The following is a 101,974-nucleotide window of genomic DNA, read 5'->3' as shown; positions in this document are numbered from 1 at the left end:
TGTTTCTGAGATGTAGACTCAGTAGAATCTCTACGAATCTAGAGAAATGCCAAAGCATGGAGTAATCTTGGGACACACAGTCTTTAAAAATGGTATTTCCATACGGATGATGGTAAAATCAGAGTGATCTTCGAATTACCTCCACCAATAAAGCCCAAGGGAGTGTAAAAGGTTCATGGGTCATGTTGGCTAATACAGAAGATTTATCTTCATGTATGCAAAAATTGCAAGACCTTTGTACAAACTTTTGATTATATTTATATGGATAGAGGAATGTTAAGAATCATATGATAAAGTCAAAAAGGCATTAACATCACATCAACTCCCATACTAAGAGCACCAAAATGGAATGTAATCTTCCATGTGCACATCGATGCCTCTGCATTTGATATTGGATATATACTAGCTCAACCCGATGAACATAATATGGATTTTCCTATCAATTTTGCTAATAGAAAGCTCAATGATGTTGAGAAAAATTATACAACTATTGAAAGGGAAGGACTGGCCATGGTCTATACAGTAAAAAAATTATGACACTATTTGTTGCAAAAAAAATTGTGTTCTTTGTTGACCACCAAGCTCTTCTTTACTTGGTAAATAAACCATGTGCCGTAGGATGCATTATAAGATGGTTACTCAACTTGATGGAGTTTGACTTTATGGTTACAGAACGTAAGGGATCCATGCATGTGCATGCTGATCATTTATCAAGAATTACAAATGGAGAACCTCCTACTGGGGTAGATTATGATCTCCCTGATGCTCCCTTGTTCCAAGTGGATATAATTCCTGAGTAGAGCATTGATATAGTAATCTTCTTAACCAACGGATTACTTATAGACAAGGCTATGCCCAAAGATAGAGTCAAGAAATTGATACGATTAGTAGCACCTTTCCCATTAATCTCTAGACAATTTTATTGGCTAGGCAAAGATGATATTCTTCGATGATGTGTGCCAGAGGGTGAATATGTTCATATTGTAAAGGAAGCTCATTGCATCTTAGCGGGGGGGGGGCATTTCAAAGGTGAAGTCATAGCTAAGAAAGTCCTTCAAGCTGGGTTATGGTGGCCTACATTATTTGGAGATGCTACAGAATTTGTTAAAATATGCGATGAATGCCAACGATTTGACATCACTTCATGTCTCTTGGTTTATTCCAAAAATGGGGCTTGGACTTTGTCTGTCCTATAAGTCCAACAGCAAAATCTACACGTGCAAGATATATCATTGTGGCCATGGACTATTGTTCAAAATGGGTAGAAGCCAAAGCTAAGTAAAAGCTAATGCTCATAGTACATCAAAGTTTATCTATGAGTATACTATTACCCACTATGGCTGCATGTTGGAAATAGTGAGTGATAGGGGAACACATTTCATAAATGAAGTTGTACATTTCCTTTTGGGGGAATTCATGATTGTGCATTGAAAATCTTCTCCATATTATTCTCAAGCTAATGGGCAGGTTAAAAGTACAAACAAAATTCTTGTACCATTATGACTAAAATAGTCAATGAGAAACGAAACGATAAGAAACAGAAACTTATGGCCAACTGCACTTTGGGCTTATCAAACAGCTTACAAAACAGCTACTGGCATGACACCATTTCACTTGGTATATGGCTTAGAAGCAATCATGCCTATGGAGTTCATAATTCCATCTTTAAGGGTAGCACTTGTGCTGAAAATCTGGAAGGACATGAATTACAAAATAGGTTGTTCCAATTAGAGCAGCTAGATGAAACTAGGCTAAGAGCAGCATCGAAAGACTTGGTTTTTTTAAATAGCTGGCTAAACGTGAATTTAAAGAAGGTGATCTCGTACTTATGTATGTAGTAAAAAATAACAAACAAAAATTGAAACTGATGGGTATGGGACATTTCTGAATTTTTGAATTTACAACCTCTGGTTCAACAAGACTGGAAACATTAGATGGAATCCCCTTTGATTCCTTTGTGAATGGAAGCAAATTGTGTAAATTCTATCACTAACAAAAACCCCCCCTTAGCCGACGGGCCCAAAATGATAGGTTTTTCCAAGCACATTGCTTAAACAATGACGAATGTCACTTAAGTGATGACTTTTGAATGTCAATGTAGCGCGCAATGGGTCATAAGCGACACATATTTATGCATCATGTGAACAACTCTCAAAGCAATGCTTACAAACTGCAATGCATTGTATAAGTGACATCACTAATAGGGCCGTCGCTTACATGACAGTCTGGGAATTTTAAAAAAAAACCAAAATAGATGGCTCCCGCGCATTCTTAAGAGCCATCTGCATTCATTGCATCGATGCCCTCTTCCAAGCAGATGTATGATTAGCTATCGCCGCTTGTTGCCACCTGCCACTTCTCCTCCCATTTTGCACCCCTTCTTCCTCTGTCCAAAAGTAATGCTTTGTGACCTTTGCTTTGTATTAAATTTTACAGGTTAGCTCTAATGCAAACACTAATCAGGCATTAGACCTTATGCGCTTACTCCTGGCTATTGTCCAAGCTTGTGTAGGCTACTGGGGAACAGCCTCTATGCTTGTGGTCGCCTAGCTGGGCAAGTCTCCGAGAGCCACTCAGCTACTTGGCCAAGCCCCTTGAGCTAGCTGATAGCCTACCCAACCCTTTTATGGGTTGGTGGGAAAATCCTAGGGCCTTTATTGGCCCCTTAGGGTGGCACAAGGCCTACCACTTTCCCATTCAAGGAATGCAACATCCCCTTCTTGGGGTAGCCCTAAGGGTTGGCCATGTCCTGCATGCAAAATACATGCTTTCTACAGACACATAGTGTCCGGTTTTTTGCAAATCCAACACTCAGATCATCTGACATCATTCCAGAGCGAACTGGCACTGCTTCATGTGTAAGGCAATACACTAGTTCTATGCCTATCCTAAATGAGTATCCTTCTTGGGATGAGAGAGATATGTTGAATGATGATGAATGATTGTTCCTTTCTCCAATGTTGAGGTCCACCCTTTGGATGATGTGTATGAGGCAAAAGATGAGCTGAATGCTGAATTATGCTACGGATTCCCTTGCTCCTTAGGCTAGAAACGTTGAGAAGAAGGAGATAACTAAAATGAATGATGTGCTTTTCTATATATATGGAATGATTCTACTTGTCAGTCAGGCTTATGCTGTCGGCCTGCATGTCTAGATCTTCACGACTTCATATATGCCCCATAGCTACTATTGGTTGGTTCCCCATAGCTACTATCGGTTGGTTCCCCATGCCCCGACCTGATGTGATGCATGTCCTAAATGATTTTGATGCATTGTGTATTGTTGCAGGTGCTGCAAACAACAGCCCTATACAATGCTGCACACGTTGTAGCTACTATGATCTAAGCTTGTTAACATTGATTTGGTAAATGCTGGATTAATGCTTAAATGCCGATAATGCCATGTCACATGTACACCAATTGGGTGTGCATGTGACATTCCCCTCTGCTAAACTATTGCTAGGTGGTACACCTAACAATCCTTCGACTCATCTTGTTGATTCTCCTCCACTAAAACCACTGCCCCACTTTGTCTTCTTCTGTCGGGACTAAGGTCGGTTGTAGGAGTTGAATCCTTTGAGGAATTGTGGGAACTGCATTGGCAAATGCTAATAAATCTGTTTGGAAAAATCTGAATCACCATTGACCTATTTGTGGAATCCTTTCACACACCATCTCCATTGTTCATGGACCTCTAAACCTCCAAAGGCAATGTTGGAGCTACTTTCCTCTTCTTATGTGGAAGAGAACGCCCTATTGATGCCGATTGAAGCCCAAAACTCCATTTACTCCTTTGATGATGGATGTCATTCTTCCCCAAAAAACTCATGGGTAAATCATGTTGCAGAAGCAAGAAGCTTAGACGACTAACTATCTTTACTGGACTGTTAAGATGACTACTATGATGATGCAAGCCATGTGCTACCCTGTATGCTATGCAAGAATGCAAATGAATGGGTTACTGATGCATGCCTAAGGGGAAAACCCTAAGGATGGCCTGCAAGATTTTGAGAAATGGATTTAACTAAGCGGAAGAGACTATTATGATGCTTTACTGAATGACTTAAGTGATGTACTAAGGTTGGTTACCCTATAATGCTCTGATAAAAATGTGACATGCAAGGGATTGATCGTAGTAAAACAACCTTAGGCTTAACTAAACTTCACTTAGCAACACTTAAGAGAAAGAGAATGGTTTCAATGCAAATGCAATGCAGCTATATTAAATGCAATGCAGCTATATTAAATGCCACCAGGGAAAAAACTACAACACCTCCACATGGAGCAAAAAAACTACAACACCTCCACGTGGTGACATTGACTAGGCTTGGTTGGCTAGCAAAAAAACAAGCCCTTCTAGCTAGCAAGCCACTACAGCCAACCAGGGAAAAAACTACAACACCTCCACGTAGAGCAAAACTGGGAAAAAATGGACAATGAGAAAGAAATGGAGAAACTCCTACATAAATGGGCACACCCATAACAATGGCCCCCCTCACTCCCTACTGAGTAATATGTACAGATAGGAGATGACTGCTAACACTCACTAGGATTGGCTCCCAGATGTGGAGCCAATCCTAGTGAGCTGGAGTGCTGATGGATCATCTGTTGAGGTAGAGGCTTCGTGAAGAGGTCTACTGCATTGTCCTCCATTGAACAAAAGACTAACAAGATGTCACCAGACAAAATCTTCTCTATGAAGGTACAACTCCGGTAAGAATATTTTGACTGAGGCGGAGCAATATTAGAGCCTTGTAGTTGTTGATGTCTTCATGTATCCTACCTGTGAATTGATTATGACCTAGATTAAGGTACTGTAACTTAGACAAAGCTGTGATTTGGATGCAATAATGCCATCAAGGTTGTTGAGTGGTAAAGATAGGTAAGTGAGGTTACTGAGCCTAGCTATGGTGTCAAAAAAGGGCCCACTGAGTGCATTTGCCCGTAGATCTAGCGCTTACAACAAGGTCAATGAGCCCAAGGTGCTTGGTATAGTGCCAATCAAGTTGTTTTGCTGTAAGTATGGGGATAGGAGGATTTTGCAAGCTCCAATCTCAATGGGAATGTTTCTAGTTATGCGGTTTCCAAAAGTAGAAAAATAATCCAGGCTCTTGAATACTCTGATCTAGAAATATGTAAAAGAGGTCCTGTGATGTGAGGAGACTCTAAGTAGAAGACCAGTGCAGAAGCAGAGTGCAGAAGCAGAGATGATTTCGGAGTTGAATCACGGTCGATGACGAAGGCTCGTGTTGATGTGAGCAAAGGCACTCCGTGAGGTGGTCGATGTCAAAGGCTCGTGGCGTCGGTGGATGCAGAGGCACTCCGAGGTGGTAGTGGGCAGCGCGCAAAAGATGAAGTGATGATGCAAACTCTGGGGTGGTGACAAGGGTGTTTGCGGTACTTGAATGGTGATAAAGAGCAAAGAGGGCTATCGTTCTTGAGTGGTGCAAGCTCTGGTGACAAGGATGCTACAATATCTGGGGGTGGTGAGGAGTAGAGAGGACTGTTGTCGCGATGATGTGAGATGATGGAGCAGAGAGGGCTGCTATCTCGAGGGAAACTGTAGAAGAAAAACAATGATGTGATGTAGCAAAGAGTGGATTGCTGTAAGATTCCCAGCCCTCAAGATGTCTAGTATCTTCCCTTCTAATCAATTCCCTCTTCAGAATAATAAAAGGTCTTGTTTCTACCTATTTTGGCTTAGAGAGAGAAAATGTTCTAGAGAGAGGTTATTCAGACTTTAGATATTTTTGGATGGAAAAATATCTCTTCTTATTAAAATAAATTCCCCCGAAATAGAAGTTCAAAAAGATTTTCAGAAGGTGCATTAGAAATAAATTATATTCTGTTCAAAAGGCCATCCTAAGGGTCCAGATTTTCTGAAAATTTTAAATTAAGGTTCTGAGGGGCCAATCAAATTCATCCAAATGTATGGAGGAGATAAATTGAAGAAATAAAGAAAATCCCCCCAAAAATGAGTAAATACTCACATAAGATGAAGAGTGGACTCTCATTTATTTTAGTTTCAAAGAAGCTCGGAGGAAAAAACCTCTTTCTGAGGTAAGCTTTAAGATCAGCAAAAACTAAAGCAAGATAGCCGGACAATTGAAGAGTACCATCAAGCTTTTGCCCTTCTCCTCAAATATTTCCCGCAATTGGATAAAGAGTAGCTGATGGCCAGATTCATTCGAGGAATAAACGGGCCATTAGACACCTTAGTGAAGAATGCCAAACCTGCCTCAATGGCCAAAGCTGTAAGAATGGCAGACTTTGCCAAAGCCTTTGTAGTTAAGGTCCCGTCGAAGCCTGTACCCTCTAATTTAAAAGATTCTAAACCTCGGGAAGTACTTCAAACTTTCCTCCCCCAAAGAGGCAGCAAGGCCCAAATCAAAATCAGGATACTGGGAGATTCAGAAGTGAAGGAAGACCCTTCCCACAGAACACTTTCTCAGGAGCCCCACCTCTTTCAAGGCTTTAGAGGGATGAGCTCAGAAGTGGGAACCAGTGTTTTAGACGTCGGGATTTTGGTCCACCAGCTGAAAGACTGTCTGACTCTTGCCATGTCAAGGGGACAGGGAAGTCAAGGACCGAGAGTGCAGAGACCAGCCCCTTCCTATCAGTCAGGGTCCAAATCAAGGTCCATCTCGTCAAAATCAGGACAATCCCACGAGAACTCCAGCTCAGCCATCTGCCTCTGTCCAGAGTAGCCTCAAAACTCCTTCCCAGGAACTAGGACAACCAAAGAGAAAGAGTTCCGCCTCAGACTGCAATAGCCAGAGCAGTCACAAGGTTGTCCCAGGAACTGGGACAACCAAAGAGAAAGAGTTCCGCCTCAGACTGCAATAGCCAGAGCAGTCTCACAAGTCAAGGACCGAGAGTGCAGAGACCAGCCCCTTCCTATCAGTCAGGGTCCAAATCAAGGTCCATCTCGTCAAAATCAGAACAATCCCAGGAGAACTCCAGCTCAGCCATCTGCCTCTGTCCAGAGTAGCCTCAGAACTCCTTCCCAAGAACTGGGACAACCAAAGAGAAAGAGTTTCGCTCTCAGACTGCAATAGCCAGACCAGTCATAATAGCAAAAGTAGTGGAAGAGGAAAGAGGACACATTTATGCAGCAATTGAAAACCAAGGGCCAAATTGTCGATTCTCCGTCATTCATACTCTAGCTGAGTATCAGGGTGAGCCTTTTAAGCTTTTGATTGATTCAAGCAGTACACATTCTTTCATTTCCCCATGATGCTTGCGTAAGCTAGTCTTAGAACAGAAATCAGGGAAACCTATACAAGTTGAATTGGCAAGTGGAAAGATTCTTTTCACTCACCTTGAGACAAATCGTATTCAGTTCAATCTAGATGGGAATTTAACTGACTGTTAGTTCAAAGTTATACCTTTGGGAGTTTTCGACGAGATCCTTGGAATGGATTAGCTCCACAAAAATCAAGCTGACATTCATTGTCTCATAATAGAACCATTTCCTTCCGTGACCTTTACGGAAATAAAGTTTAAGGAACCGGAATTCCAGGATCCCCAAGTCTGCAATTAGTAAAAGCTTCTAAGTTACTAAAAGGACTTAGAAAGAAGCAGCTCATTTAGAAAGAAGCAGCTCATTTATGTTGTCAAAATAAATCCAGTAGACACAAAGTTAAAATGATCCCCAAGTCTGCAATTAGTAAAAGATTCTAAGTTACTAAAAGGACTTAGAAAGAAGCAGCCCATTTATGTTGTCAAAATGAATCCAGTAGACAAAAAGTTAAAAACTAAAGAACTTGAATGGTTAAGTGATTATGATGATTTATTCCCAGCAAAATTAACAGAGATGCCTCCAATTCGAGAAGTAGATCATGAGATAGAATTGACCCCCGAAGCTCAGCTAGTGGCCGTGTGCACGTACAAAATGCCAGTTCTCCTGAAGCCATCAAACTCAAGGAACAGCTTAGATAGCTGTTAGAACAAGGGTTTGTAAGACCCAGTGTTTCACCTTGGGGTGCGCCACTTCTCTTTCAGAAAAAGAAAGATGGAACGCTAAGACTCTGTGTGGACTACAGAGGCCTCAATCAGCTGACAGTTAAGAATAAGTATCCTATCCCCAGACTTGATGAGCTTTTGGACAGGCTAAGTGGAGCCCAGATCTTCACAAAGATCGATCTCAAATCAAGTTATTATCAGATCAGGATTAATGAGCAAGATATCTCGAAGATAGCCATCAATACTTGGTATGGGCATTATGAATTCACTATCATGCCGTTTGGATTGACAAATGCCCAAGCTACATTCAATCACTTAATGCAGGACATTCTTAGAGAATACTTGGATGATTTTTTTCTTGTTTTCTTTGATGATATTCTGATTTACTCAAAGAATGCAACTGACGATGAAGCTCATGTCAGAAAAGTTCTTGAGATTCTAAGGAAGCACCAACTCTTTACAAAAAATAGCAAATGCACTTTCTCTGCTGACCATGTTGAATACTTGGGCTTTCTGGTATCCAAATATGGAATTTCTCTAGATTCCGCTAAAGTCCAAGCAGTCATAGATTGGCCTGAACCAAAGACAGTGAAAGAAGTCAGAGGATTCTTGGGATTGACTAGTTGGTATAGAATTTTTATACCAAAGTATGCTCTCATAGCTTCCCCCTGACTAATCTTCTCAAGAAGAATACCCTATTTCAATGGTCTGCCAGGTGCCAGAGTGCTTTTGATAAGCTGAAGACCGCCTTGGTAACCAATCCCATTCTGAAGTTGCGAGATTTCTCTCTACCCTTTGAGGTAGTAATTGATGCCAGTGGTTTTGCCCTAGGAGGTGCACTCATGCAGGAAGGTCATGCAGTGGCCTATGAATCCCAAAAAGACAGTATGTATAGTTTGTGTAAAAGACCCAAGGCTTTGTATGCATTGTCCACCACTAGGCAATTGAATTTTGGGATGGGTAGTTTTAAGAGATGGTTTGCCTAGGGAGACCCAGGTTTCCTATGGCAAAAGATTATGGCTAGCTGTGGAAGACGTCAAGGCACGTTTTCTTTGCATATTTTTCCCAAAGGGGAAATCTATCTAGACCCTAAGGGCAGTTGTTTCAACTTGTGGAGCTACACTTACACTTAGGGTGTTAAGCGAGGCAATGGCTTTGTATGGTTCATGAAGGGTCTAGCCGTTGGGAGCATGAATTGCATGCCAAGTTTACGATCTGGGAGGGTGTCAAGTGTAGCAAGGATTTTTAGCCAATCATGGTTGACTTTGTCACTATTGAAAGAAGCGACTATGCCTAGCACCCACGCATCATCAAGGGCTTGATGACGAGCAGCATCGCAAAAAAAAAAGAGCTCGTTGATTCTGTGGGCAATGGGGTCACAGAGTCTTTGGCAAAGGGAGCTTTGGCCATGAGATATGAGTGCCAAGTATATAAATTGACTTTGAGCATTTGAGACCCCTTGCGGAGGTAGACATAATGCATGTCCCAGTCATGGATCAATTGTGTTTGTCGCATGAAGGGTCTACCCAAGATGCTATCATGTGCGGCATTACGAAAGTCCATGACTACAAATGTGAGGTGGAATTTCATGTCACAAACTTTTACCTTGAGGTCATGCGCTATGCCAAGGGGTTTTTTCGATTTCCTATCCGCAAGCTTGATCACCAATATGGTGGGATCAAGGTGTGGTTGGCCCCAGTTTTCCCAACATGTTCTTGTGAGGATGCTTACACCAGCACCTCCATCATCCAAGATGTCTTTGACCACATGTCCATTATAGGAAATGGGCAAGGTTACGTTGGTGTCATCACCTTCAAAGTAGTGTCCCAGCGCATTTACTCAAATTGTTAGTGCGCCTTTGGGTTGTGGGTCGTGGTGATGGAGTAGTTCAAGATGATGGGGCTCAGATTCATCCGAGGAATTTGAGTTAGCTCCCTCCTCCACCAAAGCCTGTAGTTTTCTTTCCATCCAATCTCGAAGATCATTCCATAAATTTAGACTACCTTTTAACAAGGTACTAATGCACATTTGGATTTGGGAGAAAAGGAAGGTTGAGAGGCCAACTAGGCTGCATTGATGATGAGGAGCCTCTACAAGTGCGCGGCCTTGATCATAAGGTGGACAAGCTATGGTATATGGAAGTTTAATTTGGTCCTTATTTGATGGGGCTGGAGGTCTAGATATGGTTTTCGTTGGTGTGGGGACCTCGTGAGTCTCTATCAGACTCTATGTCACTATTCGCATCAATTTGTTTGATGTGAATGTGGGATTTGAGCTTGGCCACCTATGGAATAGGCACTGGAGGATTAGGAGGCACATGCAGGGCAAGATCTTCATTTGTTAATGTTATCGAACGAGTCTTCCTCAGCCTTGAGTGTAAGCGAGGGCTGTGGCCTTACATGGTGCGAAAGTTCAAGTTCTATGGGAGACGACGCACACTCAGGAACCAAGTCAAAGGTTACAAAAACGGGTGGCAGTTCTAGTTGAGCCTGGTATTTCTTTACCAATGCTTGGGCCTCCTGAAGATGTTGCTTTTCTCAAAGGAGGGAATGGTTTTTACCGTTTGGTGAGTTTTTGGGGGTCTGCATGGGGGAGTGGCAGTTCGGCACGATCATCGCTCCTGAAGGAGGAGGATGTGGTCTTTGTTGAGCCAATGCGGATGCTAACCCGATCGTCACCTTGGCTGATGTGCTTAGAATGTTGTTTCTTTTGGGATGTGGTCTTCTTTAGCTTGGCCTGCAATCATGTGACGACATTCAATGGGACAGTCAAAATCTTTCCATGTTGAACACTCAACACATTGAGGGATGGCATGCCTTCGAGTGTGGAGTGAGAAATTGATTGTTGCAAAAGAACAATCCTTATAGTAATGGTCAATTCCATAGCCATGACATTGTGGTGTCACTAGCAGGCATTTCTTTTGAGGGCATTCAGCCACTCTATGGGGTCCCTAGCAGAGGAAACACAGAAGATGTGGTTTCCTTACGGGTGCACCTATTGTGTGCACAATTGGTTTAGGGTCCATGTGGGGCACCGGGAAAGGGAGATGAGGTGTTATGGGTGCCTAAGAATGGCGGAGCGCAAGGGCTCCACAGGATTAGCAATGGACCTAGTTTGAATCTTTCCATGAACAATAGGGTTTGCCTAGAGAGGCAACGATTGGAATTGAAAGATTGGCACTAGAGAAGGTCATGGTGGTGCTTTATGTGAGTAGTTAGTTTGGGGTGGTTCCACCCATAAGTCTTAGGGCCCCAGAGGAGAGGAGGTAATGTTACAAATAAGCTTTGGGTTGTCATTAGCACGATGGCCAACTGCATGGAATATCTTTATCACATGTGATCATCGAGAAAGATCACCCATTTGTAGGCCTGATCAAATGTGGAGAGGTCCTTGACCAACATGTGGTCGTGTAGTCTTGGGTTGTGCAAGCCCAAGAGGAAACGGTCCATTAAGTGCTTGTTAATTTTTCCCTCTTCGTCTCGCAACATGAATCAAGATACTTGATGTGTGTGATGTAGTCGCGTAAGGTTTCCTCTAGTTTTTGTTCCAATTAGAACAGTTGGATGATGGGGCTCCATTTCGGCCTGTAGGGTGTAAAGCCAGGAATGAAGGTCTCTCTCATTGATTTGAAAGTGCCTTTGTGCCGAGGGTCCAAGGATTGGAACCATTGCACGGCCTTGCCTTCAAGGCTGAGTCCAAGGAGATGGACTTTGGTTGCATCGTCAAAAATTTCAAATGCCTCACAGATTTGCTTAAAGACCTCTATGTGGAATCCAGGATCTCCAACTCCGTGGAATTTTGGTAGAAGTTTGAAAATTTTCAACCACATAGGTTCTGTACGTGATGTTTGTGGTTGCAAGTGTTCTGACACTCCCCTTCCTAGCGCTTGTACTAAGCTCAGAATGTCAAGTTTTGACGCAAGGGGAGGTGGTGCAAGGATGGGGGGTGGGAATAGATCCGTGGATAGAGAAGAAGAAACGTGAGTGTGCTCAAGCTGTCTATCCACATTGGGGTGCATGTATGGAGGAGCCCCACTAGGTGATGGCTCTTCAAAAAAAAATTCGCCCTACGGCCAAACATGTGTAGTGTGGTGACCACATGTAAATTTGCAATTGGGGCCAGGGTGCTACTGAATGAAATGGAGGCATTGGGGGCATGCAACCATGATCAAAAGGTGTCCATGGTGCGTGGGGAATTGTAGAAAAGCTTTAACAATGCACGCGCAGATCCAAAATAGGAGTTTTGGCTCTCTTTTGTCTTGCGCATGACCGCACCCTCCTTAAGGTTAAATTTGGTCTTTTGAGGGGTTTTATGCATGTAAAAACGACCCTAGTGAGTCAGGGAGGTGGACCATAAGCACCTCTAAAGATTTAAATTTTTTTAAAAATTTTAACTTTTTTTAAAAAATTTAACTTTTTTTAAAAATTTAACTTTTTTAAAAAAAAATAGGGAAGGTACGTGTATACGATTAGGTTGGTACAGCCATACGCTTAGGTTGGTACAGCGTACGCTATTAATCACCTTTTAATCCTCTTCTTTGCCCTCTAATTACTCCCAAATGGATGAGGAGTTTAGGGATGGAAATTTAATAGGTGGATTAGCAATGTTTAGACTAATCCAATGATGTGATCACCCCTAATTAATCTCTCTAATTAGGTCCCTAATTAACCCAAGAAAACTAGACAAATGAGACCTAATTATTACTAATTAAGGCCTAATGAGAGTGGACTAAACATTCACTTGGGTCAAGGCAAGTGTTTTGTTTTTTGCTCTCTTTAAGTTTACTAATCACACTAACCATTAGATTAGTACTTAATTAGGAAAAATTAAGAGATAGTTTATGATTTTTTTAGATTTTTGATAGATTAGGATTCTATTTAACAATGCTAACCTACCTATGCAAAGTAATTAAGCAAAATAAACAAGATTAAGCTAAAAATTAAGAAAAATAGTTTAGGTTTAAGCAAAAGCCCTCTCTCTAATCATCCAAATTTCACTTAAACTTGTAGTAATCCCACTCTAAACACAAAGCTATGCCTAAATCACAACAAAAACATCAACAACCATACAAACATCAAAATACATCAAAAAATCAAAAAAATGCATGTCAAAGAGCTTACATAGCTATGGAGACTCCGTCAAATTTGAATCAAAAATAGCTTTGACAAGTGGCAGATTGGTGCTCCCCGACAGCAGTGCCAAAGATGTTAAGGAAACCCTACCCTACGTGTCATGGGAAGTTGCCTATCTACCGAGCTCAAGCTAGGCTCAAGAGCTCTCGCGCAGCCACTCGTTTCGTAACTATCCTCTTGCACTCTAATTCACGGCGGGTGATGCAACCTCTCTCGCGAAGATCGTGTGGGATCTCCACAAAGGATGATTACAACAATGATATCCTAATCACTCAAGCCAGAGGGAGAGAGGAATTAAGAGGGAAGCAAGAGAGAACAAGTTATTAGCACTAATCACTCCCAAACCCTAACCCTAAGCACACCACACGTGCTAGATTAGAGTTTCAAGAGAGAGGGAGAGAGAACACGCCACTTCTATTGCACAAATGAGAGAATGAGTTACAAAAACAAGAGAAATTGGCTTGAATAATTCCAAGCCTTTTCCCACTGGGCCACCTGCTAGGAGTAAGTGACCTGAGGTATCCAAAACATAGTTACAAGGCTTTTCTCTATGGTTTGGCCAACTAACCAAGATCCTCTTGTCTGTCCTTCAAAGCTCAATACTTAGGAGCATCGTTAGGGCATTTCCCTCATCAAATGACGGGATTTACAATATAATGCAAGCGCCCATTACATAAGTGTACGAACATAGTTATCATAGGAATGTGTTAACCAATATGTGGTTAACAATATGAAATTATCTTGGGCAGAGCCTTCATGAGGGAAGCCAAGGTGGTGCACGATTAGACATTAGACCAAGTGTATATACGAAAGGATTCGCAAATTCAAAAGATTGATACGTGGAAGGCACAACCCATGGAATTGTTTGGAGATGATTCGGTCACAACAACTGAACAAACCACATCCTTTACAAAGTCTGCCAACCAACTAAAGAACACTCATGGGAAAAGGAAGAGAACAAGATGTACGCATCACTTTCACCTCCTGACTTTAGTGAAAACTAGATGCACGCACTTTGCCACCATAGATGTGATGCCCCCCCCAAGAGGAACAGAGTATGTTGAATCGGGAATGATTCCCACTACCTTAGTGAGCATGGTAAATGTGCAGCTCATGGAGGAGGAAACAAAGGATGAAGCCTCAAGCACAGAAGTTCCTGGACCACATGGTCGCAAACAGCACTCAACGCCTCAGGAAGTGGCAAAAACAAAAGAGGTATATCGTTTGATGCAATGCCCTGTTATGAAGTAGACCCACGGATGCCCAATGGCTACGATATTTGGAGGTCACTAAGGTGCACAATGAATTCTCTAAGAACTGGGGTGAGGAGTTGAGTAAGATCACCTTGGAAGGAAAATGAGAAAAGAAAACTACTGTTCAAGAGCCTGATCCGCCTAAACTCACTAAGGCAGGAAGAAGAAAATGCAATAAGGCTTTGGCTAAAGCCAAGCAAGAGGTAAGGAAGGCAATGGCTCGAAAAGAGGATGAGGTGATGACAAGCCAGATCTGCACTACTAACCTAGCTGACATCTTCTTTTTCCAATTACACCCCATAGTGCTCAACCTTTGTAGTTGATGTTGGGTGTTGCAACATTCTTTTATTCTGGATAACAATGTAGACAAACTCAAACTGTTCGCCAGATGACATGCCTCCACACTGGGACCAACTATGAGGTTGTTGCTTGCAGCTACCAATGGGTAATTAGCCATGGGTGGGTTGAGGTTTATGATACCCATCAATATCTAAATCTATCTAAATTTACCTTTTATCATCCCTTGGGTATTATAAAACTATATAGAAAGATACATAAACATCTGGAGGCAATGCTCACTAATGTCATTTATGATTTTGATCGTGAACATATTGAATATCCAAATATAGCCCCAGAAGACATCACAGACCTCCATGAGTTTATGAAGAATGTGAAACCTCCCAGCTCAGGGGAAGGGCAGGAGGAAACCCTCGGGTCCTCTGTGGCATATCCTGTATATGCTTCCCTCTCCAATAAACCTCTCAACCCTTCCCCTCGTGTATCTTCTACTAACAAAACTGAGGCCGAATGTATCTTTTCACGTTCTTCTTTCCCACTAACACTCTCGACCTTGAGGAGTTGGTAGCAACAAATCTATCTCCACCCAGGCATCTCGATGAGGTATGTAATCTACCCCCTCAAGATGATGTACAAGCTTTCACTGATGAAAATGTCCTGGAGTCTTTATCAGCCTGCTACTATAGAATACGAGGGCCTCGTACGAGCACATAACTGCCTTTTAAAGCCCAAACTGATGTTCAAGGCACTACTGCAGATTACACCATTTGAGCCTACATGGAGAATCCTACGAGAAGCCTACTCTACTATAGGGTCGAGGCGGCAACCATATGTACCATACCCTCTCCGAGCCCCAATGCCAGACTTAGAAGAGTTGCTACCAATGGGAGGAGAAGGAACCTTGTGGGAGAATGTGGCACCACACACCAAATTGGCAAACCCACACTTAGCTAATCTACTAGAGATCTGTATTGTTAAATTTAAGATCAGTTATTGTTTCTGAAGGTGGCGAAAGCAACATCTAGTGCATACAAGGGGTGGATAAACCGCAATATAGAAATAAATGATACCAACCCCCGCCTGGAAGATTTTGGAATACAACCTAACTGGCACGCAAGGAGTACCTCACACTGCCAGAATATAGTTTTTAGTACCAATCCTCCACACCAACACAAAGAGTGGACCCACTGTACATGTCAATCAAGCAAAGGCTCACTCCATTACAGTTCCACAAAGTAAAGCAAAGGGATTCCCATGTATGTTGTTACAACTTCCCTCAATTCTCACCATCAGCATTCTCGAATATAACCAATTAAAGGAATCAAATGTTGACATAGATACGAGCATGGCGAAGAATCCCAGATCCCTATATAGTGTCTGTTCATGGTTAGATTTTTAAAGTTGATCATAGTTCTTCCATCAACCAAATGAAAGATATGATGGACGTGATGTAAAGCACATGTGCTTTGATATGAGAACAAAGGCCCGAATGAACGAGGAATGATGCTCTATTATCATTGCCTCAGGTGTCTACTAGGGTACATGCATGTCACATTCGACGATATAATAGACACCAAGTTCTAGACGTCACACTCTGCATTCAGAAGATCCCTCAAAAAGCTTCAATCACGTCGTAACTTCTATAGACATGAGTTCGGCGACCAAGTCTTACAACCTAGGTAAGAGGTTCTGAGGACATAACCTACATCAGGTAGGGGGGATGTTAATCCCACTTGGATTAACAAAGATGCTCCTCCATTTGAGGACATTAATAAGTGTTATATAATGGCACTATAAAGGTTGTACATTATGAGATACTGGCTAGCCAAGGCTTTAGTTAGTAAGTTTTGGACACCCAAGTATGAATAAGGGCCAGTTGTATATAAGGCTTTAGTTAGTAAGTTTTGGACACCCAAGTATGAATAAGGGCCAGTTGTATATAAGGCAATTTCTCATGATGGAAAGACACAATCCCCCTTTGTGTTATGAGAGCTCTTGTCTTGTCTTGTGTATGAGAGAGAGAGAGAGAGAGAGAGAGAGTGTGTACTCTAGTGCATGTGCCTCTTCTATGCTTGTGTGTGGGAGAGTGAGAGGACGATTACCTTGCATTGTGGTGTGAGCGACTATGCGGTGATAGAGTGGAGGTGGAGATTAAAGGATTGGAGCTTCTACAAGTGATCTTGGAAAGCCTCAAGGGATGTGAGCTCGCAGCATTAGTAAGAACCTTACGCGACGATTGTTGTCTATTATTTATTCCATTGTTGAACGTATGGAGTTCTCTAGGGAGGTGTAGAAGACCATAACATCTGTTAACCCGTAGTCACCCTTAGATATAGTTATCCACCAAATAGTTATGCATTTATCCTTAATTATTGTTCAAACGGTATACTGAAAGTGTGTGACGCTTTGTACTACAATTGTTAACATCTTATGATGGTGCAAAGTGCAAGCATATGTATGATTCAAAACAGAAGAAGCAATATACATAGATACTAATGGTTTACCGATTACTTGTCTTTTTTTTTAAATCTCTGTTTGTAATATTAGTCATTTATATTCTTTGTCTATAAATACGTTAACATGCATAATAGTGCATGTTGGCTTCTGCAAACACTTTAGCAATCCTGCCGGGAAAGTTAACCGGAGGAAGTGTGGGAGGGACTGGATCCGGATTTCATTCTAGATTTTGGTATGCCAAATGCTCCAATGAAGGCTATACCAAGGAGGAAAGCAAGCTGACCCCATATTGTTTAATCTGCGAGACCAACACACATAGCACAGAAAGCAAGGGAGGGACTGGATCCGGATTTCATTCTAGAGTTTGGTATGCCAAATGCTCCAATGAAGGCTATACCAAGGAGGAAAGCAAGCTGACCCCATATTGTTTAATCTGCGAGACCAACACACATAGCACAGAAAGCTTGCTGATACAATAGTTGTGTTCATCGTCCGCAACAACAAGCCATAGGTTTAATGCAACCCAGTGTTCCTGTGCAGCAAGTGGCGCCCACCAATCCAGTGAATGCTGGTGCACCACCATAACGTCTCTATGGGTGTGGGAGATCTGGAGGTGCACCCAGAGGCAACTTTCTTTGTTATTACTATAAAGCCCCAAGTCATCGCGTAACTCTGAATGTCCGATTTAGAAGAGCCATCAAGGGGAATTAAAATAAAATCAAGAGGAGGGATCTACTTCTCAGGCTTCTGCAACAATCAATATGTTCCAAATTGATTCTATTCCAGTGGAAGATAATCACCAATGGCTATACTGGCAGTGATACGTTCACAGGAGCCAGTGAAGAAAGAAAAGCATGATTTGCCAAGGGCAAAGGATAAACTTGTGGATTGGGTGGAGCAAAAGCGTGTCTAGACCAGGTTTCCAAGTTAGTGCAAGAAGCACAAGGGGTTGTCCGGAATGATCAGCAGGTTCCTCCCCAGATCCCATTGGTTGAGTGCTATTTACTGCCAAGTAAAACTTTGCAGTCAGCAAAGCACAATCAAGAAAGTACGCTTGTCATTCCTGTTTCTAGGAAGCCAGCCGAAGGCCAAAGTTAGAAGTAGTTACAGATGGTGGTGCAGGAAGAATCCACCATCTGAGAGGAACTCACAAAAGATGAAGGAGGCCAAAAAGTGCCATTTTGTACAAGATTCATGAAAGAAGTCCAATGGGAAACTACTCCACCAAAGAGGCGATAAGTTTTACACAAGCCACAAGAAGCGAGAAGCTTTAGTCCATGGTTGAGTTGAGAGACTCACTCTACCCTTCTTGATGTCAATCTGACTCTCAACTGAGTTTGACTGGAGAAGGTGGGTCTCCTATAGTTCGCTTCGCTGCTATGGAATCAACAGGTGCAGGGACCAACCATTTTGGAGTAGATTCTAGAGGTGCAAAAAAATAATATTATCAAAATAGCACAGGGTACCATACCATTCACGGCTAAATATGTTTCTTAGATATGCGGGTTGCCATGGAAGGGGAAGTGAAGGTTCCCCCAGCAACACTAAAGAAGATATGGAGTTCTACTTCGGCTCTAAGGGCGTAGGAAAAGAATACAAACTCAACAATCACAAAGAGGCGCACAACAAATTACATTTAAGGTTCATTATGGAAATGATAATTTAAACTCATAAAGTCACTTATATGTCAAGAAGGGCCATGGGCCTATATTTATATACATCTGCAAGAAAACCAGCTGTTAGGGCAAGAATTTTATACCATAACTGAGGGCAAAACTTAAGAATATTGTGCCCAATTCAAAGACCAAGATTGGTCTCTATATACAATTTATGCATCAGGAAGTTGTGCAAGGCATGCAGAGTTCCCATATAGCTAGTGCAGGTGCCTTTGGATTCATGCATAAAGACAGTTGCTGTAGGTGCCTTTGGATTCATGCATAAAGACAAGAGGAATAAAAATAATCAGGTACAAGAAGAAACTGTTGCTGTAGGTGCCTTTGGATTCATGCATATAGCTAGTGCAGGTGCCTTTGGATTCATGCATAAAGACAGTTGCTGTAGGTGCCTTTGGATTCATGCATAAAGACAAGAGGAATAAAAATAATCAGGTACAAGAAGAAACTGTTGCTGCAGAAGGAGCTTAAGAGGAGCAACAAAGAAAAGAATCCAGCGAGGAAACTGTCCTTCCGAATCCAGCTGCAACACACCAGAGCTCTGGCCCAATTTTTTCGGATACTGTTGAAGACATTAATCCAGAAATGATGCAAGCTGCCTGTAGATGCATCTCGCAGTGTATAGAAAAGACAATAGCTCTTCAACATGGAGTAGAATTAACAAAGGCAGAGCTACATCAAGCAAAAGAACACAGGCAAAGCAAGAAAAAATACAGATGCAACAACAAATATAGGATTTATAACAAAAATATACAAATGCTGAGCTACAAAGCCAACATTTGTTAAGCCAACATATGTTCGTGATGTAGCAAACATGAGGCTCAGGCAAAAGCAGATCGAGCAACTTTACAGGTGCTCCAAAGCAAAGTCAGTGCCCTGGAGGTAGATGATGATGTAGAAGTATATAAGCTGTCGGCAAGTGAAGTGGACACATATGAAGCTTGAATCAGGGAGCTTATGTATAGCTTGTATGCCGGATTTATTAAAGATTTTTTTTAAAAAATTATTAAGATGACATACCACCTAGATGAGCTTCGACAACGATAAAATGATGATGAATTCGGTGCATGCAGTTTTGATTGGAGGAGATGGACCATCTAGACCTATTGGTCCTATTCAGTAGAGCCGGCCGAAGAGAATACACTAAAAGATCAAGGCCAATCTACAAATAATTCAAAAGGAAAAGGTGAGCAAGCAGGCCCATCTAAAGTGAATGCAGTATGTTTTGATTCAAAAGCAAGCTCGAGCATTTCACCACAATGCACAACAGTCCAAAAATGAGGCTAAATCTTTGAAACTGGCAAATCAGTAACAGCAGCAACTGGAAGAGTGTAATGCTCAGCTGGAAGATGAAAAAGCACATGATTTAGCCAGAATAAATAAACTGCAAGAAAAGTCTACTGCTTCTACATAGCTGCTTCTACAGAGCTGCTTCTACAGAGCTTAAAGATACAATTAAGAAGCTGGAAGCATATGAAGAACTTCAAACACTTCATAATATTCATAAAGAATATGTTCAAGAAAGTGAAGGCAAAATAGATGAGCTCAAAAATTTAGTGCAAGTTCTAGAGAGGGAGAGGCAGTGATGCGTAGTATGTCTAATGGAAGCAATGGAGATATTGCACTCCAACAATTTTCCCCTACCCTCCAACTGATGCAGAGTACCAAGGATCGTGGCGCACTTCAACAAGGTGAACTAATAACCTCCAGAGGATCGTCAAGCTGCTACACCGAATCGATGATAAAGTGCAAATCACCCAAGCAGATATAAAGAACCGTCACATATCTTCCAAAGGTTCGACTTGAGCACAAAGATGAGGTGCCATTACTTGACTATATGGTGAGAGTAACTAGCTGAGGCCATAGAGAAAACTGAAGATCATCCAGAAGCTGCCAATCCAAATATTCCCTCATTCTTTTTCAAATTATTTACAGTCTCAATTTCAGTCTTACAGGCAAGCTCATACATTAGCCCACATTATAGACATAGATTTTAGAAACCCATTAGATAGAACCGGATTAGGATTAGGATTTCAAGAAGATTTCTTTAAAGAAACTACAAAATCTGATTTTGTCTTTGCTTATCCTCATCATCAAGTGGGTTCGTCTTTCATCCCCGCTGAGCGGACTACCCACCGAGTGTGCCAAGTGTTAATTTGTAGAGTTACCCTTAGATATAGTTATCTACCGAATAGTTTTGCATTTATCCTTAACTATTATTCAAATGGCATATTGAAAGTGTGTGACGCGTTGTACCACAACTATTAAGATCTTATGGCACAAAGCGCAAGCATCTGTATAATTCAGAAGAGAAGAAGCAATATACACAGATACTGATGGCTTACCGATTACCTTTCTTTTGTTTATCTATGTTTGTACTATTAGTCATTTATATTCTTTGTCTGTAATATGTTACATGAATAACAATGCATGTTGGCTTTTTGCCACAACAGTCTCCAGGCTCACGTGTCCATATTCATATCTTTTTGCATAGGATTATGGGCTCGCATCCCCTACTCTTCTTGAGAGATGTTTTTTGTGATTTTTTAAGACTTGATGGAGTGAGATCAAGCGTCCTAATCCTAGTTAATGGTTGTGATACAAGTAATTAAGTTTTTAAATTATTTTTTAATGATTTAACATGCTTCTACTTCTCTTAACTCTAGAATGCATAAACAGTTTATGAAAAATATGAAATACATGAACCAAAATTGATAATTTTACTCTAATTTAACCTAAAGGAGCTCAATGCTCATGTTTTTGGAGTGGACTCCAAGAAGAATGTAGAGGAGAGGATGAGCTTAAGCTAAAGAGATGGATGGTTAAACTTTCTTCTATTCTATTATCTTCTCTACAACCATAAATAAAAAGAGATAAGAGTACATACTATAAGGGAAAGTACTCTTCTACTATAACATACAAAGGTCAGCCCATAGTGTGAACCCTACTATATGAGCTGGCACTATAACTATACAATACTCTAGTAATCCAAATTAATGAAATCCATAGTAAGATAAGGTTATGGGGTGGTGTGAGAGGTTTGCACAAGAGGGCTATAGTGGGTGGAAGGTGAGATAAGGCATAGTTTAGGGCATAATGTTGACCTAATCACAAATATTATGAATAAAATTAGTACTAATTAAAAACCCATGACTCAATTAGTGAAAAATAAGCTTCATACATCAATTTTTAGCCATTTGATACCTATCCACAAGATAGGATCTTTCTTCCAGACCACATGAGGTGTCCACATGCTACATGCCTCTATCCACTTTAATGCTACATATGAACTTGGTTGCCCATTTATTGTTCCCGTCCACATGGTTCTCTCACATGACCTCAACTATACATATTTTCTCATATCCTAAAGTTGCTACCCACACATAAATCATAATGGAAATGACATAAACCTACATGGCTTGACATGCACACATACATTTGTGCACCACATTTTTTACACCCCCCTTGGTGTCCAAATGGGTCTCATACCAAGAGAGTAATGTAACATACATGACCTGACATTCTTTGCCCCCCCTTGATGGAGACACATATACATTCACTTGGCCTACATCATCGATGTGGCTAGAGGTGATTACATCAACATGACATGAGACATAACATGATCATAGATATAGAACATAATCATAGGCATCATCATCAAATCCACAATTCGAAGGCTCAGATTGCATCTCTTGAAGATCATAAGGCACATGCAAAAGAGATATATAAGCTTAGCTTGCCATAACTATGATATACAAGTCAATGATCTCAAGGAAGTACTGAAGGTGTTACAAATAGACAAATAGACAAATAGACAAGATCAGCATGCTCTAGAGCCACCAAAAGGTGGTAGCACTGATCTCAAGGAAGTATTGAGGGTGTTACAAATAGACAAGATCAGCATGCTCTAGAGCCACCAAAAGGTGGTAGCACATATGAACTACTAAATCATTGATGCACCGTCCCCCACTGATGCTCACACCATTCACTGCAGGCCTCTATAAGCCTAAGTACACATCCTTACCAAAATAAAAGAAGATCTCACAGTGAAGAACTGGTCATTCAGTGTTTAGCCCAATCACATCTTATTTATCTAACACCTATGATAATAAAAGTGAAGTGGAGGCTAACTAATCGCTAACAAAGAGTGACTTTCCTTCTACTTCTTTTGATTCCACTACCAACCCACTCGACCCCAAGGAGCCGTTGGATGGCCAGCTAGGGGCCGGCCTTCTACTCATCCAAGTTACAAAGAACCAGCTGATTACCACAAAGATCCAATCTTGGATCTCCCGCCAAAAAGAGGATAAGCATATAATCCGAATAGGCAATCCTTTGCTAAAACCACATCTCATGAGAAGGGCCCTTCTACAAATAACACCATCTGCTCTGACAATATTATAAGCTTATGCTAAAGACCCACAAGTTGCAAATTTGCCATATCCAGAGGTGGTGGAGCTTGGACCTCTACACCAACAAGACAATGTGGCAAGGAAATCAAGGCTTGCAAATTCTGTGGCTTGCAGACTTACTAGAGATCATGGTGGTAATGTTTATGATTGCTTATGCCTACAAAAGATGGAAGAAAGAGAATCCAAAAGAAGCAAGAGGTGGGTACGATGACATATAGGCTAATGTTGATGGGGGCAATGTACTAGCATAAAGATGTGGTATCCACCCATCCTGAAGGGTGCCCATCCTCACACAATCAAGTAGTGTTCGGACATCTACAGAGCTGCCCCAAGACCACTAAGAATAGAGCTAGCTTGAAGGGTGCCCATCCTCACAATCAAGCACTATGCGGACATCTACAGAGCTGCCCCAAGACCATTAAGAATTGACTCTCTATACATGCCGATCAAAATAAGACATACAAAAAGGGAGTTCCAAGAAAGAAAGGATCAAGACTCTTACTTCATCTACAACTTCCCCCACTTTCATCATAGTAGGTTTGACACACTGAACAAGCAAAGGCAGTACATGCTCACTAGTCCAAGCCTGGAGGGCCATACTAAATCCTGCCATAGTCACAACAATAAGATTCTTCAAGTTAATCATCCTTCTAATTGACATCTAAGACGACTATGTGCACAATTATAATAGGGAGGGAATAAAGTTTAATCTAAACACAAATGGCATTTAAATAGTGGCATAATGTACTACTATGACAGGCTCAGATGTCTTCCATCCTATATGCATAAAATTTTTGAAGACATGATTGACATCGGATTTTGGAAAATACTATACTTCCTCGGAAGAACACTTCGAATGCTCTAGATGAGGAAGAGTTGCTCTACAAAGTATATTTAGGGGAACATGCCCTGTGACATTGAGATTCTGAGGACTGAATCTACATTATGTAGGGGGCATGTTAACCCCATTTTGTGGTTAATTGAGCATCTCTCCACTACACATGAGAGACAGCATATTTAACATGTCATGAAACATCACTATAAAAGTTGTAATTATGTGAACAGCTAGCCATGCCCAAGGCTAGGTGGCTGTGTAATCATTTAGTTCCTTTCTTTTTAAGGTTTAGGTGCCCAAGTGTGAATAAGGGCCAGTTGTATAAATACCAATATCTCATAATGCAAAGACACAATCCCCCTTTGTGCCAATTGAATGTGGGCTTGTCTCCTTGCTCTCTTGGGTGTGTCTATGGTGTGTGAGAGAGTTGAGAGGAGAGAGTGCTCTATTCTTGGTGCATGTTCCTCTTGTGCTTGTGTCTACGAGTCTAAGAATAGAGAGGAGTGAGAGTTCTTGCAAGGAGAGTGGCAAAACCTCTTGGTGTGACAACATGAGCGCGGAGGCAAAGGAGTGGAGCTAGCAACCACTAGTGCATCTTGGAGTCTTTAAGAGATACGAGCTTAGAGCCGATAAGTTCCCCAAGGTAAGCATTATCCGTTGCACTCGAGGAGGGGTGGTGTAGCCATTAACATTGGGCCACACACTGCACTCTAGTAAACCAAAGGATCACACATGTACATGCCATTATGCAGGTACATGCAATGGAGGGTCTATGATGTAAAAAATATGATCAATCCATTACTCCTCAACTTTCGAGAGTTCTAATCCACATCTTTTGGTGGTGAGAGAGGTTTGTATGTATGGGCATATTACATATCTCATTATGTTCTATCAAGAGGTCCCCCTCGACATAGCCATATTAAGTTCTTGGACACCATCACTCTCAAATTTACATTCGAGATTTCAAAGAGGAGAAGGCCCACATGCAATGGCATAAATATGATAAATCCCATGTATAAGACCTTGCCTTCGATATCAACATTGGGCCCACTCTATGGCAGATATATGGGCTATTGGCACGCATTTGGTTTTTGGAAGAAGCCTTTTGGATGCGAGCTTTTGAATAGTTGTTCTTCTCCAAGTTCATCCCTTTGGATACAACTTTGTGTTCATCCGTAATAATGGAAACCCACTCCAACCGTTAAAGGCATTGCAACACTTCCACATACAGACATTCTCAACAAAGATGAAACCAGAAGATGCTACCACCAATGAAGACCGTCATTCATCACAACTTCCGAGGATGGAAGCAAGACTAGGCAGGGGGTGTGAGAATTTTTCACACTTTTATAAAGTAGGAAATCCCCGCCTTTAGCCTAAGAACATTTCACATTATGTAGTAGAAATTGCTCATCCATAAGGCTTGTATGTATGAATAGAGATAGACAATGGGCACCCACTTAAGTTGGGTAGCCAGGCAAAGCCCTTGTGTACATATACAACTTTTGATAATGTGAATGGGGAGAATCAATCATTTCTCAAGTGCAAATCTTTCTTCTTCTCTTATGCTCTTACCTTCTTGCTTGCTTGAGTGTAGTGTGCATGCTTGTGTGTGAGCTCTATGTGAGTGTGCTTGGAGTCTTTTGAGTGTGCATGTTTGATAGCTGAGAGTGTGATTGTGCTAGAGTGGAGAGGAGAGTGGTTCAACCTTTCTAGATTAACCATTGCCATGCGAAGGACTACCTTAGAGGATTGACAGTAGAGGAAGAGCTTAAATAAGAGGGATTAACACACCTCTTGGCATTTTTGGTATGGGACTTCCAAAAGATAACTGGTTTGGCCACTATCATATGATTCCTTGCTATTGGGCAAGAGGTCTTTTGACATGAACAATACTTTAGTGGCAAAAAATGAGAGATGGATTAAAGACATCATATCACACTCACGTTTAGGAAACTTTTTTACTTTTTTTTTTGAAACATACACACTTCTGTTTCACTCTTGATGAAGGCATACAATTGAAGAAAATAACCATACTTTTTGAAAATAGTTTACTATCATTACATTTTCTATGATTTGTTCAATTTCCTTTTGAGAATATTTCAATTGTCTATTTACTCAATTTCTTTTTGCTTAAGTATATATATAAAATTGATCGAGCAATTAGATGCTTGAAATTATAATCTTATATATTGAGGGAACAATAGCCTAGGACCTCATCATCAATTTGTGCAACTAGTTGGTGGTGTTTTCAAGAGATCAAGTGGTATTGGATATTGGTAGCCTAATCCATATTGATATGTAAGAAAGCTAATAAAAAATCAAATCATTGATCAAAGCAACATAGGTCTCATCTAATATGTACTTATCAACAAATGCAACCTAAGATCAATTAATGTAGCCTAAGATTAATCAATTGATGGCAATCACGTCTCTTTTTAGCCCTCCCATGTAAGAAGATTTGAAGCCAATGAGAGAGGTGGGCTTTTCACATTATGTAAGCGAGAGGCATGAGCTAAGCCTACAGGCAAGTCTAGGAAAAAGTTGTGTTGAAGGATTCACGAGGAAGGGAACTAGGCTTTGCAAGAAGCCATGTAGTGTGAAGTGAAAAGTAGCTTAGACCATAGAAGGGCCTTCGTTGTTGTCGTCCATAAGTGCGTTTATAATGGCCCACATAACCATGTATGGATGAATGGTTGGCTACTCAAATCTTAGCCACCCATAACTTGTCTAGCATCCACATATGACGAAGGATTGACAATGCATTTTTTTTTTTGGCAAAAAGTTGGAAGGGGAAGGCATTCTCTTTTGGCGTAAAAAGAGAAAGACGACAAGACCCCTTCTCTTCACCCCGCACGCTACACACGTTTCAAAACTGGCTACAACACCTCCGCCCCTTTCTCCCTCTCTTCCCGCTTCTTTTCTACCCCTTTGTTTTAGGTTAAATGTTTTTTCAATGAGTAAAGAGAGAAAGGTGGCAAAGCTCCTTCGCTTCACTGCACACTACATGCATTTCAAAAATGGCTACAACACCTCCACCCCCCTCTCTTCCCACTTCTTTTCTACCCCTTTGCTGTAGGTTAAATCGCCCTCACATAGCTAGGCCTTCTTCAATATTTTAACTGAACTAGGACCTCCAATCTCTAGAGACACTAGCTTTGTCTAGTTTAGTAAGCAGCTAGGTTGGAGGGTTGACAAATTGCTTATTTATCGAAGGATGTCACTGTTTTACAACCTGCCAAACTGAAAAGTAAAGCCACTTGCAAACTAAGCACCACCCTTGATATTTTAACTGAACTAGGACCTCCAATCTCTAGAGACACTAGCTTTGTCTAGTTTAGTAAGCAGCTAGGTTGGAGGGTTGACAAATTGCTTATTTATCGAAGGATGTCATTGTTTTACAACCTGCCAAACTGAAAAGTAAAGCCACTTGCAAACTAAGCACCACCCTTGATAGTTGTAAAATTGGTAGAAAATTATTTAGCCAAATTATTCTTGCTAGTCCGTGTGATGTACAAGCTTACCACAAAAACATATAGTCCACCATAGTCTTTTTATAAAGGACCTATTGGGGTATTTCCCATCGAGGAAGCCTAATTAGTAATGGTTAGAGTAAGCTCGTTTCATATGCATTGAGAGGAGTTCAACACACCACCAGTCTTAGACGAGCCTCAGGCGAGCACGCCTTCTCCTGAGTGAAGGCACCCCAGGACAAAGGACCACATCCTTCAGTCATAGTCACAGAATACAAGGGCGCCCCCTCTCCAAACCCAACTTTAGAACTTGGGAAGGCTGCCATGGAGGCTCGCATGCTTGCAGGTGTTGGCGTTGTCTCGCTGGGCTGTGCACGTGCCTCTCCTCTCCATCTCCGAGGCTCTGCTACAGTGACTCTCGCCCGTGCGGCCGCGGTCTCAGCAGCCCCTCGCCGTGGTGGTGGTGGCAGCTACCGCCTCACCATCCTCCCTGGTGATGGCATTGGCCCAGAAATCACTAAGGTCACCCTCGACGTGCTTCGAAGCATTGCCTCACAAGAAGGTATATGCCCTCTTCATGTAAAAGGATGTAGATTTTCAAGTTCCCAAATGTCATTGCTTATGAGAGCTTATGAGGTAGAGCACCTAAGCTTTCTAATCTCTTTGTTCATGAGGAGGTAGATATTTGGTATCTCAAAATTTCATGGCTTGTGAGTGCTACATGTTTTCTATCAGCAGTTGAAATGCATCTCGATCATGTCTTTCTATGCATCGTTAATGTTGCCTTTCCTTGTTCGTCAATCAGGGATTGAACTCCAGTTCCAAGAGAAGCTGCTGGGTGGAGCTGCAATTGATGCCCTTGGAACTCCTCTTCCCGATGACACTTTAGCAGCTTGCAAGGAGTCTGACGCGGTGTTGCTTGCTGCCATTGGCGGGTACGGGTGCATTATGTTTTGTATCTTATTGTGCTGGCAGGTTTCAGCACCCTTTTGGTAAAATGAAACCTCGGGCAGGTATAAATGGGACAACAATGAACCACACTTGCGTCCAGAACGTGGCCTGCTTGGGCTTCGGGCAGGCATGGGGGTATTTGCAAATTTGAGACCAGCAGTAGTGCTCCCACAGGTATTATGATCGGAGCTTCTTCATATGTAAGATGCAACATTCATGGGTATACTTTTATTTGTTGACCTGATGGTGAATTGCATGTGACAAGCTTGTGGAGTCCTCGACTCTGAAGCCCGAAGTGGCAGAAGGAGTAGACATTATGGTGATACGAGAACTCACAGGAGGTGCGGTAATGCTTTTTAATTGCTAGAGTAGTGTCCAAGAGAAACGCTTTCTACTCATTGCAGTGGTCACGCAGGTATTTATTTTGGAGAACCAAAGGGCTTTGGCACAAATAGTAGCGGAGAACAAATAGGCTTTAACACAGAAGTCTATTCCATAAGTGAGGTTTGTGAAACTGCTTTTATCTGTGCAACATATGAAACTTCTCCACCATGTTGGTGCTTCAATACAAGTACTCAATGCATTGCACCAAGATGCCTGTAAATAGACTTAGCAAGGAGAAGAGCAAGAGTTGAAGTGAGGTAAGAGAGGGAAGATAAAGAGAAGAGGGGGCCAAAGTTGTGTCCTCTCAAGGGAATTCTCAAGGGGCCAAAGTTGTGTCCTCTCAAGGGAATTCTGAATTTTTTAAATTATAAATAATAAACTAACCTACACAGACATGATTTGCACTTTGATACCATGTCATGTGTGGCACCAGATCATTACATAATTATACAAAAAACGGAGATGTTGGGGATAAATTCACGTCCTTCTTGTTGATAGGTCAAGGCCCAACATCGAATCAAATGTTGGCCTCTGAAACTATTCCCACTAGGCTTGGAACCAAGGTCTATTGTCCACAATATTTTCAATTTATGACAATGCGATTTGAGCTTTTAATCAAGCCTTTGCCTTGTTTATCAGTTTCACCAACCTGCACTTGTTGCCGGTTTGAGTCCATGAAAGCCCTCGGACGCCATCATACACAAACATATCAAGAAAGACCAACTGAAGGGGTTGCTAGGATGCTCATTGCCCAAGCATAGTTCCATCAAGAGTACCCCCAAAGACTGAGACTACACCTGCATCGACCACTCTCATCGCAACCTCACCATCCCATACCTCGTGGCTGGAGCCCAATATCCAAATGTTTGATGAGCCTGGCCACAGCCTAATTCAGGTTCCAATCATGAGAGAGAGAGAGATCAGATTAGATTAGGTATTATCGTCTACTTTGGGCCATATATGATACAATGGGACCAAATTTCGTTACAAAGCATAGATAATTCTCCTTTGAGAGAGAGAGAGAGAGAGAGAGAGAGAGAGAGAGAGAGAGATTGTATTACACATCTACGGAAAACCAAAGGGTCTATGAGACTAACTGAAAATGATTACATATGATCCATGTCGGAAACATGAAAAAATAAACGTGAGAGAGAGAAAATGAAAGAAAGAAAGAAATTTATATTCATGTCTTCAAAAGACCACTAGTGTCTATGAGACCAAAAATATGTTACAAAGTATATCCATGGGTTACAATGATCCTGGTAAATAACATAAATGAAAAAGAACTTGAAACTAACATCATCAGCTGCATACAAGTAAGTAGGGGCTAACTGAGGTATGGCCTGTACAACTAGAGAGAGACTGAGGCTCATGGGGTGGTGGCATCTTGGAGAGTGGAAATCCAACCTCCTCAACAACTATGTGGAGCTCCTCAATATCCACCTCCCGTGGGAAAGTATTGCAGTGTGTGTGGAGTTTCTCCCGGATCTGAGACTGACGAGGGGAGTGTGCTCTTAGTCTCACCAGTCTTGGTGGTCTGGCCCTCCGCATCCGGGATGCTCTCTCGATGGATACTCCTGGGAACCAGAGTGTGGGCGGCTGGGCTGCTACTATTGGAAGGCGTTGCTGTCACATGCACTCTGCACTGAGTGCATGGTGACAAGATGGCTCATCATCAGAAGTGCAACAGTTGTACAGTTTTAGAACCCAATAGGATGATATTTGTCGTACGCCGTGACCCATTGTACATCCTCAGTCCAGGATAAGTCAAGCATGAGCTACATAGGTCATTCCTCAGCCTTAGCGGGTCAATCAGTCAGTCAAGTCCCTTAACCCACTTGGAGAGAATCATTCATGCATGTAGAGTCAGTAGAAGCCTTAGGGTTTGCATCAGAAAGCACTCTGCATCTTGCATAATATGCATTCATATGCTTGTGCATCATTTAGAACATCCCAGAAGCCTTAGGGAATTTACTAGGATTTATCTGGTATTTTTTCCATATTTAATTGTATTTATTTAGCATTATTTGCATTATTGGGCATTTATAAATATAAACTTTATTAAATGACCAACCTCCAGTTAGTATAAGTAGGCTTGCATAGAGCTTAGTTTCTCATTCAGTCTTCATTGTGCTAAGAGCTCTCCTTCTCAGCCCTAGGAGCATCCTTGCCTTCAGCCCTAGACTAATCCAGCCCTTGGAGCTCATAAGCTTGCTTCTCCAGCCCTTGAGAACCCCTTGCTTCAGTCAGCCCTAGGCGCCTGCTATATGCATCCAATCAGCCTGCATTCAGCATCACTTCAGGCCTTGATTCAGCATATAGATCAGCCCCAGTTCAACGCCAGGTTTCAGCCAGTGTTTTCTGCATCTGTCCAGCATCAGATCACCTGCGTTTCTGTCCAGCAGTATCAGATCCTCTGCGTTTCTGTCCAGCAGCCTCAGAACACCTGCGTTTTCAGTTCAGCAGCTTCCCTACAGGTCTGCGTTTCTGTCCACAGTAGTTTCCAGCCCTGAATCAACAATTTGCAGCAGTTCCAGCCCTGAATCAACAATTTGCATCAGCATCCAGCCTTCTGTGCATCATCCATACATGCAGCAGTCATCTGGTGAGGGTAACACAGCATTCATAAGTGTTTTCAGCATTCTAACATAGTGTAGAACAGTCCACCTTCTTCTTCTCTCAGCCTCAGGTGTGCAGCCCTTCCTCATGCCCTTGGGAAGAGTGCATAGGCTCGAGATCAGGTCATCGAGGTGTTTCTACAGCAGTGTACAGATCAGCCACTCTCCGATCCTCCGAGATCTTGCGTTTGGCTTATCTACAGTCCACAGTCATTCTCTCTAAAGAAATAAAGCAAATACTATCTCGTTATCAGGATAGGGGGCCCTTTAGTGGGTAATTCGGGACCCAATCTGGTGTACAGTTCTCATATCTCTCTCTCTCTCATCTCTTTAAAGTTTGAAGTATTGAAATTTGCTAAACTCACGAAACTCAGGATACAAAAGACGGTGTGAGCATTTGTGTGACAGGATCTTCCAATACAAAGACTTCTGCTGCATATCACATTGGTATGAGAGCGAGATTGTCCTCACACACCGTATCCTAGCGTGGGGGCATCCTTGGATGGTTAGATTGCGTTCTGGCACGACCACTGACTTCAGCATCTTGTCTACAGGAGAGAGTACTCATCAGCCGGAAGACGTCTCCCCCGAAGGAGACCTCGTTCTTCCGCCTACAGCAGACACCATAGCTCTTCTTAGAGCTCAGAACCAGCTGCTCATGGAGCGTCTCCAACTCTTGGAGGCAGCAGTAACACGTCCTTCTACACCTCCAGCAGCACCCGACTACATCTCCCTCTTCTTTCAGATGGAACAACAAAGGAGAGAGGACGAGGCCCGAAGGAAAAGAGAAAAAGAAGAAAGATGGGACTATGAGGAAGCCCAACGCAGGATCAACGAAGACCGGCATCAGGTTGAACTCGCCGCTCGGGAACACCAATGTGAGCTTGATCGAGAACGTATGTTACTCGAACACCAACGGGAAAAGGAGGCCATACGCTTGAGGTATCAGCAGCTCTCCTCAGTCTCCCCAGTCATATGTGTCACCAGCCAGCAGCCCGCAGCAGCATCAACCACCATCATTCACAGTCAACCAAATTTCAGTAAGTATGATGGTAAGTGTGATCATTCATCAGTTAATCAATTTATTCATCAGTTTAATGCTCATTTTCCATTAGCTAGGATCACAGACCCACAAGACAAAGTCCACTTAGCGGTTCCCCATCTCACTGGTGAGGCAGTCACTTGGTGGCAGCATTGGTCTAGTATTCATACAGATTAGGTCACAGGTGTCAGAGCCTTTGACTGGGACATCTTTGTCCATGACCTGAAGACCAGATTTCTCCCGCCCTAGTACATGACCGGTCTGAAAGACGAGTTCTATGGACTCAGACAGAACGGATCCCCAGTGCTTCAGTTTTCCGGTAAGGTTATTACTTTAGCACATCAGTTAGGGTTATCTGAGCAGGCTAAGATGGAGCAATTCATTCGTGGATTGGACTCTAACATTCGGTTCACAGTTCGTAACTTTGAACCAAGTACTTATGACCGGGCTCTGACTCTCGCTCAGAATGAAGAAATGAAGATGAACGGAGGCAAGCCCAAGCAGTCATCTCAGTCCAGTATCAAATCCCAATAGGGGAAGGGTAATTCGTCTTCTAAAGACACTAAGACAGACAATAGTCCTAGCTCTAGTTCAGGGGGTAAGGAATCCAAGCCTAAGAAGACCCCTGAGGAAAAGGCTCAAGCAGGCATCACTGGAGGCTATCTTCCTCCAGAGGAGCAAAGACAGTATCAGTCAAAAAACAGATGTTTTTTCTATCATACCATTGGGCATGGTAAGAAGGATTGTCCAAAAAGACAAGCGGAGCAAGCCTCCAACGAGCCTTCTGCCACAGTTGCCGCAGTATCCCCTGCTCCTCCAGACCTGCCTGCTACTACCAATGCGGTTCAGATCTTACCTTCTATGCATTCCATGCCATCCGTGGTACTTGATGCTAAGCAGGAGGGTGAGGCAACAACCACACAGAAAAGCCTGATCCGAGCTTATGGCTCTGCCAAGGGCCAACAGTTCATAATCCTTTTTGACATGGGCAGTTCTAAGGATGCCATCTCTCCCCAGTTGGCTACCAACATGAGCTGTACCTTAGTGCCCTATCATTTGGAGGTAGACGGGTTTACACCTGGTCTCCGCACCCACATCTCTCAGAAGGCACAACAGTTTTCTTTTCAAGTTCAAAAGGCCTCATTCCAGCGAGATTTCATTGTCTCTCCTCTTTTGGGATGTGACATGATCTTAGGAATCCAGTGGTTTCGTCAGTATGAACCTATTCCCAATTGGGGGCAGGACACCTTTATTATCTCTAAAGGTTTTCCTGAGCCTGTCATGATTCGGGGGGATAGGAGCATTCTTGGCGTTCCTATGATTTCTCATCTCCAGACCCGACGAGCTATATGCAAGGGAGCAGAAGGAGCATTAATTTATGCTCAGACAGCTTCTATCTCATCAATAACCGCTGTCTCATCATCTTCAGTCTCTCAGTTAGCAGATCTCCTTTCTCATTCAGACATTTTTAAGGATGATCTCCTACCCAGTATCCCACAGTTAGCAGAACCTCCTAGCAAGTTTCCCTCTTGTCTTTCCAAGACTTTCAAGAGCAAGCTAGAACAGCAGTCAGTTCTCATAGTCACCACAGACCACCAAGCACTCAAGTGGCTCCCGACGATGCCAAGTGCCCAGTGGAGTGCTCAGCACACTAGACAGGGTCAGCTCTTCCAACAAGTTGGAGGAATGATTAAGTACATCCCTGGTCAGCATAACCCAGTAGCAGATGTTCTTAGTAGAAAGACCAGCATCTCGACCAGTCAGGAGTCTACCATTCTCTTGGAGAGAATTATTCATGCATGTAGAGTCAGTAGAAGCCTTAGGGTTTGCATCAGAAAGCACTCTGCATCTTGCATAATATGCATTCATATGCTTGTGCATCATTTAGAACATCCCAGAAGCCTTAGGGAATGTACTAGGATTTATCTGGTATTTTTTCCATATTTAATTGTATTTATTTAGCATTATTTGCATTATTGGGCATTTATAAATATAAACTTTATTAAATGACCAATCTCCAGTTAGTATAAATAGGCTTGCATAGAGCTTAGTTTCTCATTCAGTCTTCATTGTGCTAAGAGCTCTCCTCCTCAGCCCTAGGAGCATCCTTGCCTTCAGCCCTAGACTAATCCAGCCCTTGGAGCTCATAAGCTTGCTTCTCCAGCCCTTGAGAACCCCTTGCTTCAATCAGCCCTAGGCGCCTGCTATCAGCATCCGATCAGCCTGCATTCAGCATCACTTCAGGCCTTGATTCAGCATATAGATCAGCCCCAGTTCAACGCCAGGTTTCAGCCAGTGTTTTCTGCATCTGTCCAGCATCAGATCACCTGCGTTTCTGTCCAGCAGTATCAGATCCTCTGCGTTTCTGTCCAGCAGCCTCAGAACACCTGCGTTTTCAGTTCAGCAGCTTCCCTACAGGTCTGCGTTTCTGTCCACAGCAGTTTCCAGCCCTGAATCAACAGTTTGCAGCAGTTTCCAGCCCTGAATCAACAGTTTGCATCAGCATCCAGCCTTCTGTGCATCATCCATACATGCAGCAGTCATCTGGTGAGGGTAACACAGCATTCATAAGTGTTTACAGCATTCTAACATAGTGTAGAACAGTCCACCTTATTCTTCTCTCAGCCTCAGGTGTGCAGCCCTTCCTCATGCCCTTGGGAAGATTGCATAGGCTCGAGATCAGGTCATCGAGGTGTTTCTACAGCAATGTACAGATCAGCCACTCTCCGATCCTCCGAGATCTTGCGTTTGGCTTATCTACAGTCCACAGTCATTCTCTCTAAAGAAATAAAGCAAATACTATCTCGTTATCGGGATAGGGAGCCCTTCAGTGGGTAATTCGGGACCCAATCTGGTGTACAGTTCTCATATCTCTCTCTCTCTCATCTTTTAAAGTTTGAAGTATTGAAATGGATTGCTAAACTCACGAAACTCAGGATACAGAAGACGGTGTGAGCATTTGTGTGACAGATCTTCCGATACAAAGACTTCCGCTGCATATCATAGTTGCTTGACCTGTGTGGTGGATGAGGCCCCTTTTGTTGTCGTCTAAGACTACTCTCCTGACAAGGGCAAAGAAGCTTGTGATAGAGGTCTGGGCAGTGGGAGGTAGAGGTTTGGGGGCATCGTGTCCATGTTTCTATGATGCATGCATCAAACTGTCTTTGTGTCGGCCGAGCCACATGAGGTATAGTCCAAGACATCTCTGATCAGGGTAATCCTCTAGTGAGCACAATTGACAGATCCTCTCCTCTCTATCAATCCTGATAGCTCTCCCATTCTCCGCCTGCAAGCGATATGAGGAAACCCTAATCTGGCCCATAGCTATCCTCATCGCGTGTGACGTGTCTGAGCACCTACTGGGGTTTGTGGATGAAGGCATCCTCTGTGAGGTGGACAAAATGATCCTGGTACAACTGCATTTTGGTGCTCAGCTGCTGAGGAGCCACCCATGTAGTATGTACTTCAGTCTTCCAGCCTCGTGAGATCAGTGCGAATGAGGTGTTAAATATCTTGATGGGTGAGTGGAAGGAACGGGAAGTCAAGACTGTAATTGAAGGGGGGGGAGAGGGTCAATCTGATATCCATGTGCCAGAAACCACTGCGTGACCCTAGCATACCAAGATTTTCTATTCCCGGTCTCCGTTAACCATCGGGAGGACTCAAGTGCTAGCCTCTAGAGCCTCTGATCAATGTGTACACTCGCTGACTGTAGGTAACTGTCTGAAAAAGGCAATCCACCACTAGGGGAGTAGCTGCAAACTCTGCCAGGACAATGGAATGTGGAACTGATGGTTTGCACCTAATCATTCATGAGTGCATCATCACTTGAAGCCTCTCTACTCTCCTCCAGTCATCATCTCCTAGATCAGGTCCCGAAAAGGCTGCACCATACATTGCTTCTGGAGTCACCAAAGTGTCAAAGAGCCAGCTTTTCGTGCTGGTTCCTGGAAATGAGCGTGCTGGTTCCTGGAAATGAGCCTGGAAACACACTCTCCAACCTAGCCAGTGCTGCATACCCTTTGGTTAGTTTGGCATCTACAGCTGGCCTCATCCTGTAAAGTAGCCGTGTGAAGGTGACCCCAAGATACACATAGGAACTCACAATCTCCAAACCTCGGTCACATATACCTGGATTCCTCATCCTTTCTAACCATTGATAGTATATTTCGGAGGTGTGGCTTGAAAGGGAAAACCACCCCTCTGGAACCTCACGCCTCCATAGGTCGGAGTCTCCACGATAGGCAGACCCCCCCATACATATCCAAACACTTCTGGTAATCCTCTCTCTGGGCTCTGGTAAGTCTCAATGTAGAAGATGAAATCTCTACCAATGAAGGTCTTAGCAAAACCTCCTGCATCTGACCACATTGTACCATTGCAATTCCATAGTGCCATTTTCAGCTTGCATGTGACCTTGTAGACCCGGCCCCCCTATTTAGGACACAGATCTAGGATAATAAGTCTAGCCCTGCGTGCTTCATGCCAATTTTCCTTTGTTCAAGCTGTAATGGTGTGAGATCTTCCCCAAGGAAGACCTTGGGAGTGATCCCTTTGAGTTTCCCTTACTGTTCAGGAAGGCCTTTTGTGTTTGTGCATCTTTGAACTTTAAGAGGAGTGGCCTCTCTCTAGTCGGATGTTTGCCCACCCTACCAACATGTGTGAATGATGTCCCCTCTTATCCCCATAAGTTTGTCCATCCTCTTTGGGAGAGGCTCCCATTGAAAGTCCTATGACTCTTATTTAATTTCTTGGACTACCGTTTTTTCTCTTCCTCAAATGTTGCCATCATAATCTTGTTTGTCTCAGCTAGTCGACGCTTCTTTGTAACCTCCACCCAACTCAAGAAAATCAAGAAAGCCCAGAACCTCAATCAAGAAAAGCAAGAAGATAAAGAGAGAGAGAGAGAGAGAGAGAGAGAGAGAGAGAGAGAGATTAAACATCTACTAAAGACCCAATGGGCGTATGAGACCAAAATGATACGATAATGTCTTGTTAGAAGTCATCTCCTGTCTTTATCAGACACCAGGGCCTCTGTTGTGGGTGTGCCCGCCCTTTTTAGGTGTTTTCTCATTTTTCCTCACTCCCTGTATTTTTTCCCCATTTTTCCCTATTTTTACCAGGTGTGGGAGGTAGTTTTCTGCACCCTGGCTAATCCAGATACTGGCTGACTGTCAGAGGTTCTGGACGCTGGCCGACTGCCCCTTCTAGTCCCCGACCTCTCATGCATTCTGGCCGACTGTGCACAGCTGGCCGACTGGTGGATGGGGCTGGTCGTGGACATGTAGGCCGAGTGGGCTGCCTTTTCAACAGGCCGACTCCATGTATGGGGCCATATAAAATGGCCCCATGGCCCCCACACCATTGTATCTTGTTTTCATCTTCGGGATCTTGTGTATAGAGAAGAGTTACACGCCTATCTCTCTCCTTCTCTTGTGTTGTCTATTTTCTGCACTCTACTTGCTCTTGTGGTCTCAGATTTGGTTATCATCTCCGCTGCGTATTTTGACATGGTATCAGAGCCCTAGGCTCTTGAAAGATCTTGGGAGTTTTGTGAGCAAGAGGGGGATTGTTGCGTTGCTGATTGGTGGATTGTTAGGGACTGTTCGGGAAGAGAAGAAGCAAGAGGAAGGCGAGCTGAGTTGCTGGACAGCCACTTGCAGGTTTAAAGTTTTTTTTCCCACCCACCCACCCTTTTTTAGTTACATCCCCGCGATGGCAGATTTGTTAGAGATGGCTGAGAAGCATGTGAAGATCCCAACACTAACCACGTTCCCAGTGGGCAGTTGGACGGGAACAATTACGGCATCTGGAAGGTTATGATGGAGTTTGTGCTGGAGTCATATGACCTTGCTGATTTCATTGTTATCGGGGTTCCACAATTTGGTGGAAAAAGAGTCTGGATTGCAGGTAAAGACTCTCAGGGCTGACAAAGGGGGTGAATTCTCTTCGAATGTTTTTTTCAGATTTTGTGCAGACCATGGCATCAAGAGGGAACTGGCCAATACAGGATCGCCTTCAGAGAATGGAATTGTAGAACGCAAAAACAAGACTGTTGTGGAGATGGCGACGAGGACCATGCTGGAGCATCGTGATCTTCCTCGTCCACTTTGGGGAGAGGCTGTGGCAACGACTGTCCATACCCTCAACCGGTCTCCAACGACTTCAGTACCTAATATGACTCCGTTTGAGGCATACTTTGGCAGAAAACCTAATGTCTCCCACTTCCGTGTTTTTGGGAGTGATGCGTATGTACGTATTCCGAAGAAGCAGAGGGGGAAGCTTGACTCCAAATCTGGCAAGCTTATATTTTGTTGGGGTAAAGGCATTATGCCCACCCTTGTAGTGTGTACAAGCCCATAAGTTATAGTACATAGTACCCTCAGTACTTTTAATGTACTAAGTGCACTATGTGTACTAGTGCAATATACATGTGTGATAGGGGAGTCACACACTCATCTCATGAGTTGACTTATCCCCACAACTCTCTCTCTCTCTCTCCCTTCTCTGTGTGTGTTTGTCTCTCACATGAAACCCTAACTCAAATTCTACTCATCAACTGGTATATCAGAGCCAAAAAAGCAAAGCAGTGAGCACTCCAAGCTCTAATGGTCACGATTTTCTCTCCACCAAGCAGCGACCAATGCACTAAAACTGAGAAATTCAAATTCGGCAGTTTTCTGATAACCCTGCGTGTTGCCCTACGCTATCTGTTAAGCAAGTCCAGCTAAGCTTTGCTCAAGAGTCGACAAGTTAGTCTTGGTTACAGATATGGGAGACGAAGCGATGGTGAAGAGCAAAAGGCAGGACGCGTTCTCTGGCGAGCAGCCCACATGCACTTCGCTCATCACTTGCTCACCATCATTCTTCGGTCAACGAACAGGCCCAGTCGTGTGTAGCGCTAGCCACTAGGCGGGCGACGGCAACTCGATTATCACCATCAGCCTGGCGGTACCGTCGTCGAAGAGTTTTATTCCGGCATAAAACTCTACGTCGTCTTCTTTTGTGCGCAAAGGCGGATGCAGCGAACCTGTGTGCAGAACTGGTCGCCTTCAGTAAAACATCCCGTCGTTGTCCCCTCCAGCACCATATGTAGATAGGCGAATCAACTTACGCTTCTGTGTATAGAAGCTCCAACCAGCTGCAGTTCATCTACATATTTTCTGCAGCAGCATCATCACGAGTCAGCACTTCAGCAAAGCAGCATCCGTACGTGCAGCAGAAGCAACATCTCACACGAGTCATCAAATTTTACGCCTCCCCCCTTTTTTTGCAACAGAAATTAGAAAATTGCCTGAGGTATTTGCTTCAGTTTTGGAATTTGCATGTCCAATCATCAATTGAGCAGGTGCAATCATCAATTGAGCAGGTACAGGTCCAAATTGCTCAAATTTTGAGCAAAATTGGCAAAATTGGGTGACATTGGTCACAATCAGAGTCAATTTGCAGGAAATTGGATGTCAAAATTTGGGGCTTTTGATGTAATTGTGCAATTGGGCATTCATACTTGCTGTATGATGTGAGAAATCTCACATTCGGGCAAAATTGCAGGAAATTGATGTGCAAATCAAAGGGCTTTTGTGCCAATTGGATTGATTTGCATGCAGGCACTCACATTTGATGCTTTCGGCAATGTGTTGATGCTTGTCAAGCACTCAATGTGCCTGTAAATCAAGGGGCTTTTATGTATTGGATGTATATGTGGCCAGGGGGAAGTACTGTAAAAACTCTGGATGCCTTCATGTGCATCAATGTACCATGTATGATCAGAAATTGATCTTGAATCAAGGGGCTTTTCAAGATTTTATGCTTGTTGAGCTTGGCAAAGCAGCAGGCAAGACTTTTATGCCTTGAATCCTCAGAAATCAGCTTGCAGTCAAGGGGCTTTTGCCCAATTTCTGTTCGGGACTGTTGTATGCAGTGGTCGGGACTGTAAAAGTCTGATTTTCACTCATTTGGACAGCCAGGAGAGCATTTATTGTTGCTGTACTTGCTGGTATAGATTTGGTACAACTTTGTACAAGTTTTGACATGGCTGTACACTGATTTGAGTGAGGAAAAGGTTCATTTTCAGCTGCTGTACTTGCCGGTACAGGTTTGGTACATCATTGGTGAACACTTAGTACTGCTGTACAATACTTTGGAAGGGGAACAGAGCACATTTAAGGTGCTGTCCTAAATCTGCAGCAACCAGATTTTGGTGATTTCATCACATACAGTGGGAGTAGAGTTGCATTCGTGCTTCCGCAATGGGAGATAAACTTTGGGAGAACAACTGTGAGCACTTTGTGTGCCTTTGGTGCAGTGTTTGCACATCTTGTAGGGAGTCAGGCATTGACTGCGAGACAGGTTGCATATTGCTATGGCAACCATAGGTGAGAGCTCTTCATTGCTTCACATCAAGAAGCTTGAAGGCTCACATAATTATGACACTTGGCAAACCCAATGCTATAATGTGTTGCTCCAGAAGAAGCAGCACAAGCCCATCAAAGAAAGGGGTGTAATGCCCGCTTCTCTTACTGCTGAAGAATGGGAAGATATGGATGAGCTAGCAAGATCCACTATCATGTTGTCTGTGTCAGACACTTTACTTTTCAGCATTCGTGAAGAGAAGACAGCTTGGGGAATGTGGCAAAGATTGCAGGACTTGTATGCCCAGCAAAGTGCCTCAAGCAAAGTGTATTGGTTGAAGAAGGTTTTCAAATGAAGGAAGGGGCGTCTATGACAGCCCATCTAAATGAGTTTAATGGTATTGTCAGCCAGGTTATTAATCAAAAGTTGGCAATGGACGATGAGTTCAAAGCCACTTTTCTCTTACAACAACCAAGGGCTGTAAATCAGCCATTACAGCAGCAAAACCAGCCCTTAAATGGTGCTGAAAATGGTCCAAATGGACAGCCAGAGATGGCAGAAGATATCCCTTTGGATATACCACAGTTAAGAGGAAATACCGGGCATGATATTTCAGCCTTATGGCATGGAACAGGAGCCACCAATAGGTGATATGCAGGCTGGATAGCAACCTGCAAATGATGGTCATTGGGTACGGAGGTCCACAAGACCCTCCAGAGCCCCTGACAGGTTTGTTCCAGGGGTTGACTACTTGATGCTCACTGACTGTGGGGAGCCCTCAGGTTATAAGGAGGCTTTACAGAGAGCAGACAAGGCTCTTTGGGAGCGTGCTATGAAGTCAGAGATGGATTCTCTGCACAAAAATGGAACATGGAAGTTGGTGCATTTGCCTACAGGCAAGAAGGTTTTGCCTTGCAAGTGGGTTTACAGGCTCAAAGTTGCACCAGATGCAAAGCCAAGATACAAAGCCAGGTTAGTGGCTAAGGGCTTCAAGCAGGAATATGGTGTGGACTTTGATGAGATCTTCTCTCCAATGGTCAAAATGACCACACTTAGAGCTGTATTAGCTTTGGTTGCTCATGATGATCTGGATTTGATTCAGATGGATGTGAAGACTGCTTTTCTTCACGGTGATCTCCATGAGGAGATATATATGCAACAGCCAGAGGGTTATGCAGTGAATGGAAAGGAGAAGCTTGTATGCAAGTTGAAAAAGAGTCTTTATGGGCTCAAACAGGCACCAAGGGAATGGTATCATAAATTTGATACATTCATGAAATCCCAAGATTTCAGGAGAAGTGACATAGATCACTGCTTATACACCAAGAAAGCTTTGGATGGCAGTCTATTGATCCTCATCTTGTATGTTGATGATATGTTGATTGCCGGGAAAGCTCGTAAAGAGATGGATGCCTTGAAGAAGAGGCTGCATCAAACCTTTGATATGAAGGATTTGGGTGATGCAAATCACATTTTGGGTATGCGGATACTTCGGGACAGAAATCAGCATGTGTTGTATTTGTCTCAGAAGATATTGAGGCCTTTGGGATGGAGAACTGCAAGTCTATTACTTCGCCGATGGACCCAAATACAAAGTTAACTGTTAATGATCCTTGTGAGCTAGTTGATGCCTCGCAGTATCGGAAGTTGGTTGGTTCATTGATCTGGTTGCTGAACACTAGATTGGACTTGAGCTTCTCCGTGGGGCTATTGAGCTCTTTTATGTAGATGCCATTGAAGTCTCATTGGGACGCAGGATTGCGGATCTTGCATTATCTGCAGAGTACGAAGGATCTAGGACTCTTTTACATAGGAGGGGATGGAGTCAAGACTCCAAGGTTGGAGTGACTCAGATTGGGGAGGAGATCCAGACATGAGGAGATCTACTTCAGGTTACAGCTTTACCCTCGGCTCAGGAGCAGTTTCTTGGAGCAGTAAGAGGCAGCCGACTATTGTCCTATCTTCGACAGAGGCAGAGTACCGGGCTGCTTGCGAGGTTGTGTGGCTGCGGAGGCTGCTAGGCGAGATTGGGTTTTGCATTCTGGCCGATTGTGCACAGCTGGCCGACTGGTGGATGGGGCTGGCCGTGGACATGTAGGCCCAGTCGGCTGTCTTTTCAACAGGCCGATTGCATGTATGGGGCCATATAAAATGGCCCCATGGCCCCCACACCATTGTATCTTGTTTTCATCTTCGGGATCTTGTGTATAGAGAAGAGTTACACGCCTATCTCTCTCCTTCTCTTGTGCTGTCTATTTTCTGCACTCTACTTGCTCTTGTGGTCTCAGATTTGGTTATCATCTCCGCTGCGTATTTTGACATGTCCATGGCAAATCTCATCCCGATGAGGATTGGGGCAGCGAGTAGAGAGGCCCTAGGTCATGATGTTCTCTGGTATGATCCGTAGCAAACCATCAGTCCCACACCAGATTATCTAGATAGAGTTCGTTGCAGCCCCGATGGTAGTGGATAAACTCTTCCAGACATTCACATACTTCCATCGCATCGGTCACATGGATCCCCACAGGTACTCGAGGCTTGCCCTGGAGTCCTTGAGACAGCTAGCACTCAAGGGCACCGTGGAGTATGGTATGCCCGAGTTTCCACTTGGTTCTCAGGATATGGGCTCCTCATGGACTGTCTCCCATTCCTTCACTATAGTTTGCAGTCCCCTTTTCTCTAGCTCTCTCATGAAGACAACCACCAGATTATCAGGTTAGATCTTCTTCGCCTCCACAGTTGCATAGAAACGCGTTTCGTACAGGTTCGAAACGTACGAAATGTTTCGAAACGCATTTTTTTCATCATGCATATTTTAAAAACCTAAAAAACGAATCGTTTCATACGTACGGCGCACTTTTGTTCGCGTTTCCCAGTGGCGGCTGCATGTGACTTTTTGCCGATTTGTGTGCCAGCTTGCCATCGCTCGTGAGTCGTGTCAGCCTGCCTGCTCCTTGGTGTCCTTGGGCCTTGTGGAGATCTTCCAAAGGGGTAATGTCATGTTTAGCTTTATGTTGGTTTTCTCTGCACAACTCACAAAGCAGCACACTTTTTTCTCTTCCATCAATATTTATGGCATATCTTCCACGGTCCACCCTTGCTCTATTGAGGCCTAACTTCTAGGGCTATCTACGTTCTCTTCCCCTTGCTCTATTGTTGGCCAAGATGACAGTTAAAATCATGAATCATATAATGAGATTAGTTTATGTTCTATGTCGCACTTGCAGGGCCAACAATCTGCATTTATCCCCGCCTTGTAGGATGCCTCGAACAGGTGATTCTCTTTGGAGCAATGTCACCTTCGAGTCTAGATATGGTGGCTCAGGCTCCGGAAAGTGGAAATGCAACTTTTGTGCTGATAAGCACCATGGCAGTGTCACCAGGCTGAAGGCACATTTGTCACAAACAAAGGGTTTTGGCATCGGGCCATGTAAGCATGTGCCACAAGAAATCTATGATAGCCTCAAGGCTTGGAAGGCCATGCAGCTAGGTATCCCCCTTGAGGATATCCCCAGTCTGGGAGAGCCTGAAGCACGTCAAAGTGTCTCCAAGAGGACTCGTAGTATCAGAGAGGACGATACTAGTGGTGAGGTTGCAGGTGGTTCTAGCTCGGCACCTCGAGCCAAAAGAACTAGTCTTCCAGTGTTCAAGAAAGGACATGTGCAGGCAGGGATGCAAAAGGCTGCCATGAAAGAGGCAACGAGGGAGTTGATGAAGTTGTTTATTCAATGTGGATTATCCTTTCACATTGTCAGGACTCCTCGATGGAAGAAGGCAATGAGAGCTATCTCCTGCATTGGGTGTGAGTGGGATGGCCCCTCCTACGAGACATTGCGCACTACTGAGCTTCGCAAGGAGCAACTGGCTGTGGAGATGGAGATGGAGCCTCTGAAGGCCACTTGGGCAAAGTATGGTTGTACTTTGCTTTGTGATGGATGGACAGATGTGCGGAAGAGAAATGTGTACAACATTCTTGTGTCCTCCTGCAAAGGCACAATGTTCATTCGTGTAATAGATGCATCGGTGCCAGGGATAGTGGTTACAGGGGAGTTCATTATGTCCCACATGCGCCAGGCAATCAATGAAATTGGGCCTGATAACATTGTGTAGGTGATCACGGACAATGGGTCCAATTGTGTATCCATGGGGAGGATGTTAGAGGAGGAGTTCCCCAAGATTGTGTGGACACCTTGTGCAGCACACAGCCTTGACTTGATGATTGAGGATGTGGGAAAGCTTGATTGGGTGAGCCATGTATTTTCAGCTGCATCTACCATGGTGAACTTTGTCACAAAGAGGCCAAAGGTTTTGAGCATGTACAGGGCCAATAGTGATCTTGAGCTTCTAAAGCCCTCCAAAACTCGGTTTGCATATATGTTTATTGTGGTGGAGAGACTAGTGAGAGTGCGACATGGCTTATTACGCACTATTGTGTGTCGTGAATGGACAGCATGGGAGGACAAGGATGAGCCCAAGTCTATAGCATTCTCTCGTATGGTCATGAGAGATACTTGGTGGTAGGATGCAGAGGGACTTGTGAAGGCACTTCAGCCCATGTATAGTGTCCTTCGGCTCCAGACATGGAGGGGAGTATCATGTTGGGGTAAAGGCGTTATGCCCACCCTTATAGTGTGTACAAGCCCATAAGTTATAGTACATAGTACACTTAGTACATTTAATGTACTAAGTGCACTATGTGTACTAGTGCAATATACATGTGTGATAGGGGAGTCACACACTCATGTTTTTCATGAGTTGACTTATCCCCACAACTCTCTCTCTCTCTCTCCCTTGCTTCTCTGTGTATGTCTCCCATGAATGATCTCTAAACCCTAATTCAGGTTTCTCCCCATCAACTGGTATCAGAGCCAGAGTGAGGTTTGCCTGGTTCATTCGGAGCCTGTAGGTGTTGAGAAGGGCGACCTTGCAGCTTCTGTTTTAGGGCAGGTGCCCTTCGAATCTTTGACACAGGCAGGCAGCAACTTTCCCATTCAGCAGCCTGTGTGTGAAGAGGCGCAGCCACCCAGTTAGCGCAGCAGAATCCAGCGCATCAACAACAGCAGCCAGCGCATCAACTGCACCTACAGGTAGTCGGCGGGCGTCCATCAAGTGGGTGAAGCGAAGGCTTTTACTACTTGACACGAGCCGGCAGAAACGGTGCGGTGAGCGTGTAGCCTTGGTGGCCACAAGGCGTTAGACGTGCGACGGGCGCCGTGCTGCTGCAGGTTCACGCAAAGCTGGCGGATAGGCGAAGGCAAACGCCCACCACCGTGACATCGTGATCAACGCCCGACCATTAGCGAAGGGGGCGCCCGTCAGCAAGCTTCCATCTGGCAGCAACCTGGTATTGTTCTGTGCGCTGCTGGGAGTACAGGCAACAACCTGGTATTGTTCGCATCACTCGCCCTGACAAAGCTCGCCAAAGGGCAGCGCTTGCAGCAGTCTTCTACACCACGCTTGAAGATACTCACATGTGAGGATTTTTCATCAGCACAATCTTTCTGCAGCAGCACCAAATTCATCAACCCGCCTGCAAATCAGAGAAATTCAGAATTTCATAGGTATTTGCCTTCAATTTTTTGCGAATTTCTTATCAATTAAATCAATTGAGCAAATACAGGTGCCCAATTGCTCAATTTTTGAGCAAAATTGGCAAAATTGGGTGACATTGGTCACAATCAGGATAAATTTGCAGGAAATTGGTCAAATCAGGATCAATTTGCAGGAAATTGGATGTCAAAATTTGGGGCTTTTGATGTAATTGTGCAATTAAGCACTCATACATGCTGTATGATGTGAGAAATCGCACATTTGGACAAAATTGCAGCAAAATTGCAGCAAATTGCAGTGCAAATCAAGGGGCTTTTGTGCCGATTTGGTTGATTTGCATGCAGGCGATCGCATTTTATGCTGTGGTTAATGTGCTGATGCCTTACAAGCACCCAATGTGCCTGTAAATCAAGGGGCTTTCACGTATTTGATGTATATGTGGCCAGGGGGAAGCATCGTGAACACTCTGGATGCCTTTACGTGCGTCAATGTACCATGTATGATCAGAAATTGATCTCAAATCAAGGGGCTTTTCAAGTTTGTATGCTTGTTGAGCTTGGCAAAGCAGCAGGCAAGACATTTATGCCTTGAATCCTCAGAAATCAGCTTGCAGTCAAGGGGCTTTTGCCCAATTTCTGTTCGGAACTGTTTTATGCAGTGTTCGTGACTGTAAAAATCTGATTTTCACTCATTTGGACAGCCAGGAGAGCATTTATTGCTACTGTACCTGCTGGTACAGATTTGGCACAGCTTTGTGCATGTTTTGGCATGGCTGTACATTGTTTTGAGTGATCAAAAGGTTTAATTTCAGCTGCTGAAATTGCCGATACAGGTTTGGTACATCATTGGTGAGCACTTGGTACTGCTGTACAGTACTTTGGAGAGGCAAAAGAGCACATTCAAGGTGCTGTCCAAAATCTGCAGCAACCAGATTTTGGTGTTTTCATCACAAAAAGTGGGAGAAAAGTTGCATTCTTGCTTCCGCAGTGGGAGATAAAGCTTGGGAGAACATTTGTGAGCACTTTGTGTGCTTTGGGTGCAGTATTTGCACATCTTTTGGTGCAGTGTTTGCACATTTGCAGGGAGTCAGGCATTACAGGTTGCATTTTGCTATGGCAACCACAGGTGAGAGCTCTTCATTGCTTCACATCAAGAAGCTTGAAGGCTCGCAGAATTATGACATTTGGCAAACCCAGTGCTACAATGTGTTGCTTCAGAAAAAGCAGCACAAGCCTATCAAAGAAAGGGGTGTTATGCCCGCTTCTCTTACTGCTGAAGAGTGGGAAGATATGGATGAGCTGGCAAGATCTACTATCATGTTGTCTGTGTCAGACTCATTACTTTTCAGCATTCGTGAAGAGAAGACAGCTTGGGGAATGTGGATGAGATTGCAGGACTTGTATGCCCAACAAAGTGCCTCAAGCAAAGTGTATTGGTTGAAGAAACTCATAGGCCTTCAGATGAAGGAAGGGGCTTCTATGACAGCCCATCTCAATGAGTTTAATGGTATTGTCAGCCAGGTTATAAATCAAAAGTTGGCAATGGACGATGAGTTCAAAGCCACTTTTTTGTTATGCACTTTGCCAGAGAGTTGGGACACATTCAGGACAGCCACTAGTAATTCGCATGCTATGCTGTCATATGCAGATGTTGAGGGTGCTCTTCTTCAAGAAGAGATGAACAGGAAGAACAACTCTGTTGGAAAGTCCAATGCAATGAATGCACGTGGGAGATCCCAGCAAAGGGGGAAAAGCCAAGAAAGGGGAAGGAGCAAGTCTCGCTCCAAAAAGGATTTGGAATGCCATTATTGTGGCAAGAAGGGACACATTAAAAAGCAATGCTACAAATGGAAAAATGATCAGAAAGAAAAGGGAAAAGGCAAAGACAAAGAGAAGGATGAAGCCAAAGATGTAAAGCCAAAGGGCAAAAGTGGAGTCAAGATCGAAGAAATCAATGTGTCACATGCAGGTGGCAGTGAGGATGAGGTCCTCTTTACGTCTTCACTTGATGCCCATTCACTTCTTACAGGTGGTCATGGTATGCACTCATGGATCATTGATTCAGGTGCCTCCTTTCATGTCACAGGTTGCAGAGACTTGTTTGTCAGGTACACTGCTGGCAATGAAGGAGTGGTTTATTTGGGTGATAACCATGCATGTAAAATTCTTGGCAGAGGTGATGTAAGGCTTGTATTTTCAGATGGCTCACAGCTTATGCTCCATGATGTCAGGCATGTGCCTGAGATCAAGAAGAATCTGCTTTCTACTGGACAGCTTGATGATGCTGATTATGTTACCACATTTGGTAGTGGAAAGTGGAAGATTAGTAAGGGCTCACTGGTTGTTGCCAGAGGCTCTAAGGTGGACACTCTTTATTTCATGCATGCAGGTGTTTGTCACCATGCTAATGTAAATGCAACCGAGCTGCCGGAAATTTCTATGTGGCATAGCCGGTTGGGACACATGAGTGTCAAGGGAATGGAGCAATTGTCTCGTTTGGGTTACTTGCCTTCTCTAAAGTTTTCAAGTTTTCAGTTTTGTGAGCATTGTATATATGGTAGGCAACTACAGTGCCCCCACAAGAAAGCTCTTGGACAAAAAGATGCTCAGTTAGAGCTTGTGCATACAGATGTATGTGAGATGCCTCAGCTTTCTTTGGGAGGGGCAAAATACTTTGTGTCTTTCATTGATGATGCCACACGCAAGGTGTGGGTTTATCCTCTTCGTTTGAAGAGTGATACATTCTCAGTGTTTGAGAAGTTTGTTGCTCTTGTTGAGAATCAAACTGGCAAAACACTGAAGGCTTTGCGTTCCGATAATGGTGGAGAGTACATGTCCAAACAGTTTCAGGACTTTTGTGATGCTAAAGGCATCAAGAGGGAGCTCTCTACTCCTTATGATCCTCCACAAAACGGGACAGCAGAGAGGATGAACAGGACCATTCAGGAGAAGGTCCGTTCTATGTTGTCACATGCTGCATTACCTCATGGTTTTTGGGCTGAAGCTGTTATGACAGCCGTTCACCTTATAAACAGGTCACCTAACACGAGGCTTGGTGGGAAAGTGCCAGAAGAAGTATGGACAGGGAAGCCTCCGTCATACAAGCACTTGAGAGTGTTTGGTTGCGTTGCGTACGTGCACATACGCAGGGAAATGCGCACCAAACTTGATCCCAAGTCTCACAAATGCATATTCCTAGGATATGGTGACAGAGGTGAAATGGGGTATAGACTTTGGGATCCCATGAATAGAAAGATCATACGCAGCAATGATGTCATTTTTGATGAAACATGCATGTATAAGGAGCCTGCAAGGCAACAGGAGCCTGGCAGAGTCATCTTTGATGATGATGGACATCATGGACAACAACCAAGGGCTGTAAATCAGCCATTACAGCAGCAAAACCAGCCCTTAAATGGTGCTGAAAATGGTCCAAATGGACAGCCAGATATGGCAGAAGATATCCCTATGGATATACCACAGTTGGAGGAGATACCGGGCATGATTTTTCAGCCTTATGGCATGGAACAGGAGCCACCAATGGGTGATATGCAGGCTGGACAGCAACCTGCAAATGATGGTCATTGGGTACGGAGGTCCACAAGACCCTCCAGAGCCCCTGACAGGTTTGTTCCAGGGGTTGACTACTTGATGCTTACTGACTGTGGGGAGCCCTCATGTTACAAAGAGGCTTTACAGAGGGCAGACAAAGCTCTATGGGAGCGTGCCATGAAGTCAGAGATGGATTCTCTGCATAAAAATGGAACATGGAAGTTAATGCCTTTGCCTGCAGGCAAGAAGGTTTTGCCATGCAAGTGGGTATACAGGCTCAAAGTTGCATCAGATGCAAAGCCAAGATACAAAGCCAGGTTAGTGGCTAAGGGCTTCAAGCAGGAATATGGTGTGGACTTTGATGAGATCTTCTCTCCAGTGGTCAAAATGACCACACTTAGAGCTGTATTGGCTTTGGTTGCGCATGATGATCTGGACTTGATTCAGATGGATGTGAAGACTGCTTTTCTTCACGGTGATCTCCATGAGGAGATATATATGCAGCAGCCAGAGGGTTATGCAGTAAGTGGAAAGGAGAAGCTTGTATGCAAGCTGAAAAAGAGTCTTTATGGGCTCAAACAGGCACCACGAGAATGGTATCATAAATTTGATACATTCATGAAATCACAGAAATTCAGGAGAAGTGACATAGATCACTGCTTGTATGTTGATTGCCGGGAAATCTCGTAAAGAGATGGATGCTTTGAAGAAGAGGCTGCATGAGACCTTTGATATGAAGGATCTGGGTGATGCAAATCACATCTTGGGTATGCGGATACTTCGGGACAGAAATCAGCATGTGTTGTATTTGTCTCAGAAGGAATACATTGGCAAAGTCTTGCAGAGGTTCAATATGGACGGGGGGAAGAAAGCTAGTACTCCTTTGCCTCCATATGTGAAACTCAGTGCTATGGACAGCCCACAGTCAGATAGAGACAGGGCTGATATGGCCAAGATTCCGTATGCTTCAGCTTGTGGCAGTCTCATGTATGCCATGGTTGCTACTAGGCCGGACATTGCATTTGCAGTGGGAGTGGTTTCTAGATACATGGCCAACCCTGGCAAGAAGCATTGGGAAGCAGTGAAAGGTGTCATGAGATACCTGAAGGGCACACAGGATTTGTGCATTTGCTTTGGCAAACAGGATGCATTAGTGCATGGTTACACGGATTCGGATTATGCCGGTCATCCAGATAACCGGAAGTCTACTACCGGTTATGTGTTTACATTCACAGGAGGTGCTGTGTCATGGATATCCAGGATGAAGAAGTGCATTGCCTTATCTACTACAGAGGCCGAGTATATTGCAGCCACAGAGGCTTGCAAGGAGGCATTATGGCTATCTCGGTTAGTGGTTGACTTGGGCTATACAGGGGATATTCCATTGTTGCATTGTGACAGTCAGAGTGCCATCCAGTTGGCAAAGAACCCTGTCTTTCATGCAAAGACGAAGCATGTGGATGTGAAGTATCACTTCATCAGAGAGGTGATAGAGAACAAGCAAATTCAGCTTGTTAAGATTCACACGGATGACAACCCGGCTGATCTGTTGACGAAGAGTTTGCCTCCGGAGCGGTTTGCTCATTGCAGACACTTGATGGGCATTGGATGAGGCCATTTTCAGCCTTGATATGGCCTTGTATATTATCATGTACATGCTGATTTTTTTCTTTTCCTTTACTTAAGGGCACTTTGCCTTTAAGTGGGAGGTTGTTGGGGTAAAGGCGTTATGCCCACCCTTATAGTGTGTACAAGCCCATAAGTTATAGTACATAGTACACTTAGTACATTTAATGTACTAAGTGCACTATGTGTACTAGTGCAATATACATGTGTGATAGGGGAGTCACACACTCATGTTTTTCATGAGTTGACTTATCCCCACAACTCTCTCTCTCTCTCTCCCTTGCTTCTCTGTGTATGTCTCCCATGAATGATCTCTAAACCCTAATTCAGGTTTCTCCCCATCATATCATTGGGCTGCTTTATGAGTTCATGGACAGAATTGGTGAAGCTCTCAATGATTTCACTACCTTGTCGCGTGACAGGTGCTCACCCTTGGGCTTTAACTTCAGTCTTTGAGTCTTTCTCTTGAGTCTTCCTATAAGTTATTTTATAAATCTTGATCTCTTATGTATGTCACATGTAGAGTTCAAGATATTAAGGAGATCTGGAATCGGCGTTGGGATTGGTTTCATAGGCCAATCCATGCTGTTGCTCACATTTTGCATCCCCTTTGGAGGAATGAGGAGCAATACCAGCTAGAGTCAGGATGGATCGAGTACATAACCAAGTTGGTGGGAGTGGGAGGTGATATACAGCTTATGAGAAAGCTCGAGGATGAGCTTCTCATTTACCGCAACGGTAGCCATATGTTTGGGCGAGCTACTGCATTGCTCAGGGAGACACAGTTGGAGCCAGTGTCTTGGTGGGAGAAATACGGTATTGGGACACCCAACTTGGTAAGGTTCTTGAATCTTGTATCTTTGTCTCCTATTCTTTCAAAATCTACATTCAAATGCTACTCTCTTTTTGACTCTAACTTAACATTCTTTTTTGTACAATGTAGAGACGGATTGCATTGAGAGTTCTCTCCCAGGATTGCAGTTGAGGGCCTTGTGAGAGGAACTGGAGTACATGGGCCCTTTTTCACACGAAAAAGAGAAATAGACTCTTCATAGCACAATTGGAGAGGCTTGTCTTTTGTCATTGCAATCTCCGATTGCTAGAACAAAAGGGTCATCCCATTGAGCCTCGCCAAGTGAATCCAGATAAGATTGATACCATGAAGTGCAAGGAGATTCCCGACATTCCTCAAGAGGAGAGAGACATCTATTCTATGCTCTATGAGGAGATCATGGCTCCGGCTCGCACTACACGATCTTCTCGAGAGGCTAGTACTAGTGGTGCACCTGCACCTCTAGAGGATGAGGCATTTGAGGACTCGGCTACCGGTAGTGACCTTGAGAGTGAGGCTGCAGAGGCAGACGATGCAGATGAGGATGAGCAAGAGGATGCAGATAGTAGCTAGCAGCTGCCAGTATCATTTTATTTGGACATGTTATTTAGTTTTAACTTTGGACATGTTATTTATTTTGATCTTGGATTTTGAGTCATGACTCATCACCCACGTGGTGATCCTTTTGATATCTGTTTAGTCATCAGTGATCACCCACGTGATTTGTGATATCAATTGTGGATCTCGTGGACCCAAGAGTTACATCGGACCAGGCCTCCCCATTCCAGCGTTGCCTGACGCTGCTGGCCCCTCGGACGTCGGCCACGGTCGCCTCATTAGCTCCAGATCGAAGACATTCTCAATCGCCATCGAGCTACCTTTCCACGTGACGTAGCTCAAGGAGCCATCTCGGCCATACTTATTAGTCCCATGCTTGATATTTTGGAGAGTGGTATACTATATATTAGGATTGATGCTTCTCTCATGTTTCATGTTCTTGGTTTTCCATGATAAGATTTCCATGGACAGTTTTGTATCATTTAAGTGATATAGTTTTGTTTTGTTTCTATTTTATTTTCATTCCATGATGAGGCCATGGACATTATTGTATCACTTTGGTCTCCTAAGCCCATTGGGTCTTTAGTAGACGTTACCCCAAAACACAGAGATGCATAAATTCTAACAAGAACTGTGCATAAGCTGTAGGTGACTGTGAAGCTATCTTCAAAGAGGAAACTCCGGCCCGAGATTGAGGGTTGGTGTGTTGAGAACTCTTTTTTTTTTGGGGGGGAAAAACAATCCTTCTATTAGTTAATGAGAAAACGCCATAAGGCTACAAAGCTCACCTCACAAGGAGGGATAATAAACACAGTGAACATCGGAGCTCCACCCCCGTGGTTGGCCGCTCTCTGGGGGGGGCTACCTAGTAGTACATGCAGGAGGTGAGAAGAGCCAAACTGGAGGCCTGTAGTGCCAAGTGACATCCTCGCCCCTCGCGATGAGGAAAGGGCCAGGCTGCCAAGTGCGGAGGAACGCCTTGCGGCGACCTCTCATGCGATCCGAGTCGCCCTGAAGTTTCCCCCAGTGTCCTCTCAAGGTGTGAATGATGTCCACCCAGAGGGCCTGTATGACCTCCGCCGGTGGAGTCGCCTGGCGGTCTATGGCCTCCATGCATCGGGCTCTCCATATGTGCCAAGCCGTCATGTTGCTGATCATCTCCCATCTGTGCCCGTCCCCCTCCTGGGAGACTGCCGAAGAGAAGTCTGGCGTCGGAACCACCGCCATCGCCCTGTCAGAGACCTGGATGGTCACATTGCCAGGGACGTCCTCGCTCGTATCCAAGGGTCGGGCCGTTGTCCGTGGCCCAAGCCACCGCACCCCACGTCACCATCATCTCACCTGGCGAGCCTGCAAAAACCATCCTGAGAGCGAGCTGCCAGACCTGCTGTGCCTGTGGGCAATCCCATAAGCAGTGCCGCTGCGACTCCTGTGCATGGCCGCACCGAGGGCAGGACGCTGGGTGTCTGCCAAAAGCTAGCCAAGCCCCCATAGCCAGTCCTCTATGCGCTGTAAGCCAGAGAAAAAGCGTCACCTTCCGGGGCCGGAAGCTGGCCCAAAGGCGCTGCCAGAAGTCCCTAAGGAAGGCAGGGGAGAGCCTCTGTCGCCGCCAATGCTCGGCCGCCGCCGGGGTGCCCGCTATCCTGTGCCTCTGGATCCGCCGCCCCAGCCTCGCTGTGTACTGAAAAAAGGGGGTGCCTGGGCTGGTAGGGGCCGAGTAGGGATCTTGCCAAAGCCACTCGCCTGGATCCCACTGAAGGCGAATAAGAGGCCTGCTGTCCCAAGCCCATAATCTCCAAGAATAGTCCTCCCCTTTTGAGGCCGGTGAGGGGTCTACATGCCACTGTCTCTGATGAAAGCCGACCACCCGCACCCTCTGAAAGATACAACCCTGGAACTCATCCAAATCTAGTCGGGTCCTCTGAAGCTGGCCTCCCTCTCCCACCTCGAAGGTGAGTGGGGCGACTCTCTCTGCTGAGCCGCAGACCGCTAGAAGGATCTCATGCCGAGTAAAGACGCCCATCCACTGTGGAGGTGGAGGGTCCTGTACTGGAGTCCGCCACTCCCGGGGGATGGCCGCCTCAATGTCCTGCCTCATCAACTCTCTGCCCCTCATCCCGCTGAGTCTCCTCTCCTGAACCTCTAGAGGCAGCTGCTGAAAACATATCCAGTCGTCTAGGGACTGGGCTGGGCCGAAGCTCAACGGGCCCCACGACACGTGAGATCGCGATCCAACCATATGACCACTGGGAAGTCGGATCAAGGGGTTCCAGATCAATGGCTGCCTCAGGCGCTCCTCATCGGTGCCCGGGGGAGTCTGGAAGAGTGACGGCCTCAGATGCTCCCAGGCCCTCAGAAGGTTAGCTGCAAAACGCTCCTCGAAGCCAAGGCCCACTCCTCTGGATCGCTGCTCTGTAAAGATCCACCTGATGCTGGGGGTCCAGGGGTCGCTAAGAGAAGGAGTGCGGCTGAGAATCCTGGAAACAAGAAACTCCTTCCACGGCTCAGCGCCTGGTAGGAGGCCACGAACCACCAACTTGCCAAGCAAAGCTCGGCTCTGACAAATAGGATCAACTATGCCTAGGCCGCCTCTCTCCCTCGGCTGAGTGATCACAGCCCATGCCACCTTGGCCCTGGCGGGCCGCCCGTCGCCACCGGACCAAAGAAAGTTCCTGATGAGCCTCTGCACCTGGCCAATGCACGCCCGAGAGAAGGCCCAGCAAGAAGTGATGTACCACATGGTAGCAAGCAGAACCTGGTTGGCCACAACCACTCGGCCAACCAGAGATAAACGAGCGGTACTCCAATACAGAAGCTTCTTCTGAATGCTCAGAAGAAGGGGGGCTATCTGCTGCTCCGGAGATATGTCAATGCCCACATAGCATCCCAAATAGCGCACTGTAGTGCCGGGGGGCAGCCACTGAAAACCATCAACTGGCCTCCAAGTCGGGGGGGGGGGGGGGGGGGGGGGGGGCACAGAACTAACCCACAACCCACACGACTTGTGCCAGTTGATCAAAGCGCCCGAAGCTCTGCAAAACCTGTCCATGGCTGAGGTGAAGCGGCGGAGGTTCTCCTCCCCTCCCTGAAGATAGACAGCAGTGTCATCCGCAAACTCCGAGTCTAGGAGCTCCTCCGAGGTGCGGATGGGGAGCTGGAGGCCCCGCAAACCTGTATCCTGTGCCGTCAAGAAAGTGCTCATGGCCTCCGCCACAAAAAGAAAAAGAAAGGGCGCCAAAGGGCACCCCTGCCGCACTGAGCGCGAGAGCTGGAACCTCTCCGCGCACGCCCTGTATCAGCACCTGGCTATGAGCCGATGTGTAGAGTGCATAGACCCCACGGATCCACTGAGGGGGGAAGCCCATCCTCTCCATAGTGCCTTCCAAGAAGGCCCAGTCCACCCGGTCATATGCCTTCTCGAAGTCGAGAAGGAGCACTGCCAGATCCTCCTGCCGAAATCTAGCCAAAGCCGTAGCCTCCCAGAAAGAGAAGATGTTATCCAGGATGCTCCTATCCTGGATGAAGCTTGTTTGCGTGGAGTGGATGATGTCCGGAAGGTGAGGCTGAAGCCGCCTGCTGATCGCCGTAGCTAGGACCTCGTAGGCCGTGCCTAGCAAGGTGATCGGTCTCCACTGTCTAATCTCCAGTCTGTCTCCTCCCTCTTTGGGGATCAAGTGAATCAACCCCTCTGCCATGCTGTCCGACATGTCTCCCGACTCCATGATCTCCTGGAATGCCAATCTGAAACCCCTATGCAATAGACCCCAGTACCTCTGGAAGGAAGCCACTGAGAGACCGTCCTCTCCTGGGCATTTGCCCCGAGGAAGTGCGTGAAGAGCTGCCTCCAGTTCCGTATCCGAGAAGGGGGAGAGAAGGGAGTGCTGCAAATGGGCCGGCACAACCGGTCTCGTGAAGCTCCAGACTGCCTCCCGAGCCTCTCTCACCCTGTCATCTGCTGGCTCAGCAGAGCAGATCCCTGTAAAAATCGGTGGCGATCGCCCGAACTCTGGGGTGATCCACCACTACCTGGCCATCAGCCTGCCGAAGACGCCTGAGACCCTCTCGTCTGAAGCGAGGCCCTGTCGCCTCAAAGAAATCTCGAGTCACTCAGTCTCCCGCCTGTGTCCAAAAAGAAGCCCGAGCATGGAATCGGAACTCCACCCTCCTCTCCTCGATGGATCTGATCTCTGTGCGAGCTGACTCCATCTGCTCTGAAATCCAAGGGCTCGTAGGATCCCTCTCCTGAAGTCGCTGAAGGGAAGCTAGACTCCTCCGCAGGCTCCTCTCCTGCTCTCTGAAAGCCTCCAGACGGTCCAGCCTAGGACAGCCTGTCTGAGCATCCTACTGATCTCCTGCAAACCCCTCGATGGCTGCCGATCCTCTCCTGAACTGAAGCTCCTGCCAGACCTGCTCAACTCTGGTCGCAATCTCAGGCTCCTCTATGAGACAATTTGGAATCCGGACGCTCTGGCCTCGCTCTCCTCTCGTAGGGTCCTCGATCTGGAGAAGCACTGGAAAGTGGTCTGAAAACGAGGAGCCTGCAAGTATACCCACAGTGCCACCTCTATCGCAAGCCCACTCATCAATGTAAAACCTGTCGATGCGGGAAAGGTTAACTCCTGTGGCCCGTCTATCCGAGCGCGAGAAAGATAAACTCCCCTGCAACCTGCCAAACTCCGAGAGAGTCCACGGATCCTGGCCTCTCACCTGCAGCACTAGTTCCTCCCAGGCAGCGAGCTCCGGCCCATGAATGGTCTCCTGGCTGCCCCCCATCCTGTCCTCTGCATCCTCCAGCATGTTGCAATCCCCCCCTAGGCACCAATGGTCTGCCATGGGGAGGGACTGCCTAATGGTGCTCCAGAACTCAGCTCTCCCGGTTGCCCCATTAGGAGCGTAGAAGTTGAGGAAGCCAATGCGGTCTTCCCCAACCCGAAGGATGATCCACTGCGCTCGACCCTGGACCAGAGTGCCAGAATCCACAACCTCGGATAGAAGCTGCTCGCTGACTGAGATGCATACTCCACCCTGGTTCCCCTGGGAGCCATATGCCGGTGACCAAAAAGTGTGACTCCTGCCTGGCAAGATCTTCCCGCAGGTACGGGTACGCCTGGCAGAAAGGTGGTGCTCCTGGATGAAAAGGATATCTATGGGTCCTCCAACGAGAGCCCTCTGGATCTCCTGGCGAAGTCTGCCTTGACCAATGTAGCAGCGAGGTCCACCAAGACCCTGGATGTTCCATGAGAGGATTCTCATGGATGAGCTATGGCAAGTGAAGCAGCCGCCACTGGCTCACCCCTCTCAGCCGGCCCGGAGGAGCTGCCCTCCACTCTGTGAGTCTTGGGCGCCGGCTTGGAGGGAGAATAGTCACTGTCTGTCCGGGTGCGGAGTCTCTCCAAAAAGAGGGTGACCTGTCTCTGTGTCCAGCCCCACTCCACCTTCGCCCTGTCCAGGGCATAGGCGTGAGACCAATCCTCTGCATATATGTATCTAAAGGTAGGCTGCATCCACGGGGCGGCGTGGAGGAGAATCAGTAGCACCGCCTCAACTGAGGTGTGGACCGGATCCGCCCGCCAATCTCCTATACCAAACAAGCTCATGCGGGCTGAGTGTAATCGGGTCTGCAATAGGTCTGTGAGCCCCAAGTCACTGAAGTGGTGAGAAAACTCCAGTATCGGATCACGAAAAGTTCCTCTACAGAGTTGCAATCCCATGCTGTGTCTGGGGCAACACTGAGAGGAAAGGAGAAGGCCACCATGCTGCTCACCACTGAAGGAGAACGAGAGGGATGGCACACCACGCAAACTCGCAAGGGCGCGACCAGTGTCTCGAACGGGCCAGCATCCAGCTGGAGACACCTGAAAAAACCGCAATCCACTGGGAGTCCCATCACTCGCGGGGGCCCCCCAGGGGAGGCTGGAGAGAACTCTGTGGCGGGCGAAGCTAGGATCGCCATCTCCACCGGCCCGGAGTGGCGGTGGAACAGCCGCTGAACTGAACTCTGGCCTACCCAGCTACGCTGCCCGGGGCAGTGGGTGGTCTGGAGGAGTATCCTGGAGAGGCCGAGGGAGGGATGGTGGCTCGCGGAGAGGAGGGGGGAGAGCGAGGAGAGGATGGAGAGGCATCTGCCAGAGGAGAGGTGTCAGGGGGGGCCGCCGGGGGAGGCGGGAGGGGGGGGGCTGGGGGGGGGAGAGGGGGGTGGAAGGAGTGCTCTCCGAGTGAGGGGAAGAGGGGCCGGGGGTCGCAGAGTGCGGCCCGGGATCCTCAGGAATCTGCTCCATGGAGGGGGCGAGGCCCCCCGAGGGGGGAGGCGGGAGCGGGGTCTCCACGTGGGGGGGCTCCACCGGCGGCCTCAACGGGCACTGAGACTGAATCCTCGTCCATCGGGGTGGGACCTGCTGGCCGCCTATCCCTGACTGGAGCATAAGTGCGGGTAGGTGCCTGGACGCCAGCTGGAGTCGCCTGTCCGCCAGCCTGTGCTGCCTGCTGGCGTCTGCGACGGTCCCTGCGGGCCGGGCGTTTCCGCCGGCGAACCTCCTGCCATCCGCCAGTCTCCTGGGTCTGGGCGGCATCCTCCGTCGGGGCCTGCTCGTCAGATGATGGCGCCTGTTGAGACGAGTCAGGGATGTCCGGTCTCTGAGGTGGATGGCCACCCCTCGGGCCTTCTGAAGGGGGTCCAGAGGCGGCAGAGCGTGAAGGATGAACCCGACAAGCGCGTGCGAGGTGGCCCATCTCCTGACAGATGTAGCACTGGCCGGGGAGGCCCGAATACTCCACGCGCTGTATCAGATGTCCTCCAGAAAGACAAGGGAGGAGGATCGTCTTCGGGAGGGACTCCGGTGACGGAACCACAACACGAATGGCCGGGAGTCCTGCTGCCCGAGCTATCACTGAAGCCGCTGTCTGAGGCGTCTCCACCACATGCTCGAACGCCTTGCCAATGGATGACAAGAGGGGCAAGTACTCCCTGCGGAGTCCAAGAAAGCAGATAGTGATGGGGAAACCTGTCGCGCCTGCTAGCGGGTCAGAAGCGGGGTCGAAACCGTGAGTCCATCGTGCCAGGAATGGCCGGGATGAGCGGAGGGCAATGGGGCTCTGAGCCAGCACCGTCTGAGCTGCCTGGGGGACTCGAAATTCCACCTGGTAGTAGCCACGTCCCAAAAAATCGACGCTGACGATCTTGGCAGGCACGCCAACAAGGCTGCCTTGCAGAAGGTCGCGAAGCTCTCTCCGCATCGGACGGCTACCCACTATCTTGCAGACCAAGGAGGAGGCCTCAAGAGCGGATACTGTGGAAACAAACAACTGATGATCTGCATCTGTGAACTCCAGACGGAGACCGGAATCGGCAGGGGTAGTCGGAGCGGCTTCCATGGAGTCCTCCAGAGGGAAAAGGCCAGAGACCGGGGTCACCAACGGGAGGGACACAGCCCTACGAGGAAACGGAAGGAGAGAGGATAGCGGGGGGGGGGGAGGGGGAGCTGAAGCGGTGGGAGGAGGGGCGAGACGGAGGGGGAGGTGAGGGAGAAGGCGGGGGGAAGAGCCGCGAAGCGGAGGAGAAGGCGGGGGCGGGAGAGATGGCGGGGGAGGAAGCGAGGAAGGAGGCGGGGGGGGGGGAGAGATGGCGGGGGAGGAAGCGAGGAAGGAGGCGGGGGAGGGAGAAGGCGGGGGGGGGGGGGTGTGTTGAGAACTCTTGAAGAGACTGAGCTTCGATTTGCCTTGGGCTGAAAGCACAAGAATGTTGTAAGTGTGAAAAGGCTGAGTGCCTAAGTACACATGCTTGACTATTTGCTTGAGACTTGATTTGATTTCTGGTGATTTATGGATTGAGGCTGAGGCGCCTTTTATATGTCCTGTCACGTGCATCCCGCACTTGGATGCCACGTAGACATTTCTGTACAGTAGGTGCAGGACTTGGGATGGTGAACTGGTCCCATGTGAGCCCAGTCTGGGACGAGTTAGCCAGGGATCCATCTCGGTTGTCCGAGGTCAGGTGTGCATTGTTCTGCACAGGAGTCTAAGGTCAGGTGTGCACTGTCCTGCACATGAAATAGTGCCAGTCCGCGCTATGAGTCTCCCTCTGGAATGATGTCAGTGACTCTGTGTATCTGGTATGGTACTGGATGCCAGATCATTGAGTAGTTAGTGTTTAGGACAAGGGGCCAGCCCATAGGGCTACCCCAAGTCGTAGTGTGGGCATGGGGATGGTGTGAAACCACCCCCATGAGGGCCAGGAAGGCCTTGGCTGTACCCACCGGCCATGGGTAGGCCATGGGGGGGCTGTAGGACAGCCCCAGGGGCAGGCCAGGGGTAGCCGACTGGTTATCCAGCCCTGGGAGAGGTATAAAGCAAGTATGGGGCAGCCCATACAGGCTGCCCAGCCTCCAGAAAAGGGGGTATTCAGTACCCAGCCTCCCAGGCAGCAGGCGCCTAAGTACCCAGCCCTGTTTCCCATGCGCATGAGTGCCCAGCCATGCAGTAAAGTGATGTGCAGCAGTTTATGTATATTTTCCAGCATTTAATGCTGTGATCTCAGTTGTGGGCAGAAAGGGAACTGGCCGACTGCAGTAGTACTGGCCGACTGCTCATAATGGAGTAGTATAAATAGAGATGCCCACAATCCCATTCATTCATCTCATTTTCTCACCAAGAGCTCAAGCATAAGAGGCTAGACAAGCCAAGAGGGTGCTAAGCAAAGGGGTGAAGGATTTCAGGTCAAGGGAAGGGAATTCCCAGCCAAGAAAGGTCCAAGATTTCTGTATTTTCTTTCAGATTTACATCATTCTAATAAAGCAAATGGTGGGGGCCCTACAGAGGGTATTTGGGACCCAATACTGTGTCCTCTCCATCTTTTTCTCCCTCTCTATTTTCTGCACATCTCCTTAAAGTTTGTGCGTTAATTTCCGTCGCGAAAAGAGTGCTGATTTCTGAGCATTGAAGTTACCGATTCTTCTCCGAAGCTTCCGCTTGTTACATGTCCATAGGGATGCTGGTTGGTTGTCAGAAGGGATGTCGGGCCTCGGCTTGTTGATAATTGTGCCACGACTAGATTAAATCAGCACTTAATACTGGCTGGGTTGTGTGGTGTTCTGTTGGCTGGCCGATTGTAGTCAACCTGACCGACTGCAGTTTGGGCCTTGGCTGACTGTTGCCCAAGCCCCTCAAGGGCTGCTGACTAAGCATAGGGGGTGGCTAGGGGTAGTTAATACCCCTTGCAAGAGGGGACTGCCTTGAGGCTGGCCTTAGGGCTGGCCCCTGCTATCTACATGAATGCTTCTGATGCAACTAACCTAAGGCCGACATCTACATGAAGACTTACTTGCTGAATTCTCCAAAGTGGGTTAAGAGGGCTGACCTGACATTGACTTGACATACCTCCAAGGTTGGGAGACTGACCTACCTAGCTCGTGCCTGACATGTCTTGGACTAGGGTTCACAAAGGGTCATGTCATACGACAAAATATCCTAAAAAAGGTACTAGTTCTGTACATGTTCTTACACTGTTGATGAGCTAGTTTGTCACCGTGTACCGGTGCACGTGACATTCCCTCTTGCTTAGCTTGGCGGTAGGTTGATGGGTAGTCCGCCAATAATTGTAGATACTCGAGGAAGAATTCTTTATCTAGCCAAACGGCTTCATGGGTCCCTCGATCTTTGAACTTGGTATAAAGTTGGCGAAGCCGTCGTTCGGAACCGTGCTTCCAACGATGTAGAAGGATCTGTTCAGGCTCTATCACTTCTGCTTCATCAACCATTTCTGGTTGTTGCTCTTCTGGAACATTCTGCAATTGAAGGTTCAATATAATGCTTTAACCAAGAGACGTGGAAGATGTTGTGCATCATCCAACTGTCTGGCAATTTGAGTTGCATGGTGACATCGCTTAACTTCTTGATGATGGGAAAGGACCAAAACTCCTGAATTGTAACTTTGGACAGTGCTTGCCCACTTGCTTAAGTTTTTGCTTCATGATCCTTAAGTATACCCATTCACCTTCTTTGAAGTTGACGTCTCTCCTTGACTTATTTGCGTATTTGGTGTAAGCCTCCTAAGCTTTGGTAAGACACTCTTTGATTGTCTCAAGGATTGTTGAAAATGTTTCTGATGTCTTGTTGGCTTCCAAGGAAGGAGATATCATCCGCGTGAGAAGGGATGAAAATCTTCGACCAAAGGTTGCCTTGTAAGGAGTTTTGCCAACACGAGATGAGTGCGTGTCATTGATAATCGCTTGCACCAACGGGAGATGAAGCTCCCATTTTGATTGCTGATTATGGCAGTACGCTTTAAGCACATCGAAAGCCAACTAATTGTAAATCTCTATTTGGTCATTGGTCTTGGGATGGAATGCGTTGGACAATTGCAATTTGGTACCAAAGTTGTCGAACAGAGCTTGCCAGAAGTGAGATGTAAACTTTGGATCCCAATCTGAAGTAATGGTCTGTGGCAAACCACAAACTAGATACCAATGTCGGAGAAAGAGCTCGGCTAAATCTTCTGTTGTGGCTGTTTGTTTGCCTGGTATAAGCATACAAAATTTACTGAATCTGTCAACTATCGTCATGCATTGAGTATTCCGAGATCCAGTAGATGCGGGAAGTGGTCTAACCAAAGCCACTGAAATGTGGTGAAAAATGCGGAAACATAGTTGTATACATCCTTGTGCATCTTTGGCCAATAAAATGATATTTTTAACTTCTCCAAAGTACTATTGATCCCGCGATGACCACCACCGAGCGAATCATGGGCATCATGGAGGAGTGCCGGTCTCTTCTCCCTGAGAACACATAGTTGACCCTTGTAAAAGAGCCAACCGTCCTGAATGGTATAATGACCCGGTTCTGAATAAAGGACCATATTGTAAGGATTTCCAAATTTTGGATAATCTGCATACTGTCTCTTCATACTGTCTAAGTCCTTACCTTGTATCTCCAACATGGTGGACTCTTGTAGTGTTTGAATACTACCTTTCCGACTCAGAGCATCTGGCTACAGGGTTGTGCTTACTCGGTACATTCTCAATCATTCTGCCAAACTGTTGGAACAACTGACTCCATCGGTGATGTCTATCGCTCCACTGGGCACTTGGCATAGACTGTGACCACTTCAAGGCTTGGTGGTACAAGGTTGCTGTCGTACATACGTACGGATCCGTACAGTACGGTACAGTACAGTATCGTACTGTACGGATCCGTACGGAATCATTTAAAAAAAAATAAAAAAAATGTGGCGTGTGGCGAGGCGCGTGTGTGGCGATCAGGCGATTGTAGATAAGCGACCAAAATTTGGGCATTTTGTGTGTACTTGCAAAATCGAGTATCCTGTGTGTACCTGCAAAACTTTGTAGAGCAAATTTCCTCGTTCTCTCTCCCACCCAGACTTCATTATGCCGCGCAAGACTAACCCGAACTGGGCAATCCACACTAATGTCTTGAGGGTTGTTAACACCCCTTCTCAGCAAGGGTCAGGTACTCGGCTATGGGCATGCAAGTATTGCGGGGAGCAGTACACTAGCACCATAACTCGCGTCATCAAGCACATGACAGGTATCGGGTGCACCAATCAATGTCCAGTGATAAAATACCACAAGCTTTAAGGGACCAATTGATTGCGGAGAATTGTCCGGCAATGGGTGGTGCAAGCAGTGTTAGAGGTGGTGAAAGTACGCAAGATGCTCTCCATGATGCTTTTATTGGATATGTTACTGGTTCAGGTACACTAGATGAGGGTGAAAGTCTTTTGGCTTCAGCCCAATCCACCACAGGCAGGAAGAGGGCACGTATTGCCGATGATGAGGACCTCCTACTGAAACCGGCCTCTGATAGAAAACCAGAGTGCGGTAAGAGCTAACACCCGTCCACTTGTAGTCTAGATGATAAACAAAACACAGATTGGAGCTAAAGTGCCCAAATCTGAAAACACAACGACACCTGTTGGCCCCAAAGCTTGGCGCCCCTTGCGGTATTTCTTTATTCCATTAAAATAATATGTATGACTGAGTACAACACAAAAACCAGCCAAGAGTTTACACCTGTAGTCCAATCTGACTGCCCACAAATCCTTCTCAGCACAGAGGATCTATGCACACAGATCTGTGTCCTCAAGCAACACACTGTGCCTCCCTCTGATCAGCCAAGTTCACAAAGCAGGCCAGCCATGGGCATACATCTGGCATAACTCAAGAGCATGATACATCTTCTCAGCTCAAACATACATGTGCTGTTCAATCCCTGTCTTAATCCCTTGTCAATCTGCCATACTCCTCCTCTCACAAGGAGCCAGATAACACATCCTGTAGCAGACATCAAGCAATAGAAAGAGAGATAGATGAACAGAGTCAAGGCTTACCAAGTTCAGCTCGTGAAACAACTCTGGAGGAAGCAACAACACTAATCTGTGCCTGCAGGCACTTGAATCCACAACCCTGCTTCACACGTGTGCTTGCACTTGCCTGTATCTTCCTCCTGATGCTCACTTCTATGCTGTCCTTGTAAAGTACAGATCTGAAAATCAGCACAGTACCCGTCTGTACCGCCTCGGGATACGTGCCAGGCGTTGTACTTGCATAAACAGCCTGCTGTCCACTTCTGTACCAGCCTGAATCAGCATACACAGGTCTGTCCAGCACTCAGAAAAGCGCCGCCTGCACCTGTACTTGCTGTACTTGACTGCCCGTACACTGTACGGCAGTCGTACAGTAGGGTTTGGGCTGGAAAACAGGCTGTACAGCCTGTACAGAGCTTCTGCGCAGAGTTTCCAGCAGCAGCTCTGTGCGCCACCAGCAGCAGAGGAGAAAGAGAGAGAGAGAGAGTGTCCAGTACTGGCCGTACAGTGCTGTACGGCTGGTTCCACTCAGAAAAACAGCAGCACAACTGATCTTTAGCAGTCGCCTCCCCTTCCTGTGCTTTTCCACGCTAGTTCATCATGCGCATGAGGGAAAGCTCCCCTTTTACTACACGATTCCCAAAAAGGGAAGAGAGAGTGAAGAGAGAGAAAACTCCTTTCCAATTTAATCCCTAGGGCCCCAACTTAATAAGTTCCCTAGGGCCACTAAGGCCTAGGGGCAACTTTAATAAACATTAAAACTTAATGTTTTAATGTTCCCCCTTCACACCTAGGGATGTCCACACATCTTAAACACTGTCCGGGCACCCCCCATGTGAATCATAAAATATTCTGACTCTGCAACCACCATGCCCACACTTGTCCTGCTCCATTTTCACAGGGCCATGACATACCCCCCTCTTGAAAGATGGCAAGCGTCCTCGATTGCATTCTGGTGATGCATCAAAATATCCAAAGTGAAATATACAATATGGCAAGATCAGCGTCCCAATCTCTCTGAGCCATACACATGTATCAACATTCACTGCAAACCAATGGCATAGTAATAGTCCAAGTTGTATACCACTGTGAACCATACATATCCACAAAAATCTCCATGTGACTAGTACACATATATCATAGAAGTCCCATAAACAGATGTACTGTCAGCCTCAGTACCTTCGGATGAGATAAAATCTGCACCAAGCGACCTCTAGATGTCATCTGAGCCTGTCTGTATCAAGGGAGTGGAGGTGCTACCCCCCTCTTGAGCATCAGGTAATGCTCCAGACCCATGCTCTGCTGAACCTGAATGAGCCACAATAAGAGTCGGCTCTAACTCAAAGGCATCGAGATAAAGCTGCAAAACCTGAGGTGAATCTGTTAAGTCACCTTCCTCCATCCACTTCGCATCCATCGGTGAATAGTTCTTGAACTTCACAAGATAGCGACGGGAAACTTTACCTCGTACCTTCCTTTCTTTATGTGCCAGTATCTGCTCTGGAATCAGAACCTCATCAAGTTCCTCAACTTCCGGCTGAGCCTCATCTGATACATCCTCAGGCACATCCCCACGGAAAGGTCTAAGAAGACTCACATGAAAAGCATTGTGAATCCTCCAGTGATCTGGTAACTTCAAACGATAGGTTACCTCACCAATCTTTTCCAAAACCTGAAAAGGCCCATAATATCGCATGCTCAACTTAGGGAATAAGCGCTCTTTACCCTTCATCTTCTTGAGTCTAGCCTTTTCAAAGCGCAAAAGAACCCAATCACCCAATGCAAACTGTAAATCACGTCTGTGACGGTCTGCGGCTTTCTTTTGCTTCTGCTGAGTTTTCTGGAGGGCCAACTTAACTCTCCGATAAGCTTCATCCAAGCTCTCCACATACTGATCAGCCTCAAAGATCTTATCCTTTGTATGCAAAATGGGTGGTACCTTTTTCCCTCCTTCTACAATCTCAAAAGGCGCCTTGCCTGTCGAGCTATGTACAGTGTTGTTATATGCAAACTCCACCAAAGGAAGATACTTTTCCCATTGTTGCTTGTGCTCTGACACATAACACTTGAGAAGATCCAACACTGTAGAGTTAGCCTCTTCTGACTGACCATCTGTCTGTGGATGAAATGACGATGAAAACTTGAGAGTTGTACCCATGTTGTCAAACAACCCTCTCCAAAACAAACTCGTCATCCGTGGATCACGGTCACTAATGATAGACGTAGGCAAGCCATGATACTTGAAGATGTTCGCCATGAACAACTTCACCATATGATCCACTTTAATTGTCTTCCTCACGGGAATGAAATGAGCCTGCTTACTGAACCTGCATATGATAGTCCAGATGCCATCATTTTCCGTTTGTGTCCGTGGAAGATCAAATACAAAATCCATGGCAATGCTCTCCCAAGGTCTATCCGGAATAGGTAAAGGCTGTAATAACCCTGGTGTCTTCTGACGGTCAAACTTTACCTTCTGACATACGATGCATTGCCTCACAAAGGCATCAACATCTCTTCTCAAGGTTGGCCAATAAAAGAAAGTCTCCACTGCTTTGACCGTGGCGTCAATACCTCTATGACCTGCATACGGTGGAGCATGACTTTCAATCATAACCTTGAGTCGCAATGGCCTGGTAACACACAGTCTGCCATGCATCAATAAAAACCCATCTCTGAGAGTGTAATGCTCATGCTGCTGACCCTCAGACATCTGATCATACAACCTTTCAAAATCCTCATCATGGGCATACTGCTCTTTCATTTCATCAAGCTCATGATGATAAGCAAGTGAAACTGCAGAGACCTGTGGCTTGCGTGACAAAGCATCTGCCACTACATTCTTTTTGCCTTCCACATGCACAATCTGGAAGTGAAACATTGACAAAAAGTTTGCCCAACGCGTATGCTTCTCTGAAAGCTTAGTCTGCGTGAGGAAATAACGCAAGGTCTGATGATCTGTCTGCACAGTGAAATCAGCCCCAAGCAAGTAGTGTTTCCATGTAGAAAGAGCGTGAATTACAGCCAACATCTCTTTCTCATACACCTATAAATGCTGCTCGGCATCTTGCAAAACTCTACTCTCATAGGCTATCACATGTCCCTCTTGCATGAGAACTGCACCAATGCTGCTTCCACATGCATCACACTGGACAACAAAAGCCTTTCGGAGGTCCGGTAACACCAATACTGGGTCCGAAGTAAGCTTTTCTTTGAGCTTTTTGAATGCTGTAATTTCCCGATCAGCCCATCTAAACGGAGTTGCTTTCTTCGTCAAAGCATGAAGAGGCGAAGCAATTTCAGCAAAGTGCCGTATGTAACGCCTGTAATAGGAAAACAATCCTAGAAAGCTGCGTACATCATGCACAGTCCTCAAAGCTGGCCAATTAAGTATTGCTTCCACCTTTGCTGGATCCATACGGACTCCATGACCAGACACAATATGCCCCAAGAAATGTATATCCTGCAAGAAAAACTCACTCTTCTTGCCATTAACCACCAACCTATGGTTTCTGAGTTCTGCAAACACAATGGCCAAATGCCTTCTATGCTCTTCCTCAGTTCGTGAATGCACAATCATATCATCAAAGAATGTGCCCACAAACTCTCTATGAGGCCTGAAAATCCTGTCCATCATTCTGTTAAATGTGGCAGGCGCATTTGTCAAACCAAAGGGCATAACCAAGAACTCATACAACCCAAACGTGGTTCGGAATGCTGTCTTATGCACATCCTCGGGTCTAATGCGTATCTGATGATACCCGCTTTTCAAGTCAATACGACTAAAAACTGTGGAGCCCTGTAAGCGGTCCAAGATGTCATCGATCCTCGGTATGGGGAATCGATTCTTGATGGTATTCTTATTCAGCGCCCTGTAATCAATACACATGCGCCAAGAACCATCCTTCTTTTGCACTAAGAGCACAGGTGAGCAAAAGGGTGATGAGCTAGGCTGAATCAACCCCTTATTCAATAGCTCCTGCACCTGACTCATAATCTCTTCCTGTTGGGCTGCACTAACACGGTACGGCGGTCTATTCGGTGGAGTACTACCAGGAATCAGATCTATGGCATGATCTTCTGGCCTCTCAGGAGGTAATTCTCCTGGCAATGACTCGGAAAAACAGTCTTGAAACCCACTTAAGAAATCAGCCCTGTCCTTATCTAACATTGACAAATTAGACTTAGACTCATCATCCTGTGCATCCTTTACATAAATCAAGTACGCGGAAAGATGCTTTTTCATTACTGATGAAATCGCCGAAGCGGATACAATAGGAACAGATTCCCCTTTGAGTTTTACATCCAATACATGCTCTTTCCCTCTATGAGTCAGAGTAATTTTCCTATTGAAAGTATCCACCACCGCATGTACCCTGTGGCACCATGGCATCCCCAACAAAACATCACAGCCATCCAAAGGCATGATGAAGAACTCCTCGCTGTCCACATAACCCTGCAAATGAAGCCGAAGCTTCCCAATGATAGGAGTAACGGGTTCTGCATACCCTGGACAAGCCATATTTGCCTCATGTAACGGCCCCATCTCCTCTGCGCGAATCCCTAATCGGCCAGCCAAATCTGGTGAAATGAAGTTGGCTCTAGCACCTGTGTCAAAGAAGATCAAAGCATTCTGATCTCTCACTTTGCCCCATGCCCTGCACAACTCTGTAGCTTCACCACTTAGCTGCTCCCCCACAAGATCAGGAACTAAGCCTGCAGAAGGCTTTGGTTTCTTTGGCTTGGGCTCTCCTTTATTGTCAGGGTCCTTCTTGGACGTTCTCTTGGGACAATTGAATGACATATGCCCCTCTTCAGTACAGTAAAAACACTTTTGAGCATCTCTCAAAGCCTGTCTTTCCTCAGAAGTCCTCTTGGGCATTGGCAACTTCTTATACTTTGTCTCTGAAGACCCTTTAGTATCACGAGAAGCATGCCCAAATTTTTCAGCTTTCTTGCCCAATTTCTTACTGCCTTTAAATCCAGATGAACCACCTGTGAGTAACGCATTAGCTGTCATAGCATTTTCAATCATCTGTGACATGTTCGTTACTCTTGTCTTTATACAGTAATCTCGTACCTCCTTGGGCAGCCCACAACAATACTTCTCTACCTGCTCAGATAATGGCACGGCACGATAAGAAGTCACTGGGAGTAGAGCTTCCCAAAACTTCTTGTTATAATCCTCCAAACTATCACACTTTGAAGCATCCAGCTTGTGCCATGCGGTCATAACATCCACCTCAAATGTAGATGTGAGCCATACAGAAGAGAAAACCTGTTTGAATTGAACCCATGTGGTGGGTGCTATGCCCTGCAAAAGAAGAGTAGACCACCACTGCAAAGCGTTGCCCTTGAGAAAAGTGGCAGCTTTCCTCACCTTCGAGGACTCTGTGTAATTCCCACCAGAAAAAGCAGCATCAAACTGCTGTAAAAAGGTAAGTGCCTTCAATTTATCCTTGGCCCCACTGAAAGTGTCAAACTTCACTGCAGCTCCCCCTTCTTTGTAATCCTTCGCCTTGCCCATAGGCGTTAGATTATCATATGGAAGTGGTTTTGTGAGATTGCTGCCCCCAACATTCATACCCATCATTGGGTCAACATTTCCCATTCCAACACCAGGCATACCATACATCCCAGCCATGTTTCCATACATTCCACTATGCATACCTGGCTGCATGCCACCAAACATATTGCCTTGCATCCCAGGTTGCATGCTTCCAAACACATTTCCTTGCATACCGGACTGCATACCACCATACATATTCCCTTGCATGCCAGGCTGAAAATTGGCTCCAAAAGGCCCATACATACCCATGCCTCCCTGAGGATAACCCCCAGTCATGGATTGAAACACCGAGCCACCACCAAAATAACCTGGATGCATGTTCTGCTGAGGAATAGGTGGCTGTCCATAGAAGGAACTCTGTGGGTTAGCACCAAAAGCATGCTGCATATTCGGAAACTGGGCAGGAGATGGATCCTGTGGAGTGGTACCACTATGACCATGAGAAAGATTCTTCGAACGAACCTTCTTCTTCTTTTTCTGGGGCTCTGTACGGGGCTCTGAGCGAGATCTCAAAAATTCAGCAAATCTCTCACTCTGTGTGAGCTGCATAAAAGTATCCATAACACTAGCCAAGCGATCTTTGAACCGAGCATCATCATCCTCTTTACCATGCACATCTTCTGGCTGTGTTACATCCTCATAAGGCTCAACATCTGCAGCCTGTTCTCCTGCAAAAATATCCTCAGATACATCTCTTTCAGGAGAAGACTCTTGCTCTTCTTCTTCTTGATAGAAGTACTCTTCCTCTGTATCAGACATAATTGCTGAATTTTCAGCGATGGCTTTTTCCAAAGCAACCACGAGCTCACCCCCTTCAGAAAGTTGATGATTGGTCCCGGCAACGGAACCTTGAAACCGGCCTCTGATAGAAAACCAGAGTGCGGTAAGAGCTAACACCCGTCCACTTGTAGTCTAGATGATAAACAAAACACAGATTGGAGCTAAAGTGCCCAAATCTGAAAACACAACGACACCTGTTGGCCCCAAAGCTTGGCGCCCCTTGCGGTATTTCTTTATTCCATTAAAATAATATTTATGACTGAGTACAACACAAAAACCAGCCAAGAGTTTACACCTGTAGTCCAATCTGACTGCCCACAAATCCTTCTCAGCACAGAGGATCTATGCACACAGATCTGTGTCCTCAAGCAACACACTGTGCCTCCCTCTGATCAGCCAAGTTCACAAAGCAGGCCAGCCATGGGCATACATCTGGCATAACTCAAGAGCATGATACATCTTCTCAGCTCAAACATACATGTGCTGTTCAATCCCTGTCTTAATCCCTTGTCAATCTGCCATACTCCTCCTCTCACAAGGAGCCAGATAACACATACCTGTAGCAGACATCAAGCAATAGAAAGAGAGATAGATGAACAGAGTCAAGGCTTACCAAGTTCAGCTCGTGAAACAACTCTGGAGGAAGCAACAGCACTAATCTGTGCCTGCAGGCACTTGAATCCACAACCCTGCTTCACACGTGTGCTTGCACTTGCCTGTATCTTCCTCCTGATGCTCACTTCTATGCTGTCCTTGTAAAGTACAGATCTGAAAATCAGCACAGTATCCGTCTGTACTGCCTCGGGATACGTGCCAGGCGTTGTACTTGCATAAACAGCCTGCTGTCCACTTCTGTACCAGCCTGAATCAGCATACACAGGTCTGTCCAGCACTCAGAAAAGCGCCGCCTGCACCTGTACTTGCTGTACTTGACTGCCCGTACACTGTACGGCAGTCGTACAGTAGGGTTTGGGCTGGAAAACAGGCTGTACAGCCTGTACAGAGCTTCTGCGCAGAGTTTCCAGCAGCAGCTCTGTGCGCCACCAGCAGCAGAGGAGAAAGAGAGAGAGAGAGAGTGTCCAGTACTGGCCGTACAGTGCTGTACGGCTGGTTCCACTCAGAAAAACAGCAGCACAACTGATCTTTAGCAGTCGCCTCCCCTTCCTGTGCTTTTCCACGCTAGTTCATCATGCGCATGAGGGAAAGCTCCCCTTTTACTACACGATTCCCAAAAAGGGAAGAGAGAGAGTGAAGAGAGAGAAAACTCCTTTCCAATTTAATCCCTAGGGCCCCAACTTAATAAGTTCCCTAGGGCCACTAAGGCCTAGGGGCAACTTTAATAAACATTAAAACTTAATGTTTTAATGTTCCCCCTTCACACCTAGGGATGTCCACACATCTTAAACACTGTCCGGGCACCCCCCATGTGAATCATAAAATATTCTGACTCTGCAACCACCATGCCCACACTTGTCCTGCTCCATTTTCACAGGGCCATGACACCTACCACAAGATGCGAGAGGTACAGGGGAGGCATCAAAGCAATCCACTCTGCGTTCTTGTATCTCATCACAAGCTTGGGTAAAGGAGCGGCAAAGGGTGGCAAAAATGGAGATTTGTCGTACTCTTATTGAGTGTAATATATCCTTCAATGTGTTAAGGACAGACCAATGGAAAAGAATGGTGAAAGCAACTGCGCAGGTAGGGCCTACTGAGACGTGGACAGGTCTCGAGTATACGAAGATGCGTACATCCATGTTGGATGAGCAGAAGGCCTTGATAGACAAGGCGCTCACTCCTGTGAAAGCAGGTTGGCAGGAGTTTGGATGCACTATTATTTCAGATGGGTGGGCAGACATTCGCAAGAGGCACATAATCAATATCCTTGTGTCATCTTGCTTGGGCACCTATTTCTTGCGTGCCGTGGATGCAGGGAGAGCAGGAGACAGGATCACAGGGGAGTTCATTTATGGCCACATTCGACAGGCTATCCTTGAGGTTGGGGAGGACAATGTTGTGCAGGTGGTGACCGACAACGCCTCTAACTGCAAGGCAATGGGTCAAATGGTCGAGGCAGAGTTTCCACATATAGTGTGGACTCCATGTGCTGCCCATTGTCTTGATTTACTTATGGAAGACATTGGGAAGCTTGTTTGGGTGCAGCCCATTGTTGCAGATGCTGTAAAGATCACCACCTTCTTTCGCAAGAAGCATCAGGCTCTTGCCATCTTTCGGAGCCATAGCCCTTTGGATATGGTGAGACCCTCCAAGACCAGGTTTGCCTACATATTCTTGGTCTTGGATAGGCTCTACAAGATAAGAGATTCACTATCATCAACAGTTGTGGATCCAAGGTGGCGACAGATGCATCATTCAGAGGATGAGCGTACAAAATACTTGCAGAGGCGGATCCTGGATGATGATTTTTGGCAGCAAGTTCATAGCCTTTCAGTTGCACTTAAGCCCGTGTATGTCCTTCTCCGACTTACAGACATGGAGGCACTTTGGGGCTGGTCTTTCATTTGTTTATGCAAATGAAAGACCATGTTGCTCAGTGCTCCATGATGACTGCTCAACAGTAAGCAATAGTTCTAATTTCTTTCTCTTTCTTTGATTTTTATGACTTCTCGATTCTCGATTCTCATGACATGTCAGGACTGACATGTGTACACTTAGCACTATAACCTAAGACATGTATTTTCAATCTCTCATTTTCAGCCGAGGTGAGATCTTGGACATTGTAGACAACGGTGGACATTTATGAGCCGTCCCATCCATGCGATGGCTGCCATGCTCCATCCTCTCTACAGTTCGCCAGAGCTATGGAATAATACTGCTTTGAGCATGAAGCAGTCAGAGTATGTTGGAAGGATGTTCTCAGAGGAGGAGCAACTTCAGATCGATAGAGAGTTCACCACGTACATGAGTGGTATTGGTGCTTCATTTGCGAGACCTGTGTCATTGAGGAAGGAAGCCATGAAATTCCCTTTGACATGGTGGCACTCTTATGGAAGGGTTGGTCTTCCAAACCTTTCACGCTTTGCTCTTCGTGTTCTATCTCAGGTAACTTGTAATTAATCTCAGGTAACTTGTAATTAATCTCTAAAGTATAGTCTTCGGAAGTGAAGCTTGATGTTTTAGCATTAAAAGATTTACAAATTTGCTCGCATTGCACTCATTTTTGCACAGGATTGCTCAGCTGGAGCATGTGAGCGGAACTGGAGCTCATACTCTCTTATACACACCAAGATTCGGAATCGCCTTAGTACTTCTCAATTAGAGAAGTTGGTGTACTGCAGAGCTAACATGAGGCTCGTACGAAGCTACCATGCTTTGGGGTCACCGAAGCAGGTATAAATTGGAATTTGGACTCAAGAAGAACTTAGAAGTAGAAATTTTTTTCTAGTTCAATGAATATCCAATATGCAATTTGTGGCATGTTTAAACAGGTTGATCCAACACTACTCAAATTGGTAGATGAACCCAGTCCGGAGCTTGTGGATCGGCAGATTAGAGATGAGTAAGATGAGATTTTGAGAGCTTTACATAGAGAGCTTGAGAGCGTGGATCGTTGTGTAACCCGCCCACGTGCACGATCTCTCAGCATTCCTCTACGCCAGGCAGCTCCAGATCCAGGCTCTGCGAGACGAGAGAGCATTCGCAAGGGAAAGCTTCCAGTTCGTCGCACCCATCAGAGGCGTGCAAATGAGGCTTTCGAACTCATTCACACTCAGATTCCCGAGGCGCATGACGAGGATGCACTGGAGCTTGTTGTTGCTGAGCCAGAGTTCGATGAAGAGGACAATGGTATCAATGATGGAGGCATGCTCTCTTCAGAAGACTCATCATCTTCATCTGATGATGAGATTTGAGACTCTTGCGTCTAGACTCTAGAGTCTAGACAATTGTAGTGTTTCATTGTTTTGCTTTTTGCACTTGTGGACCAGGACATGTGCTGTAGACATGATATTTGTACTCTCTTTTATCATCTATGACTTTCATGGTTCTTGCTTATATCACTATGACTGTTGACATGAGGTATTGTGTAATGGGCTTGGTAATTGATAATTGATTTAAACTTTAAGTAATGAGGTTCAGTCTTTATTTTAAGTATTTTGGTTGCTATGTCTACAAAATATTCAGGTTTCTAGGACTGTTTACAAATGGTACGTACTGTTTACGTACCTTAAAATTTGTTCCGTACAGAAGTACGTTCCGTACGTACTGATAGCGTGCCGCACACTACGTACCTTTCCACCTTGTGGTGGTATGTCATCACAGTAAACTCCCTTCCATATAGAAAAGGTTTCCACTGTTTCAAGGCTGTGATATCTCCTAGCAATTGTTTGTCATATACATAATATATATTTTTTGCATCATTCAACTTCTTGTTGTAATATGCCACGGGTCTTCCTTCTTGTTGCCATACTGCTCTAATGGCGAGATTACTAGCATCGGTGATCACCTTGAAGATATCATCCCATGATGTGAGTTTAAGGACTGGTGCTTCGGAAGCCGCCTTTTGCAAATTAAAGAACACCTCTAAAGCCTTACCTGTGGCTGAAACCTTTTGTCTTCTTGTTTTCGCTTCCTTGAGCAAATTTGTCAATGGTGCTACAAGACTAGAAAACTGATCCATATGTGAGCTATACGCTTGGCAAAGGTCCACGAAGGATCGTACCTCTTGGGCCGTCTTTGGAACGTCCCAATTGAGGATTGCCTTTATCTTCTCAAGGTCAAGGCGAATTTCGTTGGTACCGATCCTGTAGCCTAAGTACTGGACTTCTTGAACTCCAAATATGCTCTTCTTTGCATTGATGTAGAGTTCATTGTCTCGCAAGCGAAACCTTCTGCACATCCTTCTAGTGTGTTTTGTAGTGGCATAAAAAATAACGTCATCCAAAAAAATGAATAGACATATATTGATGAGTATGGCAAAGACTCGGGACATCATCTTGTTGAAGGTCGTTGTACATTGGTCAAACCAAAAGGCATGACCACGAACTCATAATGACCTTGTTCTGTTCGAAAGGCTATCTTTGGGATATCGGCTTCAAAGATTTGAATTGATGATAGCCACTTTTGAGGTCGATCTTGGTGAAGTACTTGGCACCGTTGAGTCTTTCAGGGATGTACTCTATCCTTGGCATGGGGAACTTGTTCTTGATTGTCATCTTGTTCAAGGATCGGTGATCCACACAGAGACGTGCAGTCTTATCTTTCTTCTGCACAAAAAGAATCGGTGTAGCAAATAGAGATGTTGAAGGCCTGATAAAACCAGACCTAAGTAACTGGGCTAGTTGCATCTCCAACTGAGCTTCCAACGCCTTGGAAAGACGATACGGAAACTTACCGAGTGTCTCAGCTCCAGGTACCAAATCGATACGATGGTCTTTAGGACAAGAGGGTGGGGGTCTGGGTGGAAGATCATCCCTCAACATGATGTTTTGAAACTACTGGAGGAGGCCTGTCATTTGTGGCTTTAATGGAGTCGTCGGTGGATGTCGATATCTGTTGTGGGCGGAGATAGATCATTGCACACTCAGCTCCCTTTCTGATAGCTCTACTGGCTTGGAGGTGGGAAATGAGAGGAATACCTTGAATGCTCCGATCCTATGGGTACGTAGACTGGGAGTGAACCTGTCCACGTCCAAATGATAAGGCACTAGGGCACATTTTATCTTGGTCGCCAACTGCGGAGAGATGACATCTTTTGAAGTACCCATGTCGAAAAGAACAACAAATTGTTGGCCCTTCGCTGTGCCATAAGCTCTGATAAGACCTTTTTGAAGCTCCTTAACTCTGCCCTCATGCTTATCATCGAATACCACTGCGGGTACTCCATTCAAAGCGGGCAAGAGTTGAACAGCATTGGTGCTTGAGGGTAGAGGTGGAGGGGGTGGTACAGCTGCAGCAGCGGTAGCCAATGTAGAGGTTGTTTGTTTGCCTTTTTCCGCTTGCCATTTGGAACAATCCTTCTTTGCATGTCCCATGTGGTGGCAGGAAAAACAACGGTTCTCTTTGAAGTGTCGCTCCTTCTCATTTGACTGTAAGAGTCCTCTGGTAAGGCCCTCCTTGATCTTTTCTTCAGGAGTCTACTTGGGTCCATCTTGTCACTCCTTCCTAGTAGAAGAGCTATTCTGGCCCTTCTTGTTCTGGTCTTCGTTGTTAGACACATGGTTCTGCGGGGTGGTCTGCGACTACTGTTGGTGAGGTTTGGGGGTGATTGGAGCGGTCTTGGGCTTGCCTCCATTGAGCATCATCTCATGGTTTTGCACAAGAGTCAAAGCCTTGTCATAACTCTGGGGTTCGAGGTTGCAAACGGGGAACCAAATGTTTGGATCCAATCCCCGAATGAACTGCTTCAGCTTCTCCTCCTTGGACTTCCCCAACTGTTGAGTTGATGTGATCACTTTGTTGGAGTAGGTGAGCACATGGGAACCGTTTTGGGTGAGTTTGTAAAACTCGTCTTCAAGATTCGTCATGTATTGTGGAGGTAGAAACCTAGTCTTCAGATCGGACATGAAGGTGTCCCAATCATAGTCCGGTAAGCCAGTGTAGGAATCCATGTGCAAACGGGACCAATGTTGCCACCAAGTGATTGCATCACCTGTGAGGTGTGGAGCTGTCGGATGGACTTTGTCTTGGGTATCTGTGATCTTGGAGAGTGGAAAATGGGCAACAAACTTGGGGATGAATTGTGTCACAACCGAATGGTCACACTTGCAGTTGTACTTGGTGAAGTTTGGTGAGGCATGGATGACGGTTGTAGAGGCTAAGGCTAGGGTTGTGGAGGATTGAGTAGGGTGGAAAGAAGTTACTAGAGTTCGCAGTGTATGTTGGAATTGGTCCCTCAAGTCTTCTTGGGCCTGTCGCTCGTGGTTCGCCTTGGCTTCGAGCTCTGCCCACAGTCGCTCCTCTTTGGCCTTGCGTTTGGCTTTCTCTGCCAGCTGTTCGGCCAGTCTTGCTTCACAGTGTCGCTCTTCTTTTTCTGTCATCCATCGACACCACCGTTCCATTGAGGAACTTTGTTCTTTGGGTGTCTCTTTCTGGGCCAAGGTTGCTTGTAATTCTACCATTTTTTTTTCCATTTGGACTCTTTCGAGTTGCATCTGGAGTTGCCTTATCTGCTCCTTTAACTTCTGGTTGTCTTCGTCTTCTTTTTGCGAAAGCGTTTTTTCGAATGGTTCTTCTTCTTTAGCAATGTCTTCGGAGCTTGTTGCCATGGTGGATGGGCGAGTGGTTTTTCCTGATGTCAGCTTTACCATCTACAGGATGCTCTTACCCTAGGTTACTGGGTTGAATCACATCCCAAGCTCTGGTACCAATTTAGCATACGCCACGCTAGGACTGTGTGAAACAACGAGGCCTTCTTTAAACCCGAGTCTAGTGAGTCTTTAGCAATCCTTTATACAACATACATGAATATGAAAGATGTAGTCGAGACGACACCAGATGGGGTCCCAAATTACCCATTGAAGGGCCCCCCTTGCAAGCAAGAGTATTTGCTTTAGTTCTTTTGGAGAATTGAATACAAGCTGAAGTGTGTCCACAAGACTGAGTGTTGCATGCGCGGAAGCCTTGCTGTACTGATCCACAGCCCTAAGCGTACTTAAGAACATTGATGCTACTTAACATGAGATAACACAGAGAGGAGAGTGAAGAAGAGAGATTAGTGTTCAGCTTTGCTTGTATTACTATGGTACAAAAAAGTTACTGAGACTTGTACATGATTTAGGGCTTGTGGGCAGCCTATGGGCTGACCCTAAGCCCTTCTGCCTATCCTATACTTCTTGTCATGCTGATCTACTGATTTAAGACTTGAACTATAACTTGATTTTATGCTGAAAATGACTACATGCTTATATACTTTGATGGGACTGCAGTCGGCCAGCTGAAGGCTCTGTCGGCCTGTTGGTGGACAAGTAAAATGCTGAAGTCATGCTATTACTGCAGCGCTTAACTCCCTGTGCTGCCCATGTCTGCTGCCAACACCTGAAACACATGGCCTGCCCTGCTGTCCAAGGCCTGCAACCAGCCAACAGCTGTCTGCTGCCAGCCGACAAGTCGTTGTGACCTCCCATGCTGGATGGTGATGCTAAATGTACTACTACTGCTGATGATGATGATCATGTTGACCATGCTGATGATGATACTACTGATGCTTCTGACCGAACTTTATGATGTCTTAACTGATACTTAATCAGGGATTACTGATGTTCATGCTAGGGATTAGTCATGGCAAGGGCATGCACGTGGCACTGAGTGGACAAACTGGCTGACTAACAGCCAAACGCAAGGGCAAAGTGACCAAACGCTAGGCAGAACTGTACACAAGTTGTAGGCGACTGTGAAGCTATCTTCAAAGAGGAAACACCGGCCCGAGACTGAGGGTTGGTGTGTTGAGAACTCTTGAAGAGACTGAGCTTCGATTTGCCTTGGGCTGAAAGCACAAGAATGCTGTAAGTATGCAAAGGCTGAGGGCCAGCACACATGCTTGACTGTTTGCTTGAGACTTGATTTGATTTCTGATGATTTATGGACTGAGGCTGAGGTGCCTTTTATATGTCCATAGGGATGCTGGTCGGCTATCAAAAGGGCTGTCGGTCTGCTGATAATTGTGCCACGATTGGATTAAATCAGTATTTAATGCTGGCTGGGTCGTGTGGTGTTCTGTTGGCTGGACGACTGTAGTCAGCCCTGACCGATTGCAGTTTTGATTTGCCCCTTTTGTTCAATTAGGTACAATACCTTGCTTGTACATTAATATGGATCAACCCTATATCTTCTTCAGGTCTAAAGCTTGAAGCTTGGGAGAATAGCCTGCACATTGGAGGTAGAGAGCCATTTGGGAAACGAGACATGGACATGGTCATTAGCCTGCACATCGGGGAATAGCCTGTACATTGAGATGAAGAGCCATTTGGGAAAACGAGACATGGACATGGTCATAAGCATACAGTTCTTGGATGTTTTCTTGGGGATTACAAGTGTTTTTCTTAAAGCTTTGGAAGGAGGAAGTACCTTGAAGGCGGCCTTGGCAATCAACTTCATCAACAAGTGGCTTTAAGGATCGTATTGTTCTTGGGATCAGTGTCTCCCCAAACGGAGGCCAAGGGGTTCATTCCTCATCTCACCATACACGTGGGTTCGTGTTGGGATTGTGAGAGGGCAGTTCAGTAATGAATACTCCATTATGCACGTGGAGTCGTGTTGGGATTGTGGGGTGAGTACTTCATTGTTTCCACACTAGGCTCGTTGATCAGAGTTTGAATTGTGTGGGAGAAAAAGAGGACTGTTGGGATCGGGAGAAGAGTTGCCAAGATTTGAGATCCTTGAAGAGTCTTAGGAGAACCATAAGTTGCCTAGTAGGGGGTTGGCATACCCTTAAAGAGCAACTCTTGTGACCTTCTACACCAAGGAGATGTTTTCATATCTCATGTGTACTTGGAAATCTGGCTTCTAAAGTCCTCCAAGGGTCTATGAGATTAGAAGTGTTACAATACATCCATGATTCGTAAGAGCTGTGGCACAGGTACTTAGCTTATCTTCAAGAAAACAACTTCACACGTAAAATTTTGAGAGAATCTGAAAATAAACAAAAGAGAGAGAGTAGAGAGAGAAGACACCACACTAGGGTTTGGAATAGCCTTGGGCCGATCCCCCCTTTGAGTTACATTAGATAAAACTCCCTTGGAGGAGAGTACAAGTTCTTAGAGCTAGAGAGCTCTCTTGTCTTTTTACACGTCTCAACAATGAGAGAATAGTTGAATTTATAGTTCTTGCCCAAAAGCACTTGAGAACAGCGCGCTATAACTCACTTAGAGCTAGAGCGCTCTCTTGTCTTTTTGTGTGTCTCAACAATGAGAGAATAGTTGAATTTATAGTTCTTGCCCAAAAGCACTTGAGAAAAGCGCCTTAGAACTCATTGGGGGCTGTGAGGAATCTTTGGGATTGAGAGAGAGATTGTGCATGTGTGTGTGTGTGTGTGCGTGAGAAAGAAAGAAAGAAAGTTATATTAATGTCTACGGAAGACCCCAAGGGCCTATGAGACCAAAAGTAATACAATGGTACCATGGATATACTGAGCCATGGAAAACTGAAAGAAAAAGTAAAATGAAAACATGTGACAGTACATGTGATCAACAGATGATCCTATGTAGAGTGAGATATGCTGTGATCAGCTAATGTTGATACCTGCCTCGGCCAGAACCAATCTGATGGTGGAGTGAATGTCAGGCCTTTGTGATGAGAGAGAGAGAGAGAGAGAGAGAGAGAGAGAGAGACATTTGTTTTTGGTTCAGATTGATCGAATTGCTCGCGTGGCTTTTGAAGTAGCACGCAAAAGGCGTGGAAAGCTTTGCTCAGTTGACAAGGCAAATGTTCTCGAGGTGTTCTTTGACCCACTCAACTAATACTTAGATCTCACCATGATGGTGACTCTGCGATTTTTTTCTTGTTCCTTCCCATGGCTAATAACAACTTTTTCCAGGCCTCACAATTGTGGCGCCAAAGGGTTATGCTTGTTGCTAAAGATTATCCGGACATTGAACTCTCACACATGTATGTGGACAACGCGGCTATGCAACTTATCCGGAACCCCAAACAGGTCAGTTTTAACCAGAAGGGGCTTTTCTCTGACAGGGCTTGTGGTGTCAAGCACCAGTTGTGTAAAAAAGCCGGTTTCAAGTTGTGAAAACATGGGGTCTGATATCTGTTCCATGGCTTATACAGTTTGACACTATTGTGACAAATAACATTTTTGGTGACATTCTCTCCGATGAAGCATCCATGCTTACTGGTAGCATTGGTATGCTTCCGTCCGCTAGCATTCGAGATTCGGTATGCAGATAGTCCACATGAATTGATTCTTATCTGGGCATATTACTACTTGGTGTACTTTGCTTTCACATGGTTTCTTTTGGTAATTAGAACTTGTTTGGATGCAGGGACCAGGCTTGTTTGAACCTATTCATGGTTCAGCTCCAGATATTGCTGGCCAGGTGTGACACCTTTTCTCTCTCAGAGAGGCAATCTGTGTAAGTGGCTTTACAGACATAATTCCCGTCCACGAGGGGCAGATGAAATCTTCCCTTTTTTGCGACGCTGGCATGTCTGTTAAGCCTTTTAGTGATTTCATTAAAAAGTGATATTTGTGAAATATATTAGGACACTTATTTTGAAATCCCTCAGTCCCTTTTTTGGTGCCTACATCTCCATATTAAAGAAAGAGTGTGTAAGGCAATGCTTTAGTCCCCTGTTTGTTCATTGTCATAGTCCCTTGTAGCAGCATCTTTGATAGACATGCCCTGATTTTGTGTGTTATTGTATGTGGTGTAGGATAAGGCAAATCCCCTTGCGATGATTTTGAGTGCTGCCATGCTTTTGAAGTATGGCCTTGGAGAGGTAAAAGCAGCTGAGCGGATTGAGAAGGCTGTGCTGGAGACTCTTGAGAAGGGGTTTCGTACAGGGGATATCATGTCTGCCGGCAAGGTACCAGTGGAAAGGCTTGAAGGGAAATTGTGAGAGTTCACCAGTTTATATTTGTTATGTATTTAGAGTGGTGTATGGTTTTTGCAGAAGCTCCTTGGGTGCACAGAGATGGGTCAGGAAGTGATCAAAACACTCCAAGCAGGACAACTAGCATCAGTGCACAGCTAATCATAGGGAGTTGTTGGGTGGCAGTCAACCTGCCATATGACACGTTCAAGTTGAGATGTTCAATTTCCTCTTAGACCAGCTTGGTGTATGGCTTGTTTTAAATGGCGGGAACCGTCTTCATGGACACAAATGAGCAGAGGCAGGTTACAGGACGTAGCCTTCCTGATTTTGTTTAAAGAAACCTATGAAATGATCTCATTTTGGGTTTTCAACAGTGATCTCAAGACAATGCTTGTTGTCAGTAGTATGCAGTAATTTCCTGTGTCTCCAGAGCCTGTATCTACCATGAAGTTTTTCTATCGGTTGATTCACAAAAGTGGGCATATCAGCTTTTTTTTTTCTTTTTTTTTGAGGGAAGGAGAGGAGGGGGGGGGGGGGGGTGGGTTGGCTTGAAAAAATTTCCTCTCGTTTTTTTCTTTTTGTTTGATTTTTGCTCATTGGGCATAAACTGCTTGTGTAAATCACGAAAAAGCTAGAGCTATTAAATGCCCAACCATTTTGGCTCCCCTAAAACAATGTATGTTGAAAGTTTGTGCTTTTTTTTGTGATCATTTTCATACAATGGGCCTGATTAAAAGAAAGATTGTCTAACGCTTTGAGATCACTCCCAGCCAATTTGGAGTTATTTGGCCCATTTCTCTGATTTCTAAAAGAAGGGATTAATCATTTTTATTCTCTCCCCATTCACAAAGGGCGAGATCTGCTAGGATGGGGGCAAGCACATGTTGCTTATGGGCAAAGGGTTCTGCACGTAGATCTTAAGGATCTTTTGCCCTCCCACTAGTGCTGGGTTGACATTGGTGGGGATTGGAGATGTGTCATGTGAGGTATGGGTTGATCCGGCACATCATAAAGTTGTGGTACGTGGGCCTCCCAAAAAGAAAGGCTAGGATTTGTGATGGTTGTGGGGGTTTATTTTTTCGTAGAGAATGCAGCACGCGTTTTGAGTTATAGTTGCTCAAGAAGTGGGAGACTGATGGGGAGACTCATGAATGATGGATGAAAGTTGGGAGATTGGGAGGGAGAGGTCAAGGGCTGAAATATGGCGGGACAGGTGATCCTTATAAATGTGGTCCAGATCATGGTTAAAATGGATACGAGTGAGGAGAAATTGGGGCATTGGAAAGAATTTAATGAGACGGACCAGACGGTGAGTGAGAGGTAAGAGTCCATGGGGTAATCCATTGTGCTAGAACCTCCACTATGTGGAAAGCATGGAGTGGAGGTAAGTGTCCATGGGGTAATCCATTGTGCTAGAACCTCCACTATGTGGAAAGCATGTTAGGTTGTTCGATGTAGGCCAACAGGACATCCTGTTGTATATAATCAGCTCATATGCATGGAGCCCATCTCTAGGAAGTGTCTTCCATATGGTGTGTTAGGTAATGTACCCTACGAGGGTTGTTGCAAACCCATCTCATCAAGATCAATCTCAGACTTGATGGCATCATCTTGGAAATCAGACATCGGGATTTGTCCCTCATTGTTTGTGCATTGGAATCACCAACCAAGAGAACATTGAGATATAGGGGAGGCTCCATTGCCTCTTTCGTGAGAGGTTTGGTCCACTTGCACAATTGCAGTTTGATGATCATAGATAATTGTGCATGTACTTACAGGTCTTTTGTAGACATTAATATTACGTTCTCTCTCTCTCTCTCTCTCTCTCTCTCTCTCGACACATGCATGTAGAGGACATCACATGACTTGGGGCTCACCATAGCTTTTGGCAAATTTCCTTGAACCACTCATCATGGACTCATTGTATATGATGGGATGGATAGATGGCTCTCTTATGTCAATGTTACTTGCTTCCCATGTGGTGGAGGCTCTAGTATAATTGCTTATTTGATGGGATCTCGGCTTTGGCCACCTCATCCTCCCACTGATACCTCTTTCTCCTTCACCATATTTGGCACACACCCCATCACACTGCACACCCATGTCTTGCTACACGTACACTTTCGCTACAACGTGGATGATGTGTATCATGATAACATCTACCGCCAACTTTGTGAGCTTGATCTATCCATTCCACTCCTTACACTTACATCCCAACCAACTCCATCTTGTGAAACCACCTTGATCTAGGCCTCAAAATAGCTAGTATGATGATGAATGTCAGGCCACTTGACTCTACCTTGGGCAAATCACAAAGCACAAAGCGCAACGGATTTTTAGGTTCCTTAATATAAGAAGGGAGTCTTTTTTATCAGACATTTTGATTAGACATGAGAAAGAATTCTACCAAATCTTTTTGAGCATAGATAGTAAGAAGGCCTAGCGCAAGCTCTAGGAATACCAAATCACTCACACCCATCACGACTCATCCTGTCATCTATGTATATAAGCTCTACCATGTACCTAGCCAACCACTCGTCCCACCACCCAATCCTCGCACCACTTCGTCGGTCCTCTTCATTGTATTGTCTTCAAAGTCACAAAAATTGGACACAAACTCTAAAATGGGCATATGCCCAAAACCATGAGGGATTACTAGCAAAAAGCACATTGCACATGCATGTGACACCCTTGCTCCTTTGTCATCACACATGTTCAGTAGGTATTTTTGTAATTGTTTCCCATCGTCATGGTCCACCAACACCATCACCCCCATCCTCAAAGTTGAGACTCATCGATTGTTCACACACTCGGTTAAGCTTTATAGATTGATGTTAGAGGCAAAGCTTAGCTCTAGGGCAGAGATCCATCCTCAAAGTTGAGACTCATCTAATCGTGATTGGTCACACACTCGCCAACCTTTATGGGTCGATGCTAGAGGCAAAGCTTAGCTCCAGGGTAGAGATGCATGGATAAAGGCATGGCAAGCCGATTTTCGAAGGATATACTCCACACTTTCACATTTATAAATTGAGGGCTATCATTGCTAGATGCTACATCTTTGATTGAGTGTTGTTGCAAGAGGACTATAATGGACCTAGTAGACAATCTGCAAAATAGGGATATAGAAGTCATCCACCCAAACCAAGAGAACCAAGAGGTTGAGTGTCCTCACATCATCCAAAGCCTCTACAATAGCTAAGGAAGTCCAACCACCACTAGAATGGTCTCTAGTCAACGACATGAGCATAGATGAGTTGGTAGAAATTTTCTTCAGCTAGCTAGCATTAGCTAAGGGAAATCCACAAGGCAGACACTCACATCTATTCCCACCATGAAGAGATGTGATTTAGTGCATAGTTTGCCACCGAAACCATATACAAGCATGGAGTGTCCAATACGAAGGCCAAGGTGGCAACACTTTTGTACTCATTGCTAGCGCCATGAGAACCACGATATATAGCTCATTGTTGGTGCCGAGGGAACCTGATAGGGTAGACTAAATGGCTAGCCAAGGAGTACATGATGCCAAAGAAAAAGCTTGGTAGCGATTGTTTAAACATAAGCCTTTCCATGAGTATAAGGATGCAAGCGAGAGCCCCAAGAAACAAAGTTTTACACTATCAAATACATACTATCACCTTAGGTAGCCCCTAAAACTCAACACTTCTCTTGTCTCGCCATGTTGACTACCCCGTCAAACTGTGGTGTTCCAAACCCTCACCGACAAAGAGGAAGGGCCACCTTCTAAAACAATAACTTCAAGAACCCCCCATAGGGAGGTCCACAAGCAAGAGTGGATACTGAAGAGCACACTGGCTAGCCAAGGAGTGCACGATGCACAAGAAAAAGCTTGGTAGCCACTGTTTAACCATAAGCCATTTCAAGAGTAGAAGCATGCGCCCAAGCAACAAAGTTCTATCCATAACCCAAGCCCCACTAGACCCTCGCTAAGGGCTTCTATGAAGGGAACCCTTCATCCTTGGACCCAAAAACCATTCCATCTGTACCACAACCTAAGTAGAAAGACAAGCGACAACCCTGAACCTTAGTTCCATCCTAGCAGCCAACACCCCGCTAGATTCTGACAAAGTTACTACTAGAAGCTCAAGGTTTCTATGAAAGGAACTAGACCTACATTTAGGTCTCGTGGTCAAAGGAACCCTCACTACAAGCCTTTGTTGCAAAAACCAAGGACTCCATCAAATGCGAAACCAAAGATAAAGTTAAGACCTAAAGCCGTGCCTCCAATGCCACCTCTCCAAATCCTAAGCAGGAATGGTGGAGAGCAGTGGCTACCACCTCTAGTCAAGAGCCAACACCACCTCTATAAAGGTCAGAAGATCCCTTGAGCACCACACATCAAAGGGTAGTACCAAATTCATACATGGTGGCCTTACCCATTTCCACTTTCATTGAAGAAGAGCCACCCATGGTGCCAAACCCCCAAGAGAGCCACACCAAATCCCTTAGGACCACCAAACAATATCAAGGCTCTAATGGATCACCAAGGTCTCACAATACCCTTATGCACCATGCCACAATAGCAACTCACCAATTGGAAGGCCAAGGTTTAATTAAGTGCGTTAGCAAAGCCGTCAAAAAAGGCATTGTGGGGATGAGCAAGCAATTTTTTGTTCTCCACTCACTCATTCTCTCTCTCTCTCTCTCTCTCTCTCTCTCTCTCTCTCTCTCTCTCTTCACTCACACCGTCTTCCCCCTTTATGTTACCCACATCGATGACAACCCCCTGAAGCCCTCTCTCTCTCTCTCTCTTCACTCACACCGTCTTACCCACATCGATGACAACCCCTTGAAGCCCTCTCTCTCTCTCTCTCTTCACTCACACCGTCTTACCCACATCGATGACAACCCCCTGAAGCCCTCTCTCTACCCCCCCATCACCAGTCGTACTCCCCTCGCGCCCTTGCGCGATAAATCCCTCTCTCCCCATTAAAAAAACAACCTTATGCTCGTTCACTCCATTGTTATGAAAACCTTCCCCATTGCTCCCATTGTATCCCTTCTATTATGGCCCTCCATTGTGCTATCCCTCCATTGCGCTTGCTCCATCACTCAACCCTAGTGCCTTACCCTATGTGCCTTGAGCCAATGTCCATGCTAACCTCCATACTCTCCTACTCAAGGTTTCTATATAGCACATCTCTCACCTCCTTAGCGCCCCGACTGTAAGCGACACTACCTGCTCGACTCCGCCCTTGCCTTTAGAATTACTATGGCTACAACCTTATGGTTAGCAGCATCATGGCTTGCATAAAAGTGTTGCCGCCCATGTGGGAAGAATCATGCCACCACCACCCATGGGAAGAACCGTTTTCACCACATTTAAAGAGAAGGGTGAAGAAGAAGAACTTACCTAATCTTTGCCAAAGCATGTGTTGTTAGGTCTTCTTAGAGACACAACTTCCCTATGTGGGTGTGCATCACATCCTCACTCCATTGTACACCAGAATGCTCCTTTGCCAATGGGGTGGGTGCAGGAACAACTTTCTTCGCCTAGATGGAGACAAATTGAGATTTGTCTATGGTGGTTCTCTCACACAAAAGGTGGGAAAAAAAGAAGCTAATGGAAGGGGGAAACCTACAAGCAAACTTATTCAAGCGAGCATCCATCTAGCATGCATGAATCCAATAGCACATAAGCAAGCAAGAGTAGAGAAGAGAAGACTTCATAAGTATCCTATTATAAGGGAATGATTGTGGCGTGCTTATTATAAAAAATGACTTATATACAAGTGACTGGTTTTCACACTAGGTCGACTAAACTAAAAAAATGGTTTGGCCTCTACTAGTCTAAAGCAAGTATGTATATGGAGTTTGTAGACTTTCCCTATTTGATATTAAGCACAAGGTAAGGCTGTTTTATATGTTCCAACCTTGTCTTCCAAAGGGTAAGTGCTCATTCAAGCAAGTAAGATGGAAAAAAGCACTTTTCGATAGGTCGGACAAGTAAGACTATGTTAACCTATGGAGTGGTTAACATATCCCTTTTCTTGATGGGGACCACATCCTCACGTCTCCCAAGCTAGTGGTAAAGTTGCTGTTGGGGTGGAAAGGTGTGGATGGTCCATGATATGCCATAAAGTGGGTAGGGGAGGTGAAGTGGTATAGTTGGGGATCGATCAATGTAGAGCTGGATGCAGGGCAAGTTGGTGAGAAGCTTTGGGTAGCCCTAGTGGTAGGCAACGTGTCAAGGTGGCATGGTAGGTGATAGGTGATACAGAGGTTCTTCATGATGTGAGGCCTCCTTCTGTTGTAGAAATTTAAAATTAGATAATTGGTAGAAGCAATCCACACCTTGTCAATTAGCACCAGCACCACCAATTTGCATGGGTAGATGGCAATCGTGACATGATATGAAACCTCGAGATCATAGCATGATGCCTAGAGATTGTGGTTCTTCATTGGCTAGGGCAAGGTTTTACTGGGATTGAGTTGGAGCTAACGAGGCTGCATGGAGTGAAGCTCTTGGGAGGGACCTCCAAAGTCAAACATTCTCCATGGGTCATACCATGGGGCTAGGCTCACCATGGTTCCCCCATCCAGAGATGTACCTAAAGGATTGGCATTGGCTAGGTTAGTTTTGCAAGTGCATGTGTGCGTGCATACTATGAGATGCGAGATGTGAAAAAATTTGTGTGCGTGTAGTGAAATATGCAGGTGGTGCATAGGCAGAAGGTGTGCCCGTGTGTGTGCACTTCTTCTCTAACATGAAGCCTTCTTCAACTCAACTACTTTCTTTGACACTATTTATTGCTTTTGTTGACATTTACTTGACATCCCTTTTTTGGGGGAGTCAAGATCATTAGATTGGTGATGTAGGGCAGCTGGATTTGCCCATAGCTACAATGGAGGTGCGTGGCCTCTGTGCTTGAGGGATTTGGCACTAGGGATAGAGGCAAGGTGGAATCTTACTCATATTTGAGGAGGGTCTAGGTGATGCGTGGTGCCATGGGCAAATCTTGCACCCCCACAATGGTCTCCCTATCCAGAGATGTACCTGGATGACTACCGATGATGATGAGGCTTAATGTAGGTTCTTAAAAGAGTGGTACCTATGTGTCTATTACATGCAAACCTTGTGTATATAATACAGGTGTCATGCATGGGCATTGGGTAAAAGGTAGGCCCATGTAGAAACTCCTTTTGGTGCAAAAGGTGGGCCCATGTAGAAGCTCCTTCTAGTGCAAACTCCAACACGTTGTTTTCTTTGACACTTTGCATTCTTCTTTCTTCGACTCTTTTTTTAATGCAGTGGACAAGGGTTTTGTATCGAATGTGGGCTCATAAAGGATAGGGAATATATCAGACAGGGCCCAAAAGGGGGTGAGACTTACTAGCCCACATTTGGTACCAAAGATAGTACTGGTGTCATACAAAGATGTGATGAAGGGCTTGTGGGAAAGCCATCAACCAGATCGTTGATGATCTCAATTCCTTAATTCTTCCATTCTCATGGACAACGCAACCTCAGTCACACTTGCCTTATTGGACTACAAACTAGGACTATGAACCATTACAATACGTGCTGCAACAAAGGAATCGGCACAGGGTGCTACAACCTCCACATATTAGGAGTGCCTGTTTAGATTTGCACAAGGTTAAACCTTCATGTGTCTTTGTTGTCGAGCAATTTACATTGCTAGCATGTAAGCATATGCGGATGATGCAATGAGCGAGCTTGAATGAGGGCCTGCTCACATATCCACGTTCGCTAATGTGTGGCTAGGGGTTCATAGATCTCTGGTGGGGTTGCAGAGTAAGGGCATTGGCAAATGCTATGGTACACCACGTACATAGATCTCAAGGGTTGGGTCTTCAAATGTTCCCAAAGGTGAAAACGTTTATGGCACACAAATTTCCTACCACTCCAAGTCTCGACATCTCTATTTTCGTCTTAAGGTTTTAACCCACTTTGTGCACATACATGTGTGTGTGTGATTCAAGAGCAAGATTTATTTTCATCTAAAAATTTAACCCATGAAATGCAACGAATTCTGAGTTCCATGCTTGCCTTATGTCCATGCATGTATATGTGTGTGTATTGGTGAAAGCAGGAATGCCAAGGGTGCATGCTTGTCTCACAGAAAGGAAGGGTGTGTGTGTGTGTGTGTGTTGTGATGAAGAGAGGGGAAGTTCTTCTAATGTGTTAAATTGTAAATGCAATCACTGGAGGTTTTCATGCTTGTCTTCTTTTATAAAACGGAAATGAAGCAGGTGTGTGCGTGTATCACATGAGCGTGATGTTTTCTTAACTTTCACGGATAATGACTACTCATGCTCATGCAATATTGCATTTCATCTCTAGCATGTTGCAATGATGATTTTGTGCATTTCATCTCGGGGCTCTGCAAACCTAGACCTTGTTTGTTGATGGTCTACTCATGCACTCTCTCCGAATGTCAACATGGTAAGCACCTTTCTAGCTTCTTGATTTGTGTGTGAGAGAGACATTCCAAGGAAAGCTTGCAAGGAAGAGAAGAGGGAGTGAAAAAGAGTAGGCGATAGAGACTTTATGCATGCTCTGCAGTAGCAATGAAGCTACCTTCGAGCACATAAACAACTATCTACTAACGCTGTATTCCTGAGGTAAGTGTTTTGATGAGTAGGCTAGGGCTCACGCTTTTAAAGGACCAGAAAGAGGTTGGTCTTCCCATCCTCTTCCTTGACATAAACCCTAGCCTCTTCGCCAAACCACACTAAGCCACTCGTGGGCCAAGCACCATTCCACTAGTCATTCCAAGCATTGACTACAACCCGACAAAGCTACAAGCCACTTGACGTGACGCAACCGAGCCATCGACACACTAACCTAGACGCTAATAATAAGGCACCGTCGTCATCGAGATAAAGCTCCTAGCGAGAAGGCACTCATTCACTCGCTACTACTGGCATTCTGGAAAATGACTATTAATGCATTTACATCCACGTCTTTTCAACAAACTGGTAAGTGCAAGTAACCACTTCACCCTCGTTTTACTACTTATTTTGGCTCCCCACCACTAAGGATAGAGCGCTCCCCCCACAGAGGGTCAAGCTGGTTCAATTGGATTTGTTTACAGGTACTCTCTTGAGAAGTCCAAACGTATCTTCCCGAATAGCTTCATGAATCTACATTAAACCTCATTACCTACAATATATCCATAGGATCTACATGTAATAGACACAATGTCACGTAGCCTGTATAACGACATGCGTGAGTCGCCCGTAGAAGTAGCAGCGGTAGAGCTTGACTAGACATAGATTCCACATGCCGGAGCATGTGTGGCGAGAGTGTGTCTGGGGTTCAATGAGGTGAGGCACCTGGGTCAAGAGGACCATGGGTGACTAGGCTATTGTGGGTAGGCACGTCACTATATAAGCCCAAAAGTGTGGACACTTATCCACATTCCTCTATGGTTGGGTGGTGAGATGACCAGAGCTCGGAGACCTCCTTGGCGCTATGGCACCGCGACGTAACAATGGTATCAGAGCCGACGTAGTCCTCTTGTTAAGGTGAGAGAAGAAAATTGTATCCCAAGACATAAAAATATATTGTAATGGGAGCAGAAAGGTCATATATACTATAACCCTACTACACGTGAGATGCAAGTGAGCAGGGATGTTGTGTTTGATAAAATGAGTAGCTGGTATACACTAGTGTGAGAAGGACATATCCAGATTTTATTTGCAGGTTGTGTAAAGCCTTGTATGTCTTGAAACAGACACCCAAAGCATGGTCAAACAAGATAGGAGAGTATTTTGTTTTTGTTAATTCCATATATCTACAACAAAGTTCTCACTTTATGTGAAAAAGACTAACATGGGCATTGTTCTAGTAATTGTATATGTTGATGAATTGATTATAAAAAGAGTATAGTGATGTTGACATTCATGAGGTGAAGATGTTCCTCAAGAAGAAGTTTGAGATGAAATATTTGGGTGAACTGTGATACTTCCTACATAGGTATAGAGGTGATTAGCTTTTGCAGAGGTAGTATGCTTCTTCGGACATGCTAATCGAGTATGGGATGATAGGTTGTAAGCCAATCTCAGTGCCATTGTAAGCCAATCCAAGTATGGGAGGATAGGTTGTAAGCCAATCTTAGTGCCATTGGAAGATACATGTGATCTTTTAGAGGACCCTACTATGTATAGGCGCACTGTAGGGAGTTTGATTTACATAACTATCATAATGCCAGATTTGAGCTATATTATTGGGTAGGTGAGTCAATTTATGTAGAACCCAAGGAAGATGCCCTTGGATGTAGTTAGGAGGATACTCATGTATATAAGGTCCACAATACACTATTGACTTTTCTATGAGGTTAGAGTACATGCACATATATATGGATATATAGATAGGAGATCTAATAACAACTTTATGTTTTCTTTTGAGAGTGCTACTATTAGTTGGAGCAACAACAAGAAGAAACCAATGGTTGCTTTGTTGAGAACTTGCCTAGTGTCCTGTTGTTGACACTATCTCATTCTTTTTATCATTGTTTAACAATCTCAAGGTATATAGCTAGACGAAAAGCCTATACTGCAGACTCTGAGTGGGAAGACTATGTCCTCCTTTAGAAGATATATCTTCTTCCTTCATATCTATCTCATTACTCTATGATTTTTAGGTGATGCAACCCCTTTTTTATTTTGAGGCTATGAAAGATATGGTCCTAATAAGAATGATGCCATTTCTATTAATACGAGCAACATCATACAGTCGGCAAGAAGCCCAGTGTATTATGCTAAGAAGAAGCATATTAAGATGCATTATCACTTTGTGAGGGAGAATGTTCTAGCAAGTGATATGGTAGCTGACAACTTCACAAAGGCATTGGGGGTGGAAGCATGATATAGTGTATGCACTTTTGGAAAAAATGTAGTACTATACTATTAGTATGTTTTAGGTTAGTTAAATGATGAATTAATGCATATGCGAACTATCACATTACAAATTCTCTTCAAAATTTCATTTGATACGATGAATGCACTTTTGGCAAAAATGTAGTACTATACTATTAGTATGTTTTAGGTTGGTAAATGATGAATTGAATTAATGCATGTGAATTATCACATTATAGATTATCATGCACGGGCACTTGTCCGCTTTTCAAAATTTCATTGTACTGAGAATCCTTTTGGTACTTTCTCTACTTGAGAGCCTTTGATCTAAAGCTAATGCAGGACAAAGAACAAGTAGATAGGTGAGTTTGTGACACTCTGTGCGCTCTCTCTCTCTCTCTCTCTCTCTCTCTCTCTCTCTCTCTCTCTCTCTCTCTTCTTCTTCTTCTTCTTCTTCTTATTTTCTCTATGTTTCATATCTCTTCATTGTTCCATAGGACTGAACTCTAACTCTATTTACAAACAAAAGCCCAACATGTCTCTGAAGAAATCCACATTAGAGCCTCGGATCACCTCTCCCACCAAGAAATCGATCGCCTCTCCCACTAGGAAATCGATGACCTCCACTAGGAAATCGATCGCCTCTACCACTAGAAAATCTGCCAACAAAGGGAAAGGGGAAGTGCAAGGCACAAAAAACCTTTTCAATTTTGATAGGGGTCAAGCACAGATGGAAATTTTTTCTTAGAGCTAGGCCTGAATCGTATCATGAGTTCAAGAAAATGAATGCTGATACATTGACAAGGCTAGCTGTTGTGGCTATCATATCGGCAGCCTCAAGAGAGGTTTGTTTGAGGACTTCATATGCAAGTATACAACATGATATACCAAACCCAATCAATCATTAACAATGAGGTGGGCACTATTTTAGCAAGAGCTTATGCTACATCGGCTCATTGAAATCATGTGGATTGGGATGACTTTGCCCACCATAGAGATCAAAACTTGAGGGCAATTAGTTAGGACATCACATGTATTAAATAGGAGCCTGATGTACACACCATCAGAAGTAGTGAAATTGGAACATGCTAGGAAAATGCACGTGACTAGTATACAACACGAGAACTTGACTATGGACCAGCAAAGTGTGCTATATGATTGGAAGAGTAAAGTGGGTGAGGAGAATGCCATATTGTTGTTAGAATTTGAGTCTTCTACCCTAAGTGAGTCAGAAGCCCAAAAAAGGTTGACTCAATTACGTACACTGCTAGTTGGGTTTGTAGCAAAATTGACAATTTTTTGCATGCCTCTAGCACCACTAATCAAGCATTTCAGCAAAAGATAATGAAGGATATGGCCAACTTGGAAGTAGAGTAGGAATTTGCAAGAAAAATGTCAGAATTGGCAAAAATGTATTTTTCTTGCATTGGAGAGCACTTGGAGGCAAGTACAAGCTTTTGGAGTAATATGCAGCATTCGACCGAGGAGCTTACAAAGTAGAGATTGCGGGTTATGAACCCCAAACTAGTAGACCATCCAACAGGCTCTGCAAGTATGAAGGTGAACATTCCATTAACAAAATCTATGTTTTATCTTAGGGCTAGGTCCTTACAGCTAGTATCTACTAACCCTTTCTATACATATGTAGGTGTGTTTATTGTGGGCTTGGCTTTTGTAAAGAGACCCTTGATGTGGTTTTTGCACCATGTTTGCATACATATCACATGTTGTGTGCAACACTTCATTTTTCATAACGTCTACATTGCATTTCACCGTGCTGGTCAGTACAATCCTAGATTAGTAATATGTTGTTAATCTAGCAGAGTACCAACATAGTACTATGTTAGTACTAACATAACACACTGTGAGTACTAAAATAGTCATATTTTAATACTAACATAGTGCTATGTTAGTACTTACATATACTATATTAGTACTAATTTAATTTTATATTGGTACTTAAATAGTATTGTGTTAGTACTACTAACAAAGTACTCTATGAGTACTACTGTTGGGTGCTACCATGGCATCTCTCTGATTCATAGTACTATGCATGTTTATATGCTGATATAGTAGCATCTTGACATCCTAATAGTACTACATTAGTACTATAAACATATGCCTTATGCTTATTGTACTAACATAGTACTATGTTAGCATTATAGGCTGATTGTAATATTTAGTTCTATATTCTGATTTAACTATTTTAGTACTATTAGCACTAGTGGTGATGTGTTACAACTAAATTGGCACTATATATAAGTACTAATTAGTGCTAGTTTTGCTTATTTTACTATTTTAGTACTATTTTTGCTTCTTTGTTTTACAACTACTTTAGTATTATGCTAGTACTAATTTAGTACTAAGGTAGTGATTAATTATATGTAAGGTAGTACAATTGGTTTAGTACTGAAGTAGTTCCTTGTAGTACTAATTTAGCACTCAATGCAAATATAGGAGGAGTCTCTCATTCAACATGTTCAGGAGTGTTACATGGCAGGGCGGTGCACCTATCCAAACCCTAACTTTGAAACTCCTAGTAATACAATGGTGTTCCTAAACTTGAAGAAAGACCAACATGGATCTGCACAGGCCTTGTGTGGACAACATGGTGATGATATCCTTGTGGATGGTAGTCACTTGGGTGATGATGATCTCGTACGTATTGACATCCCCATGGAGGATGATAACCCTATGGATGACTTGGTAGATGCCAAAGGGAGTGAGGACAGTGGTTATGATGAGGATGATGTGTTGGAAAGGGTCAGAAAGTAAGGCAGTCATTGAGAAAATAGCTACAAAGGGAGATTCGACAAAGGAAGATCCAAAAGAGGCAAATGGGACGGTGGGAGAGCCTCCAGGGGTGGCCATGTATAAAGGTGGGAATTGTCTTGAGCATTCTTCCATTTTTCTTGGTTTTTCTATTGTATTATATATGTTTCATACATGTAGAGTTTATTGTATTATATATGTTTCATGCATGTAGAGTTTATTGTATTTTGTTATCTGTTTCACTAAGTAAAAGTATGTCAGAAAAGGAGGTTGTTGGTGCCATGAAGTGAGGGATAGAACCCAAAAAGAAAAGTGTTGTATGGTCCTTGTATAAGAGCAAGAAGAGAAAAGATAAGAAGCGTATGTATGTATATCCAAAGATGCACATTTTGAGACTTGTACGTACAGTACTTCAACTACAATCCTAATGTAATTGACCTTGTTGTAGTCAATTACCAACAAGGATAAGGAATACACATAAAGTCTTGAAGATGCTCTAGAGGAATACAAAGGCAATTGTGAACAATGTGGTGGAAGACACCAAAAAAGCTATCGGAAGACAACTTGGACGTTCTTGGAAAAGACATCCCACAAGATGGGAGCAAGGAAAACCAGAAGAACAGCAATGAAAATCTTGCAAAGGCGAAAAATATTATTTCATTTTTTTCAACTTTCTTAGCTACTACTATTGGCTCTAAGGGAGACAACTTTTCAGATAACACTGTACTAGGTAGCCTTCTCCTAGCTGGTTCAAAGAAAAGGAAATTTGGTATATCAAGAAGACTTCTAATGTTCTTGTAAATGATCCTAGTAAATGTCCCACTCCCAATTGTAGGACAAGATCCTCTATGAAGTGAGAACATTCTATCTGTGGTGCTGGTCTTCATACTTTTTGTATGACATGAAATGCAAAAATTATTTTATCTACATTTCCCTTTTCTTGCTTTTTGTTATTTATTCATGTATTTAGATTTGTATATGTCATTGTTACTTAAAGGTGATACTTAAAATGTCCTACCTCGAAAGAAGTTTCTTATATTTGATATGAATGGAATTTTGGTAAAGAGATGGTGGAAGGACGCTTCTATAATGTCCCAAGGGGGTGACCTTCACAGATTGGGCAACAATGTTGTCTCTTTGCGGCCTAGTTTGATGCGATTCCTGAAAACTTTGTGGACCTCCTTTGAGGTCGCTACATGGAGTATCATGACCTTAAAGAATGTGGAGCCCTTGGTCTCTTTCATAGAAAGGCAATTGGCTTGGGAAGATGGAACATGCTTCAACTTTAAGTTCAACTTTTCACAGGATGAATGCTGTGTACAATGAATGAATACCGCCATCCGACACGACCGGAGGACATGTGCCAAACTGAAGCCCTTCAATTCATTGATTTTGTGTGGGATTGACTTCGATCCCATGCACACTGTGCTAATTGATGACACTCCTATAAAGACAATACTAAATCCAATCGGCACTTGCACAACTCCTACGTCCTATATGAAGGAGATCCCAATGATGAGTTGTCTAAGTACTTGATGCCATACTTGATGAAACTAGTAGATTTTAGAGGTACTGTTCCTGAGTTTACTTTAAGCTACCCATATGAAGGCCACATAATCGAGTCTATTGGTAGCTAATTGTGGTGAGGATCCTCTTACACTTTTCCTGTAGATTATGCTAAAATGGATGATAGCGATGCTCTCATGAGCTTTCTATGTGCAGATCCAAAGCTTACAAGCTGGGAGGCTTTCCAACAAAGAATCAAAGAGCTGCCATATGACACATTGCAACAAGTGCAAGCACGAAACCCATATGATAAACATTATCCACCATTCTCTAGGTCTTAAAGGCAGGTTGTAAACAACTTGGTTATATGATGCAAAGTGTTGTTATCTTTGTAAATGACCTTGTAATTGTAGACTGGTACTTTTGGCTAATTTTGCAGCCAATGATCTTACCTTTGTACACAACCTTCATGTAATAAGCCATTACATAAATGAAAACTTTGTTCTTTGCTAGTGTTGAAATTTCAGAATGTTAGTGTTGGTACACTTGTCTTTGTTGCTGTCTACGTACATGTCAGTTTCAATAGAAGACGTCATTTTCAGATTGTCTTGAGGATAGTTCAATGATGTAGGTCTATGGAAGCATAGTCCTCTTTTGAAGGTGCTTTGGCATGCAAAAATTAGTGTGGATTACTCTAGAAATGCCATGAATTTGGTCAGCGTCTCTAGCTACTCCATGGTGCAAAGGCAAGAGTACATCTTAGCTCAGAGGTAGTGCTTATCTCTCTACAAACATGTACTTTTCTTCTTAGAACTAGGCTGAAAACCATGGATCTTTGGATGAAATTCATATATCTCAGGGTGCTGTAAGAAGCACTTGCACATTCTCCCAAGATTCCAGCTATATGTCTTATGAATACGTTGTGAATGTGCAAGAGTGTTGTTTAAGAAGTGAGATTTATGATGGATGAAGGTGAGAAGTGAGATTTATGATGGATAAAGGTTTTAGATCAAATTATGACTACCTAATGTGTGTTGAAATCAATGACTATTATGTTGGGTTTTGGTGTTTCTGTCAATTATCTTGAGTAAATGATTAATTATCTTGATTCAACAAATTTCTTCCATTATTTGTTTGTGTAACTTCTTGTACCCTCCACGCTTCTACGTGCTCATGTGGCTAGTAGCTTTGGAGTTTCTAAATTGTATACATTTTCCCACAAAGGAGGAAAATTCAAAATATGAATTTTCAAGGAAGGTGTGATTTTTTCAACATGTGTTTTCAAAATGTCGACAATACAAAACATGGTAGAAAATGGAAGCATGATCTCAGTGTTCGGATGAGTATCTACTTCTCCCTAATGCCATGTAGACCTTACAACGAAGTGTTTACCAAGATTCATTTGTGCACCTCCATGGGGATACGATACAGTGTTCTATGGTCTTTAACCTTGTGCTTTACTTGCAACATCGGGAACTTGATTGCCAAAACTGCATCAGCACAAGCACTATAGCCATCATTTAGTAGGAAATAACTGCTTATGCCCATAAGGATTTTTTCATAATAGATTCCATACACTATTCAATAATAATGAGTGCATATGATAGTACTAGATAATATTCTTAGTAGTACTAAATAGTGTCTCTAATAGTTTTAAATACACAGGGTTTAACTACAACTATTATAACTAGTACTAAACACTACTTTAGTACTATCAAATGGTACTTGCTAAAACTAAATAGTGTCTCTAATAGTGTTAAATAGTGTCTCTAAAATAGTGCATAGTACTAAATATATCAAGTCAATGTCAAGTGTTAAATAGGACTTCAATGAACTAAATAGTCAATGTGAAGTTCTAAATAGTACTGAATAGTTCTAAATAATACTATTTACTTCTTTGACTATTAAACACTTGACTAAATAGTAATAGTATTAATTAGTACTTTTTGATAGTACTAATAAACTACAGGATGATGTACCTATGTAAAAGAAATGGATGGGATGCTCTTCATATTGTTTTGGGCTAAGCCTTTGATTGCATGCTCTTGGGCTTGTTTCATTCTCGGTTTCTCCAACACAAGTTTGGGGTACTCTTTGAGTTTCCTTGGAAGGTTTTCATAATCTATGGGTTTCTTTTCTTTGGAAATAGCAGGTTTGTGCAGGAGATCATTGGCTATCTCTCTGTCGCAAGAGGGAGGCACTGTGGAGCTTGAAAAGATGCAGGGGAGAAGAGAGCTTGAGCTCTTGCAAGCACACACACACACACTCACAAAACCCTAATAGAGAACACACACACTCACAAAACCCTAATAGAGAACACACAAGGTGAGAGGCTGAAAATCTTCTTCTTTTTCACACAACACTCAACACACCATATACAAAGATAAGAGTACACTACATATGAAAGGTACTCAACCAAATATATACTAGGGTTCTCTATAGTGTGAACCCAACTAAATGAGCTGGCGCTATAATTATGTCAGCAGTCTCTAGAATGGTTGTCACACAGCCTGTTATCCCACTGGCCGCATATCACCACCCGTGATCTCACCAACCATGCCAGTGGTGTAAGTGTGGGGCCTATCCCCCAGGCGGGTCATCAGTGTCCACCGCCTCACTAGATGAGCTCGATATCTCAACACTCCCCCTCGAGCTCAACTCCATCTCATGTACACCAAGCGAAGCCCTGAATCTACGGAGCTTCTCTGTACCCAATGCTTTGGTGAAGATGTCAGCTACCTGATCCTGTGTGCTGACATAAACAAGCTCAACATCTCCTGACATAAACAAGCTCAACATCTCCTGCCAAGACCTTCTCTCTGACAAAATGGTAGTGGACCTCTATATGCTTCGTGCGAGCATGAAAAACTGGGTTCTTAGCCAACTGTATACTGCTAATGTTGTCACAGAAAATGACAACTTGTCTATCCACTGATAGACAAGTTGATAGACCCAAATCTGCAAGTAGCTTTCTCAACCAAGCTACCTCACATGCTGCCATAGCAGCACCTCTGTACTCGGCCTCTGTGTAGTACTGGATAGAGCAACCGTAGGCTACTTCTTGCTGCTCCAAGTCACAGCAGCACTCCCCAAAGTAAACATGAACCCACTAGTAGATCTTCTATCTGAGATACTACCAGCCCAATCAGCATCTGTGTACCCATGTACACATATCTCTGTCCCAGTTTCATAAAATAGTCCACAATGCAAAGTAGACCTCACATACCTCAGTATGCATCTCAATGCATTTAAATGCGGCTTCCGAGGAACCTGCATAAACTGACTCACCAACCCAACAGCATAGCTTAAATCTGGCCTGGTGATCATCATGTAGATCAAGCTTCCTACTATGCGTCTATACATAGTAGGATCCTCCAAAATCTCTCCTGAATCTGCACTCAACTTGCCATTCTGATCTAATGGCACTGACCATGTGGTGACCTAATCACCTCAATGCCCAAGAAATATCTGAGCTCCCCCAGATCCTTCATCTCAAACTTCTGTCTAAGCAAGATCTTTACATCAAAGATCTCTGCATCATGGTCCCCCGTAATGATCAAGTCATCTACATAGATGACAACAAGCACAACCCCTCTATCACCGTGTCTCACATACAGTGAGAAATCTGCATTGGCTACATGAAAACCAATAGTGACAAGATATTCAGAAATCTTGTCAGACCATGCTCTTGGTGCTTATTTTAAGCCATACAAGGCTTTC

General features: G+C 44.8%; 1 protein-coding gene and 1 pseudogene across 2 annotated transcripts; both read left to right on the top strand.

The window, feature by feature from the left end:
* Nucleotides 1-27,649: 27,649 nt before the first annotated feature.
* LOC147632976 (uncharacterized) lies at nucleotides 27,650-83,556 on the top strand. The gene is made up of 11 exons (XM_086805976.1): nucleotides 27,650-28,059; nucleotides 28,303-28,432; nucleotides 28,511-28,622; nucleotides 28,714-28,789; nucleotides 28,864-28,952; nucleotides 81,931-82,017; nucleotides 82,119-82,235; nucleotides 82,361-82,468; nucleotides 82,576-82,629; nucleotides 82,967-83,119; nucleotides 83,207-83,556. Exons 1-11 carry the CDS (start codon nucleotides 27,822-27,824, stop codon nucleotides 83,285-83,287), a joined length of 1,245 nt encoding a protein of 414 aa, XP_086662102.1. The 5' UTR covers nucleotides 27,650-27,821; the 3' UTR covers nucleotides 83,288-83,556.
* On the top strand, nucleotides 74,266-75,615 carry LOC147632977 (uncharacterized; annotated as a pseudogene). Its single transcript, XR_015267069.1, has 3 exons — nucleotides 74,266-74,689; nucleotides 74,816-74,977; nucleotides 75,076-75,615. The product of XR_015267069.1 is annotated as an uncharacterized LOC147632977 (transcript).
* Nucleotides 83,557-101,974: the final 18,418 nt, after the last annotated feature.

Source organism: Cibotium barometz, chromosome 12 (genome assembly GCF_041138505.1).
Source record: "Cibotium barometz isolate CiBa-2024 chromosome 12, ASM4113850v1, whole genome shotgun sequence".
NCBI classification, from domain to species: Eukaryota; Viridiplantae; Streptophyta; class Polypodiopsida; order Cyatheales; family Cibotiaceae; genus Cibotium; species Cibotium barometz.
Note: the sequence above shows the minus strand (reverse complement) of the source record. Positions and strands in the feature narration are given on the sequence as shown.

Excerpts from the sequence above, each read along its gene's own strand:
- LOC147632976 (XM_086805976.1), top strand. The coding sequence starts at position 27,822 with ATGGAGGCTCGCATGCTTGCAGGTGTTGGCGTTGTCTCGCTGGGCTGT. Across the intron at positions 28,623-28,713 it reads CAGCAGTAGTGCTCCCACAG|CTTGTGGAGTCCTCGACTCT; the intron begins GTATTATGATCG and ends GCATGTGACAAG. Across the intron at positions 28,790-28,863 it reads GATACGAGAACTCACAGGAG|GTATTTATTTTGGAGAACCA; the intron begins GTGCGGTAATGC and ends GTGGTCACGCAG.